Source organism: Vipera berus (assembly GCF_964194415.1).
Source record: "Vipera berus genome assembly, chromosome: 2".
NCBI lineage: Eukaryota > Metazoa > Chordata > Lepidosauria > Squamata > Viperidae > Vipera > Vipera berus.
In genome coordinates, this window is record NC_138203.1 from 270,836,811 (window position 1) to 270,979,925 (window position 143,115).

The 143,115-nt window shown below is 45.1% G+C and overlaps 3 protein-coding genes across 4 annotated transcripts in view; all 3 read left to right on the forward strand.

Annotated features, from left to right (window-relative positions):
• The first annotated feature begins 9,264 nt into the window (after positions 1-9,264).
• On the forward strand, positions 9,265-18,606 carry ZBTB12 (zinc finger and BTB domain containing 12). The gene is made up of 3 exons (XM_081322003.1): positions 9,265-9,333; positions 11,294-11,882; positions 14,198-18,606. The coding sequence occupies exons 2-3, from the start codon at positions 11,386-11,388 to the stop codon at positions 15,219-15,221; spliced, it is 1,521 nt and encodes a 506-aa protein (XP_081178129.1). The 5' UTR covers positions 9,265-9,333; positions 11,294-11,385; the 3' UTR covers positions 15,222-18,606.
• A 9,698-nt stretch (positions 18,607-28,304) lies between these two features.
• EHMT2 (euchromatic histone lysine methyltransferase 2) lies at positions 28,305-82,079 on the forward strand. 2 transcript variants are annotated; one of them, XM_081322018.1, is made up of 27 exons: positions 28,305-28,367; positions 28,487-28,723; positions 29,730-30,058; positions 32,162-32,234; positions 32,435-32,535; positions 34,443-34,586; positions 36,509-36,652; positions 39,820-39,934; positions 41,899-42,000; positions 44,042-44,187; positions 44,671-44,814; positions 47,703-47,932; positions 51,010-51,201; positions 51,447-51,529; positions 51,818-51,924; positions 53,522-53,644; positions 55,035-55,136; positions 55,911-56,015; positions 56,671-56,825; positions 56,926-57,093; positions 59,158-59,302; positions 65,003-65,080; positions 68,474-68,589; positions 69,910-69,996; positions 70,427-70,505; positions 72,022-72,197; positions 80,275-82,079. In XM_081322018.1, the coding sequence occupies exons 2-27, from the start codon at positions 28,651-28,653 to the stop codon at positions 80,453-80,455; spliced, it is 3,498 nt and encodes a 1,165-aa protein (XP_081178144.1). In that variant the 5' UTR covers positions 28,305-28,367; positions 28,487-28,650; the 3' UTR covers positions 80,456-82,079. The 2 variants fall into 2 exon arrangements, 1 of the variants encoding a protein (XP_081178144.1); XR_014025699.1 differs by lacking the exons at positions 69,910-69,996; positions 70,427-70,505; positions 72,022-72,197; positions 80,275-82,079 and having other exon boundaries at positions 65,003-65,173; positions 68,474-68,584.
• Positions 82,080-92,191: 10,112 nt separating this feature from the next.
• Positions 92,192-143,115, forward strand: part of SLC44A4 (solute carrier family 44 member 4) — a 60,699-nt gene continuing 9,775 nt past the window's right edge. Inside the window, exons 1-15 of the mRNA XM_081316414.1 lie at positions 92,192-92,336; positions 111,585-111,633; positions 115,890-115,963; positions 118,150-118,228; positions 120,557-120,656; positions 124,785-124,928; positions 129,212-129,272; positions 129,918-130,023; positions 131,484-131,567; positions 132,222-132,334; positions 133,604-133,726; positions 134,143-134,242; positions 134,338-134,430; positions 135,869-135,971; positions 140,062-140,318. Coding sequence (XP_081172540.1) covers positions 92,291-92,336; positions 111,585-111,633; positions 115,890-115,963; positions 118,150-118,228; positions 120,557-120,656; positions 124,785-124,928; positions 129,212-129,272; positions 129,918-130,023; positions 131,484-131,567; positions 132,222-132,334; positions 133,604-133,726; positions 134,143-134,242; positions 134,338-134,430; positions 135,869-135,971; positions 140,062-140,318 — 1,532 coding nt within the window. The 5' untranslated portion in view covers positions 92,192-92,290. The remainder of the gene's footprint in view (positions 92,337-111,584; positions 111,634-115,889; positions 115,964-118,149; positions 118,229-120,556; positions 120,657-124,784; positions 124,929-129,211; positions 129,273-129,917; positions 130,024-131,483; positions 131,568-132,221; positions 132,335-133,603; positions 133,727-134,142; positions 134,243-134,337; positions 134,431-135,868; positions 135,972-140,061; positions 140,319-143,115) is intronic.

Below are 143,115 nucleotides of genomic sequence, written 5' to 3' on the forward strand. Positions count from 1 at the left end.
AGGAAAAAAACACCCAACTGTGGAATCAATTCCTAAAGAACATCTTATAGATGTCTACAGGGAGGAAAGGGAGGAAAATGACAAAATGGGGGGGGGACATCATCATACAACTGTTGTAATTATTTACAGGTAGTCCTCAACTTACAAGTGTTGTTTTTCCACATTTACAATTGTTGCAGCATCCCCATGGTCCCCTGATCAAAATTCAGTTGCTTGGCAACTGACTCACATTTATGATGGTTGCAGTGTTCTAGGTTACTAAAAGTGGGGTACCACAAGGTTCCGTCTTAGGCCCAGTACTCTTCAATATCTTCATAAATTACTTAGACGAGGGAATTGAAGTGGAACTCATCAAATTTGCAGATGACATCAAACTGGCAGGAGTAGCCAACACCCCAGAAGACAAACTTAGGATCCAAAAAGATCTTGACAAACTTGAACAATGGGCCCTGTCCAACAAAATTAGTTTCAATGTGGAGAAAAGCAAAGTTTTACATTTAGGCAGGAAAAATCAAAGGTACAAGTACAGACTGGGTGAGACCTGGCTTAAAATCAGTAAACTGTGAGAGGGACCTTGGAGTCCTAGTGGACGATCACTTAACCATGAGCCAGCAGTGTGCAGCAGCAGCCAAAAAAACTAATACAATCCTGGGTTGTATAAACAGAAGCATAGATTCAAGATCACACGAAGTATCAGTACCGCTTTATAAAACCGTAGTGAGACCACACCTGGAATACTGCAGCCAGTTTTGGTCACCATATCACAAAAAAGATGTTGAGAGTTTGGAAAAAATTCAGAGAAGAGCAGCTAAGATGATAAAAGGCCTGGAGACTAAAACATATGAAGAACGGCTGCAGGACTTGGGTTTGGCTAGTCTGAAGAAAAGAAGAAACGGGCAACATGATAGCAGTATTCCAGTATTTGAGGGGCTGCCCACAAAGACGGGGTCACATTATTCTCCAAAGCACCAGAGGGCAGGATGAGAAACAATGGTAGGAAACTGAACAAAGAGAGAAGCAACCTGGAATTAAGGAGAAACTGCCTGACAGTGAGGACAATTAAACAATGGAACAGCTTGCCTCCAGAAATCGTGGGCGCTCCATCACAGGAGATTTTTTAAAGAGGCTAGAGACAGTCGCTTGTCTGAGATGGCATAGGTTCTCCTGCTTAAGCGGGTGGCTGGACTAGAAGACCTCTAAGGTCCCTTCCGGCTCTATCGTATTCTACTAAAAACTGCAGTGATGCCCTTAATAACTCTGGCAAGAAAGGTCATAATTTGTATTTGGGCACTGTTTAATCATGTTTTTAATAATTTTAATTTTTTTGTATCTGTTTTTATGTATTGCCCTGTTAACCGCCCTGAGTCTCTTGAGAGAAGGGCGGTATATAAATTAAATTAATAAATAATAAATAATAAAATAAATAAAATGGGACAAAACTCACTGAATAACCATCTAGCTTAGCAACAGAAACGTTGGGCTTAATTGTGGCCATAAGTTGGGGACTACCTGTATTTGTAGAACAGTGTTCTGTTTGTGGATCTAGAACCAGCAATAAATAAATCCAGTGAAAATATATATGTTAAGTGTTTGTTAAGTAATTTAGAATACCTTGCTAGGCCCCAAACACAAGGTATTCTAAAATACTTAACAAACACTTAACACATATCTCCCTTGCCTCTCAGTTAACAAAGAGAGAAAGAGCCTGTGGCCTAAAGGTTAGAACAACTGCCGAATGTGCAATTGGCCCAGGTTCGAATCTCAGAAGGGTATGGCTGACTGATGAGAACAAATGAGTTTGAAATGGCCATATTAGTCTCCCTTTAATTCTTTGTTAGCAATCCAAAAAATTTACACACACACACACATACACACACATAGATTTTCACTGGATTTATTTATTGCTGGTTCTAGATCCACAAACAGAACTATGTATGTGTGATATATATATATATATTTGAAACTCAAATACTTTGGCCACCTAATGGACTCCAGAAGACGATAGAGGACAGGAAGGCCTGGAGGAACGTTGTCCATGGGGTTGCGATGGGGTCAGACACGACTTCGCAACTAACAAGAAGAGATGTTTTATTTAGATCCCCAAGGTAAGCAGGAGGGTGGGGTGTTGTCAAGGGCCTTTCTCAAATTCTGCACCTCATTTCCCCCCTCCTCTTTTGTCAGTTAGATTAGGAAGGATCTTCTTCTTTTGAAAGAAGACAGTTTCAGAGAAGGTGTTAAGTAATCCTATTTCCTCCCAATTCTACATTACCACTTCCCTATCTTCACTGTGGAACAGATCAACGGCTTCCTAGACTCCTCCTATGGTCGGGTGGTGGTCCATCGTTAACGTACATGGACCACCATCTGACTCATCCCACATTCTTGCAACACTACTTACTCCTTGGGAGTTTGCCTCTCCTTTGCACCTGTCTGGGTCCTGTCTTCCTCGGAGGCCTTTGCAAAGAGCTTTCTCTGTGTCCTTCATCTTCCTGAGATTTCATGGAGGGGAAAAAAATGGCCTCCAGTTCTTTCAGTGGAAAGGGGGATTGCCATTTGTTATCCTTCATCCTCTGCAGTCATCCAATTTTCTTCACTGGGGCTGCTGAAGAGAACTTCAGCTGCTGATTTAAGTTTCCAGACAAATATGTACCGCAAAAAAAAAAAACCTAAAGGAAATCCAGAAGCTGTAGTGACATCTGCTGAAATCTCCTCTTCTGCTCAACTATTCCCTTACTTAATTATTAAAGGTCTTCTTTTTGCCTCTGGTTACCTGAAAAGATTAGGGAAAGAAACCAGTTTTTGCAATTGGTACCTAAATACTAGCAGGTTTTCTAGCAGGTGAATTGATAAAAGGGAGAGCTCCAGAGCAGGGGCCTTCAAACTTGGCCGCTTTTATGACTTGTGGACTTCAACTCCCAGAATTCCTCAGCCAGCGTGGCTGGCTGAGGAATTCTGGGAATTGAAGTCCACAAGTCATAAAAGTGGCCAAGTATGAAGGCCCCTGCTCCAGAGCTTAAGAGATGATGCAAGACAGTCTATTTTCAATGTAAATTAGATGTAAAGAAATATTTCCAGGAGAATTTAGCTCTTGATATATCATAATCTCTGAAATGAAATAAATATTAGGACAGCAGAATGAAGTAACAGACGAAAGACATATACAGATTAATTGCAAGTTACTTTCGATCTTATTCCTTCAGTTCTCTTTTCTTTGGGTTTCATAGGTTTGGTTTTTTTGCATTTTCTCTTCTTTATTCTATTATACTCAAGGCCCTATTGCTAGATTACAGTTCACAGGATTTTCCACTTCTGCTGTACTTGACTGTACCTGATAAGAATTGAATTCAACAACGTCCAAAAGAGCTTATGGAATGTGTCAGGTACACACACAAACACTTCATGGCACTTTTCCAAGTTCTTCTTCACAGTTTTGTGAAATCTCTTCTGTGTTGCACAAATCTTCTCTCATCGACGTTTTTGAAAGCCCTAGAAACAATATTTATTGATTTTCCATTGTTCAAGTAATGGAATTGTGCAATCATGATGGAAAGTGACTTTCCCCTGCAATCTCTAGGCACAATAAAACCATAAAAATCATATCACAATACTGTACTCGCTGAAAACAATGTAAAATTAAGACTGCCAAACAGATGGGAAGGTATCGGTCTGTTTTTTCGTTGTCTCAATTTTCTTTATTTCACAAGCCGTGTTTTAACGGTTTTTTCAGAAGATGATGAAAGAAAAGGCTAACTGAATCTCAGAGGGGAACTTATTTGAGAGAGTCAGGACAACAACTGAAAACAATGGTTCCACACCGCTGTTCCTTCATCCCTCGGGAATGTCTTCTCATAAGCTGGTGAAATAAGCTGACCAGAATCAAGTTGTAAGAGTTAGTCCACGTGCATTTCTGGGTCCAAGCCATTTGGGAATTTATAGATTAATGCTAACACCTTGAACTGTATTCACAACCGGTGGTGTTATTCATCCAGTTTGCAGCACTTCGGCAGAACCGGTAGCTAATTTTTTGTTGCCCAGGCCCAAAATGGACTTCTGGAAGCAGCATCCACACAGAGAACTGGTTGTTCACATATTTGAATCCCACCACTGCTCATAACCCTACTGGATGCCAGTCCTGTATTTGCAATGTAACTGCAGTATCACCAATCAGGTTCATATTAGTCAAGATTGTGAGGAAAACAAATTCTTGGAGGAGTGGAAATGTCTCTGCAAGATAGAACTTATCTTGTGTTGGTGTGTTTGTAAAATAAGAGGAATGTGTGCTAATCGGGACAGCCTTGTAGTGCTTGTTTTATCTGAATTTCTTTGGCAATGTAACTGATATGTCTCTTTTTATTAAAACAATAATTCTTTCCTAAGGGTAAGGCCTGGACTGAGGGGGTTTTAATTTAACTTTAAATTTTAATTTGTTTTAATTGTGGGCTAGTCTTAATTTAATTCTATTTTAATTGTATTTATTTGTATTGTTTTAATTCGCCCTGTAAACCGCCCTGAGTCCTTCGGGAATAGGGCGGTATATAAAATCAATTAAATAAATAAATAAATAAGAGTAGAAGGGTGAGGAAGTAACTTGAAGTTTGCCAATTATGAATATCTGTTCTTGCATCATCTATAGTATTACCTATGCATACGTACAACTGCATCAGTTTCTCCTCCTTTTCAGAAATGCATAAATATGAGTGCATCCTTCTGTCTGTAGGAGTCCCTCCCATTATTTTCTGGAGAAAATTCCTCCAATGGACACTAATTACTGCACTGAACCTTGATTACAGGTAGTCCTCAACTTATGACCAGAATTCAGTCCAGAATTTATGTTGCCAAGTGAGAAATGTGTTAAGTGAGTTTTATGACTTTTCTTGCTATATTTGTTAAGTGAATCACTGCAGTTGCTAAATTAGTAAACACTGTTGTTAAGTGAATCTGACTTGCCCATTGACTTTGCTTGTCCGAAGTTCACGAAAGAGGATCCACCTGACCCCGGGACACTGCAACTGTCGTAAATATGAACCAGTTGTCAAACATCCAAATGTAAATCATGTGACCGTGGGGACGCTGCAACGGTCATAAATTTGAAAAATGGTCATAAGACACTTTTTTCTGTGCCATTGTAAATATTGAACAGTCACTAAATGAACTGTTGTAAGGGACGTGGTGGCTCAGTGGGTTAGGACGCTAAGCTTGTCGATCAGAAGGTCGGCAGTTTGGCGGGTCGAATCCCGAGTGCCGCGTAACAGAGTGAGCGCCTGTTACTCGTCCCAGCTTCTGCCAACCTAGCAGTTCGAAAGCATGTAAAAATGCAAGTAGAAAAATAGGGACCACTATGGTGGGAATGTAACCGTTCTGTGTGCCTTTGGTGTCTAGTCATGCCGGCCACATGATCACGGAGACGTCCTCGGACAAACACTGGCTCTTCGGCTTTGAAACGGAGATGAGCACCGGCCCCTAGAGTTGGAAACGACTAGCACACATGTGTGGGGGAACCTTTACCTTTAAGTTGAGGACTACCCCTTTGGGTTTTGGGGTCCTGCGTTTGATTCTACAGGGTGCAGGCTGTTTCATTCTGCATCAGGTATTCTTTGAGCTGAAGAATGTTGTGGTAATTTCTCATCTCAGCTGCAGCTGAGCAAAGGCATCAGAGCTTCCATCTATTGATGTAGGACTGTAGGTGGAACTGTGTATGCAGGTGCACTGCCAAATTGTGGACCTGCCCCTTCAGTGACAATGTTATATCCTTTTCAGAACCAGCAAGGGAGGCCACCCAAACTACTACAGGAAAAATAGTTTCTCTTTCTTCCTGGGAATCAAGTTCAACTTATTTCAATTCCCCCAGTCTTACTCCACAAGACTTGGATGAGAACTTCCACCGAATCTCTTCATCGCTATGTTGAGATGACTGGTTAGATGCTATTAGCATAAAGGTAATCCTCAACTTAACAACCATAATTGGGACCGGTTCCATTGTTGCTGAGTGAGACAAATTGTTAAGTGAGTTATGCCCAATTTGCCACCTTTTTGCCATGGTTGTTAAGCAAATCATGGTTAAGTAAACCATATGATTGTTAAGGGAATCTGGCTTCTCCCATTGACTTGCTTGTCGGAACCCAGATGACAAAGTAACAAATGGTGACCATGTGTCCCCAGGACATACAACCATTGTAAATACATGCCTGTTGCCTAGTTGCTGAATTTTGATTATGTGACTGCAGGGACTGTGACAGTTGTAAGTCTGTTTTTTTAAAACACTGTTGTAACATTGGTTGGTCATTAAGCAAATGATTGTAAATCAGAGACTACCTGTATTGATATTCCCCCTTTAACTCCAGATGACCTCATCTGCTGGCTTCATGTAGATATTATATAGTATTATATAGTGTGCAGTGCCCCACATAAAAAGTTATGGGTCTCATCCTTCATCCCTCATCACTGTTGACTGATACCACCTAAGGAAGGAGAACAATTATAATACAGTGCCCCCAGTTTCAATTCTTCTGGGTGTTCCAAAAAATATTATGATTGATGGTGTGAAAAGCAGCTGAGAAACCTAGCAAGACAAGGAAAGCTGCATTCCCAACATTCAAGTCTCAACAAAGGTCATTCACAGGAACAGCCAGTTCTGACTCTGTCTCACAGCTGGCTCTAAGCTGGATCCAGATAATCAAGTTTCATCCAGGATTTTTTACAACTGGAGTCCCAATACTTTCTCCAAGATTTTTCATAATAATGGATGGACATTGTCTAACACTGTGGGGTTGAGAGATAGCCTCTTCCAAAGAAAGTTTATCATAGCTGCAGGTATCTATTACCTCCCAACTACAAAAGGCATTACCCATTTTTATTATTTATATTTCAGTCTTTTTACCATTCCTCTCCCTTATTTCTCAAGTCCATTCCCTCACTTCCACCTTAGTCACCAAAAGGTGCCAGGAAGGACGATGGTTAAGCTCATTGGTGATGGAAATTAAATGGTTCACATCTTTAGAGTCAACAAAATTGAGCCAATCCCTAATTGTTTTGCAAATTGTTAGCCCAGTTATTGCTTCCATATTCCAGAAAGTAAGTAGATTTGTGGAACAAGTGGGAACTTCCCAGCCACTATTCAATTTCCAAGTGCCTGGAATGCTAATTTGAGGAATGTGTTAACAATTGGAAATCTGCCACAGGAAGCTGGTTGTTTTAGCAAAGGCACTGAAGAAGAAAAACTAAATGTGTTGCATTCCAATGACTTCTACCACTAATAACGGCCATTGCTTAGCTGGAAACTTCTGGGAGGTAAATCAAAGGAATAATAAAGAAGTAAAACAGAGGGAGTCCTCGACTTACAACAGTTCATTTAGTGATCATTCAAAGTTATAACCACACTGAAAAAAGGAACTTATGACCCTTTTCGCGCAACTGTTCCAGCATCCCCATGGTCACATGATCAAAAATGGGATGCCTGAGTGATTCATATTTCTGTTGCATTTTCCCGAGAACATGTTTGCACCCTTCTGCCAAGCAAAGTCAACTGGGAAGCCCAATTCACTTAACAATGGTATTGCTAAGTTAACAACTGTAGTGCTTCACTGAACAACTGTGGCAAGAAAGATCATAAAACGGGGCAAAATTTACATCACAAATGTCTTGCTTAGTGACAGACAAATTTGGGTTCAATATGTGGTCGTAAGTCAAGGACTACCTGAACTGCTTTGCAAGCAAATTCAAAGCAGAGGATGTTTTTAAACGTCGGTTTGGGTAGTTGCAGGACTTTTGAAAACCTAATAACCGTTACTTGGGTTGAAACTTAACATTAAGAAAACCAAGATCATGACATCCGGCCCTCTCAATTCCTGGCAAATAGATGGGGAAGAAATGGAGGTAGTGACAGATTTTATTTTCCTGGGCTCCAAGATCATCGCAGACGGGGACTGTAGTCAAGAAATTAAAAGACGCTGGCTCCTCGGGTGGAAAGCCATGGCAAATCTAGACAGCACACTAAGAAGCAGAGACATCACCCTGTCAACAAAAGTGCGTATAATCAAGGCTATGGTCTTCCCATAGTTGCAATGTATGGCAGTGAAAGTTGGACCATAAGAAAGGCTGAGCGCCAAAGAATTGAGGCCTTTGAACTATGGCGCTGGAGAAGACTCCTGCGAGTCCCTTGGACTGCAAGGCGATGAAACCGGTCAGTCCTAGAGGAGATCAACCCTGACTGCTCTTTAGAAGGCCAGATCCTGAAGTTGAAACTCAAATACTTTGTCCGCCTAACGAGAAGGAAGGACTCACTGGAGAAGAGCCTCATGCTGGGAAAGGTTGAGGGCAAGAGAAGAACGGGATGACAGAGAATGAGGTGGCTGGATGGAGTCACTGAAGCAGTAGGCGTGAGCTTAAATGGACTCCAGAAGATGGTAGAGGACAGGAAGGCCTGGAGGAACGTTGTCCATGGGGTTGGACCATCAAAATTCAGATGCTTGGCAACTGGCTCATATTTATGACGGTTGCAGTGTCCTAGGGTTGCAGTGTCCTAGGCATGAGCTTAAATGGACTCAGAAGATGGTAGAGGACAGGAAGGCCTGGAGGAACATTGTCCATGGGGTCACGATGGGTCGGACACGACTTCGCAGCTAACAAATGACGGTTAAGCAGTTCAATATCTATCAATGGGGAGGTGGTTGTCCAGATGAGAAAAAGGAAATTTCTTGCAGCCCGACAAGCACTGGAGCTGGAAGGGTGGAGAGCTTTTTCGGGCTGATTTCAGAGGCTACGCGTGCACGCTGTCATCCCAAAGAAGGACTGGCTTTCCAAAAGACGGAATAGCCGGAAAACTCCCGGCTCTTTCCAGCTCATTTTCCCCTTTGGAAACCTTATACTTTTTCTTTAAATAGCGGGCAGGAGGGAGCGGCGGGGGGGGGGGAGAAGAGGGACGCCGCCATCTCTACAAAAGCGGTTGCCAAGGAGGGAGGGATTAGTTGCCAAGGCGATTTGGAGGAGCCCGAAGAATGGCACCCCCCTCCCCGTTATTCTCGAGGCGCGGGTTTATGACGTCACTGGCCTTAAAGGGGAAGAGGGCGGGCATTTAAAGGATCCACGGGTGGATTCTCCCACAATGCAATGAAGTTCTTTCTGCTTCTTCCCTGCTTCTTTTCATTGACCCTTTTCTGAGGTGTTTTTTTTTGCCCCCCCCCCTCTTCTCTCTTTTTCTATCTGGCTGACAAATATTAGTCCCTCGTTTCTGGCCCTTTAACGAGGCTCCTTTAATTCCTTTCTCTGGGCTTGCCTTCTTTTTGGGCGATTTGGGGCCGTCCCCTCTCTTCCAAGAGAGGGGGAACCGCGATCCAGGTGAGGGGGGGGGAAAGGAGAGGTTGGGGAAGGGGGGGTCGGGGGTCGGTACCCGGGAAATGGGGTGGGGGAAAGGTCTCTCGTTCTTTGCAAGGAAGCGAAACTGGTTTCTTTGCAAGGAAGAAAGGAGCGTGCAAAGGGAGAAGAAGGGAGAGAGAGAGAGAGGCGGGGAGCAGTAGCGAAGCGGGTGTTTTTTGTGCGCAACTGCATGCGAGAGATCCCGGGCTTGGAAACGTGCAAACGTGCAAACTCTTCTCGCACGCCCGCGCGAAAAAGGAAAGGTTTCAGGTTAGGCTTTGTGCTGCAAGAGAGAAGGGAAGATTCCCGCCTTTTTCAGTCTCTCTAGAAAGCGGCGCTTTTTGCAATCGAGGAAACGCTTCCGATCTTGGTCCAGCGCGTTGGGAGGTCACCAGGTTGGGAAAGCCGAGGAGTAACGCGGCAGACTTCCACGTGTGCGTGTGTTTGTGTGTGCCCTTTCCCACGGCACTCCCTTTGGTGGAATTAATGCCACACCTCCCCAGCCATCGCACGTAAAGTTAAGTTGATCACGCTTTTTTTCCCCTCGCAAGCGCTCTCTCCGCTTGCAACTTCTGTGCAGCGGAATAGTTCGAGCTGGAGTTTATGCATGCGTTAAGATGCTGGTGTGTTGGAAACCCGTGTCCGTTGGCCGATGCCTGAAACGTGGACTCTTTAAAAATACAGACACCTTATTAGGTGAAAGATGAGCAGGACGTAGAAAAACACTTTGAGAAACGATCTGAGCAAACAGGCCTACATGCATGCTTCCCTTTTTCCCCCTGTATGGACAGTATTCATCCTGCAGAAAATGCATAGAAGTCGAAAATGATTTAATGGTATAATAATCAACAAATGCAATGTAGGCATTGATTATTTTGCAAGGGAAGCCCAGATCTAGAGATGATATTGCAAGCCCTGAGCTAAAGAGCGGAATATTATTCCATTAATTCCATTAACCTCCCAAGCCAAAAATCTAATCTTGATGTGTTGTGTGAACTAGGATGGAAACTTCTGTTTGAGGTCACAGTAACTCTTAGCTTTGGGGAACAAAAATGTGCTTAATCTGTTTGGCTTTCCCCCACCCCTCCCATATTCCTGCAGTACCTGATTGATAAAGCAGTCTGAAGATTGAGGTATCATTGAAGCTTAAGGAAATGCTGGGTTCATACATCATACTAAACTAGGGTTGCTGGTGTTTGGACTGCAGAGCAACAGATGGCAGCAGAGACCAATTTTATTTGCCAGGCTTCTTTGCAGCTGTCTTGTGGTGGTTTGGAGTTTTGCAATACAGATAGGTCAACTGTAGATTTAGAAATTTAGAACATTTCTGTAGTAGTTTGTAAAACTGTGGTTTTTAGCTTAGTAAGTGGTGTGAAACAAGCGAACTTACATCAGAGATATGTTTCAATTTCAGTCGCAATTTAGGGAACAGATGCTTATTATCTGCTCTTTAAAAAAAGGAGTAAAAGGTTTAGGATGGATATATATCTCATTCCAAGCTATGAAACCTTAGGTTCTAAGCCACAAAGGCTGGGTTCAAAACAATATGCCTAGCTAAAGCCAAACAAACCATCCTCTGACATAACACTGTGTAAACTCAGCCAACATTATGAATTTTGTTCTTCATTTAGTTTCCATAATTTCAACTAGAGGGTGATTAGTTGGGTAGGACTTGCATGCTTGGTTCATAAAACTTACTAATCTCAAATGGTATAGGGTTTCCTGTCTGAGCAGGGGGTTGGACTAGATGACCTCCAAGGTCCCTTCCAAATAATAATAATAATGATGATGATGATGATGATGATGATGGATAAGTCAGATTTTGCACCTTGTGTGAAGCCTTGGTGGTATAGCGGGGAGAAGAGGTAGCACTTTTGTCTAAAGTGATATTATTTAAAGTCTTAAACCCTGTGTCATCTTCATCTCCTCTTTTTTTTTCCAGTGTCTGTTTTCTTTGACCCTGACCCTCAGCCTCTTCTATTCTTCCTCCCTCCTGTGGAAGTTAGCACTCCTTTCCACCTCGCAAGAGCCAAAATGGCATCTGGTGTGGAGCTCCTTCGCTTTCAGCTGCCTGGCCACGAGGCGGCCACCTTGCGCAACATGAACCAGCTACGCTTTGAGGAGCGTTTTTGTGACGTCACTATCGTGGCGGACAGCCTCAAGTTCCGCGGCCACAAAGTCATCCTGGCGGCCTGCTCCCCATTCCTGAGAGATCAGTTCCTGCTCAACCCTTCTTCCGAGCTCCAAGTTTCCCTCATGCACAGCGCCAAGATTGTAGCCGACCTGCTTCTCTCTTGCTACACTGGAGCACTGGAGTTTGCCGTCAGGGACATTGTGAACTATCTGACCGCTGCCAGCTACCTCCAGATGGAGCACGTGGTGGAGAAATGCCGTAATGCCCTGTCCCAGTTCATTGAACCCAAGATCAACCTCAAGGAAGAAACGGCCAAATTTGGAGGCTACCGGAAATTCAAGTCTTCCAGTGTTGTGGGTTGCTCTACCTCATCTAATAAAGTGCACTCACGCAAAAGGTTTGCTGAAGAATTGCTCAGTCTTGTAATTACTTGTACAAAACTGTTATTAGCCTCTTCGGGTGCCCCCTTCCCCACGGGTTTTGAGTTCCTTCCTAAAAGAAAAATAATCATCCATGGAAAGAACCAACTTTTTTTGGGGGGGGGGAATTCCCTGCTTGGTCACTTAGAGGCGTTACTGACCAGAGGTGACCAATGCAAGCTATCTAAAATTGTTATTAGTGGTAATTTCTTTAACTGTGTACTATAAGGAATATATTGGGTAAGCAAGGTAAAAGCACCAAAGCAATGATAGCTTTCTGTTTCAGTCATGCCTATCCTGCGTAATTAATTTGATTAAAAGAGCCTTGATTATAGAGCCTTGGTGGAGCAGTGGGCTAATGCCTCCTGAAGTAACACCAGCTGCCTGCAATTAGTGCAGGTTTGCATCCCACCAGGCTCAAGGTTTACTCAGCCTTCCATCCTTCCTAGGTAGGTAAAATGAGGACCCAGATTGTTGGGGGCAATTAAGCTGACTGTAATAATGCCGCTTGGGTGTGTGTGTGAAAGCCCTAATAAGCAGGTATATACATAGAATGAAGGCTACTGCTAAGCTTGTAAGTCTTCGGAGAAGGGCGGGATATAAATGGAATTAAAATAAAAAATAAAATAAAAGAAAGATGTTTATTTTACATGCTCAGGTAAAGGTTCCCCCGCACATGCGTGCTAGTCGTTTCTGACTAGGGGCTGGTGCTCATCTCCGTTTCAAAGCCGAAGAGCCAGCGCTTGTCTGAGGACGTCTCCGTGGCCAAAGGCGCACCTTCCCACCGTGGCAGTCCCTATTTTTCTACTTGCATTTTTACGTGCTTTCGAACTGCTAGGTTGGCAGAAGCTGGGACGAGTAACAGGCGCTCACTCTGTTACCCGGCACTCGGGATTCGACCCGCCAAACTGCCAATCTTCTGATCGACAAGCTCAGCGTCCTAACCCACTGAGCCACCGCGTCCCTTTACATGCTCAGAGTTGCATAAATATTCAGTAAAGCTCGGGAGTTCCCAAGATTTAATCAGAATAACAAGAGTTGGAAGGGACTTTGGAGGTCTTCTAGTCCAACCCCCTGCAGAAGCAGGAGACCCTATAGCTTTCCAGACAAAAGATTGTCCAGTCTCCTCTTAAAAAACCTCTAGTGATGGGAGCGCCCACAATTTCTGAAGGCAAGCCATTCCACGGGTTTATTGTTCTTGCTGTCGGGAAATTTCTCCTTAGTTCTAGGTTGCTTCTCTCCTTGATTAGTTTCCATCACAACAAATTGTAATATGTTCCCCCCACAACCACGTGTCCACATTTTGGGCACTCAGCAAGCAGTCTGCATTTACCACTGTTGGCAGCATCCCACAGTCAGTGGAAAAGTTCTGTCCGAAAGGAAATTGAGAGGGGAAAAAATGTATTTGCTTAAACTCTGAAGGTAAAGAGCATGCAAAAGAATTTAGTCAGGAACTGGTGTTTCTTAAGGGCACATGCATCACTTAGATAGCAACACCCCAATGCACTTGTGTGCTCTTGACACCTACACAATCTATGTGTGTGCTTAGGCACCCTCTGTAGAGTTTAGCAATATCTAGTTACCGGTTTCTACATTTAAGCTCAGTTGTCAACTAGAGACTGGCAGATTGAAGGCAGTGGCTAGATTGCATAAATAAGCAAGCAAATGTGGAAAAACTCAACATTTGGGGAGCCTTTCTTTTTAAGTAGAATTTGATGAAGAGAGTTAATGGCTTTAAGGGAGAATAGTTTAGGGTCCAGTGTACTTTCTGACTTGGAGCTCAGCACACCGTTCAGTAGCCAAGTGACTTTTAGCTCAAACCTAGTTGACTTTCCCTCAATTTATATTTATATAGGAGCAAATAGTCCCCAGGGCCAAATAGCAGTGAAAAGTTGTATATTGCTTTGAAAGGACCTACTATCTCAGGTTCCTTGCCATCTCCTAGTTCTGGTTGATGCTACATCTTACTTTTTTGATGAACTATTCCATGTGTGTCTGCCTCTTTCATCAACTTTCATGAAAAGCAAAAGCAGTATATGAATGTTGATTCAAATCTTCCTTTGGGGATGTATTGTCAAGGAGTAACCTCAAACTAGATAAGAAGGTCTGTGGTTTAGTGGAAGGTTGCACGTTCAGTTCTCCCACTTGGCTATACTGATGGATAGAGCTAATTAGACTTGAGAGTATTGGCTTGCAATAATGAACCAATCGTCTGATTCCTTGTAAGACAGTGGCATTACCCATGCCTCATACTTACTTTCTAATGTTCTAAATGTATTCTTATGGTTGATAGGTCCGTTCAGCGGCCCGTTAAGCTGGAATTCCCACTGGAAGAAGAGTTGGAGATGAAAGCAGAAGAAGAAGAGGAGGAACAGGAGGAGGATTTTGGGTATGAAGATTCTGTCTCTGATATCTGCATTGTGAAGATTGAATCGGCCATGGAAGTAGCCCAGCGGCAGAAGAAGCAACAGCAGCAGATGGGCACCAGCTGGAGCAAAGACGCATCACCCCAGCAAAGTTGGAACAAAGAAAGTTCACCACAGCAAGCTTGGGACAAAGAATTATCTCCTCCACCAGGGTGGAACAAAGCTGAATCCGGAGACCAGGAAGAACCTCAAGTCAACTCCACAGTGGCAGAAGCCATTGAGTCTTCTCCAGAATCTACACCAGAGAAACCTCAGCACGGTGTGGTAAAGGCCTCCTATAGCCTCTCTGAGGATGATGTAGGTAAAGGCCTCCTGATCATCCCTGGAGGAGGCTACTTGGAGGAGACCAGCGAGGCAGCAGCCGTTGCTGCCGAGTGCCAGAGCAGCAGCAGTGGGATGGGGCTGGTACTCGCAGGACTGAGTGGTCGTCCCTTCTCCACCTTTCCCGTGGTCGGGAGAGGTGGCAATTCAGGAACCCTTGGGGGAGGTAGTGGGATCTCAAGAATCATCTGTTGCACCAAGTGCGAGGAGGTCTTCCAGGGGGTGGAGAAGCTGGTCTTCCACATGCGGGCCCATCACTTCATTTTCATGTGCCCTCGGTGTGGCAAGCAGTTCAACCACAGCAGCAACCTCAACCGGCATATGAATGTTCATCGTGGGGTGAAATCCCACTCCTGCACCATCTGCGGGAAGTGCTTCACCCAGAAGTCCACACTGCATGATCACATGAACCTCCACAGTGGTGAGAGGCCCTACCGCTGCTCTTACTGCGACGTGCGCTTTGCCCACAAGCCCGCCATTCGCCGCCACCTCAAGGAACAGCACGGCAAGACCACGGCGGAGAACGTCATGGAGGCCAGCGTGACCGAAATCAACGTCCTCATACGTTGAAGGAGGAAGTTGGGTAGCGGTGGGAAGTGGAAAGGGGGATTCCTGAGCTCTGAGGGAGGGACGTGGGCTGTAGGGATTAGATGTAGGGGTAACGAGCCAGGATCCCCGAGTTTTGTGGGATAGGATTAGTACTAGTGTGGTAGAGGGTGGAAGCCCTGGATTCTTTGGACGGGTGTGGGAAGGGCCTAGTGGATTAGCAGAGTAGACCGTACCTGAAGCTCCTGGATAGTCTGGGAAATGAAAGGGATCTAATTAGTTCAAACAGAAGGTGGTAGGAGATGGGATTCCTGGGATCTATCCTCATCCAACACCCCAGAAGACAAGCTCAGGCTCCAAAAAGCTCTTGATAGACTTATGGGCCCTATCCAACAACATGAAGTTTATGGTGGAAAAGAGCTTGGTTTTACACCTGGCAGGAAAAACCAAAGGTACAAGTACAGATTAGGCAGAGTCTGGCTCAAAATCAGTAACTCTGAGAGGGACCTTGGAGTCCTAGTGGACGATCACTTAAACGTGAACCAGCAGTATGCGGCGGCAGCCCAAAAAAAAGCTGATACAATCCTTGGTTGCATAAACAGAGACATAGAATCAAAATCATGTGAAATATTAGTACTGCTTTATAAAGCCTTAGTAAGACCACACCTGGAATGCTGCATCCAGTTTTGGTCACCACATTACAAAAAAGATGTTGCAACTTTGGAAAAAGTGCAAAGATGATTAAAGGCCTGGAGACTAAAACATATGTAGAACAGTTGCAGGATTTGGGTTTGGTTACTTGAGAAAAGAAGGACTAGGGGGGAACATGTTTGCAGTATTTGAGAGAGGCTGCCACAAAGAGGAGGGGGTAAAGTTTATTTTCCAGAGCACCAGAAGGCAAGACAAGAAACAATGGATGGTAACTAATCAAGCGAGAGAAACAACCTGCAGTCAAGCAGAAACTTAACAGTGAGGACAATTAACCACTGGAACAGCTTGCCTTCAGATGTGGGTGCTTCATCACTGGGAGGATTTAAGTAGAGATTGGACAGTTACTTGTCTAAAATGGTATAGGCCAGGGGTAGGCAACCTTGGCTCTTTTATGACTCGTGGACTTCAACTCCCAGAATTCCTGAGCCAGCCATGCTGAGGGGAAAGGGAGGTTTCCATGCTGGCTCAGGAATTCTGGGAATTGAAGTCCATGAGTCGTAAAAAAGCCAAGGTTGCCTACCCCTGGTATAGGCCCAGGGGCTCCTGCTTAAGCAGGGCGCTAGACTAGAAGACCTCCAATTTTCCCTTCCAGCTCTATTGTGATTGAAATCCCTCACAGGACCCTTATGGCCCTTTATTTAAAAAAAAATGGCTACCTCTTTTACAGCCCAACTCTATCCAGAGTTTGTTCATATGTTTTATGGCAGTGGGCAGGGCTGCCTTCCAAGTAGGTAGGGTAGGATTGTGGCTATGGGTTGTTAGAAGAGGGGAATGTCACTTGAGATACCTCCTCCTTCCCTAATGAGATGGATGACACCTGGCACTATCTCAGCCAAAGAAACGGAAAAAATCCCTTAAGCAGTATGGCATAGAGGAGATTGCTCTCCATCAGTGTTAAGATACAGTTGGTACATGCTGCCAGCCTTCTGTGGCCTTGGACCTTCTCTCTGATCTTCTTGTCACCAGCCACAAGAACAGCTCAACAAAGACCGCACAGATGAGGCTTTAGGACATCTGAAGCCTTTGAGAACTTGAAAACGGAAAGTTGACAGCCACCTAAACCTCACCGGCGACACTTATTGGCTGAGACACATTGTTTGGGCAAAGAAAGTCTCTACTATGACGTTTGATGGGAACAGCCGCTTAATGCAATTTTATCCAGGTATTTAAAAAGGCAATAATTCTACAGGAAATGGCAGAGGAGCGAGGGATCTGCTGGAGGAAGTAGCAGGCCCAGTTCTTCTCGGCTCCTCCTCCACCATTGTATTGCAGAAATACAGACTTCATCCTCCTGAGACATCTTGGTAAGAGCATCAGCCAACGTGAAGTTCTTCAACCACGTACGTGGCTGTGAATATAAGCTTAAAGAGTATGGTAGTCAAGATGGAGACCTGGCCTTTGAAGGCTTTGTTGGCCCTTTTTGCTGACCAACAGGCAAAACAAAGAAGCTCTTTGGTAACTTGCTGTTGTCATATAATTTGGCTTTTCTAGACAGGCCATTGGTTTATGAGCATGGTGGAGAATGTAGAGCATTGTCTTAGAAAAAACGACAAGCACGGTATTTTTTTTTATTAAAAAGAATCAGTAACAGTATGAAAGAACACCAAAAAAACATACAGATATTGGGCTCACTGCTATTCACACATTACAAAATGCTATTTAATAGGATAGTGACCATATAGCATGATAGAAAATGAAGTTCTTAACTGTCTAGAAAACTCAAGCAAATTTGATCAGATTGTTTAAAGATGTTCTTTGTCGAGAACTAATTCAGATGTTGCTAAAGAATAAGGCCTTGCAAATTGATCTTGATCCCTGGTGATTTCAGGATCATACCCATGACCTTTTTTTTCTTGGCAACAGTGTGAAACTCGCTTCTTGTTGCCTTCTTTCAGGTTGTTTCTTTCCCCTCCCCAATCCCCCCCAAAATCCTATAGTTCTGGAATTTTTCTAGTGGTCTCATCCATGTACTAAGCTGGCTTTGCTTTCTAAAATCAGCTGACGTCTCTTTTTTTAAAGCAGGGAAATTAAAACATCCTCAGCTGTAGATTTGGTATAGATTTATCCTTCCAGTGTTGCATAATAATTATTTGGCTACTTTTCCATTCATGAAATTGCCATAAATAAGCTATTTGCATATTGTGCTAAGCAGGAGTTATTGACCAAACACAGCTCTCTTAAGCCTGAACAATCCCTACAATTTGTGACTCTTGACAGAAAGTTTTGGAAGCATCCTTACAGAAATGGTGAATACTTCATGCTTAAAAGTAATCAACATGCCAATCTTTGAAAAGCTGGATTTTGCAATCTGTAGAGATGGGGAAAGTGGATGAAACAGGGCTGTAGGATAAGAAATGTATAAAATCTTAAGTTGTTTGTTGGAAAGCAAATTATAGCTTTTTTGGATGCTGCCCATGCATTTTCAAAAATCTGTCAATTATCCTGAGGGCTAGGGGGGAAAAAAAGTTTAAAACAACCCAACTGGGAATTGAAATGTTATGGATTGCTATATTGTGTATTCAGGGTTGAAAAGGGCAATACCTACATTGAATCACATGCTGGAATGGCTGCCACAAGTGGCAGTGGGGAATTTTTCTCCTTAAGATGACAAAAGACTTTGATCCCATGGACCCTAACTAGCTTCCCCCATTTTATTTTGTTCTTAAAAAAAATAAATAAAACTGACCATGATACTGGTGCTCTTGCTCTTGACTGGATTTCATTGGGGAAGGGAACAAAGATTTCAGCTGCTGTTGCTAGACATCCTTTAGACTCCTAAATTTTAAGAGAATTGATTTGGCAGATCTGTTGGACTTCAGTTTGCAGAATCACCCATTCCAACATGAACCACGGTTTGTCAAGTGAAGTCCAACTAAATCTGCCAAGCCAAAGCCAGATCAACTTCAGAAAGGCTTATTGCCCAGTTGTTTAGGAAATGAAGGGTCCTATGCGCCCCCTTGCCACCTACCACAGGTGCTTGCTTACAGGTGGGCCTTTTTGCAATGGAAGCAGTCTTGTGAATTCAGCATCCCAAATATTGGCCTGCCAGCAAGTGTTAATAAAGGGTCTGGGGTTATTGAGTAGATTCCCCCCACCCTTGGAGTGTACCACAGATATAAAGAAAGCAAACTGGCAAATGAATTCATTGATGATATTACCTAGTAGGGAAATGAGACGTCTGCAAGCAAACAGCCAAACTCAGAATACCATACCAAGGATCCCACAAATCTGATTCTGTTCTTCCTGGATCTTTTTTTCCTCTGCCTTTTGCCCCTATTTTTTTTAATAACTTCTTTATCTTCGGTGCCAGAGTCTCGCGGCAGAGCAGCCACTCCAAATATACTGTGACGCTTTTCAAACCCCGTGTAAGCTTTTTACGTTTGCATGAAGCAGTGGTATTTTTCAGAGTAAATATATAGGGAACGGTTGCTGGAATTGGGTATGTGTAGTTTAACGAAGAGAAGAGTGAGAGGAGACATGATAGCAGTGTTCCAATATCTCAGGGGCTATCACAAAGAACAGGGAGTCAAGGTATTCTCCAAAGCATCTGAAAGCAGGACAAGAAGCAACGGATGGAAACTAGTCAAGGAGAGAAGCAACCTAGAACTAAGGAGAAACTTCCTGACAGTTAGAACAATTACCCAGTGGAACAACCTGCCTCCAGAGGCGGTGAATGCTCCAACACTGGAGGTTTTTAAGAAGAGACTGGACAGCCATTTGCCTGAAATGGTATAAGATTTCCTGCCTGAGCAGGGGGTTGGACTAGATGACCTGCAAGGTCCCTTCCAACTTATTATTATTAAATGCACGCGAGCCGCCACGGCCCCATTAAGCATATGAAAAGAAGAGGATCTCAAAACAAACTTGAACTCCTTTTAAGTTACCTTTCGTATAGGTTGGGCTCTTAAATGCCCTAGAACAGCTCTGCCCAACACCCCCCCCACCCCCACCCCCCGGGAGGCTGGGGATTATGGGAATCGCGGTCTACCCCATTGAGAGCATCATCAGCTGTAGGATGAGGCCCTCCCGACTGAGTAACCTGCGATCCCCAGGCCTCGTGGCTTTTGCCGGCTGGAAACCCTTAGGACAGGGATAGGCAACCTCGGCTCTTTTATGACTCGTGGACTTCAACTCCCAGAATTCCTGAGCCAGCCAAGCTGGCTCAGGAATTCTGGGAATTGAAGTCCACGAGTCATAAAAGAGCCGAGGTTGCCTACCCCCTGCCCTAGGAGGTCCAGTCCTAGCAGATCGGGGACAACCGGCTTGGGGAAGGAAGGCCGCTTCCAAAAGGGAGAAGCGGGGCATCGGGCACGCCGTGAAAGTTCGGCCCGAAGAGGTCCCCGGGAATCTCCCTCCCACCCTCCCTCGCTCTTTGTCTGAGGCGGGATGAATGGAGGCGCTGCCCCTTTAAGCGGCTCCCTCCCCCTCCCTCCTTTCTTTGCCCCAGGAGCGTGACGTCAGCGCGGGGCCGGCTCTGCTGCTACCGCCGCGCGAGGCCATGGATGATGTCGGAGCGGGAGTCGCTCAGGTTTGGGTCGCGGAGGGAGGGTGGTGGTGGGGGGGGGGGGAGGACGGACCCGGGCGGCGGTGGCGGGAATTGCACGCGACGGTCGTGCGAATCGGGCTGAGGAAGCGGCAGGCATTCCCGGCTTTTTCCCCGGCCTTGCGCGCCTCTTTTTTTTTTCTTTTTTTTTCCCCTGGCTCCGTCGGGCGCGCGGGGAGGGGCTGCTTGCTGCGCGCTTAGGAAATGCAAAAAAAAAAAGGAGGCTGGGTTTTCACCTGGACCGCAGCTGGAAGAGAGGGCGAAGCGGGGTGGGTGGGGACCGCTTGGCCGGTCAGCTTCTCTGGTGCAGAGGACAAGGTGGGGTGTGTGTGGTGTGGGGTGTGTGTGTGTGTGTGTGTGTGAGCTCGGGATCCTATCCGGATCCACGAGGATCGCCACCGTTATAAGAATTGAGGAATCCGTAAGAATCGGGAATAAGAGGCACACGCGTCCTTCGAAGCTGCGCTGAGCTGGCCCCCCTTCGCCTCGTGTCGCCCGATCGCCTCTTCTCACGACCTATGGCCACGTTTCTTCCTACCTAGCCCAACTTGCAGTCCCGGTGGCGTTTCAGTCCCGCGTGCATCTTTCTCGCATTAAGGGCCCGCCCCTCCTCTGCCCTCGACCCTCCCCTTGGCCCCAGAGGCTGCTCGCCAGTCTCTTTGTTGAAGGTTGGTTAATTCATAGAGCAGGGGTCTTCAAACTTGGCCCTTTTATGACTTGTGGACTTCAACTCCCAGGATTCCTCAGCCAGCATTGCTGGCTGAGGAATTCTGGGAGTTGAAGTCCACAAGTCAGAAAAGGGCCATGTTTGAAGACCTCTGTCATAGAGAGACCACCTTAGAATGTGACTAAAAAGTGCAGGTAGTCCTCGACTTGTGACCGCAGTTGAGCCCAACGTTTTGTGTTGCTGACTGAGAAATTGGTTAACTGAGTTTTGCCCCCATTTTACGATTTTCCTTGCCGCGTTTGAGAAGTGAATCACTGCTTGGTAATAGGGTTAAGTGAATCTGGTTTCCCCATTGACTCTCTATGGTCAGAAGGTCGCAAAAGGTGATCACATGACCCCAGGACACTGCAACCCTCATAAATGTGAGTCAGTTGTCAAGCTTCCAAATGTAGATCACGTGACCATGGGGGAGATATTGCAGCGGTCATAAGTGTGAAAAGTGGTCATAAGTCACTTTTTTCAGTACTGTTGTAACTTTGAATTGTCACTAAATGAATTGCTGTAAGTGGAGGACTGCCTGTATTTTACAGACGTTTTCACAGAGTTGCATTTGATGGCCGTTATTTCTGCTCAAGGCAGCATGAACTCTTGCTTGATCACATTCTCGCAGCTGGTGAAATGAACGACAAAAGCTGCCTTTGGGGAAGACACTAAACAAGTGTAGACCAGCTGCATAAGGATTTCCTGGGATGATTCGATTCACCTAACAGTCATAGAATGGAGGAATTGGAAGGAAACTTAAGAGATCATTTAGTCACCCCAACCTCATGCAACATTTACGCCTTCAAGTCTGCCTTGACAGATCCCTGCAATTTTCTTGGCAAAATTTCTGAAGTGGTTTATCATTGCCTGCTTCCTTGGGGTGAAGAGAGGGATTGGCCAAAGTCACCCAGCTGGAGCCCACCACCTCTGGGAGAAACCTTTTCCATTGTTGAATAAATTTTGCCATTAGAGGCTTTTTTTTCTGATGCCTAAACAAAATCTACATCCTTGTAATTTCAAATATGTTATTTTTGGCCCTGTCTCCTGAAAACAACCATAATGTTCTTGTCTTTTGCATAATAATTCCTTAAGTATTTGAAGTGTGGTCACAGTCTTCTCTCTGGATTGGTATTCAGGGGAATTTGCCAGTATCCTATTGTCACATCCAAAGGGGAGAGATACTTGTTTCCCCCTAAATATGTCCAAAAGTTCATCCACTCTGGGCATTGGGTAAACATCAAATTTCGCCACTCTGATTTTCTGCCTAATATACCCACAAAAGTGTACCTCACCATTCTAATTTGGCACCAAAACAATGGGGGGAACACCAGTCACCTACAGATGGTTTTATTATGTCCACCTGGAACATTTTTTTCTTCTACCTCACTCTGTAACCCTTCTTTTAGCCATTCAGGAATCCTGTAGGGATATTGTCTGATTGGTGGGGTTTCCCATGGGTCTATCTTTTGTTCAACTAGAAGAGCTGTGATGGTCCAGTGGTTAGAATGTAGTATTGCAGAATAACTTGGCATTCCACTGCCAGAAGTTAGATCCTGACCAGCGAGACAGAGACAGCGTATGTGTGTGTATGTACTGTATGTACAGTGTGTGTGTATCTGTGTGTGTATATGTATGTGTGTGTATATATATTGGTGCTTGTGTGTCTTATGTCTATTCATCTATCATACGTGCAAATGTATAAAAATCACAATAGAAATACAAGTTATAACTAAAAGTAAAAAGATGGAGAGGGAAGGCGGGAACTGTTAGCTGCTGTTGGTCGATCAACTACTTCCAGTTTCATGCTCTCCCATTGGGGTCCCCAGCCAACTGGCAGAGCCAGGACTTCAATTCCCAGAATTCCCTGCTTTTGATAGATTCAGGCTATGGTCATCCGTTATTTTCTGAAGTGGAAGCCAGAGCAGTGTTTCTCAACCTTGGCAACTTTTTAAGATACTGTGTGGAGATTCTCAGTCCTCCAGGTCATGTTTGTCTCAAAAGTGCTTTTTTAAATGGCAACTGGACTTTGTTTTTTTTTATCTTGAGGAAAAGATAAGATACAACTCCACTCCCAGAGTTCCCTATGATGGCTAGGCTAGGGAATCCTGGGAGTTGAAGTCCACATATCATAAAGTTGCTAAGGTTGAGAAATACTCTGCCAGAGGAACAGAAATTGGTAGGAAACATAGAACCATCCATGATTTGTAGAACATAGTTCTGTTTGTGGATCTAGAACCAGGAATAAAAAAATCCAGTGAAAATCAACAGACACACACACACAAATATATATATATATATATATATATATATATATATATATATATATATATATATATATATATATATATACATGCACATGCACATGCATATGTTGATTTTCACTGGATTTATTTATTCCTGGTTCTAGATCCACATACACACACACACCACACGAAACTCAAATACTTTGGCCACCTAATGAGAAGGAAGGACTCACTGGAGAAGAGCCTAATGCTGGGAAAGGTTGAGGGCAAGAGAAGAACGGGACGACAGAGAATGAGGTGGCTGGATGGAGTCACTGAAGCAGTAGGCGTGAGCTTAAATGGACTCCAGAAGATGGTAGAGGACAGGAAGGCCTGGAGGAACGTTGTCCATGGGGTCGCGATGGGTCGGACACGACTTTGCAACTAACAACATGTGAGCATGCTTGGTTGTGTTTCTAACATGCTAATTGTAAAGCTCAGCTAACAAGCTCTGATATGGAAATATTTAAACACACTCCAACACTATCAACAGCTCTTTGGTTGAAGTTTGCAGCTTATTGAAATATCTGCTACTTTGGATGTCCGGACTATATAAACTGTAAGCTTTTATTTAGAGTCTGTTGCAGTCAGCGGCATCTGCCATAAGCTGCCATGATGCCAAAATGAAAATTCCTACTCAGTTGTCCATACCCTTATGTGCAAAGCACAATCAAAGAAGCAAGATTCAGTTAGATTTTTTTAAAAAATGAGTTTTGATGCCAAGAATTTGGGTACTCCACCCCTTCTTTATTAATGAAATTAGGTTTCCTGGAAGCTTGTAAATTTCTTTCCCAGAATGGTTGCATGATGGATTAAGAATCTGTTGGTTTCCTATCCTTTAAGAGGATTTGTGTTCAGGTGTGCTCCGCCATTTTTTTCCAGTCCTAGCCCTCTATCTCTCATTGTGATGTTATCAAGCAGCTGCTACCACCACCTCTTTGCACCCTGACATTGAATACAAACTACAGCTGTAATTTATGGAGCTGTAATTTATGGCAATAAAGTCCAGTTTCATTGGCTAGAGCTGGCTCTTATGACTCATGGACTTCAACTCCCAGAATTCCTGAGCCAACATGCTGAGAAGAAAGGGAGAGGTTTCCAAGCTGAGCCATGCTGGCTCAGGAATTCTGGGAGTTGAAGTCCACGAGTCATAAAAGAGCCACTAGAGGGAAGAAGGCTTGAATCTAATGCATTTCATTCCTCTGCGAGGAAATGGGTCAAAAGAATTCTAACACCTTAGCTCAGGTTGGAAAGAAATTAAGGGAGAGAAAAAAAATCATATTTTTGCTGAGGGAGAAGGGGTTGCATCCGAGGGCTTGTTTAGTATAGAGTGCATTGTTTTCAGTTGCTTGGGTGTGCATTGCATGCTAGGCTACAATTTAATCATGGTTTTTAAATTATGTCACAGTTTAGAATTGTGCAGAATTTTATAAGCTTAAAACAGTGGTGGCTGTTCCTATAACATACTAAAACCAGGGGTGTCAAACTCAATTTCATTGAGGGCCACATTAATTTAATAATTTAATAATTTAATTTAATAATTTGATTTCTATACCGCCCTTCTCCCGAAGGACTCAGGGCGGTGAACAGGGCAATACACAATAAAAATCGAATACAAAAATTAAAAAACCATTAAACATCATGCCCATAAAATCAATACATATTAAAGTTAAAACTAGTTTTAAAAACCCAACCCCATCCCATCAGACCAGGCCAGCTTGTTCGAAAAAGAATGTTTTGAGATCGCGCTGGAAGGAGCGAAGGTCGGGGGCCATCCGGAGCTCAACCTGTAAGCGGTTCCAAAGGTCTGGCGCACCCACAGAGAACGCTCTCCCCCTGGGGGCCACCAATCGGCATTCTTTGATTGGCGGCACCCTGAGGAGGCCCTCTCTGTGGGAGCGCACTGGACGGAGAGAAGTTGACGCCGGCCGCAGGTGTTGCCGTAGGTAATCTGGACCCATGCCATGAAGGGCTTTGTAAGTCATAACTAACACCTTGAACCTCACCCGGAGAGCAACCGGTAGCCAATGCAGCTCGCGGAGCAAAGGTGTAACATGGGAGTACCGGGAAACTCCCAAGACAACTCGCGCGGCTGCATTCTGCACCAGTTGGAGTCTCCGGGTGGACCTCAAGGGTAGCCCCATGTAGAGAGCATTACAGTAGTCTAGACGAGAGGTCACGAGCGCATGAGTGACTGTGCACAAGGCATCCCGGTCTAGATAGGGCCGCAACTGGCGCACCAGGCGAACCTGGGCAAAGGCCCCCCTAGTCACAGCTCCAATATGCTCTTCCAAAGAGAGCTGTGAGTCTAGAAGGACCCCCAAGTTGCGGGCCCTATCTACGGGGGGTAATAGCTCACCCCCCATGGCCAATGATGGAATAATCGGAATTTCCCGGGATGCCGGCACGAACAGCCACTCAATCTTGTCAGGGTTGAGTCGAAGCCTGTTCCTCCCCATCCAGACCCGGACCGCCTCCAGGCAACGGGACATCACGTCGAGGGCATCACTGGGGTGGTTTGGGGTCGAAATAAAAAGCTGGGTATCATCAGCATATTGGTGATACCCAACTCCAAAACCACGAATGATCTCACCCAGCGGCTTCATATAGATGTTGAACAGGAGAGGCGAGAGAACCGATCCCTGAGGGACTCCACAAATGAGAGGTCTCAAGGTCGATCTCTGCCCCCCTGCCAACACCGACTGCGAGCGTCCCAGAAGGTAGGAGGAGAACCACTGGAGAACTGTGCCTCCCACTCCTAACCCCCTGAGACGTCGCAGCAGGATACCATGGTCGATGGTATCAAAAGCCGCTGAGAGGTCTAAAAGGACTAGGACAGAGGAACAACCCCTGTCCCGAGCCCGCCAGAGATGATTCACCAGCGCGACCAATGCCGTCTCCGTGCTGTACCCGGGCCTGAAACCCGATTGGTACGGGTCTAGATAATCAGCTTCATCCAAGAACAAAGGGAGCTGTTGCGCCACCACGCTCTCAACAACCTTCGCCAGAAAGCGAAGGTTGGAGATCGGACGATAGTTGTTTAAAATTGCTGGGTCCAAGGCAGGCTTCTTGAGGAGGGGTCTCACCACCGCCTCCTTCAAGGCGGCGGGAAAAGTACCCTGACTCAAAGAAGCAGTAATCACTGCCTGGAGCCAGCCTCGTGTCCCATCCCGGGCTGCATAAGTCAGCCAGGAGGGGCACGGGTCCAATAAACACGTGGTGGAGCTCAGCTTCCCCATGATCTTGTCCACTTCTTCAGGAGTCACAGGATCGAACTCTTCCCAGATTAAATCGACAAGGCCGCCCGTATCCTCTTCGTCAGACTCTGCCCAGTCGGAGTCCAAACCGGTCCGGATCCGAGCGATTTTGTCCGACAGAAATCGACTAAACTCCTCGGCTCGACCCTGCAAGGGTTCCTCCCTCACCTCCTGATTAAGGAGAGAGCGAGTTACCCTAAACAGGGCGGCCGGGCGATTATCTGCGGACGCGATGAGGGTGGCAAAGTGGTTAGACCTAGCCACCCTCAACGCTGCGAGATAAGTTCTCGTAAACAACCTTAGTCGTAACCGGTCAGATTCGGATCGGCTGGACCTCCAACAGCTCTCTAGGCCCCGTCTCTGACGCTTCATCTCGTGGAGCTCCATGGAGAACCATGGGGCCCGTTGGGATCTGCTTCGGGTCAAGGGCCGCATGGGTACAACTTGGTCGAGTGCCTCTGTGGCTGCCCTTTCCCAGGCTTCCACTAGGGCATCGACCGAGCTGTGAGCAAAGGAGGCAGGTGGGGGCCCAAGCGCCGTTTGGAACCGCTCAGGGTCCATAAGGCGTCTAGGGCGGAACCATCTTATTGGCTCAGCAACCCCACAACAGGGAGTGGCAAAACGGAAGACCATCCGCAGGAGATGATGATCGGTCCACGACAGGGGTAAATTAATTGGGGAAACCCCCCCCCCCCAAGATCATCTAGCCACCGTCCGGATAGAAAAACCAGATCGAGCGTGTGACACCCCCCCCCCCCGTGAGTTGGGCCCAGAATAACATTAGCATTGCAGTTGCCCTCGGGGCCAGGTGGGTATGGCCAGGGTGGGCGTGGCCTACTGGGTGGGCGTGGCTAGAGTGCGTATGGCCTACTGGGTGGGCGTGGCCAGCTCTACATCATTCGCATCAAGGGTGCCTATGGGGGCCTGGGCAGGAGTGGGACAGATCTGAGGGTCTCTGGCGGAAGGAGGGTCTCTGGGCCAGGGCCAAGGCAGTGGGGGCCGTTCCCAAACTGTTTCCAGGATGGCTTCGCGGGCCACATGAAACCACTTTGCGGGCTGGATCCGGCCCCCGGGCTTTGTGTTTGACATGCCTGTACTAAACCATGACCAGTCAAGGACACAATAGCTTAGTGAGCTTTGTGAGTTATATCTCTTAATATATATGGAAATGTTGAATGGATGTTGGTTGATTTATTGGGGGATTTTTAAATAGCTGAGACTCATGTCTGATTATAATTAAATCTATCACCATGCTTTCCCACAATAGTTAGATTGCATGCTTGTGATTGGAAGCAAAATATAAATAATATGGATATGCGTTCAAATTAGTATTTTAAAGATAAAAGCATGTTAGTTTTGAAATAAGAGATAACGTTCTCCTTCAACCCATTTCGAAACCCTAAAAATACATCTAATATGTCAGCCCCATCAACTTGGGTGGTCTGGAGAAGTCATTAATGGCCAGGTAGAGGCTGACATTTATCTCCTCTGCAATGAACCGTGGTGAAATAAACCCATGATTAGTATTTCATGTACGTCGGGGCAAACATTTGCAAATTATTCTCAACTTGAGTTTTGAATTGCTGTTTCTTTTCCCACCTCAGGATGATGCCCATCAGGGGTTAGCAGGGGCTTCAGCTCCAGTGGAAGTTGAAGCAGGCGAAATAGGTAAGTTTTATGGAGGTCCAGAATTAGAAGTTGGGGAAGGTGCTGCTTTCCTCTGCGGCCCTGATTTGAACCCAGAACCCTCTTGGACCCTAAGAGGCTGTGTCTATGTCTTCCTCAAGATCCTGAACCCTCCACAGAGGACTTGGCGCTCTCATCGGAGGCATCTCCTCGGAGGACCAAAAGCACATTGGGAGGAGTAGGGGATAGCCTCCTGGTCTCCAGCAGAAATGGGGATGATGGAGTCTGGACACAAGCGACCGGGAGTGGAAAAGAAGGAGGATGTATGTCTCCAGAATCAGGAGGCCCCTTGGCTGGCTCAAGCCCTAGTCCCACCCCAGGGAGCAAAGGCCTACCAGGTGAGTTGGGAAGGGCATTGGTGCCTGAGGAGAATGTCAATAGGAAGATGGTTTTCCTTTGTAGGGGGAGAAAAAAAGGATTCTCTGGATGATTTTTTGGCAGGATTATGGTGAGACCTGTAAGGCTGTGTTTGGGTGAGTTCTGTTGGGGGATGTACTGTTTTGCATCTCTGTTCTCTGGCTGGTGTTGCAGGGGCTGCCGTCTAATTTAGGAGCTTCCTAGACTGAAAATTATAAGGGACGCGGTGGCTCAGTGGGTTAGGACGCTGAGCTTGTTGATCAGAAGGTCGGCAGTTTGGCGGGTCGAATCCCGAGTGCCGTGTAACAGAGTGAGCGCCTGTTACTCGTCCCAGCTTCTGCCAACCTAGTAGTTCAAAAGCATGTAAAAATGCAAGTAGAAAAATAGGGACCACTACGGTGGGAAGGTAACAGCGTTCCGTGCGCCTTTGGCGTCTAGTCATGCCGGCCACATGACCACGGAGACGTCCTCGGACAAGCGCTGGCTCTTCGGCTTTGAAACGGAGATGAGCACCGGCCCCTAGAGTTGGAAACGACTAGCACGCATGTGCGGGGGAACCTTTACCTTAGACTGAAAATTGGGTATCATATGTTAAGGGGTTGTTTTGGACCAGCGGGGTCCAGATATAAGTCTGCTCTCAGCTACATATTTACATATTTTTATTTATACATATTTAATATTATTTGTGGCCTGACCCAGCCAGGGAGGAATCTGGAGGGGAAAGCACAGCAATGCAAGAAATAAAGATTGTTAGGGGAAAAAACCCCAATGTAGTCAATCCAATTGGAAATGTCTGTGATGGACCACCTGCAATCAAATAATCTAGAGCCGAAGTCTTGCTGAAGAAGATTGATTTTACTAGTTCACGAACGGCAATAAGTGTGGCATTTTGTGTAGAACTGTCATGTGGCTTTTCAGTATCTCCATCTCAGCTGCGTTCATGTAATCTAGACTGGGTGTCCTAACATCTCATCCCCTTCTCTTCAGGTCATGCTGCCAAGACTTTCCCATCATCCCCCAGCAAAACAGCTGGGCCCAGCCGTGCCAAGATGTCCCTTAGCGGGACCAGCAAGTCCCCAGCTTCTATCCAGAGTCTGGCTATGCGCTTACTAACTATGCCTGGGTCACGTCTTCCAGATGATTCTGGGTCTCCCACAACAGAAGCCCCAGCTGCAGCTCCAGACCCAGATTCGGCCCCCACTCCTGCTCCAGCAGTGGCCTCTCCTCCTGCTCAGCCTTCAGCATCAACCACTGAGGAAGTCAAGCCCAAGGTTCACCGGGCTCGGAAAACAATGTCAAAGCCCAGCAGTGTTCAGGTAGGCTTGCAAATGTAGCTTCTGCCCAGGCAGGTGACTCAGAAGATCTGTTGGTTGATATTGTGTAGATCAGTGTTTCTCAGTGTTGGCAGCTTTAAGATGTGTGGACTTCAATTCCCAGAGTTCCTCAGCCAGCTTGCTGACTGAGGAATTCTGGGATTTGAAGTCCACACATCTTTAAAGTTGCCAAGATTGAGAAACATTGATGTGCAATGCTGTTTTGGCTACACAGAGAGATGTACTTGGAGACTGGGTTGTCTTTGCTGAGAAGGTTGAGAAACATTGATGTGCAATGCTGTTTTGGCTACACAGAGAGATGTACTTGGATATTGGGTTGTCTTTGCTGACAATGATAAGCTATAGATTATTTCAGCAAGGCATTTATTAACTGGGTCCAGAGAAGTTCCTATGTCACTGTGAAAGTTAACCAATGATGACAAATCTTTACATAACGAAGAACAACTTTTGCAGAACCAATTAATATACATATAATCCGACTTTGCCTTTAGGCTGCAGAATTAATGTGCATCTTATGATTGGTTTCAGCAGCTGAACACCATGGATTCTTATTCATGCATTAGATTTTTATCCCATCTTTATTATTTTCTAAGTAACTCGAGGTGGTGATCATACCTAATACTCCTTCCATCTTCTCTTTTTCCCCACAACAACAACCCTGTGGGTTGAATTGGGCTGAAAGAAAGTTTCTGGTCCAACATCACCCAGATGGCTTTCATGCCTAAGGTGGAACTAGAACTCACTGTCTCCTGGCTTCTAGGCCAGCACCTTAATCATTATACCAAGCTGGCTCTCCCCCAAATCGCCAAGAGATGTTTTTTTTAATTGAAAAGTTTTAAAATACATTTTTAGAACATATACCCCATCTCCCCCACCCCCCTCCCCTTCCCGCCCTTCTCAACACCCCCCCCAACTTCCCAGAGCTGAATACAAGGTATTACATCATATCATTTAGCATATGAATAGTTATTAGTTATTATAATTAGAGGATATATTATTTATCTTTTCTATGTCTAAGGAGAGTTAAAGTGCGATAGGATTTAAAGAGTAATTATAGTAATTAGATTATTTTAGAGTAAGATTGTATGATGTAATGCCCTGCCAAGAGATGCTTTTCAGTGTGTAAATATTTCTTGTGTCTAGAAGACTTGGTGGTTTACACCCTTGAAGTGATCACAGTACTTCTTGCAAGACAAAAATGGATTGCATGTTTCCCCAAGTGGAGAACTTAGAAACTTTTTGTTTCTTCCAACAACTGGGAGAACTAACAGTGCAACTTAACATTCATGTATAGCTGATCAAAAACTGTCTAGGAAGCTCCTTAGCTGTCCATCCAGCCTGATTGTGACACGGCTGCACATCAAGACACATTTTCTCATTTCTTTTTCCTAACCTTTCTCTAAACTCAAATACGTAATAGTATGTCTTCAGTGAATATTGAATTTCTTTTCTTTGTAACCAATAAAATTACGATTGCTTTTGATGCTCAAGAATGACTAATTTTGGAAAAGGTTAGAATAGGACAGGATAGGACAGGACAGGACAGGACAGGATAGGATAGGATAGGATAGGATAGGATAACAGTTGGAAGAGACCTTGGAGGTCTTCTAGTCCAACCCCCTGCTTAGCCAGGAAACCCTATACCATTTCAGACAAATAGATCATCTGGTTTGGGATCTTTTTGTATGGTGTTTTCCAGCTGGGTAGAACTATGATTTCCATTACCCTAAATGGCCATCCTAGAGAAATGGAAACGATAGTCCTGCATATCTGGTTGGTACTAGGCTGGAGAAGCTAGCTGTGGAATTCTGGGAAATGAAATCCACTTTTCTTAAAGGGGCCAAGGTTGAGAAACATGGTTATAGGCCCAAACAGGGATTCTGAACTGTTTTTCTACACAGCTGCAAAATTCCATTCTGCAAAATATTTGGGCTTTGCACGATCATCTTTTTTTTTCTATTGTATTTCGGCACCAAATGAGATTTCTGCTAATGCAAATTGATGGGGCTATATCTTTTTTTTAAAAAAATGAAATCCTCACTGTACGGATGATCAGCCTTCCTTTTCTCCTTCCCCCCCCCCCAGGTGCCTGAAAAAAGGGTCTCGGAGATGTTACATTTCCGTGTCTCGGATGACTTGAGAAGCCTTATAGAACCAGGTACGAAAGCCTTGGACTTAGAAGGGCTGGTATAGAAATATATTTGGGACTAAAAGCATTGGCTAGAGCAGATTACTCAACTTAGTCTTCTGCACCTGCTGGAGATTCTGGGAGTTGTAGTCCCGTGACTGGGGGGTGGGGGAGGGGGTTGTTAAGAGTATTGGATTCTAATTTCATTCTTTTTCCTTCTCTTTTTAAAGAAGAACCTGCGAAGCACAGGAAATACGATTACATGGCAGATGCGTTGCACAAAAGGATTCCCCTCTCACTTCAGCGGTCAAGTCCCAGGGCTACCACAGAGGTGCATCCCTCCCTTTGAAAGGCTTAGTGCAGGGGCCTTCAAACTTGGCCCTTTTATGACTTGTGGACTTCAACTCCCAGAATCCCTCAGCCAGGCACGCTGGCTGAGGAATTCTGGGAGTTGAAGTCCACAAGTCATAAAAGGGCCATGTTTGAAGGCCCCTGGCTTAGTGGTTCTCCTAAGGACCAAGGGTTGAGTTTAAGGACCACCTACCTATTGGATTAAAGGACTTATTTGCATGAGTGATAATGCATTTCAAACTGTGTCTTAATTGAATAAAAAAGCAGGGGCACCAGGAAGAAGAGATAAAAGCTCAGGGGATGCAGAGATGCATCCCAGGAAAAATTGCAGGAAACGTATCGGCAGATCTGGGTGTTAAAATTGTCTAAGGAAGCCCTGATAGTCACTGGGAAAGGTAGACCTGCTGATAATACAGGTAGTCCTCGACTTACAACAGTCCATTTAGCGACTGTTCAAAATTACAACAGCACTGGAAAAGGTGACTTAGGACCATTTTTCACAATTACGACCGTTGCAGCATCCCCATGATCACGTGATCAAAATTCAGACTTTTGGCAACTGACTCTTATTTTATGACGGTTTCAGTATTGTGGTGTCATGTGACCATCTTTTGGGGCTGTGAGAAGCCAAGTCAATGGGGAAGCCAGAATCACTTAACAACCATGTTACTAACTTAACAACAGCAGTGATTCACTAAACCAGGGCTCTTCAACCAGTAGTACGGGTACCCCCTGTGGTACATTAGCACCTGGCACGTGGCACGCAGCCATCCTAGAAAAGTGGTAGTGGGGGAGGGGAATGAGCTGAGCCAGTGGCAGCACCGCACAAGCCTGAGTGAGAGATGGCTGGAGCTGCAGGGCTCAGCGGAAGCACCAGGATCAGTGCCAGGCTCCAGCTGGAGCTCAGCACTGATCCTGGCGCTTCTGAACCCAGAAGAAGCGCCGATCAGCTGGAATGCTGCAGCATCTCCAGGGTCTTGTGATTTACATTCAGATGCTTGGCAACTGATTCATATTTATGATGGTCACAGTGTCCCAGGGTCATGTGAAGTGACCAAAACCTGCTGCAACCACCCAGCAGACAGGGAATAAAAACCAAACACCCCCCCACCCCCGCTGCCAATCCTCATCAGAAATGCTTACAACAATGAAAACCTCATACAGGAGGAAGAGCGCTGCTGGGCAGGCAGGCAGGTGTCTTCCTCGGCTGTGGCTTGGGGGGGCACTTTTTTCAGTGCCATTGTAACTTCAAACAGTCACCAAGCGAACTGTTGTAAGTCAAGGACTACCTGTACTTCATCACTTTTTTCCTTTTTTTTTGATCCTCAAGTTTTTGACACCTTGCTAGGCGACTGGTGGCACTCGGATGTTGCCATATCCTAAACGTGGTACAATGGGTGAAAAGGTTGAAAAGCCCTGCACTAAACAACAGTGGCAAGAAAAGTCATAAAATGAGGCACAATTCACTGAACAACTGTCTCACTTAGCCACGGAAATTTTGGGCTCAGTTGTGGTCGTAACTTGAGGACTGTCTATATGTCTCTGTAGCTGGTTTGCTATACTTTTATTTGTAAACTTGAAAAATTAAAACGAATGCACTATTCTGTGAAATAAGACTGGATTCCTGGCGGGGGGGATTCTGGGAGTTGAAGTCCACCCATCTTTTAAAGTTGCTGAGTTTGCGAAACGTTTTCCACGTTGTTCTCCTGCGTGTCTTGATTTTGCACGACTTCGATGCCAGCCTTTGAGAAGTAACTCCTGCAGTAGAAAAGCAGAACGCCTCTCCTCCTCCTTAAGTAACCCTTGCTTCAGTTTTTAACAACGCCACATCTCACATAAAAATAATCCTTCCATCAGTTTTTAATGAAAGCTCATCCTTGGCCATAGATCACAGTGACGGAAGAGATGACGGCTCCAGCTACGGCCTCGCAGGAGGATGGAGGCCAAGAATGGGAGACTGAAGTGGGGGATGACTTCAGCCTCTTTTATGACAGCTACTCCGTGGATGGCCACATCGATTCGGACAGCAAGGTATGAAGAATAAGATGGTGCCCCCTCCTCCTGGCCTATCCTGGGGGGGTCTCCCATCCTATTGCTAAGGAAGCTTTGGATACAGCTAAGGAGCCTTGAGGAGGAGGCAAGTGCAGCTGGGCGCCACCTTGGGGAAGTGGAGCTGGGCTTAGTGCTGTGGGTTCTTGACAGCTGGGCTGGGCATTTGACCTCCACGCCACTGTTGAAACCCCCCCCCAAGGCCTGAGAGGAACAGTGAGGCTCCTCCAATGGACCGTGCCTTGGCACTTGCCCCGGTCCCATCTCCTTCTGCCAGAGACCCTCAGATCTATCCCACTCCTGCCCGGGCCCTCATAGGTACCCTTGACACGAATGATGTAGAGCTGGCCACGCCCACCCAATAGGCCATACGCACTCTAGCCACGCCCACCCAGTAGGCCACGCCCACCCTGGCCACACCCACCTGGCCCCCTGAGGGCAACCGCAATGCTGATGCGGCCCTCAATGAAATTGAGTTTGACACCCCTGCCTTATAGAGAAACAAAATATTGCAGGGACTCCCTTACAGAGCTATATGGGACCTCTTTTAAAAGTTTGAAATTCCAACTCTGGATACATATTTTGTATTTCTTTTCTTTTCTTTTCTTTTTTGTGAAAAATGTCAGTTGACCTGGGAAATTTCTTTCTCCCCCCACTCCCCCAAAGATTAGATACCTGTGCCATTGTCCAATCAGACCGAGTAATCTGAAAGATGATTTCGGCGGCCTGAATAAATTTTGCAAAACGAGACCTGGACAGTTTCTTATTTTGGATGTTTTATTTTGCCCCTCCTCGGAACAGGGGGGGATATACACTAGCCAACCGGAAGCAGATCCCTTGCAAATTTAACTTACTGCCCTTTGACTTTAGAGATGTCCAAGGGCTTTGTTCATAGGTTTCTCTCTTAAAGTTGCCATCGGGAGGACTCGAAAAAAAAACCATGGAAATCTTACAACAGAGGTCCCCAACTCTTTTTCCGTGGAGAGAGGTTTTTCTGCAGACTGGAGGGGGCGTGGTTTCATGTACTTCCTGCATCCCGTGGATGGAGCTTGGCTTGTTTGCGCAGACTGGTTTCTGGCATGCCGCGGCCCGGTACCAATCCACAGGCCGGGGGTTGGGGACCTCTGTCTTAGAAGACTACATTGGACAGCAATGCTGTCAGGACCCACCCCAAACCACGTCTTAGGAAGACAAAATTCTTAAAGTCAAATCTATTCCAAAAAGAGTCTTTACTATGACATGCTTGGTTGTAGGAAACGAGACAGGACTTAATATTATCCCACGAAGTAAACCCTTATAAAGAGTTCCCGGTTTAACCCCCCTTAACCCCATTTGGTCAGTCCCCCATCCTTTCTCTCGTATCATCCATCTCGTGGGAAAAAGGAACTTAGGAGCCTTCATGTTTATTGCTCTCTTCCGTGACAAAAGCCAGATGCTAGCCCCCCCTTTTGTTTCCCCAGTTCAAAAGGCTTCTCCTTTCCTTTGAAATGCCTAATACCGGTTCAATACACATCTGTTCTCTTCTCTTCGGGAGATGGCAGAATCCATGGAATAATGTTTGAAACATTCCATTTATGAATATGATATAAATGGATTCTGACAGATGCAACATTCGGTGTTTCTTTTTTCTTAGTTTTCCCCTCACGTCATAAATAACAATGTTGAGCTTGATGCGGCATTTAACGAACAGCTGTTCCTTTAGGAAAACAGCTGGTTAGGTATGCCTTCAGAATATTTATCGCTGAAGGATTATTCCAGATTTTTTTTTATTATTATTATTATTTTGTGTCCTTACACAGGGCCTTCCATCAGGATAAGGAGCTCTGGTTGGAACTGAAAGCCAGACTTCCAATTTTATTTTTCTCCTCCTCATGTTTTAATTAATTCATTAATTTTGGTTACAGTCTGATGTAGATGTTACTGGAGAACATATGAGCGAGGAAGAGGAAGAAGAGGAGGAGGAGGAAGAAGAAGAGGAAGAAGAAGAAGAGGAAGAAGATGAAGATGATGAGGATGATGAGGAAGAGTCAGGAAACATCTCTGATAGGGTGAGTTGACACTCATCTGGGTTGGATAGGCATTTATTCTCGGCGACCCCCCTCAGTTTATTTATTTGTCAGATTTCTGTTAATCACTTTGTAAATTCAGACCTGCTCCTTCTAACGCACAGATGTTAATATTTTGATACGTTGGACCCATTTGATTTAGAGGTCTCTTGTTTTATATTAGGGTTACAATTAATTGCAGTATCTAATTCCGTCAATTGCTATTTCTTTTTTATGTCTACCATGCTTAGTTACAAGTTGATAAGTATTGCTACTAAATGTCTGTGGAGATTCTTAGTCATCCAGGTCATGGTTGTCCCAAAGGTACTTTTTTCAAAAAGGCAACCGGACTTGGTTTTTTCCCTTGAAGACATTTTGCTTCTCACCCAAGAACTAAAGAAGCTTCTTTGAATGAGAAGCGAAACCTCTTCAAGAAAAAGCAAAGTCCAAGTTGCCTTTTGGGGGAAAAAAGCACCTTTGGGATATTGCTACTAAACTACTAATTTGGGCTCTTGGGCCCAAAAGCATAAGACCTGTTTGCAGCTTTCAGGCAAGAGTTGCCCACCTCTGATTTGTCTCTCAGTCACATGTACAGGTAATCCTCGACTTATGATCACAGTCGGAACCCAAACTTCCATCACTAAGTGGTGTAGTCCTTAAGCGAGTGACACTTCACTTTACGACCTGTCAGAGCACGCACAAGTCTTATTGTGCTGAGGTAACCCAGGAGTAAATGCAGTACACAGTAGTTCGTATCAAATGTGTAGGTTTATATTACACTATACCAGGGGTCGGCAACCGGAAAAAGGAAAAGAGCCACTCAGAACCGGTTCCATCACACAAACAAAAAAGTGGGAGCCGCAAAAAGTGCGCACGCGTGCGCCCACTCACGCGCATGCGCAAAAACATTTTCCGCATGCGCAAAATGGGAGGCACCTGCGCGGCAACGGGTCTCCCCTTTGGAGAGGTGCGCGCCGTCCCGTTCGGAGACCTGCCGCGTTCGTCAAACATGGACGAACGCGGCAGCTGTGCAAACGGGATGGCGGCGGCTTGGGAGAGGTGCGCGCGCACTCTCCAAACCGCCGGCATCCCGTTTGCACAGCTGCCGTGTTCGTCAATGTTTGACGAACGCGGCAGGTCTCCGGACGGCGGCGGCTTGGGAGAGGTGCGCGCGCACTCTCCAAACTGCCGCCATCCCGTTTGCACAGCTGCCGCGTTCATCCATGTTTGCCGAACGCGGCAGGTCTCCGGACGGGACGGCGGCGGCTTGGGAGAGGTGCGCGCGCACTCTTCTAACCGCCGCCATCCTGTTTGCACAGCTGCCGCGTTCGTCAATGTTTGACGAACGTGGCAGGTCTCCGGACGGCGGCAGCTTGGGAGAGGTGCGCGCGCACTCTCCAAACCGCCGCCATCCCGTTTGCACAGCTGCCGTGTTCGTCAATGTTTGACGAACGCGGCAGGTCTCCGGACGGGACGGCGGCGGCTTGGAGGTGCGCGCGCACTCTCCAAACCGCCGCCATCCCGTTTGCACAGCTGCCGCGTTCGTCCATGTTTGACGAACGCGGCAGGTCTCCGGACGGGACGGCGGCAGCTTGGAGAGGTGCGCGCGCACCTCCGCCCTTCGGAAAGGTGCGCGTGCACCTCTCGGAACGGGCGGTGCCACTCCATTTGGAGAGGTGCATGCGCACCACTGCCCGTTCAAAGAGGTGCACGCGCACCGGGTGACTGGGAGCCGCAGGAGACGACTCAAAGAGCCGCATGCGGCTCCAGAGCCGCGGGTTGCCGGCCTGTGCACTATACCTACAAATATACACTAGAAATAAAATACATAACGGGGTGAAACAGCAACTCCAATACACAGCAGTTACAGCAGTAAACGGACAAGAGAGAAAAACTCCAGTAAAAAAACTCCCCTTTTATAGTCAGCCTCTTAAAGGCACAGACACAGACCCTGCTGAGTCATTCCTAATATTGCATCATCCTATCCTTGCATCATCCACATTACACTACATCTTTACATAAGCTGTTTAGCTGTTAAATTATCCTGACACGACCGTTTTAAGCGAATCATCACATCGTTAACTGAATCACATGGTCATTCAGGCTTCCCTCCTTGACTTTACCTGTTGGAATCCCATGCAGCATTTCAGACTGACACTGCCCACTGTCAGCAGTTCGATCCTGACCGGTTCAAAGTTAACTTGTTCTGTACCAGCCTGCTACTGGCCCTGCAGAAAAGGCAGGGACAACCCCTTTTACAAGAAGGCAAGAGGCTGGAATTAAGCCTGACAAATTTATGAATACAAAAACAAACAAAACAAGACACGAAACAAGAAACAGGAGCTTTTCAAGCGGTTGCCTTCAGCAAACCAGCCCTCCCACGCATTCCCCTTTTATACAGTTCAGGGCGTGGCTTCTCTCTTCCTCCTTCCGAGGTGCCCCATTGCCTTCCTCTGTTTACTCCTGATTGACTGCCTCCTGCGTCGGGTGTCCTTGAACAGGGCCAGCTGTGGGTCATCTTCATCCACGCTTTCAGGCTCACACAGCTGGGTCTCCGTTGTGACCAGGTGGGAGGGGCCTGGCTGAGGGCTCTGCGGAGCCTCAAGGCCATCATCAGCAAGCTCTTCAACACCCCCCTCCTCCTCCTCTGAGTCGTCCGAACCAACTGCCGAACCCACAGGCTGACCCTGAATCACAATATGACTCAGCCGTCCGAGCTCAGTAAGATGAGGACCCAGATTGTTGGGGGAACGATATGCTGACTCTGTAAACCGCTTAGAGAATACTGTAAAGCACTGTGAAGCGGCATATAAGTCTAAGTGCTATTGCTATTGCTATAAATGATGACCCTAGAACATTGCAACTGTCATAAATACACGGTGGTTGCCAAGCACTCCGTTTTGATCATGCAACCACAAGGATGCTGTGAGTGCAAGGACTAGGCATAAGTCACTTTTTCAACACCATGGCAACTTTGGTTCTTAAATGAATGGTCATAAGTTGAGGACTGCCTATAATTCTAACAGAAAGGTGGCTTGTAATAGATTAGGCTCTTTACCTATTTAGACCAAGATCCATGTAGTAGCCTCTTGTAGACAGACCCCATTGTTCCTGGCCCTGATCTATGGCCCTGCTCATCCTTCTCTGGGGCTGTTTTTCTTGTCCTCTAGAGCACTGCCTCCAGCTCCAAACGTAAAGCCCGAAAACGTTGGCGGCACGACAGTCCATGGATCAAGCCATCCCGAAAACGCAAGCGCAAAGAGCCGCATCCCAAGGAAAACACAGGTGATTTTCTCTCAAGGCTAACCAAATCTGGAATGCGGAACTTATTCTCTCTCCCTTTGCGATGGTGTTTTTCTGCCTTGGCAACTATGGACTTCAACTCCCAGAATTCCCCAGCCAGCAGAATGCGGAAAAGAAAGACACGATACCCCTGGATTTTGATGGGGAAGCTTGCTGGATGTTATGACAGAAGAATCACTCTTGTAAGAAGATGCTGGTCTTTTGTTGGTGGAACCTTCCTTTGGAAGGACCAAGAAATAGCTGTCTTAAAAAGATAGTTAAAAGAGATGTGTGGTTTAGCTAAGACTATGGCAGATAGGTGCCTTCTGTCGACTCCCAACATTCATGTCAAGTCTGATCAGGTTCACAAATCATTTGGGAGCCTGAGATTAGAAGATGTTGGTTTGTTTCATTTTTCTTTTGCAGAGTTTGGGGCGAAAGGGTGAGAAGTTCTCTCTCATGGTGTCCATTATGGTAACTTGCAAGGCAGGTTGCACTGCAGTTTGAGTGGCTGACTCAAGGTCTTCAGCTGAGGTTCATGTCTGAACGGGGATTTGAACCTAGGTCTCCTTGGGCCTAAGTCTTCATCCCACTTAACCTCTAAGGAAGCCATCAATCTACTCTGTTTTGAGGACATAGAAGATAGGACTAAATAGATCATTGCTTCTCAACCTTCGCAGTTTTAAGTTGTGGGGACTTCAACGCTGAGAATTCCCCAGCCAGCATGGGTTATTTGTAGCTGCTAATTACAACAGGGTTCCATTAAGAGCTGTGGTTGCGCAGTGGTTAGAATGCTGTAAAGGTTCCCCCACACATGCGTGCTAGTCATTTCCGACTCTAGGGGCCGGTGCTCATCTCTGTTTCAAAGCCGAAGAGCCAGCGTTTGTCCGAGGACGTCTCCTTGGTCATGTGGCCGGCATGACTAGACGCCAAAGGCGCACGGAACGCTGTTACCTTCCCACCATAGTGGTCCCTATTTTTCTACTTGCATATTTTTTTTACGTGCTTTCGAACTGCTAGGTTGGCAGAAGCTGGGACGAGTAACAGGCGCTCACTCTGTTACGCGGCACTCGGGATTCGACCCACCAAACTGCCGACCTTCTGATCGATGAGCTCAGCGTCCTAACCCACTGAGCCACCGCGTCCCTTGCTTAGAATGCAGTACTGCAGGCTAATTCTGCTAACTGCTGACTGCCAGCAGTTTGGCAGTTCGAGTCTCCCCGACTCAGGGTTGACTCAGCCTTTCATACTTCCGTGATCGGTAAAATGAGGACCCAGATTGTTGGGGAGGGTAATATGCTGACTCTGTAAACCGCTGAGAGAGGGCTGTAAAAGCACGGCAAAACGTACAGTAACCTAAGTGCTACTGCTGTTGTCTCCATCTCAGGTGGCAGATACCTTACTCAGGACTTGGAGTGCCTAATAATCTTTCGGTTGCCCAGTTGATACGTAACACTGCCACCATCATAAATACCTGTCAGTTGCCAAGTGTCCACATTTTGATCACTTGACCATGATGTGGGTGCAGAAATGGTTGTAAATGTGAAGAAAAAAAAACCGTAAGTCACTTTTTTTCAGTGCCGTTGTAACTTTGGAGGGTCACTAAATGAATGGTTGTGAAGTCAAGGAGTACTTGCAGTAGCTCCTGACCTGATCTGAAAATATTTAGGACAGGGGTAGGCAACCTCGGCTCTTTTATGACTCATGGACTTCAACTCCCAGAATTCCTGAGTCAGCATAGCTGACTCAGGAATTCTGGGAGTTGAAGTCCATGAGTCATAAAAGAGCCGAGGTTGCCTACCCCTGATTTAGGAGGTTACAGAATCTGAAATGGCTGCTAGTTTCATTCACAACCTCCAGAGGGAAGTCCATCAAAATGGGAATTATTTAATCAAAAGAAATCAAAAGGCATCTGGGACGTGCTTTTCCTGGTCGGGGACATTCCCTTTCTCTGTTTCCTTCCTTAGGTCTGAATGGGGGCCCATCAACCACCCAGAGCGAGTATACGGAGGTGCCTCTTGGCTGTCTGGAGCTGCCTAACGAGGGGGCACTGTCCCCCAACAATGCCGGTGTGTGTCCAGCAGGGTTCAATAATCCAAGCTGTGTTGCCTTGGGCGGGTAATTTTGAGCATATTTATTTTCCTTTTAAGAGGAACTTCGTTCACAACTTTCACTGTACTATGCAGGTGAGAAACGTCAACTATCGAAGCAAAGCTATCATGGGTATATCTGACTATCAGACCCAGAGGAAAGAGAGTGGGCTTGGGATATCTTTTGAACATTGCCTTCTCCCCAGTGCTTTTTTTGTAAAAGAAAAAGGTGCCGGAACTCACACATCTCATACAACCCGCCTTGCCTACCCTACAACGTTCCATCCAAAAAAGGTGCCGGAACTCCGTTCTGAGCGTTCTATGACAAAAAAAGCCCTGCTTCTCCCAAATAATCTTATTGCTGTATTTTCTTTTCTTTTTTTACAACTTGGGCTTCCTCCACTGCATTTGCTACCTCAGCAGCAAATCATCCTGGATCATTTGTGACTCAAGGTTATCGTGGATCCATAAAGTTGAGCAGAGTCTGGAAGCTCAGGGGAAGGGGCGCTGTTGAGAAGGATGGTGTTGATTTAAGACCCCAGAGTTGGAAGATGGGAAGTTGCAACCAGAGCAGTAGGTTGACCCCTACCTCTTTCAGCTAGTGTAGCTAAGAGCTTGGGTGGCGCAGTGGCTAAAGTGCAGTATTGCAAGCAAACTCTGCCCACAGCATGGAGTTTCATCCTGACGGCTCAAGGTGGACTCAGCCTTCCATCCTTCCGAGTAAGATGAGGACTCAGGTTGTTAGGGGCAATATGTTGATGCTACAAACCGTTTAGAGTAGGCTGTAAAACACTGGGAAGTGGTAAGTAAGTCTTAAGTGCTAGTGCTATTGACTCATCCTTCCAAGGTTGGTAAAATGAGGGCCAAGATGGTTGGGGGCAATATGCAAATAATGCTTACATTGTAAACTGCCCAGAAAGTTCTGCAAAATGTTAGCGAGCAATATATAAGCCTAAATGCTATTGCTCATGTGGTGCCTTCATGTGCTATAGAACAATTAATTTTCCCGAGAGGCCACATGAAAAACCAGGACAGTTGTGGAAGGATGAACCAATAAGGTGCAAAAGTGTGTAGGCATGCATGCAGGTATATATGTAAAATGGGAAAAAAAAATTGTTGTTGTGAAGTCGTGTCCGACCCATCCTGACCCCATGGACAATGTTCCTCCAGGCCTTCCTGTCCTCTACCATCTTCTGGAGTCCATTTAAGCTCACGCCTACTGCTTCAGTGACTCCATCCAGCCACCTCATTCTCTGTCGTCTCCCTCTTCTCTTTCCCTCAACCTTTCCCAGCATTAGGCTCTTCTCCAGTGAGTCCTTCCTTCTCATTAGGTGGCCAAAGTATTTGAGTTTCAACTTCAGGATCTGGCCTTCTAAAGAGCAGTCAGGGTTGATTTCCTCTAGGACTGACCGGTTTGATCGCCTTGAAGTCCAGGGGACTCGCAGGAGTCTTCTCCAGCACCATAGTTCAAAGGCTTCAATTCTTTGGTGCTCAGCCTTTCTTATGGTCCCACATCCTTTGAAAGTTGGGGGAAAAAATAGTCACCTTCAAAACCAATCCATGTGGGTCAGGCAGGGACAGCAAAGGGCCAAATGTAGCCCTGGGAGCATAAAATGCTCAGGTCTGTTGTAGAAGTAGCTCTCCAATTGCCAGTGTTGAAGAACAGTTGCATTAGTGTGTGTACATGGAGAGGCTGCCATCTTCTCTTCAAACTCAAGGCACAGGTGTCTAAAGATTTAGACCAGGGGTCTCCAGCCTTGGCAACTTTACAACTTGTGGATTTCAACTCCCAGAATTTCCTCAGCCAGCTGGGATCATGGTCCTCGTATCATGGCTGTCAGGAATTCTGGGAGTTGAAGTCCACAAGTCGCAAAGGTTGGAGACCCCGATTTAGAGCATCTAATAAACTTTGGGATGCCCAATTGATAGAGCTCGCCCTAGATGGGCAAAGAACATGGACCCGCATGGCTGACAAGTAGGTTTTCCAGGAGACACCTCATCTCCTTCTCCCCCTTCCCAGGTGTGTCTAATGAAACAAGTTCGCTGGAAACTGAACGCTTTGAGGAACTTCCGTTATGTTCCTGCCGCATGGAAGCCCCAACCATTGAGCGGCTTAGCCAGCAGGCTGGAAATCAATGCATGGCAACCGAGAGTGCTGACGGGGAGGTAAGCAAGGATGGAGAGTCTGGAAGGAAGAAGCTCCAGATGGTTTTATTTAAGTACTTTCCATTTTGCCCTATTGATTTTTAAGTCAAAACATTCATTGCAGCCTCTCTGTTGCTTCTAAATAATGTTAATAAGGGTTCTGGGTAATGCAAGTAGTCCTCAACCTAATTTTAAGCTGATCTTTGATATTCAGTTTTAGCTGAAGATGGCAAACTTGACATCTGAATGAAATGGGTCTTTTCTGCCATCTGAAACAAAGACAGTTTAGCCCCCAAGGCAGGGTTTCTCAATCTTATGAGGCTTTAAGATGTGTGGACTTCAACTCCCAGAATTCCTTAGCCAGCATGGCTGGCCGAGGAATTCTGGGAGTAGAAGTCCACACATCTTAAAGTCACCAAGACTGAAACATTACCCTAATAAATTACCTCAGTGGGACCTGGCCCACAGAAAAGTGGAGACAGCTTCTCCTTTCTGCCTTTACAGCTCAATGGCTGCAGCAGTAGCATTTTGAAGCAAGAAACGATGCGTCCCTCCAGCCGGGTTCCCCTCATGGTCCTGTGCGAAGCCCATCGTGCCCGGATGGTGAAGCATCACTGCTGCCCTGGATGTGGCTACTTCTGCACGGCGGTGAGGAATGAAAATCGGCAGGCGTGTGGGGACCTGAAAATGGGGTGAGAGGGTCACCATCCACCCTCTGGGGGTATTTGAGGGGCAGAGCGCAGTCCTGAGACTACCTGAATGAATCCATTGGTGGCCATTTTGAGCTAAGACCTTGAGGTCAATTAGAAGAAAGCCTGGCCAGGTTGGTCAGGAAAGTAGAGAGGACCAGGCTTCAGTTACGTCTCCTAAGGCCTGCTCATCCTGGGGAATTTGGCTGCTTGCTAGCGGCAAAGGTTGGGTTTTTATATCTTGTTCTTCCCGGATGTTCTGTTCTACTACTTCTAGCAAGCCTGGTTGTCAACTCCAATGGTGGCTTACCCAGTAACCTTTCAAATGTTGGGAAACGACAATCCTCATCATGTCTATGGAGATTCTCAGTCATCCAGGTCATAGTTGTCCCAGAGGTGCTTTTTTCACTTTCTTGTTTTTCTTTGAAGATGTTTTGCTTCTCATCCAAGAAGCTTCTTCAGCTCTGACTGGATGTTGGGGGAGGGAAGGATTTATATTCCTTGCAGACAGCTGGTCATTTGCATTCTTTTAGAGAGTCATTGAGGCCATTTGGAGGTGTACCTGTGTCCTCAGGGTCCCCTGAGTAGTGCAAATGTGAATAATAATAATAATAATAATAATAATAATAATAATAATGATGATGATGATGATGATGAGGAGGAGGAGGAGGAGGAGGAGGAGGAGGAGGAGGAGGAGGAGGAGAAGAAGAAGAAGAAGAAGAAGAAGAAGAAGAAGAAGAAGAAGAAGAAGAAGAAGAAGAAGAAGAAGAAGAAGAAGAAGAAGAAGTTGGAAGGGACCCTATACCATTTCAGACAAGTGGCTGGCCAGTCTCTTCTTAAAAACTTCCAGTGTTGGAGCATTCACCACTTCTGGAGGCAGATTGTTCCACCGGTTAATTGTTCTAACTGTCAGGAAGTTTCTCCTTAGTTCTAGGTTGCTTCTCTCCTTGACTAGTTTCCATCCGTTGCTTCTTGTCCTGCTTTCAGGTGCTTTGGAGAATAGCTTGACTCCCTCTTCTTTGTGGCAGCCCCTGAGATATTGGAACACTGCTATCATGTCACCCCTCACCCTTCTCTTCGTTAAACTACACATACCCAATTCCAGCAACCGTTCCCTATATGCTTTAGCCTCCAGTCCCCTAATCATCTTTGTTTCTCTTCTCTGTACTCTTTCTAGAGTCTCGACATCTTTTTTACATCGTGGTGACCAAAACTGGATGCAGTATTCCAGGTGTGGCCTTCTTGGAACTGTTGAAAAGTGGAGATAGATGATGATGATAGATGATGATAGTGGATGATAGATGATGTCGTATCCCTCCCCCTCTGTTAAGAGAGGGCTGTTCAGTTTTGACATAGATGGCCTCTTTGACTTCCTTTTTCAAACCAGCGGTCCTCTCTGTCCAAAATGTGGACTTTGCTATCTTCAAAAGAGCGGCCGTTGTCTTTTTAATGCAGATGGACTGCTGAATCTTGTACTGATGGGCTTGTTCTCCTGTGTTGTGCCATGTCTTTATGAAGTGGTTGCTTTGTTTCCCCAGCGTACAGAACTGCACCTGGCTCACTGCATTGTACCGCATATATACCACGTTGCTCAGTTTGTTTCTGGGTGTTTTATCCTTGGGGTGGACTAGCTTCTGCCTCAGTGCCTTCTCGGGTTTGAAGTGTGCACGCATGTTGTGTTGGCTGAAGATCCGTCTGAGCTTTTCTGATATTCCTGCAATGTGTGGAATGACTACGTTGCTTCATTTATTGTTTTCTTCTTTCTCTGTTATGGAGGAGCTCCTGCTGGGTCTTTTTTGAGATTTGATGAAGGCCCACTTGAGATGGCCACCAGTTCTGAGGGCTTCCTTGATGTGTTTCCATCTTCGCTGGTAGGCCGGGCTTCAGCTTTTGTGCTTCAGTGGGTGGTGAGAATCAAAATGTAAATATTGATCTCCGTGTGGGTTTTCTGTAAGTTTCAATGTTAGGGCTTCTGCCTTCCTTAATGTATACCGCACAGTCCAGGAAAGCTAGACTATTTTCCTTAACATCTTCACGTGTGGATTTGATGTATCTGTCCACCGAGTTGATATGTTGGGTGAATGCTTCCAATTCCTACGTTTTGATCTTGACCCAAATATCATCCACATACTTATACCAGTGAGTGGGTTGAATTCCTGTGAAGGAATTCTGGAAGTTTTTAAGAAGAGACTGGCCAGCCATTTGTCTGAAATGGTATAGGGTTTCCTGCCTGAGCAGGGGGGTTGGACTAGATGACCTCCAAGGTCCCTTTCCAACTTCAACTTCTTCTTCTTCTTCTTCTTCTTCTTCTTCTTCTTCTTCTTCTTCTTCTCCTTCTCCTTCTCCTTCTCCTTCTCCTCCTCCTCCTCCTCCTCCTCCTCATTATTATTATTATTATTATTATTATTATTATTATTATTATTATTATTATTATTATTATTATTATTATTATTATTATTATTATTATTATTATTATTATTTAGGGCTTTGGTTTCTATCTCTTCCATGTAGACATTGGCCACGATGCGGGACACAGGTGAGCCCATGGCGCAGCCATGCTTTTTTCTGTAGAAATCTTCACTGTAGTTAAAAATATATAAACCCTTCCATTCCCCACCATCCAGTCAGAGCTGAAGAAGCTTTTTGGATGAGAAGCGAAACGTTTTTCTTGAAGAAAAGCAAGAAAGTCCAGTTGCCTCGTGAAAAAAGCACCTTTGGGACTACAATCCCCATCAGTCTTTATGAGTTCGGCCAGTGGAGGAATCCTAGGAATTGTTGCTGAACATGAATATACATAAGGTGTGGTGGGACCATCAGATCCCTGACAGCTGTTTTCCTTTCTCTCAGGGTACGTTTCTGGAGTGCCACCCGGACTTCCGTGTTGCTCACCGCTTCCACAAGGCCTGCGTTTCCCAACTTAATGGTATGATCTTCTGTCCACATTGTGGAGAAGATGCTTCAGAGGCCCAGGAGATCACCATAGCCAAGGCGGACACCTCCACGCCTGTCCCCATCCCATTGTCACATGGCCAAGGCGCTCCCGAGTCCACCGGCCGTGCTGACACCACCCAACCCAGGTCAGTAGGCTGCATCTGGCAGGGATCTGAATTCCTGGGTTTTCAGAAAATAAAAGGATGTGTATTTTTTTCTTTATAAATGGAATCTTTTTAGTTAATGCCAAAGTTCGTCTTCAGTATCGCTCTCAAGCTGTTAAAACGGGTGGGGAACTATCGCCCTTTTATGACTTGTGGACTTCAACTCCTAGAATTCCTGAGCCAACCATGTTGACTCATGCTGAGTCATGCTAGCTCAGGAATTCTGGGAGTTGAAGTCCACAACTCGTAAAGGGGCCATAGTTCTCCACCTCTGCTGTAAAACAAGTAGACAATCTACAGCAGGGGTGTCAAACTGCCGGCCCGCGCGCCGGATGCATTATCCGGAAGCCGTGCCCGCCCCATTGCCGGCAATGGCAAAACCATCCCGATACATTGCGTGACATCACGTGATGTGAGTGTGACATGTCTGATCTACAGGCTCTGTGCGTACCTCCTCCTCCTAAGGACACACTAATTGACCGAATCTTTGAAATCTTCCAACTTTGGCACTGCCTGTGGAGAAAGCAGTTTCTCCTTTTCTATCTCTAAATCCCAGTAAAAGAAAAGGTACACTTCTAGAACTCACAGGCAGCAAAAGGGCCACATTTGAGCAGAGCATAAATTTGATCCTCCATTCCACCGTTCCCCACAAATACACACAGACATGCTTCCAGAGGTCTTCAGCCTCACTCTTCCCAGTGACATCAGGTCAGCCCTCTGAAGTAGGCCAGGTCAGGAAAAAAAGATCCCCAAGACATACTACAAATTTCTAGGCCGGGGTTTCTCAGCCTAGCAGGCTGAATAGGTATGAACTTCAATTCCCAGAATTCTCCAGCCAGCCTGCTGGAGTCTACACCTCTTAAACATGTTGAGGTTGAGCAACACACGATCTAGGCTGTCATCAGAGAATCTTGAAACCTGCCAGTGTTTCCTCCTTTCTTTCCTCTTATACCAGGGGTATAAGAGTCAGCTATGCTGACTCAGGAATTCTGGGAGTTGAAGTCCATGAGTCATAAAAGAGCCGAGGTTGCCTACCCCTGTCTTATACCAAAGAAAGTCAAGGCAGGACCATCTTGAGGTGTTTTTTTTTCTCTCTCTCTCTCACATTTTCCTGATTTTTTAGACTTAAGTTCATGGGGTTTTTTTTCTAACGGGTTGCCACAAGGCCATTTTTGTATTCTTCTTTACATCAGTGTGTTATTTGCACAGGCAGCTGGTACAACTTTTGGTGGAGCAGTGGGCTAATGCCTCCTTAAGTAACACCAGCTGCCTGCAATTAGTGCAGGTTCGAGTCCCACCAGGCTCAAGGTTGACTCAGCCTTCCATCCTTCCGAGGTAGGTAAAATGAGGACCCAGATTGTTGGGGGCAATTAAGCTGACTTTGTAATAATGCCGCTTGGCGGGGGCCGAAAGCCCTAATAAGCAGGCATATACATAGAATGAAGGCTATTGCTAAGCACATTGGTTTGTGCTTTAAATTGTAAGCCGCCCTGAGTCTTCGGAGAAGGGCGGGATATAAATGGGATTTTTTAAAAAAACAAAAACTTGTGATGACACAAAAAAGATGAACTGTGTATTGTCACGACACAACGGAGAACACGAACGTTAGTGTCAGGCACAAGGAAACAGAACGACACTGTGACCTGATCAGAGTTGCCTCTCTTGTATTGTTGCTTGCTTATTTGCAAGAATTTTGCCAGACTGACTGCATTCTCTTGGGAACAGCTAGATACAGGCTTCAGAGATTTTAGGGAGAGAGATATCTGTCACTTCCACGGCTGCAGGGATTCCAAGCTCACCTGCAGTCTCCTCACTCTTCACGCTCTAGCTCAGACATGTCAAACTCATGACGTCGCACAATGTTATCGGGCCAGTTTTGCCATTGCCAGCAATGGGGTGGGCGCAGCTTCCGGATGACACATCCGGCCCGCGGGCTGGCAGTTTGACACCCCTGCTCTAGCTGAAGAGTCCACCACCTGCAGGTGGTCCTCGACTTAACAACCATTCATTTAGTGATGGTTCAAAGTACAACTGAAAATAAAGTTGACTTACGGCCGTTTTTCCATACTTAGGACTGTTGCACCATCCCCCTGGTCCCATGATCAAAATTCGGACTCTCGGCAATTGGCTTATGACGTTTGCAGTGTCCTGAGGTCACGTGATCCCCCTTTCTGACAAGCACAGTCAATGGGGGAAACCAGATTCGCTTAACAACCGTGTTAACCAACTTAACAACTGCGGCGATTCACTTAAGAACGGTGGCGAGAAAAGTCGTAAAATTGATTTAAAACCAGAAACCTCCTTACTAGGGATTATTAATGGTACACTTAGCAAAGCATCTTTCTACTTACTATTGCATATTTTAACCGCAGCAAGATTGGCCTGTGCCCAAAAATGGAAAAGAAAGGAAACCTCCACTGAAGAAGAAATAATAAATAAAAGTTTATCCTGCGCCGAAATGGACAGGTTAACTCTAGAGATTAAAAACAAAACTGAAACAGTATTACGAAATTTGGAAAAATTTGTACGATTGGTTAGAGATCAGGAGGATCGCTGAGATGACTATCGATTGATTAGTTGATAACGCCAGGACTTCTTATTAGCACCTGTATCAGGACACAACTGAAAGATATGTAAATACAACGGTGACGACTGAAAGACAGTTTACCAGAAAATTTACAGATGTTATATGTACATTTTGTTATACTCTGTCCTGTCATAGAATGTATTTTAAGTTTCTTGTTTTTCTTTCTGTAACGTGAGGTAATACTAAGAGCAGTGTTGTAGCCAGGGGAGTTGAATCATGTCCACTTTTGTTTTTAAATCTACATTTAATAAAAAAAAAATCAATTTAAAAAAAAAACCCCAACCGTGTTAACCAACTTAACAACTGCGGTGATTCACTTAACGGTGGCGAGAAAAGTCGTAAAATGGGGCAAAACTCGCTTCACTGTCTCGCTTAACCGAAAATTTTGGGGCTCAGCCGTGTTCGTAAGTTGTATTACAACATTATGATTTCTTAACTTGGTGTCTTACCGATCTGTTCGGCCTTCCCTCAGTGCTCGGATGCGTGGGGGCTCAAGTGTTGAACACCCACCAGACGATACGGTGGGCTTCGGCGGCCCAGGCATTGATAGCGCTGGACCACGGCTGACTCTTCCTAACGGGGCTGTGCTTTCAGCACAAGGATTGCCCCCGGGGGCTGGACGGGAGCAGCTAGAGCGAGCCCTGGTGGTACAGGAATCCGAAAGGTAAGCAAACCGCTATTCTCGCCCTCTCTGCCTTGATATAATCGTTAGCATTATTCCAGCAAACGTTTGTTGTTTGATAGCAGAGGTCAGACCTTGGCCACGAAGCAGAGCGCAAGAGCTGTTAAGGGGTGCTGAGTTGCCACAATTTCCCCCTTCTGCCCTGTCACTTGCCTTCCACAGTTGGCCCTTTTCTCCAAATTTCATTTGCCTGACACTCTTTGATTTCTCTCCTCTATCGCTCCCAGGCGCAAGAAGCTGCGATTCCATCCGCGTCAGCTCTACCTCTCCGTTAAGCAAGGGGAACTCCAGAAAGTGGTCCTGATGTTGTGTAAGTTGTCCGTGGTCTACTTGCAAGGCCAGCGCTAGGAAAAGGGCATCCCATTGGGTACCTCTATAGCCGTGTTTTTCAACCTTAGTAACTATAAGATGTCTGGACTTCAACTCCCAGAATTCCTGAGCCAGCCATCAAGAGTTTGTGAAAGAGAGTTTTCTTTCAGTGCTTCCTTATGGGGTTGAAATTTAACATTTTATTTTCATGAATCTAGCCAATTGGGGCCATCGTTTATTCTCTTTTCTTTTTCATTGCCACTCATCATCTCTCTTTTTTCCCCCCCAGTAGACAGCTTAGACCCCAATTTCCAGACCGAACAACAAAGCAAGCGTTTCCCACTGCATGCTGCAGCACAGAAGGGCTACATGGAAATCTGCCATGTTTTGCTGCAGGTTGTGTGTGTGTGTGTGTGTGTGTGTGTGTGTGAATAAACCTGGGCCTTTGGGCTCCACTGGGTTTCCTCTTTCCTTGTCCTGGGTTTGAGCAAAACGTAAACAAGCATCTTTCCCCATTCAGTAGTTTACAGATTGCAGGCAAAATTGAGAGTAAAAAGAAATAGACAGTATCTCCTGGGATCACGGGTGTCAAATTCGATTGCGTCACGGGACATATTGTGACAGGGGGGTTTTTTGCCTTTGCGGAGCCGGGGTGGGTGTGGCCTGTGTGTGACGCATCTGGCCCACGGGCTGCCAGTTTGACACCCCTGTCTTAGATCATCACATACACTTTTTCCAGTTATAGTATTCTAATCTATAAAATACGCAGCACGGATTCGCTGCTTTTTGGAAATTCTGCAGCCCATTTTGCGTAAGGGCAGCTCAGATCCTCAGTAACCCACACGTAGATTTGAATATACGTATCTTTGCCCCCATGGCTACAGCTGTGCTCGACAGGCACAATTTTACACTTGAAGGAGGCTTCTGAAAGAGGGAGGGATGAAAAGGTTAAAGAGGAAAATACACAGTTCTGGGTTTGCTGAGAGAGAGAGAGAGAAGAGCTATTAGCTAGTCAATATCTCAAAATATGGCTGTATTAAGCTGCTCTTAAGTCGATTGGTTGAAATTGGCATAGAGTAGTCCTTGCTGAGCGATTGCAATTGTTAAATGATGATGATGATGATGATGATGATGATGATGATGATGATGATGAAGTTGGAAGGGACCTTGGAGGTCATCTAGTCCAACCCCCTGCTCAGGCAGGAAACCCTATACCAGGGGTAGGCAACCTTGGCTCTTTTGTGACTCGTGAACTTCAACTCCCAGAATTCCTGAGCTGGCCATGCTGGCTCAGAAATTCTGGGAGTTGAAGTCCACGAGTCACAAAAGAGCCAAGGTTGCCTACCTCTGCCCTATACCAGTGGCTGACACAGTCACTAAGCAAACTAGTGACAAAGAGGGTGACAAAGATGCTGCAAAGGTTGCTAGTAGTACTAGAGTCTCATTCAAATAAAAGTTCTCTTGTTTGGTGCCCTATTCTGTTTTGTTTGGGGGTCCCCCACTCCACTTAAACAAGTGTTCTCTTCCTGAGTTACTTTTGTACGGAGCCCAGCCCTTTCCTAAAAAGGGCTAATTAACAAGCTCAGCTCTGAAACCTTAATTAGTTGATTAGAAGCCTCCTGGCAGTTTCCCAGCTGCTGCTGAAACTGACCACACATTAATCTGTTCCACATTGAAGGTTTTTGTTGTCCTAAATCGGAGTGGGTGTCTTTAAACTCGGCCCTTTTATGACTCGTGGACTTCAATTCCCAGAATTCCTCAGCCAGCGTGCCTGGCTGAGGAATTCTGGGAGTTGAAGTCCACGAGTCATAAAAGGGCTTAGTTTGAAGACCCCTGTCCTAAATACTGGTGGCAAAACTACTTTTTCTTAACCTGGTCATTGCAAACTGGGGCTATCGGAGACAGTCACTAAACCGGTACTACCTATAATGTATATCAGTTAAACGTGTAAACAAGTCAACTAGTAATAAATCATGTATATTTTCTCTGGCAGGCTGGAGCCAACATAAATACGGTGGACAAGTTGCGTCGAACCCCTTTAATGGAAGCGGTTGCAAACAACCACGTGGAGTTAGCACATTACTTGGTCAAGAGGGGTGGTTGTGTGTACACAAAGGTCAGGAGATAAAAGAAATGTTATTTTGGTGGAAGGATTGCTGTGTGGAAGGGAGTGGGGTAGAGATACTGTATTTCTTAAATGGAGTTGGTGTGGCTTTTGTTTCTTTTGCAACACTCCTGTGCCTTTAATAGATATATATATATGACAAGGGTTCAGTTATTTTGGTACACAGTGGTTTCATTTCTGTGTGCCTTGCTGCTTTTAAAAGGGTGAGACTCTTCAAAATAATATATACCAAGGGCCTAATCGTAGCATTTCTTCGCCATCATAGTTCAGTGGAGAAACAAATACGTGTGCTTAACCGGCTCAACTCTCTGTTGGAGCAATTTCTCCTCAAAAACCTGACATTCAACATCAACAGTGTTTTTTTAAAAAAAACAAAACAAACTTTTTTTAATGACAAAATAGTATTTCATCTTAAGAAATTTAAACATGGAAACTAAGAAAGAAAAAGAAAAAAAACTGTCTGATATTTTATATTTATCAATAATCACTAGTTCACCCACTGAAACTTCGATAATTTATTTATTTATTTTATTTTATTTATTTTAATTCCATTTATATCCCGCCCTTCTCCGAAGACTCAGGGCGGCTTACAAGCTTAGCAGTAGCCTTCATTCTATGTATATGCCTGCTTCTTAGGGCTTTCACACATACCCCAAGCGGCATTATTACAAAGTCAGCTTATTGCCCCCAACAATCTGGGTCCTCATTTTACCTACCGTGGAAGGATGGAAGGCTGAGTCAACCTTTTAAATCGGTGTTTCTCAATCTTTAAGACATGTGGACTGCAACGTGCAGAATTCCCCAGCCAGCATGGGAGTTGAAGTCCACACCTCTTAAAATTGCCAAGGTTGAGAAATACTGAAATAAACAATTCAGTATATTATTGTAAGATATCACAGGATTTCTGCCCTAGTAACATATATATTGGTACATCCTTTGGTAGGAAGTACTACCTTTTCCGTAACAGATCACACATTTCCAACAACCTTGATTAACAGTGCTAGTTCCAGCTGGTTTAATAGAATAACTCAGTGACGGGGTTAAACTTTTATATTAAGCATGGTTTGTTTTAACCATGGTTTGTTGAGCCTATCAGAGTGGCCTGGGTTACACATAATACTAAGCCGTTGTGTACAAACCATATTGACTGGGTTTATAAAAGTCCCTGAGCTAAAGCCAAAAAATTTTTTTTAAAAAATCACACAAAGCCTAGTGTAATGCACGAATCCAGAGTTTGAGGTCTCTTCTTATGGGACTAAAGTTCAGGATTCCATCACTGTTTTGTGAGAATGATAAAAGGAGGGAGGGCATCACCATGGGGAGAGGAAGTGCTTACATGCAACTAATGCTACTTCATTCTTCCCGATGTTACTGCCCAAAGGAGGATGATGGATCCACCTGTCTTCATCATGCTGCCAAGAATGGAAATGTGGAGATGGTCAGCTTGCTCCTTTCCACGGGACAGGTGGATGTCAATGCCCAGGTAAGTGGAGAGGCTGGTTCCCCTTGGGTGCTGATGGTGGCTACCAGCTTCACCCAGCTCTCCCTGGGTGTTCTGTTCCCCCCCCTCCCGGGGTACAAACAGACAGACAAGCAGGCACGACTAGCAAGGGTTAATGCCTCAGGCTTTAGTAATTGCCTTCTGATAAGGCCTTGGCAGCAAAATACAAACAGTCAGCCAAAATAGACTCGTTACCTCAAGCCTCCGCTGGAATGAGATAACTTCCAAACACAAGCAAACAAGCAAACAGTCCAGAAACGAAAGTACAAAGCGTTGTCAAGAATTCAGGCCAAGGTTTCAAACAGGTAGTAAATCCGACAGAATTCCGAAGATGTGACCAGAAATGGATTAAATTATTGTTCATCACAAAGTCTTGAGAGCAGCCACACCCCCTTTTGTACCTTGTGGGGTGTGGCTCAGTGACTCAGCTAATTCCTGACCCTCCTACTCTTCCTATGCTGCTGTACACGCTTGGCTCTGCGCTGTTCTCGGGCATCTAGCCATGATTCATCTCTGCTGCTTTCCATCTGCTGCAGCTGCTCTGGCTCACTCCCAGCCTGGCTAATCACAGGCTGCTCCTGTCGGCCTTCAGATAGAGACGGAGGCCTTGCCAGAGGGAGGGTCCTGAAGAGGGAGGCCTTGCCAGTTCCTCCCCATCATCCTCAGAGTCCTCTTCCTCGGGTAGGACAGGCTCGGGGGTCGGGGCCACAACACTGGGCCTTCACAGAGCGCTTGTTCTTCCTGTTCCTTGTTTAGGATAATGGAGGTTGGACCCCCATTATCTGGGCTGCCGAGCATAAGCACATTGAGGTGATCCGTATGTTGCTCACCCGAGGAGCTGACGTCACTTTGACTGACAACGTACGTGAGTTTGGGTTTCCTGGGGAAGCATCAGGCTCGCGAAATTAATATAAAACAGAAATGAGTGAGATTTGTTCCCAGGAGCCAGAACTGTAGCCTGAGTTGAAGGGGGCGGAATGGGGGGGAATCTCTGGTTGGATTTATCTGCATAACAGAATGGACAAGGTTGGTTAATCCAGGAGTCTCCCACCCTGGCAACTTTTAAGACTTGTGGACTTCAATTCCCAGAATTTCCCAGCCAGCCATGGTTGGTCCACCAGTCTTGAAGTTGCCAAGATTGGAGATCCCTGGGTTAGGCCACCCCGTTGCTGTTGGGCCCTCGCTTTAAAAGAAAATCCTTGCAGTTAGGAAAATTTTAACACTGCTGGGAGTGGGGGGGAAGGTGAGTAAAAGGAGTCACATGGTAGACATGGCAGTGCCATTGAAGTCTTCTTTGTACACGCATGCAACATTGATGGACATTCAGGCTTTGGGCCTGCTAGTCAGGATGGCCATCTTGACTTTTTGGATCCCTCCTATGGCTACTGCTGAGAGTGATAGAAGAGAGCAGATCTGCAGATCTTTACGGCCCTCTACAAGGGAACATGCGGAAGTTTGGACTCCCGGCCTGTCGCCTGTCACTTTTCTTTTAACACCTTCCTCTTCTTCCATCCAGGAAGAGAACATCTGTTTGCACTGGGCCTCCTTCACCGGAAGTGCGGAGATTGCAGAAGTCTTACTAAATGCCCAGTGTGATCTCCATGCGGTCAATTTCCACGGAGACACGCCTCTGCATATAGCTGCCCGGGAGAGCTACCACGATTGTGTCCTGTAAGCAACAGGCAGCTGGGACGTTTCTGTTTGGGATCCTAACATTGCAAGATGGTGGGAGGCCTTTGCGCTAATTGACTACATCTTCTTGCTCGCATAGCTTGTTCCTCTCAAGGGGAGCCGACACTGAAATACGGAACAAGGAGGGGGATTTGCCGGTGGACCTGACCTTGGAGAACTCGGATGTTTGGTTTGCCCTTCAACTCAATCGCAAGATCCGCCAAGGCATCCTTAACCGTTCGGTGCGCACGGAGCGCATCATCAGCAGGTAAGGTGGTCAGGTGGAACCTGATGCATGCAATGCACATCTGGCTGGGTTTCAGTTTCATTTTTCGAGTGCTTGTCATGTGTTTGGGCACGTGATTCTGGTAGGAGGGGCTTCTGCTTTAGGGCGGGGCCAAGAGCTGCATAAATCTGTACACGGAGCTTCACTAAGGAGATTATAATTTGGAGCAAGTGAAGAGGAGGCTCGGATGGAGTTTTAAAAAGTTAGGAAATAGAGCAGGTGGTCCCTGATTTACAACCACTCATTTAATGACCGTTCAAAGTTACAACAGCACTGGGAAAAAAAGTGATTTTTGACCGTTTTTTTACACATTACCGTTGCACCGTCCCCAAGGTTGATGTGATCAAAATTCGCATGCTTGGCAACTGACTCATATTTATGACGGTTGCAGTGTCTCAGAGTCGTGTCATCACTTTTTGAGATCTTCTGACAGACAAAAGCCAATTTTGGAAGCCAAATCCACTTAACAACGGTGTTACTAATTGAACAAGTGCCGTGGTTCACTTAACAAGAAAAGTCATAAAATGGGGCAAAACTCACAATGACTGTCTCACTTAGCAACAGGAATTTGGGGCTCAATCGTCATAAGTCGAGGACTACCTGTATTTAAGACAATTTCTTAGCTCTAGGGACTCGGCGGGAGCCTTACCAATGGGAGGGCGGGGCTGCTGTCCTCGCTCCAATCGGAGCCGGGAAAGGCGAGGGCGTGATGAATGGGGGGGCTGGGAAGTGGTGAATGGGCGGGGCTGATGGCGGTGATTCTCTAATAGTGATCTGTTAGTTTTTGTTTTATATTCCAGTGTTGGTTCATCAGTGGAATAATTTCATAGTTTTCTATCGATCAACGATGTTCAATCCCATAACGCTGATTTTTTTTTCTGGAATGGCAGAATTATGATATGGGGCTTTGTAATTTAATTTTTTTTTAATATTTGTATTACTGTTTTTTATAGCTGTTTTATTGTTGTGAGCCACCCTGAGTCCTTCGGGAGATAGGGCGGCATATAAGTCCGATAAATAAATAATAATAGATAGATAGATAGATAGATAGATAGATAGATAGATAGATAGATAGATAGATAGATGATAGATAGATAGATAGATAGATGATAGATAAATAGATAAATAGATAAATAATTAATAATTAATAAATTTATTTAACAAAGTAGGAAATCTATCAAGTGGCACTTAGCAGTGGTGGAAGCACTTAAGCAAACAGCTGCAGTTTATCAGGAGGGGGAGATGAACTGGATACCTGACATTTAACAGCGATTTGGATTTATTCTGCATAGCACCTGAGAGTAAGCAAAAAACAACAACACCTGGGTGAAAGCTTAATGGAGATAGTCTTCATTTAGCAAGCACAGTTTGGATCAGCAGATCCCTTGTTAAGCGAAGCAGTACTTATAATTTTACTCCAGCTTTCCTCTACACACCTGTGAAGGTCATACGTGTGAGGACTGGTTGCAAAATTATTGTTTCATTTACTGTGGTAATTGCAAACGGTCACTAAATGAGGCAGTTGTTAAGCAGGGACTACTAGTAGAGAGAGTGAAATGTGAACTAAGGAGGAATTTCCTAAGACCTGTTAAGCAATGGAAGCTTAAGCCCGTCTCTTGAAGCTCTCGGAGCGCCATCACTGTAGATGTTCAAGAAAAGGTTGGGCAGCCATTTTGTCTGGAGGGTATGAGAATTCCTACACAGGGCGGAGGGTATTTTCCAACGCTAAGATTCTATTATTTGTTTTTCCTGTGCTACGCAACAGATAAAGAAAATTGTTGTTGTTGTTAGTTGCGAAGTCGTGTCCGACCCATCGCTAAAGATAAAGAAAATACAGCACAGTAAAGAGAATAATCTGTGAGAAATAAAAAAAAATAAAATGACTGAGGCTTAGAGAATCCAGCAATCATCCTCTTTTAAGCAGGATGGAATATCATGTAACAAGATATAAGTGGAAGCAAAAGCTGTTAAAACAGGGCGGTGTGCTTAAAAACTGCCACTTAAAAGTAGCATCCATCTTAGGTTCTGCCCTCTTTCTTTTACCAGGGATGTGGCTCGGGGCTACGAAAATGTGCCCATCCCTTGTGTCAACTCTGTGGATGATGAACCCTGCCCAGATGACTACAAGTACATCTCTGAAAACTGCGAGACCTCCACCATGAACATCGATCGCAATATCACCCACTTACAGGTATCCTTTTGATCCAACCCAAAGCAACAGAGCTCCTGGGCACGACCAGCAGAGGGGAAAGCAAAGAAGTCAAAGGCAAGAAATACAGCCTGGCTCTGGACAGTTATTTTAGCCTGGGGTGGGTGGGTGGGGGGACCACGGCATGGTGGGAGAGCAGATGCTTTGCAAGACAAAAGGTCTCTGAGCTGACTCCTACCATGTTTCCCCCAAAATAAGACTGGGTCTTTTTTTTTTGCTTCCTCCAAAAGAGGCACCAGGTCTTATTTTTAAGGTAGGCCTTACCTCACCTCTGGCACCGACAGCCCCACCCAGCCGGTCCACTTTTTCTGGGGCCGAAGTTCTGCAGCTGCATTCTGGCCTGCATTTTGCGGTCAGGCCTTTCCAGAAGGCCTAAGCAGCCGAGTACCGAGCTATGGATTCAAGCCATAGTTTGGTGTTCGGCTGCTGAGGTCTTGCAGAATCAAGCTATGTATTCAATCCATAGCTCTGTTGGCTGCACAGACCTTCTGGAAAGCCCTGTGACTGGGAACTGCAGGCCTGGCTGCAGAAGAGGCCTGACAAGTGGGTTGGAAAGGAGAGGCCTGACTGCAAGGTAAGTGGGTGCAGATGGCATGGGGCAGTTCCACACCCCCACCCCTGCCCTAGCTTGATTTTTAGGTGTGTACCTCACCCCAAAACTAGGGCTTATTTTGGGGATAGGGTTTATATTAGGCGTACCCCAAAAAATCAAGCTAGGGCTTATTGTTGGTGTAGGCCTTACTTTCGGGGAAACACGGTAGCTGTTTGGTTGAAGAAAGTGATGGAAAGGATTGTGCTCTAAAACAGAGGTCCCCAACCTTTTGGGCACCAGGGACCAGTTCTGTGGAAAGAGGTTTTTGTGCAGACCGGAGGGTGAATGGTTTTGTGTGCTGCCTGCATGCCATGGATGGGGCTTTCCTTGTTTGTGCAGACCGGTTGCTGGCATGCCGCAGCCTGGTACTGGTCCACAGACCGGGGGTTGGGGACCCCTGCTGTAAACCTCTGATGAGCCAATGCGGTTGGTTAGAGGAGGTAGCGCAGAAGGAGACAGCAAGCTAGTATCTAATGTCTGCAATAGAAGAGAGTATCTGTAGCTCAGTGCTGAACTATGGTGACCTTGGTGCTCTCTGAACTTGGTTGTTTACTTGCAGATGTTTCATTAGCCAACTAGGTAATATCATCAAAAGGGGGGCATGTCCCTATGGATTTTATTCTGCTAGTCGGTGCCGACTATAGGGGGCGGTGCTCATCTCCATTTCAAGGCCATTGAGCCAGCACTGTCTGAAGACGTTTCCCTAGTCATGTGGTCAGCATGATGTTATGGAGTGCCGTTACCTTCCCGTCAAAGTGGTGCCTATTTATCTACTCGCATTTGCATGCTTTTGACTGCTAGGTTGGCAGGAGCTGGGGCGAGGACAGGAGCTCGCCCCATCATGTGGCACTCAGGTCTTGAACCTGGGCTGCCGGCTTTCCAGCCAACAAGCCCAGCATCTTAACCGCTGAGCCACTGCGCTGCCCTAACATCATCAAAAGAGATAATAAAAAAGCTAGGAAGGAAAAAAAAAAGACCAGAAGGCATCCTCTCCAAGAACCATCACCAGATAAACAGGGATTAATACCAGACAAATAATCAAGAACAAAACAGCACTTTAATTAAGGAATAACTAAGGAGAAAACCACACTTCCACTAACACTGGCCTGAGCAAGCTACCGTGTCTAAACAGAGAGCAAACCTCACTCACAGTAGCACTGATGATGTTATCGAGTCAGGTAATGCCTTCAAGCAAACAACTAGACAACATCAAGGACTCCACACCTGTAATGTCTTTACCTAGCGTTGCCAACATTCCCAATCAAATCATTTGATTTAAGTATCAATTTTAGTTTTGATTAAGATTCTTAAGAGGTAAGCATAATAACAATGGCTTATAGGATAGCCCAAACCTTACCGGAGGACTGAGTTGAGCTCTTGTGAAATTTGGACTTTCAGAAATATTCCGTTAGCTTAACAATTAAAAAAGTGTAAGAAAAAGAGTGAAAATGTTGTTGTTGTTGTTGTTAGCTGCGAAGTCGTGTCCGACCCATCGCGACCCTATGGACAACATTCCTCCAGGCCTTCCTGTCCTCTACCATCTTCTGGAGTCCATTTAAGCTCACGCCTACTGCTTCAGTGACTCCATCCAGCCACCTCATTCTCTGTCGTCCCCTTCTTCTATTGCCCTCGATCTTTCCCAGCATTAGGCTCTTCTCCAGTGAGTCCTTCCTTCTCATTAGGTGGCCAAAGTATTTGAGTTTTAGCTTCAGGATCTGGCCTTCTAAAGAGCACTCAGGATTGATCTCCTCTAGGACTGACCGGTTTGATCGCCTTGCAGTCCAAGGGACTCGCAGGAGTCTTCTCCAGCACCATAGTTCAAAGGCCTCAATTCTTTGGCGCTCAGCCTTTCTTATGGTCCAACTTTCACTGCCATACATTGCAACTGGGAAGACCATAGCCTTGACTATACGCACTTTTGTTGACAGGGTGATGTCTCTGCTTTTTAGTGTGCTGTCTAGATTTGCCATGGCTTTCCTCCCCAGGAGCAAGCGTCTTTTAATTTCTTGGCTACAGTCCCCATCTGCAGTGATCTTGGAGCCCAGGAAAATAAAATCTGTCACTACCTCCATTTCTTCCCCATCTATTTGCCAGGAATTGAGAGGGCCAGATGCCATGATCTTGGTTTTCTTAATGTTAAGTTTCAACCCAAGTTTTGCACTCTCCTTCTTCACCCGCAACAAGAGGCTCTTTAGTTCTTCTTCACTTTCTGCCATTAGAGTGGTATCATCTGCGTATCTTAGGTTGTTGATATTTCTTCCGGCAATCTTAATTCCAACTTTTGATTCATCTAGCCCTGCCTTTCTCATGATGTGCTCTGCATATAAGTTAAATAGGCAGGGCGACAGTATACAGCCTTGCCGGACTCCTTTCCCAATTTTGAACCAATCAGTGGTTCCATGTCCAGTTCTCACTGTTGCTTCTTGACCCGCATATAGGTTTCTCAAGAGACAAATAAGATGGTCTGGTACTCCCATCTCTTTAAGAACTTGCCACAGTTTGTTATGATCCACACAATCAAAGGCTTTAGCATAGTCAATGAAGCAGAAGTAGATGTTTTTCTGGAACTCCCTAGCTTTCTCCATGATCCAGCGTATGTTGGCAATTTGATCTCTAGTTCCTCTGCCTCTTCGAAATCCTGCCTGTACTTCTGGTAGTTCTCGATCCACATACTGCTGAAGTCTAGCTTGTAGGATTTTAAGCATAACTTTACTAGCATGAGAAATGAGTGCAATGGTGCGATAGTTTGAACATTCTTTGGCACTGCCTTTCTTTGGAATTGGAATGTAAAGTGATCTTTTCCAATCCTGTGGCCACTGTTGAGTTTTCCAAATTTGCTGGCAAATTGAGTGTAGCACTTTTACTGCACTGTCTTTTAAGATTTTGAATAGCTCAGCTGGAATACTGTCACCTCCACTAGCTTTGTTGTTGCTCAGCTTTTCTAAGGCCCACTTCACTTCACATTCTAGGATGTCTGGCTCGAGGTCAGTGACCACCTCATTGTGATTATCAGGGACATTAAGCTCATTCTTGTATAGTTCTTCTGTGTAATTTTGCCACCTCTTCTTAATCTCTTCTGCCTCTGTTAGGTCCCTGCCATTTTGGTCCTTTATCATGCCCATTTTTGCATTAAACGTTCCCTTCATCTGTCCAATTTTCTTGAAAAGATCTCTGGTCCTCCCTATTCTATTGTTTTCTTCTATTTCTTTGCACTGTTCATTTAAGAAGGCATTCTTATCTCTTCTAGCTATTCTCTGGAATTCTGCATTCAATTGGGCATATCTATGTTTTTCTCCCTTGCCTTTCGCTTCCCTCCTTTCCTTAGCTATTTGCAAAGCTTCCTCAGACAGCCATTTTGCTTTCTTGCATTTCTTTTTCTTTGGGATGGTTTTGGTTGCTACCTGTTGTACAATGTCACGAACCTCTGTCCATAGTTCTTCAGGCACTCTGTCTATCAGATCTAATTCCTTAAATCTATTTGTCACCTCTACTGTATATTCAACAGGGATATGATTTAATTCATACCTGAGTGGCCTAGTGCTTTTCCCTACTTTCTTCAGTTTAAGCTTAAACTTTGCAAGGAGAAGCTCATGGTCTGAGCCACAGTCAGCTCCTGGTCTTGTTTTTACTGACTATATAGAGCTTCTCCATCTTTGGCTGCAGAGCATATAGTCAATCTGATTTCTGTGTTGACCGTCTGGTGATGTCCATGTGTAGAGCCGTCTCTTGGGTTGTTGGAAAAGAGTGTTTGCTATGACCATCGTATTCTCTTGACAAAATTCTATCAGCCTGTGCCCTGCTTCATTTTGTACTCCAAGGCCAAACTTGCCTGTTATTCCAGTTATCTTTTGGCTTCCTACTTTAGCATTCCAATCCCCCATGATGATAAGGACATCATTTTTTGGTGATAGTTCTATAAGGTGCTGTAGGGCTTCATAGAACCGGTCAATTTCATCCTCTTCAGCACTGGTGGTTGGGGCATAGACTTGGACTACTGTGATATTGAATGGTTTGCCTTGGATTCGAACTGAGATCATTCTGTCATTTTGAGGATTGTATCCCAGTATTGCTTTTCCTACTCTTTTATTGACTATGAAGGCTACTCCATTTCTTCTGAAGGATTCTTGCCCGCAGTAGTATACCTGATGGTCATCTGAATTAAATTCACCCATTCCTGTCCATTTTAGTTCGCTGATACCTAAGATGTCGATGTTCAGTCTTGTCATCTCTTGTTTGACCACGTCCAGCTTGCCTTGATTCATGGATCTTACATTCCAGGTTCCTATGGAGAAAAAATCTTTACAGCATCGGACTTTCCTTTCACCACCAGACACATCCACAGCTGAGCGTCCTTTCGGCTTTGGCCCAGTCGCTTCATTCTTTCTGGCGCTACTAGTACTAGCCCTCTGCTCTTCCCCAGTAGCATATTGGACGCCTTCCGACCTGAGGGGCTCATCTTCCAGCGTCATATCGTTTTGCCTTTTGGTACTGTCCATAGGGTTTTCATGGCAAAGATACTGGAGTGGGTTGCCATTTCCTTCTCCAGTGGATCACGTTTTGTCAGAACTCTTGGCTATGACCTGTCCGTCTTGGGTGGCCCTGCACGGCATAGCTCATAGCTTCATTGAATTACGCAAGCCCCTTCGCCACAACAAGGCAGTAATCCATGAAGGGGAGTGAAAATGTAAAATATATTTATTTAGATATTAAGCATCTTAACCGCCCAACTCCTTCACAGAGAAGCTGTCATGGTAGTAACAAGGCTATCTGTTAGATACGGCTTCTGGCCTCCCATTTCTGCTACTTCTAGCTTTCTAATGGCTGGCTTTGCCTGTGGCCCAGAACTATGGTTTATGTGTTTCCTCCATCTGGAGAGGCTACCTAGCTGCTTTAGCCTAGAGCAGTGTTTGTTCCACCTTGTCGATTTTAAGTTGGGTGAATTCCCAGAATTCTCCAGCCAAGGTAATTCTGGGAGTTGAAGTCCCTTTTTCTTCAAGTTGAAAAACACACCGGCACAGAGGCTGGGATGATGTTTGGTACCATCACCTGCCGTGTCACCTCCGTTTTCACCTCTCTTCTTATGTTGGCAGCATTGCACATGCCAGGACGACTGTTCCTCCAGCAATTGTCTCTGTGGACAGCTTAGCATCCGCTGCTGGTATGACAAGGTGAGGTGGTGCCTTTGAGTGGGGCAGAAGAGCTGCTTAGCAAACTGGAAACCCTCAGACTGAGGATGTGCGGAAAAATCTACTTGGATGCATGTGAGAAATGTTACTCAGCTACAACCTGCCTTTGCTAACCCATTTCCCTGGGTTTTTAATACTTAATAACAATTTCTTATCCGGCACCTAAAGCAGCAGACAGTTAAAGGTAAAGGTTCCCCCGCACATGCGTGCTAGTCGTTTCCAACACTAGGGGCCGCTGCTCATCTCCGTTTCAAAGCCGAAGAGCCAGCGCTTGTCCGAGGACGTCTCCGTGGTCATGTGGCCGACATGACTAGACGCCAAAGGCGCACGGAACGCTGTTACCTTCCCACCGTAGTGGTCCCTATTTTTCTACTCGCATTTTTACGTGCTTTCGAACTGCTAGGTTGGCAGAAGCTGGGATGCGTAACAGGTGCTTACTCTGTTACGTGGCACTTGGGATTCGACCCGCCAAACTGCCGACCTTCTGATCGACAAGCTCAGCGTCCTAACCCACTGAGCCACCGCGTCAGTTACCCCATCCTTTAAGGCAGGGTGAGCTAAGAGAGAAGTACTGGCCCCAAATCATCCTGAGCTTCAAATAGGACTTGAACCCAGATCCTCCCTTGCCCATTTCTAATCCAGTACGAACCATTAAAAACTCCTCCTTTTTCAGAAGGGAAGGCTGTTGATTCTTGACTGGACAACCGTTTATCTGAAATGGGATAGGTCTCCTGCTCGAGTAGGGGGTTGGACTAGATGACCTCCAAGGTCCCTTCCAACTCTCTGTTATTCTGTTACTGCCTTTTCTAAAAGAGGTTTCTTTGTCTTCTCCTTGCTTTTCCTTATTCTTATGGAGATGCTTCCTGATATGCTGGACAGGGGACTTTGCTTCGTCCCCTCCCTCTTCAGAGGAGAACAACAGCAGTACAAGAAGTCCTCAATTTACGAGAATTCATTTAGTGACCACTCAGAGTTACAACGGCACTGAAAAAGTGACTTGTGACCACTTTTCAGACCGTTGCAGCATCCCCATGGTCATGTGATCCAAATTCAAATGCTTCGCAACTGTCTCATATTTTTGACGGTTGCAGTGTCCCAGGTCATGTGATGACCTTTTGGGACTTCCTGATAAGCAAAGTCAATGGGGAAGCCAGATTCACTTAACAACCGTGTTACTAATTTCACAACTGCAGTGATTGGCAAGAAAGGTCGTAAAACGGATGTCACAGATGTCTCACTTAGCCACAGAAATGTTGGGCTCCATTGCGGTCGTAGGTCAAAGACTACCTATCTCTTTTACCCACTGAGTCAACAACTGATTAACTAGAAGGCTTTTGTCAACTGGGGCAACTTTCAGATGTGTGGACTTCAGCTCCCAGAATTCCCAGCCAACCCCATGCTGGCTGGAGAATTCTGGGAGTTGAAGTCCGCACATCTGAAAGTTGGCCCAGGTTGAGAGACACTGAATTAGAACTTAGGAGATAGCAACATCAGACTTATCTCCCTTGGCATTGCCATAGTTTATGGGTCTAGACCAGGGGTCCCCAACCCCCGGTCGGTGGACCGGTACCGGGCCACGGCATGCCAGCAACCAATCCGCACAAACAAGCAAAGCGCCATCCATGGGATGCAGGCAGCACACAAAACCCATGCCCCCTCTGGTCCGTGGAAAAACCTCTCTATGGAAATGGTCCCTGGTGCCCAAAAGGTTGGGGACCTCTGGTCTAGACCAGTGTTTCTCAACCTCAGGAATTTTAAGATGTGCGGACCTCAGTGGCCAATGTGACATTAAAATTCAGAATTACAAAGAGTTGGAAGGGACCTTGGAGGTCTTCTAGTCCATCTCTGCTCAAGCAGAAGAGCCTATCCCATTTGAGACAAGTGACTGTCCAGTCTCTTTTTAATCCTGGCCATTGCATAACTAGATCCTAATACGTATCCCCTGGTAACCCAGACCTCGCTGCAATTCTCTCGTTCATTGAAATGTGAACTCTCCATCTTCTCAGTGGATTTAGCAGTAAACACCAGTTCTTGAAAAGGAGAAAATGAATAATATCATTGGCTTTCCTGACATCTGGTGCCTTCCAACGGGCACTGTGGTTATAATTTCCAAACTTCCAGGTCAGTCTGCATTTCTGGAAGTTGTAGCCACCAATACAGTAGTCCTCAGATGTAACACTCATTTGTTTAGCGACCATTTTTAAGTTACAGTGGCACCACAAAAAAGTAACTTACAAGCAGTCCTCGCACTTAACGATTGCTGCAGCATCTCCACAGTCCTGTGTTCAGATGTAGGCGCTTGGCAGCTGACATGCATTTATGATGGCTGTAATGTCCTGAGATTATGTAACCGCCATTTGTGAGCTTCTCAGCCAGATTCTGACAAGCAAAATGAATGTGTTGTGATTCAGGGTCAGCCTGTGGGTTCGGCAGTTGGGTCGGACGACTCAGAGGAGGAGGGGGGTGTTGAAGACCTTGCTGAGGGGGTTGAAGATCTTGATGATGATAGCCCTCAGGCAGGCCCCTCCCACTTGGTCACCATGGAGACCCAGCTGTGTGAGCCTGACAGTGTGGATGAAGATGACCCACAGCTGGCCCTGTTCAAGGACGCCCGACGCAGGAGGCAGTCAATCAGGAGTAAACAGAGGAAGGCAATGGGGCTTCTCGGAAGGAGGCAGAGAGAAGCCACGCCCTGAACTCTTTATAAGGGGAATGTGTGGGGAGGGCTGGTTTGCGGAAAGCAACCGCTCGGATAGTGACATGTCTGCAAGAAAACAAGCAGGCTCAGAGAGCACCGACGACCCCTCAGATCCATCTTCTCCCATTCATTTTGCTTCTCAGAAGCTGGCTGAGAAGTTCACAAATGGCGGTTACATAATCCCAGGACATTACAGCCATGATAAGTACGTGTCAGTTGCCAAGCGCCTGAATTTGAAACACAGGACTGTGGAGATGCTGCAACAGTGTGTGGATTGGTTGTAAGTTACTTTTGTATCGTGCCACTGTAACTTCAGCCGGTTGCTAAGCGAATGAGTGTAAAGACTACCTCTACGTAGACTTACTATGTGAGAAAAGTGAGGCCTAAACGATTCTCATCCCACTGAGAGGAACCTTTATTTTTAATTTAAGAAAACAGGAAGTTGACAATTCCTCTTTACCCCTCCCTGCCTCTCCCCAAACTCTTGCTCATTTGGAAAGCAGTTGTGGAGGGGGAAATGATGCCAGCTTGCATCCCTATCAACCTCACATGAAAGAGAGGCTGTTACCATGGCAACGGAACCATCAGCGTCACCTCCCTTCTCTCTCTCTCTCTCTCTCTCTCTCTCTCTCTCTCTCTCTCTCTCTCTCTCTCTCTCTCTCTCTCTCTCTCTGCAGGACGGACGTTTGCTACAAGAGTTCAACAAGATTGAGCCCCCTTTGATCTTTGAATGCAACCAGGCCTGCACCTGTTGGAGGAACTGCAAAAACCGGGTGGTGCAAGGCGGCATCAAGTGAGATCTTTGATTGCTTTATTGCTCTCACTGTCTCCCAATTTGGTCCAGCACTTTCACAGCTGGAGTAGGAGCATAAAGGCTCAAGTGCTAGTCCTGCCTTAGGCACAAAAGCCGTTTCTCTCTCTCTCTCTCTCTCTCTCTCTCTCTCTCTCTCTCTCTCTCTCTGTCTCTCCCTCTCTCTCCCTCTCCCTCCCTCCCCCAACCTCTCTCCCCCCTCCGTCTTTCCCTCTTTCCCCTCCCTCTCCCTCCCTCCCACACCCTCTCCCCCTTCTTCCCCCACCCTCTCTCTCTCTCCCTCTCTCTCCCCCAACCCTCTCCCCTCCCCCCCCTCTCTCTCTCTCTCGTCATTGTCTCATTATTACTTGTTATATTATGTCCCACCTTCTTCCAGTGGATATCATAGCCTGTTCTTGGGCTCCCCCCTTTATTTTTAGTACTCTATAGCAGGGCTTTTCAACCAGTGGTACGGGTACCACCTGTGGTACATTGGCACCTGGCAGGTGGTACGCGACCATCCTAGAAAAGTGGTAGCGGGGGAGGGGAATGAGCTGAACCGGTGGCAGCACCGCACAAGCCTGAGCGAGAGACGGTTGGAGCTGCAGGGCTGTCAGGGCTCAACGGAAGCGCCAGGATCAGCGCCAGGCTCCAGCTGGAGCTCGGCGCTGATCCCAGCGCTTCTGCTGAGCCCAGAAGAAGCGCCGATCAGCTGGAATGTTGCAGCATCTCCAGGGTCTTGTCATTTACATTCAGATGCTTGGCAACTGATTCATATTTATGATGGTCACAGTGTCCCAGGGTCATGTGAAGTGACCAAAACCTGCTGCAACCACCCAGCAGGGGGGGGGGAATAAAAACCAAACTCCCCCCCACCCCACCCTCGCTGCCAATCCTCAACAGAAATGCTCACAACAATGAAAACCTTGGACAGGAGGAAGAATGCCGCCGGGCAGGCAGGCCGGTGTCTTGCTCGGCTGTGGCTTGGGGTGCACTTTTTTCAGCGCCGTTGTAACTTCAAACAGTCACCAAGCGAACTGTTGTAAGTCGAGGACTACCTGTACTTCATCACTTTTGGGGGAGGGTATCAAATTTTTGACACCTTGCTAGGCGACTGGTGGTACTCGGATGTTGCCATATCCTAAAAGTGGTACAATGGGTGAAAAGGTTGAAAAGCCCTGCTGCTCTATAGCAGTGTTTCTCAACCGTAGCAACTTAGCAACTTTCTGACGAATGGACTTCAACTTCCACAATCCCCCAGCCAGTGAACTTTTACCTTTTCAAAAACTGCATCTTTTCTGTTTGGTATGTTCTTGATTGAAGGGTTCGCCTGCAGCTGTACCGAACGGCAAAAATGGGTTGGGGGGTCCGCGCCCTTCAGACCATCCCCCAGGGAACCTTCATATGCGAGTGAGTGAAACTGTTTGGAGTTAATTTATATGAGTTAAAGTGCGATAGTTTTAATAGTTTATGATTGTTTGCATAACGTAGATTATGATTGTTTGTATTTTTATACCCTGTACTTAGCTCTGGGGAGTCGGGGAGGGGGAAGGGGGAAGGGAGGGAGGCTGGGGAGGTTTGGGGAGTGGGAAGAGGGTGGGAGGGGAGGGGGTTGGGTGGGGTTTTGTTTTTGTTAAAGATAAAATGTATTGTAAAACTTTTCAATAAAAAAAAGAAAGAAACTGGTTTTCATGTGGAGCTTCCCTTTATATAGGGGGGCGGCGGTGGGGGGAATTGCTATATGCCTCCAGGATTGGGGGCTTGTAGTAACATGCTGGCTTTAAGGAGACGAATCCTCCTCTAACCTCTCTCCCCTCATTATGCCTCCTTCTCTTAAAAGGTATGTAGGAGAACTGATTTCTGATGCAGAAGCTGACGTAAGGGAAGATGACTCGTACCTGTTTGATCTAGACAATAAGGTAAAGTCCAGATATTGGGGATCGGATGAGAGAAAGACTGTTTCTTACACCTATCTTCATACAGGTAGTCCTCGACATACAACAGTTCATTTAGTGACCATTCGGAATTACAACAGCAATGAAAGTCCTTCGGGAGAAGGGCGGTATATAAATTAAATAAATAAATAAATAAAATAGTGACTTCTGACCGTTTTTCACACTTACGACGGTTGCAGCAACCCCACAGTCACCCGATCAAAATTCAGACACTTGGCAACTGACTCGTATTTATGATGACTGCAGTGTCCCGGGAGGGGGGGGGCGTCATATGATCCGCTGACGAGCAAAGTTAAAGGGGAAGCCAGATTCATTTAGTGACCGGGTTACTAACTTAACAACTGCAATGAATTACTCAACATCTGTGGCAAGAAAACCATCCCATAGTGTGAACCGTGGGTTCCCTTAACAACCGTGATAGCTGCTTAATGACTGCCGTGAAAAAAAAGTTGTAAAATCAGGCATGTGGGCGACCTGATTTGCAACTGTCACAAGTCATGACCATGGTAGGTAGGCTCCATTACGGTTGTAATTCGAGGACTGCCTGTATTCTTGGGGAGGTTTTAGGACATAACTCCTGTTCACAAAATGAGGAGCACCGATCCTCATTTCAGAATAAGGGCTGCAGGAGTTAGGCAGTGAGGCATAAATAAAGATAAGGCCGGAGTAGCAGCTTCCTTGAGGCATGGAGGGAGCGCAAATCTTTGATCTTTCAAGAACAGAAAAGCAACGACCTGGTTATGATCTGCAGGGCTGGAGTTTGTAGAAATTACAGTAGGAGGAGCTGGAGCAACAAGGTAGCTGACTGTGTGATTAGATTGACCACTAGGGGGTAGCAAAGGGATACATTAAAGCAGCGGTCCCCAAACTTTCCAGCTTGGACCGGTGGAGGGGGGGGGGAAGGGGAAGTTGAGCGCTCAACTCCATTTGCACAAGTGGAGCTTCATGTGCCAGCGCGAACGCCCACCACTTGTGCAAATGGAGCTTTGTGCGCCAGTGCTCGCCAATTGCACAAGTTGAGCTGTGCATACACGCATGCTCACCTGTCGCTTGTGTGGCTCAGTTCCAAACAGGCCGCAGCCCGGTAGTGGGCTGCGGCCGGAGGGTTTGGGAGCCTTGCGTTAAAAGCATACTTTTAGCTGTTATCTGAAGGCCATACAGATTTTTTGCAGCCTAGAGCTGTTGTCTCTAGTATTTTTGCAGCCTGCCAGTTCTACTCCTCCTAGAGTGGCCCAGAACTATGGATGGCACGTACAGACCCCGTGTCCCGTGAATCCTATACAGATTGCACATGTTTCTCAGCCTTGACTGCTTTAAGGTAGCTGGACTTCCATTCCCAGAATTCCTCAGCCATCTGCCAGGGATGGCCTAAAAATTCCTGCCCTGGCCATCTAATTGGACCAGATGACCTCTTCCAGCCCTGGGATTCTAGTACTGTTCCAAAGAGCTCGGATCATAATTTGGGTCTTCCCTCTTACAGGATGGCGAGGTTTACTGCATTGATGCGCGTTATTATGGCAATGTCAGCCGCTTCATCAACCACTTGTGTGATCCTAATATTATCCCCGTACGAGTCTTCATGTTGCACCAGGACCTGCGCTTCCCCCGCATTGCTTTCTTCAGCAGCCGGGACATTCAGACTGGTGAAGAACTTGGGTCAGTCTCAGGGGGAGTTGTGGGTGTGGGGTGTGGGTGTGGGTGTGTGGGTGTGTATCGTTGTGAGGAATTGGCCAGGACTGGTGAAGAACTTGGGTCAGTCTCAGGGGGAATTGTGTGTTTTGTGTGTGTGTGTGTGTGTGTGTGTGTGTGTGTGTGTGTATGAAGAGACATCATTGTGAGGAATTGGCCAGGACTGGTGAAGAACTTGGGTCAGTCTCAGGGGGAATTGTGTGTTTTGTGTGTGTGTATGAAGAGACATCGTTGTGAGGAATTGGCCAGGACTGGTGAAGAACTTGGGTCAGTCTCAGGGGGAATTGTGTGTGTGTGTGTGTGTGTGTGTGTGTGTATCGTTGTGAGGAATTGGCCAGGACAGGTGAAGAACTTGGGTCAGTCTCAGGGGGAATTGTGTGTTTTGTGTGTGTGTGTGTGTGTGTGTGTGTATAAAGAGACATCATTGTGAGGAATTGGCCAGGACTGGTGAAGAACTTGGGTCAGTCTCAGGGGGAAGTGTGTGTGTGTGTGTGTGTGTGTGTGTATCGTTGTGAGGAATTGGCCAGGACTGGTGAAGAACTTGGGTCAGTCTCAGGGGGAATTGTGTGTTTTGTGTGTGTGTGTGTGTGTGTGTGTGTGAAGAGACATCATTGTGAGGAATTGGCCAGGACTGGTGAAGAACTTGGGTCAGTCTCAGGGGGAATTTTGTGTGTGTGTGTGTGTGTGTGTGTGTGTGTGTGTGTGTTGTGAAGAATTGGCCAGGACTGGTGAAGAACTTGGGTCAGTCTCAGGGGGAAGAGTGTGTGTGTGTGTGTGTGTGTGTGTGTGTGTGTGTAAAGAGACATCGTTGTGAGGAATTAGCCAGGAAGTGGTTGCAGATTCAGAACACTGAGGGGAGCTGCACTCTTCTGCAAATATCGTCATGGTGACTCTCAACATTTAGCACTTTTAAGTGCTACCGGTAAATCTGTCTATCAGAGAACCCGGGTCTTTGGCAACAGAGGGAGAATGGTATTTTCAGACCTGCAAGATGGTGAGCTACTCAAGATGGTAGGCCATGTCCATGCGAACTAATTCTACTTTATTCTAATCCGAGGTATCATCAACAGAATCTTGCCAGTCTGATAATCCAGTCCCCCCCCCCCCGCCCCGTTCCCCGGTTGCCTTTACAGTCCAAGAAACCAGGAAGAGACTCTTTTTTTTTTATTAAAAAGTTTTAACATACAATTTTTCCTTTAAAAAATCCCCCCTCCCCCTCCCTTCTCCCTCCCCCCCTACCTCTCCCCCCTCCCCCCCTCCCCCCCCCCGACTTCCCAGAGCTAAATACAAGGTATATAAAAAAAAACAATCATAAACAACCATATACTAACATCCATAAACTCTAAAATCCATCACTCTCTAGCTTATATAGGATAATATATATATATATTAAATATATATAGAAAAACAAAAATAGAAAAAGAAGAAAAGAAAGAAGACTTATTCAGATGCTACATGAAACTTCTTAACCCTATACTTGTTCTGGATAAACTCAATCCATTTTCTCCATTCCATAATATAGCGTTCTTGCGAGTGATCTTTCAAATAGGCCGAAATCTTCGCCATCTCAGCCAGGTCGGAAACCTTTAAAGTCCACTCTTCTATGGTCGGCAGTTCCTCTTTCTTCCAGTACTGACCTATCAAAAGTCTTGCTGCCGTAATTAAATTCAACATCAACTTAGTGTCCACAACTGTAACATCTGCAATTATTCCCAACAAAAAAAGTTGCGGACAAAACTTTATCCTCTGTTTAAAAATCTTCTGCATGTTCCACCAGACTTTTATCCAAAAGGCCTTAACCTTTTTACAAGTCCACCATATGTGAAAATATGTTGCGTCTTCATCACTGCACCTCCAACATTTAGGCTGATAATTCGGATACATACTTGCAAGCTTTTTAGGATCTAAATGCCATCTATAAAACATTTTGTAAAAATTCTCTCTTAGATTTTGAGCTTGTGTAAATTTTACATTCCTCACCCAAATCTTTTCCCATGTGTCCATTGTAATAACTTCCTGGATGTTTTGGGCCCATTTTATCATACAATCCTTAACAAGTTCTGTTTCTGAATCAATCTCTATCAACGCAAGATATATCCGTTTAATATGTGCTGGTCCCTGATTTCTGATTTGCTTTATCAAGTTTTCATCAGTCATTGTAAATCCATTTTTCTGGTCTTCTTTCCACCTGGCCCGTAACTGAGTATATTGAAACCAATTTTGAACAACCTTCTCTTCTCGCAAGAGGCTATATGATTTCAAACACCAAACATTTCTTTCCAAGCTTAGGATCTCCTTGTACGTAGTCACATCATGTTTAAAGCCAGCATGTATATTTTCTATTGCGTGTTTTGGAATTGCCCACAATGGTATCTTGCAGTCTAACTTATGTCTATACTTCTTCCAAACTCTCAACAATGCCTGTGTTAAAATATGCACTCTAAACACATTGTCTACCTTCCTGTCATACAACAAATATGCATGCCAGCCAAACAACAAATCGTGGCCCTCAAGATTTAATAATCTCTCTTGTGACAAATTAATCCAATCACTTATTCCTACTAATGCAGCAGCTTCATAATATAGTTTAAAATTAGGCATTTTGAGACCACCTCTCTCACGAGTATCCTGCATAATCTTAAGTTAAACTCGTGGCCTTTTCCCTGCCCAAACAAATTTATTGATACCTCGCTGCCATTCCTCCAGATTAGAATCTTTCTTAAGAATCGGTATCATTTGAAATAAAAATAAAAATTTAGGCAGGACATTCATTTTCACTGCTGCAATCCGTCCCAACAAAGACAATTGCAATTTTCCCCAACTCTCCAATTCTTTTTGAATTTTCCCCCACAATTTTTCATAATTATTTTTATATAACTTTGTATTAGAGGGCGACAAAAGCACCCCCAAATATTTAACCCTTTTAACAATCTCAAATCCAGTTAATCCTTCTAAGAGAGCCTTTTGCGAAACTGTCATATTTTTGGCCAAAATTTTAGTTTTCTGTATATTAACTTTAAATCCAGAAACCTTCCCATATTGTGTTATTATCTCCATGAGGTCCACAACAGAGTTCTCTGGCTGGGTCACTGTAACAACCAGATCATCTGCAAATGCTCTCAATCTATAATCCTGATCTCTAATTTGTATCCCCTTAATTTTTTCCGAATTCCGTATTTTAACCAATAATATCTCTAATGTTAACACAAATAACAAGGGCGATAACGGACACCCTTGCCTTGTGCCCTTCTCAATATTACATACTTCTGTCAGACTATTATTAACTATGATTCGGGCAGTTTGTTTTTGATATAATGCCCTAATCGGTTGTAGAAAATTTTCCCCAAAATCCATTTTATCTAAAACTTTCATCAAAAATTGCCAATTCAATTGATCAAAAGCTTTTTCAGCATCTAGAAAAATTAGCGCCGCAGGGATCTGGTTGTTCCTTTCCAAAAACTCTAACACATCAACTATATGCCTCACATTATTTTTCATTTGCCTACCACTAATAAACCCCGTTTGGTCCCCATGAATCACCTGTTGCAGAACCCTCATCAATCTATTAGCCAAAACCTTAGCAAATATCTTGTAATCTGTATTTAAAAGCGATATTGGTCTGTAATTTTTAACTTGAGTAGCATCTTGGTCTTCCTTCGGAATCAAAGAAATAAAAGCTGTTCTCCAAGACGGTGGCACCTTTCCCCCCCTCTGGATTGTCTGGAACAGTTCCTTTAACGGTTTCATCATCTCTAGTTGTAAATTTTTGTAGTAAGCCGCAGACAAACCATCCGTGCCTGGTGCTTTATCCACCTTCAATTCCTTAATTGCTGTAAAAATTTCTTCTTCTGTAATTAATTGATTAATCTCCTCTTTTTGTACTTGCGTAAGAACCGGGATGCTAGCATTCTCCAAATATATATCAATGTCTTTTTCATTAATCTTCTCCTTAGCATATAATTTAGAATAAAAATCCACAAAAGCACCCTTGATAAGGTCCTGTTGAAACACAACCCTTCCTTTATACTCAATTTTGTCTATATTAGAAGCCCTTTGTTTTTTCCTCAATCTATAAGCTAACCATCTACCTGGTTTGTTAGCGTTGCAAAAAGTATTATGCCTGGCAAACCGCAAATTGGTTGCCACTTGGTCAGCCATTAATTTATCAAATTGTCCTCTTAACAGTTTAATAGCCTCCTTAGTCTTCACATCCTCTGAATTCAAAATCAAAGCCTTTTCTTTTTCCTTTATTTCATTCTCCAGATCTTTCCTCCTAGCTTCCACAGCACGTCTATGTTTATTATTCATATATATCAACACCCCTCTCATGTAGGCCTTGCTAGCATCCCAAACCATATCCATAGAGGTACCCTTATTCATATTAATTTCGAAAAAATCCTTCATCCGCTGTTTGCATTCTTCCACATTTCTCTGATTTCTAAACAAATTCTCATTTACGCGCCACGAGCGCCTGTCTCTATTCTCCTTATCAATCTCTAGCCAAACTGGACTATGATCAGAGATAGTTCTTGCACAAATCTTCACCTTTTTAGTCCTTAAAAAAAATCATTAGTCAACAAAATAAAATCAATCCTAGAAAAAGATTGATGTCTGTCAGAATAAAAAGTATAATCCTTCTCCTGCAAATGTCTCTCGCGCCAAATATCTCGCAGTTCCAAGTCATCCTTCATTTCAAAAAAGGATTTAGGCAGTCTAGCATGACTTGGGACGCGCTTAAAAGCTCCAGCCTTGTCCATCTGTACATCCAAAACACCATTCCAGTCCCCCATAAAAATAAAAGATTTATAATCCAACTGGGTAAGCTTTGTATGAAGTAAACTAAAAAAGTCAGCCTGTTGTTGATTAGGAGCATATAATCCAACTAAAAGCGTCTTTTTACCTTCTAGCAGCAGCTCTATCATAACGTATCTTCCATGCTTATCTGCTTCAATTAAGTCTGCTGTTAAGGCACTTTTAACATAAACAACCACTCCATTTTTCTTATTCATTGCAGAAGCAACAAATTGCATACCCAACCTTGAGTTCAATAAATACTTTTGATCCACAACCCTAATATGCGTTTCTTGCAAACATATAACATCTATCTTGAATTGTTTTAAATATTGAAAAACTTTCTTCCTCTTCTGTGGTGAATTTAGTCCATTAACGTTCCAGGTTAAAAATTTAGTTGCCATGCATATCCTCCCAAAGCTCTTGGAGCACTGCTTTGATAGGACTATCTTCTTTAGGCCGTGCTCCTCCCACTGCTTGGCTATAAGTACGTTGTGGAAGTACCAAAGACTTTTGCTGGTCTTGTTCTTTTATTTTTTTTGATCGTTTTAAAGCAGCACGCGTTACCCTTTGCTCTCTAGGATCATCCAAAGAAGTTATGGCTTGATCTCCTCCAGCACCGTTTTCCTCTGCTTCAGCCTCTTGATGTTCTCCTTCTCCAGATCCCTTTGCAGCTTCCAGAAGTGTTAATGGGGTTGCTTTTAAAACGTTATTGTAAAAATCACGCGCTTGCTTCACAGTAACCAGCCGGTACCTTTTACCTTCATGCATCACCATCAACCCAACTGGAATCTCCCATCTGAACCTTATATCTCGTTGCTTGAGCTCTTGCACAAGAAATGTAAAATCCTTCCTTCTCCTTAAAATCTTTGGAGGAATTTCTTTTAGAACCAAGACTTCTTGATCAGCAATCACAACTTTAGCATCATAGGCAGCTTGTATAACTTCATCTCTAATTTCCCTTTTTGCAAAGTAAACCACCACATCTCTAGGCAACTTTCTCTGTCTGGCAATCCATGAATTCACACGAAACACTTTATCCATACCTCCTCTTATTTCAGATGCTGGCTGATTCAATACCACTTCGAGAGCCTCAGAAACCAGCTGCTTTAAATCTTCCTTAATATTCTCTTTCAAGCCTCTGATTCTAACAGCAAACTGCATCTGGTAATATTGAGCAAGACTCAATTCTGTTTCCATTTTGTCTCTTAAATCTTCATTCTCCAATACTTTTGCTTCTAATATGGCATTCTTTTGAGTCAAATCTTCCACTTTTTCATCCAAATCTTCCACACATTCCGCCACTTTATGCACTGAAGACAAAATGTCTACCTTCATCACACTGAACTTCTGTTCCATCCTCTCTTCCATTCTCTCCTCCAATTTCTCCAATTTCTCCTCCATCTGTGCAAATTTATCACCCATTGATTCCAAAATTACCTGGGCATGTTTTTCAAGAGCATCTCGTAAGTCCTTCGGTGTCAATACATCAGGAGGATGCAACGCCTGCAATGATGATTGTTGCACCGGAGAAGTTCCACCGCTCCGAAGAGTTTTAGGGGGAGGTTTAGCCGCCATCTTTTACTTTCAATTGTGACGCACTTTCACTTTAGATTTAAAAAGTCCATCAAGCTCGAGAGTAAAATAAAATAATCCTCTTCACCTTTTCCTCTTGTACCGCTCTGCCTGCTCTTATTAATCCATAGTCCTTCCTTCAGGCAGGGGTGGTCGCAGACGCCTGGCTCTGCTCCAAGAGATCCGGAGCAGAGACGCTGACCAGCTGGGAGCAACCCAGGCTACGGGGGAGTTCAATCCTTCAGCCGCCCAAGCTCCAAGCTCAGGCGGCCCCGGAGAACTCGACCCCTACCTGGGGCCTCACCCCCTCCTCTTCTCCCGAGGAGGGGGCTTCAAATTCGCCCGAACAGCTGATCGGCGCTGTTTCGGGCGAAAATCACTCAGCTGAGCCGCGGGCAGCCCGGGAAGGCTGTCTCCGGCGCCGCGCAGCCACCGGACGTCCACCAGGAAGAGACTCTTATGAAATGTTTGCCACGCCCACACTCCTGCTGCTGCAGGCTAGGCTGCCTCTTATCTGATTATTGTCTGGTCTGTGGCTCTTCCTCCTCCTGTTTCCACAGGTCATTCTCACACCGTTAACAGGAATCGAACAAAGGTGAACGTGGGCTCAGAACCTCCCCTCGGTAGGGACCCCCAACTGAAAGACTCCTTTATAGCTTCTGCCTTCTTTCACTGGGGGGAAGGGTGCTCGGAAAAGTGGACCGAAGAGAATAGTATATGGGAATGACCTTTAAAGAGGAGAGGAGATGCTGCCTATGGAACGATCAGATAAAAGGCGTATTATCTTGGGGGGTAGAGGGAGCCCAGAGCCGCATAACAGGCAGTGTCAGAATCCATTTATATCACATCCATAAATGTATGTTTAAAACATTATTTCCCCCCCCCCATGGATTCTGCCATCTCCCGAGGAAGGAGGAACGGATGTGGATTCAGCCTGCCTTAGGTTATTTCAAAGACCCAAGGGAAACCTTTTGAACTGGGGGAACAAAGGGGAGGGTTAGGGAAGAAGGCATCTGGCCTGTGTCTCCATTTGAATCTGTAAAGGAAGAAGGCAATAACCGTAAAAGATCCAAAGTTCCTTTTTTCCCACGAAAGGGATGACACGAAGTAAAATGATGGGGGGGGGCTGACCAAATGGGGTTGAGGGAAGGGGGGTTGAACCGGGAACTCTTTATAAAGTTTCAATTCGTAAAACAATACCAAGTCCTGTCTTGTATTTCCACAACCAAGCATGTCCTAGTAAAAATTCCTTTTGGACTAGAACTGACTCCAAGAGTTTTTGTTTTCCTAAGACGTGGTTTGGGGTGGGTCCTGACAAGCAGAGAAAGAAACCTAAGGGGGGGAAAAAAGCCCTCCCTTAACTTATCAGACAGCGGGAGATTTATATTTTCAGACCTGCCAGATTCTGTTAAGATGGGGTTACAATAAAGTAGAATTTAGCTCCTCCGGTTGTGTATCCTGTCTGGTTCTGCCTGGGAAGGCTGACGAGAGTCCGTCCGTTCGTACAAGAGAGGCAGGAGACATGACCCGTGAGATATTTTTGTCCCTGAACACTTTGGGGTTTTAAAAAAGCTGGATCATTCAGGTTTTCAGGCTGAACTAAGTCATCTTTATGTTGTTGTTTCTCTCTCTCTCTCTCTCCCTCCCTCCCTCCTCCCCCGTGTAACCTGGGCTGCAGATTTGACTACGGGGACCGTTTCTGGGACATCAAAAGCAAATATTTCACCTGCCAGTGTGGTTCGGAGAAATGCAAACATTCGGCGGAAGCGATTGCCCTGGAACAGAGCCGCCTGGCTCGTCTGGAGGCTCACCAGGATGTGTTGCCGGACAGCAGCAGCTTTCCTGCCTCCCAGGCTTAAGCGGGGGTCCGTTGCCCCTCTGCATGTGGAATCGCTTCTCCTTCTCCCAGCCCCACCCCTGACTTCCCCCTTTCTTCCACCCACCGTGGACTTCCGCTCGGCTTCGCGTTTGGAACACCGAAGCTGCTCTGCTCCAAGAGGAATTTGCCTTAAGAAATGCCACGTTGGCGGAAGGAGAGAAGAAGGCGGAAGACGCGTGTCTGGAGATGGGTGGGCTGGGGTGTCCGGGTGTGAAAGGAAAGGAAACCTCCGCCACAAAAGACAATGCTTGGCCCAGGAGAACTGTGCGCCTGAAGGTTTTCCTCACAACTGATGCACGCACAAAATCTGACTCTTAATGTTCTGATGGAGAAACATCCGGGGGAGACCAGAGAAGAGGGAGGGGTGGGGGTGTCTTCTTCCAATAGATTTTATTTTGAAGTGAATCTGAGGCCGGTGCCGTTTTGCCCTTTTCTCTCTTCCCTCAGCTCACTAACCTTTTTATGTGACCCAGCCAGATCTTTTGACACCTGCCTCTGTGGGTCTACGACAGGGATCTTCAAACTTGGTCGCTTTTACGACTTGTGGACTTCAATTCCCAGAATTCCTCAGCCAGGCACGCTGGGTAAGGAATTCTGGGAGTTGAAGTCCACAAGTCGTAAAAGGGCCAAGTTTGAAGACCCCCTGGTCTACGACAACTCGCCATGGCCATTTCGCCGCGGTCAACTCACCGCAGAACAACCTGCCGCGGGACAAGAGTCCCACCAATAGTCCCCTAGAATCATGAAAGAAAGGATGACAAAATGTAAATGGCCAAAATTAAACTTATTTTTAAAATTATTTTCCACTAAGTAAATTGAATTGCTGGAATTGTCCTGCAGCTAATTGGCCGTGGCGAATGGGCTGAGGCGAGTTGTCCCATTCCGTGCCTCTATTTCCTCTATCTCAGGGGTCTTCAAACTTGCATGCATGCTGGCTGAGGAATTCTAGGAGCTGAAGTCCACGAGTCATAAAAGCGGCCAAGTTTGAAGACCACTGCTCTATCTGGAGGCAGCCAGCAAATGCAAGAAATTGGGAGCTCTCTCCAGCTTTCTGGGCCAAAAAAAAACAGCCTCCACCAAAGGCTTGGGAATGCTTTTTTTTTCCCCCCTTCCTGAGCGGAGAAGCAAGAAAGGTGTCCAAATTCCATTGCAGCCAGGATGTGCGTGGGGAGTTTTGTGCATCAACACATCCTGGGAAGGCTTTCGAGTTTAGAAACCAAGGATCAACTTGAAAGGCCTTTTTGCCATCACCTAGTGTACTTGTGTTTATGTGTGAATGTGTGTTGTGACTGGAAGGGCCCATGTCCGTAGTTTCCCTTCTCCTCTGGGGCAAGTTCATTTTGGATCAAGTTTCACTTTTGAGTTGGAGCAGTGGCTTGTCTGTTTTCTCTTTGAGGTGGGATATTTTTTTCCTTTTTTTTTTTTTTAGTTCTTTTCTCCCTGTTCAACCCCAGCAAAAGAGGTTTGACTCGGTTTTGAGGGCCAGCCTTATCTCAGTCTCTTTTTGTATGGGTTTCATAACTTGGGGGTTTTATAATGTCATTTTCTCGCACCGTATAAAACCAATAAAGGTTGGCAACCTGGTGGATTTTGATATGATGAAAGGTAACTGCATCAGCTTGAACCTTATTTAATCGCTTTGTTCTCCATTCCTCGGTCAAGGAAATGCCTGCAACCTGCATTCTTTCTTCCTAATTCCCACATCTGCCCCAGCATATTTCATTTGGCTGCTGAGGACAAGAAATAAATCAGATCTCCAGATCCACAAGACTCAGAGCTAATCAAATCCCTTTGGCATCAGATATATGATCCCCCTAAACGTTCCTATCTCTTCCTGTGCTTAAAGTGAACAGTGCTTTAAATCAGCATCCCCCAAACCTATGGGAACCAAGGACCGGTTCCGTGGAGAGAGGTTCTTTCTGCGGCCCAGTTTCTGGCAGGCTGCAGCCCGGTGCCTGTCCACAGGCCAGGGGTTGGGGACCCCTGTTAAATGAGCGATTTAAGTGTTAAATGAGCGATTTAAATAATTCTCTGCTGCCCTTATTAACACTTGCACTAATAAGCCACTGCTTTCCGCTCAATGATACAGCTAGCCCTTTACAAGTAGTCCTCAATTTTTGACAGGTCGCTTAGCGAGCATTCAAAGATACAATGGACCTCCCCCTAAAAAAGGTACTTAAAATCTGGTTCTGATGTCTGCCCCACTCAGTCACATGACTGCATTTTGGGCACTTGGCAACCAGCCCATATTTACATATTTCCCAGCCCATATTTACATCCATTTGCAGAGCTCCACAGACACGTGACTGCAATTGGCTTTGTTTTGCCGGAAACAGGCGTTGACTTCTGGTTACCGGCAAAACACAGTGAACAATGGGTTTGCTTTAACAATCGACACGTTCAGTTGGACCACCGCGTTCATTTTGCTGCCACAAAAAAAAGGGTCGCATGGTGACCCACTGCATTTCCTATTGTCCAAAAAAAAGGCTTACAATTTTATAGCCTCAGACCTGTGACAAGGACTAACAAGCTACTTATTGACTGCACAACTTTTCAGGCCACCTGGATTAATCTCAGAGAGCAGAGACAGATGGGTGAAGCTTGGGATTTTTCCTTGAGCAGCAAGAAGTATTCTATATTTTGTTCAATGTGTTTGTTCCTTGAGGCAGGGCTTTTCAACCAGTGGTACGGGTACCACCTGTGGTACATTGCCATCTGGCAGGTGGTACGTGACCATCCTAGAAAAGTGGTAGCAGGGGAGGGGAATGAGCTGAACCGATGGCAGCACCGCACAAGCCTGAGCGAGAGACGGCTGAAGCTGCAGGGCTGTCAGGGCTCAGTGAAAGCACCAGGATCAGCGCCAGGCTCTAGCTGGACCTCAGCATTGATCCTGGCGCTTCTGCTGAGCCCAAAAGTGGCGATCAGCTGGAATGTTGCAGCATCTCCAGGGTCTTGTGATTTACATTCGGATGCTTGGCAACTGATTCATATTTATGACAGTCACAGTGTCCCAGGTTCATGTGAAGTGACCAAAACCTGCTGCAGCCACCCAGCAGACGGGGGGGGGGTATAAAAACCAAATACCCCCCACCCTCGCTGCCAATCCTCAACAGAAATGCTCACAACAATGAAAACCTCGGACAGGAGGAAGAGCGCCGTCAGGCGGGCAGGCAGGTGTCTTGCTTGGCTATGGCTTGGGGGGCACTTTTTTCAGTGCCATTGTAACTTCGAATAGTCACTAAGCAAACTGTTGTAAGTTGAGGACTACCTGTACTTCATCACTTTTTTCCTTTTTTGTGGGGGGGGGGTCATCAAGTTTTTGACACCTTGCCAGGCAACTGGTGGTACTCGGATGTTGCCATATCCTCAAAGTGGTACAATGGGTGAAAAGGTTGAAAAGTCTTGCCTTGAGGTATACAAAATAGCAACTCCCGTATTCAGCAGTTGTGACTCCCAGGGGGCAGAGGTCACAAAAAAGGATTTGGCCACCCCAGATTGTCATTAATTTTGCCGGTAAACTGGTCTCAAGCCATTGGTGCCTTTGTAGATTGTAGCTACCTGTTTAAACTGGAGGAAGTTTGGGTATGGGAACTGCTAGAATAGAGTGACGAAGAAGAAGGCGTGGCTGACTAACCATCCAGAACTGCATGAAAGCATCTGTTTTATTTTGTGAAAATAGGCAGCTCCTTAGTTCTTCAGGCCTGACTGCCTCTCACTTGTATGAAAAGGTAAAGGTTCCCCCGCACATGCGTGCTAGTCGTTTCCGACTCGGGGCCGGTGCTCATCTCTGTTTCAAAGCCGAAGAGCCAGCGCTTGTCCGAGGACGTCTCCGTGGTCATGTGGCCGGCATGACTAGACGCCAAAGGCGCACGGAACGCTGTTACCTTCCCACCGTAGTGGTCCCTATTTTTCTACTTGCATTTTTACGTGCTTTCGAACTGCTAGGTTGGCAGAAGCTGGGACGAGTAACAGGCGCTCACTCTGTTACACGGCACTCGGGATTCGACCCGCCAAACTGCCAACCTTCTGATCGACAAGCTCAGCGTCCTAACCCACTGAGCCACCGCGTCCCTTGTATAACACTTCTGTAAAGAGGTCCTCTATTCTTTCAAACATTGCTGATGGAGAAAACGTCTCAGTCGGAAGGAAACCAGGAACGGTGGGCTGGTAACTTTTTTCCCCCCTCCCGCCCAAGTAAATAAAGGAAGAAGGTTAAAAGAGAGGAGACATTTTTTCCCTACAAAGCATCAAGGGGAGAGAAAAACAGGCAAATGGAAAATAAAAAGTTATAGGGCTAGCAGCTGAGGCTGATGGGAGTCGAAGTCCAACACAACAGGCAACTGGAACTAGCGTTTCAGGGTGGACGAATTGTGATCGGGAGACTGAATAGGGCTGGGTGTTCTTAAAACAAGTAGATGTATTTCCTTGTGCAGTAAAAACGTCTGGCAGAGGGTGGAAGCAGAAGCAGACATGGCCCCCTCGGGGATGATGCAATGATTCAGGAAAAGAAAATTAGTGCTCACTTGCAGAGCACATCCTTAACCCACCAAGCCTCCACTTTAATCTGTAAGGGGAAGTTGGAAATCAGCTCTCATAATCCCCACTGATTGATAAGGGATGTTTTGGTGCTGCTTCGGGATGATTTATGCACGGTCACTCACGCGCTCGTGACCTCTCGTCTAGACTACTGCAACGCTCTCTACATGGGGCTGCCCTTGAGGACCATCCGGAGACTACAACTATAATAATAATAATAATAATAATAATAATAATAATAATAATAATAATAATAATAATAATAATAATAATAATATAAAGTTGGAAGGGACCTTGGAGGTCATCTAGTCCAACCCCCTGCTCAGGCAGGAAACCCTATACCATTTCAGGCAAATGGCTGTCCAGTCTCTTCTTAAAAACCTCCAGTGTTGGAGCATTCACAACTTCTGGAGTCAGGTTGTTCCACTGGTTAATTGTTCTAACTGTCAGGAAGTTTCTCCTTAGTTCTAGGTTGCTTCTCTCCTTGACTAGTTTCCATCCGTTGCTTCTTGTCCTGCTTTCAGGTGCTTTGGAGAATAGCTTGACTGGTGCAGAATGCGGCCGCGCGAGTTGTGATGGGGGTCTCCCGATACTCCCATGTAACACCTCTACTCCGTGAGCTGCATTGGCTTCCGGTTGCTCTCCGGGTGAGATTCAAAGTGCTGGTGATGACCTATAAAGCCCTAAATGGCTTGGGTCCGGGATATTTGAGGGAACACCTGCTGCCAGCATCACGTTCCCTTTGTCCAGTGCGCTCACACAGGGAGGGTCTTCTCAGGGTGCCGCCGGTAAAAGATTGCCGGCGGATAACACCCAGGGGGAGGGCCTTTTCTGTGGGTGCGCCTGCCCTCTGGAACCAGCTGCCCGTGGAGCTCAGGACTGCCTCTGACCTACGCTCATTCCGCCGGGACCTGAAGACTTGGCTCTTTGAGCTCTCTGACCCAGGCTGAGAATTTTAACTGGGGTTTTATTTTCAGGGATAATTTAATCTTTTAATTCTCTTTTAACTTTGTATTATATATTGATGTGATTTTAAAATGCGGTATATCAATATACAATCAACGCAACACTATTGCAATCATGGAAAGTATAACTTCTGTCGTTGAAGTAGCCAGATTCATTGCAAGCTCTCGCATCCTTGAAGGACTCCTGTTTCCAAAGGCTTCCTAAATGTTTGTGAGAAGATGGTTCCCGTCGCTGGTGACGGGGGTAGTCCCACCCGGAGATTCCTCATCTATGGTCTCTAGATCAGGGCTTTCCAACCAGTGGTACGGGTACCGCCTGTGGTACATTGGCACCTGGCAGGTGGTATGCAACCCTCCTAGAAAAGTGGTAGCGGGGGAGGGATATGAGCTGAACCGGTGGCAGCACCACACAAGCCAGAGAGAGAGATGGCTGGAGCTGCAGGGCTGTCAGGGCTCAGCGGAAGCCCTCGGCACTGATCCTGGAGCTTCTGAGCCCAGAAAAAGCGCCAATCAGCTGGAATGATGTAGCATCTCCAGGGTCTTGTGATTTACATTCAGATGCTTGGCAACTGATTTATATTTATGGCGATCACAATGTCCCAAGGTCATGTGAAGTGACCAAAACCTGCTGCAACCACCCAGCAGATGGGGGGGGGGAATAAAAACCAAACACACCCCCTTCCGCCCCCACTACCAATCCTCAACAGAAATGCTCACAACAATGAAAACCTCGGACAGGAGGAAGAGCGCCGCCAGATGGGCAGGCAGGTGTCTTGCTCGGCTGTGGCTTGGGGGGGCACTTTTTTCAGTGCCGTTGTAACTTCGAACAGTCACTAAGCGAACTGTTGTAAGTCGAGGACTACCTGTACTTCATCACTTTTTTCCTTTTTTTTTTTGGTCATCAGGGTTTTGACACCTTGCTAGGCGACTGGTGGTACTCGGATGTTGCCATATCCTAAAAGTGGTATAATGGGTGAAAAGGTTGAAAAGCCCTCCTGTAGATGTCCGGGCCCCAAGCTATCTTGGACTCTAAAAAATGATCAACAACACCTTGATTAGCATCCAAAAACACACTGGCATCCAGGGCAGTTCCTATACAGATCCTTTGTCAGGGTTCCAATTGACGAACCCAACCAAGTAAACACCTTTGAATCTTTCCGAACTCTTAATGTAAAACTTTATTGAGTACATCATTTTGGCACACATGCAAGCAAAACCAGCTTTGCCAAAAAAAACCACCCAATCCCATATAGTAAAAGTATAGAATTCCCCCTCCTCCTTCTTGCCCAATTAGGTGGAAAGATATTGTTATGAGAAAGTGTCTCTGGATCTGGCCAGACACCTGGTGAATTGTCCTTGGGTCTCACGGTCTGCTTTCTTGATCTTTTGAAGTCTGCATTCCAATCCCTTTTCCTTCCCCCAAGTTCGTTGGCAAGCTGAGAAGCAGTAATTGTCAGACCAGGAGCAACACACTTCGAACTTGACATCCTTGACTTATGGCCACTTAGAGCCTTTAGAGACTGTTGTAAGTTGTGACAGTGCTGAAAAAAAGTGTCTTATGCAGATCCTGACACTTAAGACTGTCACAGAATCCCTGCAGTCATGTGATTGTGCAATTGTTTTGCATTTATGCCACTTGCAACCTTCCCAGGTAGCTTCTGACAAAAATGGGGCAGCCGGAGTGGAAGGTTGCAAGACACCATCGTGTGATGTGTCATTTGACTGCAGTGATTCACTTAACGACCATGGCAAGAAAGGTCATAGAAAATTAGATGCGGTCATACGATGTCTCGCTTAATGATCACACTGCTTCACCATGAATTTTCCAGTCCCAGTTTTGAAACTCCCATTTGTCCACCATAACAAGCTCAGTCTATCTCCGTCTCATGGTTATCCTGAAGATACAAAGCAGGAGACAAAGCTGTGGCAGAGACTCAGATCTTCGTGGAGTTATGACAAAGTTTATAACAAAAACACAGGTAGTCCTTGAGTTACGATAGTGATGGAGACAGGGATGGCCACTGCTAAGCGATCGTGTGACCACATTGCTTAGCAACAGCAATCCAGGCAGCCCCAGTTGTTGTAACCCCAAGATGTGGGTCGTTAAGTGGGAAGGTGAAGGAGTCCCAGGTAAGGAGTGCGAGAGCATCCGATTTTGATCACCACATTACAAAAAAAAGATGCTGAGACTTTGGGAAAAGAGCAAAGAGGAGCAACTAAGACAGGGGTGTCAAACTCAATTTCATTGATGGCCGCATCAGCATTGCAGTTGCCCTCAGGGGGGCGGGTGGGTGTGGCCTGGGTGGGCGTGGCCTACTGGGTGGGTGGGCGTGGCTAGAGTGCGTATGGCCTACTGGGTGGGCGTGGCCAGCTCTACATCATTCGCATCAAGGGTGCCTATGGGGGCCTGGGCAGGAGTGGGAAAGATCTGAGGGTCTCTGGCAGAAGGAGGGTCTCTGGGCCAGGGCCAAGGCAGTGGGGGCCGTTCCCTCACTGTTTCCAGGATGGCTTCGCGGGCCACATGAAACCACTTCACGGGCCGGATCCAGCCCCCGGGCCTTGTGTTTGACATGTCTGAACTAAGATAACTAGGAGTCTGAAGACAAAAACATTGGAAGAACGGTTGCAGGAATGTGGCCAGTCTAGAGAAAACAAGGACTACTAGACCATGTTGTTTTCTTAGTAACAGTCCTGGGGTTGTTTCAGATGCCTGCTTTAGGGTGTTGTTGTTTTTTGACAAGTCACTCAGTTACAACATTTTCTAGCTAAGTTACATCACAAGGTTTGGGTGAAAATGCAGTTAATATACAGTCCGGATATGCTGTAACTGTTTTTCAGAAGAAAATAGGATTCGGAGTAGGTTGAAAACTCCTGGGCAAAGTCCTCCACTCTCTGTACAGGTAGTCCTCGGCTTACGACCACAATTGAGCCCAAAATTTCCGTTGTTAAGTGAGACACTTGTTAAGCGGGTTTTGCCCCACTTTGCAAACCTTTCTTGCCTCACTTGTTCAGTGAATGGCTGCAGCTGACAAGTTAGTAACCCGGTTGTTAAGTGAATCTGGCTTCCCCCTTGACTTTGCTTGCCGGAAGGTCGCAAAAGGGGATCACATGACCGTGGGACACGGTTAACAGTCATAGGTATGAACCAGTTGCCAAGCATCTGAAGGTTGATCACAGGATGCTGCAAAAGTTGCAACTATGAAAGACAGTCCTAAGTCACTTTTTTCAGGGCTGTTGTAACTTTGAACGGCCACTAAATGAACTGTTGTAAGTCGAGGACCACCTGTATATTTGTATGTGGACCAGAAGGGAAGACTTTGTCAGTTGTCGAATGCCTTCCTTCGGTGCAAAAATTCAGGATGAAGGTAACTTCTGTTTATTTCTGGAAATTCCCTGACATTTATTCATGTCCTAAGCAAGCCTGTTGTTGTTGTTGTTGTTGTTGTTGTTGTTGTTGTTGTTGTTGTTGTTGTTAGTTGCGAAGTCGTGTCCGACCCATCGCGACCCTATGGACAATGTTCCTCCAGGCCTTCCTGACCTCTACCATCTTCTGGAGTCCATTTAAGCTCACGCCTACTGCTTCAGTGACTCCATCCAGCCACCTCATTCTCTGTCGTCCCCTTCTTCTATTGCCCTCAATCTTTCCCAGCATTAGGCTCTTCTCCAGTGAGTCCTTCCTTCTCATTAGGTGGCCAAAGTATTTGAGTTTTAGCTTCAGGATCTGGCCTTCTAAAGAGCAGTCAGGGTTGATCTCCTCTAGGACTGACCGGTTTGATCGCCTTGCAGTCCAAGGGACTCGCAGGAGTCTTCTCCAGCAAGCCTAGGTGATATTAACAGGGCTGTTATCTGTCTTCACCACACAATCACACTTCCGCCCAAAATTTCCCACTGCTAAGCAAGACAGCTGTTAAGTGAGTTTTGTCTTGTTTTACAATCTTTCTTGCCACAGTTGTTAAGAGAGCAATCACTGCAGTTAAGTTAGTAACATGGTTCTTAAGTGAATCTGGCTTTCCTATCGACTTTGCTTGTCAGAGGTTTGCAAGAAGTGATCAAAGGATCCCAGGTCATTGTAACTGTCATAAATAACTTGCCAGTGGCCCAAGTGGCTGAATTTTGATCACATGACCATGGGGATGATCCAACAGTCTCAAGTATAAAAACAGTCATAAGGCGGTTTTTTTCAGTCCCGTTGTAACTTTAAATAGTCATTAAATGAACTGTTGTAAGTCAAGGACTGCCTGTAACAGGGCAGCTAGCTGCTTGTGCTAAATAATCTCTCTCCCTCCCACTTTCTCTGCTGAGCATTTTCATTGCAGAGTCCTAGAAAGCAACACAGCCTGCCTACCCATGTCTGCAAACCATAGTTTACCATTTAATGTATGACCCCAATCAATCATAGTTTGCTTCAGAAACCATCGTGCAAGTTGAGTTTGGGGGCGACAACAGCCGCTCACCAACTGCATCCCTGCATCACACAATGTCTTCTCCTAGTTTATAATCTGAGTACAGGTAATCCTGGGCTTGAAGCCACGGCTGAGCCCAACGTTTCTGTTGCTAAGTGAGACATTTGTTAAGTGTGAGTTTTGCCCCATGTTACGACCTTTCAGCCCTTTCAGTTGTTTAGTGAATCCTTGCAGTTGTTACCTTGGCAACACGGCTGTTAAAGTGAATCTGGCTTCCCCATTGACTTTGCTCGTCAGAAGGTCGCAAAAGGGGATGGCATGAAACCCCCGGGGACACTGCCACGGTCATAAATACGAGTCTTTTGCCAAGCCTCTGAATTTTGATCAGGTGACCCTGGGGATGCTGCAACGGTCAGTAAGTGTGAAAAATGGTCATTAAGTCACTTTTTTCAGTGGCGTGGTCACTTTGAACGGTCACGACATCACTGTTGTAAGTCGAGGACTACCTTCATTTACATAGTTTTGGAAGCCAGCCGGGCTATGGGGCGATTTATCCGAGTCACTCAGGGCTTTTTTTCTCATAGAACGCTCAGAACGGAGTTCCGGCACCTTTTTTTGGATGGAACCTTGTAGGGTAGGCAAGGCGGGTTGTATGACATGTGTGAGTTCCGGCACCTTTTTCTGGAGTCACTAATCCCCGATTGGAAAACAACAACAACAACAAAACAGCTACGGTGAACCCATCCACCGGCACTTTCAGGGGACCCATCAAACTTACACCCAAGTTCTCTTTGCAGTGTATGCCTCCCAGCATACACAAAGGACAGCACAGCAGGAGGCTGATGGTGCAGATCAGCAGAGGGGCTGGACAGCTCCGGGCGATGACTGCTCACTCAGGTTAAGCCTAATGACTTAAGCTGTTGACAGCCCCAGGCATGGTCAGCCTGGTGGGAAGCCAGGATCTACACCCATTGTCACCTGCACTGGCAGGAAGCCCAGGTTTGAACTGACTGGATGCCATCCACCTTGTTGTTGTTAGTTGCGAAGTCGTGTCCGACCCATCGCGACCCTATGGACAATGTTCCTCCAGGCCTTCCTGTCCTCTACCATCTTCTGGAGTCCATCTAAGCTCACGCCTACTGCTTCAATGACTCCATCCAGCCACCTCATTCTCTGTCGTCCCGTTCTTCTATTGCCCTCAATCTTTCCCAGCATGAGGCTCTTCTCCAGTGAGTCTTTCCTTCTCATTAGGTGGCCAAAGTATTTGAGTTTTAGCTTCAGGATCTGGCCTTCTAAAGAGCAGTCAGGGTTGACCTCCTCTAGGACTGACCGGTTTGATCGCGTTGCAGTCCAAGGGACTAGCAGGAGTCTTCTCCAGCACCAGAGTTCAAAGGCTTCAATTCTTTGGCCCTCAGCCTTGGGCAGGTACAAATAGACGCCAGGCTTCCCTGTTTCCCCAGTTCGTTCTGTTCAGAATAAACTCATCTCTACCCCAGCTCTGTGTCCGACGTGACTTTACACGCTTCTCTTTTTTCGGGACCCCCCCCCCCCTCCCAGAAGCTCAAGCTGCCCCTTTCCGGAATCTGCGTGGCTGGAGAAGCGGTCGGTGCAAGGGCGATGAGAAGAGCTCGGAGGCGCAGGCGCGGAAGGGGTTAAAACGGCCTGGCCGGCAGGGGGCGTGGCCGAGGCCAGCGGCAGGTGAGCGTAGCCAGCAGGTGTGTGGCTCGGCGGGAGGCGGGGCGGCGGTGACGTCAGCGTGGGTGGGGAGGTGGGTGGGGGGAAGCACTGCCAAGCAACAGGTTCCAGCTCAGAATCGCCCCGTTCGGAGACTTCTCCGCTCGCCTTCCGTCACTCCCGGGCTGCGCAGGGTCGGGGGAAGCCGCCTTCTCCCGCTCCTCGCCCGGCCTCGAAATGGGGGGCAAAAAGAAAGAAGACAACGAGGCTTCCAGCCAGTACGGTGAGTCCCCGCGGTGGGTCTCAGGCGGCCCGTGGTGGAGGGGTGGGCAAAGCGGTGGGTCGAGGCTGGAAAGCCCAGTGGTTGGAGCAGAGCCCAGTTTTTCAGCCCCTCGGAAATCGGGGACGCTCCCTCACTGGAGATGTTTAAGGAGAGGACGGAACACCCATTTGTCTGAAATGGTGTAAGGGGTCCCCTGCTTGAGCAGGGGGGCTGGACTAGAAGACCTCCAAGGTCCCCCTTCCGGCTCTATTCTATTCTCCTTTTTTTTCTTCCCCTAGTCTTGAGCGCCGGGAGCGTTGTCTGGCGTTTGAGAAAGGGAGAGCAAGGGGATTTTTGGAACTAGGAGGATATTTGAAGGTTTTTTTTTTAAAAAAAAAAACAAACTAAAAGTTTGAAGTTTTTGCTGTTGGGGGAAAATAGACAGCTGATGGCTGGCGATTCGTTTTCATGCCTTTGTTTCTGGGCACGCCCCCGTTTTTAATTCCTAGCTCGCCAGAAACTTCAGAATTTCAACCGGGAGAGAAGAGAAAAACTGTGAATCCAAAGTGATATCTTTATTATTTTTAATTCACTTAAAGCAGTTGTATTCTTCTCCAGGTTTTAGACAGGCGACGAATTTTAAGTTTAAGAAACTTTCTACTGGTTTCTTAGTCTGCTACAGTACAGGTAGTCCCCGACTTGCAACGGCTTGTTTAGTGACCTTCAATGTTACAACGGCACTGAAATAAGGGACTATTCTTCACACTTACGACCGACCGTTGCAGCATCCCCATCATCACTTGATCAAAACTTCAGATAATTGGCAACTGGTTCATATATATGACCGTTGCTGTGTCCCAAGGTCATGTGATCATCTTTTGAGACCTCCTGACAAGGAAATTCAATGGGGAAGCCAGATTCACTTAACAGTTGGGTTATTAACTTATCAACTGCAATGATTCATTTAACAACTGAAGCAAGAAAGGTCATAAAATGGGGCAAAACTCAATAAATGTCTCACTTAACGATGAGCTCAATTGTCATGTTGAGGACTGCCTGTACTTTTCTGTGTGTGTGTGTGTGTGTGTGTGTGTGTGTGTGTGTTTGTGTGTGTTTGAATCCGTATTGACTCCTGGCAATTTCCTATATACATCTCTGCAGGATTTCTTTTTCTTTTCTTTTTTTGGCAACATTTTAGAAGTGGGGTGTGTGTGATTACGTGTGTGTGCCTTTGAGGCAGTGTGGACTCTTGGCGAGTGCCTGGATTAGTCCCTGCAGATTTTTTTGGCAAGATTTTGGAAGTAGTATGTGTATATGTGTGTGATTAGTGTTGATTCCTGGCAACTTCCTGGACTTTCTCTGCAGATTTGTTGTCAGTAGTGTGTATGTGTGCCTTTGAGCCAGTGTCCGTGGCAACATCCTGGACAGATCTCTGAAGATTTCTTGGCAAGATTTTGGAAATGGCACGTGTGATCAGAGTCCTGGCAACTTCCTGGAAATTTCTTGGGAAGAATTTGGAATTGGTTTGTCCTTGCCTGCTTCCTAGGGCTGAGAGAGAGGGACTGGTTCAAGGTCACCCAGCTAGCTTTGAGCGCCAGGCAGGACTAGAATTCACAATCTCCTGGTTTCTAGCCTGTGCTTTAACCACTATACCAAACTGGCTCTCTGCATTTTGAAGTGAGAAGGCAAATGTTGTCATATTCATTTTTTTTATTCCCCCTTTATTGTATATCAATTATTAAATGTGGCAAACGTACCTAATACTGGTTGATGAAGATTCTCACTCATCCAGGGTACAGTTGTCTGGAAGCTGAATCGTGGCAACTGGACTTCTTTTCTTTTTTCTTTCAAATGTTTTGCAGCAAAGCATTTCAAACAAAAAAAAGAAAGAAAGAAAAGTCGGTCCTGGAGACTTTAACCAACTTGCTCAGATTGAAGAAACTACTTGGAAAAGCAGCAAAACTTTTCAAACAAGGAAAGTTGGTTAGGGGGAAACTTAACCAACTTGCTCAGACTGAAGAAGCTACCTGGATAAGCAACAAAACTTCAAACAGAAAAGAAAAGTCCAGTTGCCATGACTCAACTTAGTAGCACGTACCTAGTGCTACTTCCTTCTCCTCTTTCCCCCACAACCACCACCCAGTGAGATGAATTGGGCTGAGAGAGAATGAATCAACCAAAGTCACCTAGTTGGTTTAACATACCTAAGGTGGGACTTGAACTCACAGTCTCCTGGTTCCGAGACCAGCACCTTTACCGCTACACCAAACTGGCTCTGCATAGCAGAACGTAAGTTTGGTTAGCAGAAGGATTTTGACTTCCATATCTGGTGCCTTCAACATGAAAGAGTCTTCAACCTGCGTTTCATCCTTTCTGTCAGTCAGAATGAAACCTTCAGGGCTAAACTGTTCAGTGAGTTGACCCTTGTGAAAATATATCAGAATGCAAGACTCCTTTTAAGCTCAACTCATGAGGCACAGGGTCAATGTTAATCACTGAGAAGAGTTCACCCGTTATTCTTGACCAGTTAGAAATTCTAGAGCAGGGGTCATCAAACTTGGCCCTTTTATGAATTGTGGACTTCAACTCCCAGAATTCCTCAGCCAGTCACGCTGGCTGAGGAATTCTGGGAGTTGAAGTCCACAAGTCATAAAAGGGCCAAGTTTTGAAGACCCCTGTTCTAGCGAACTTTCGTAGTTTGGGTTATAGATTTAGAAAGACATTTGTCCTCCAAGTTTGCTGCCTGGCTCCTAGACGTTTCATTACCAAACTAGATAACGTCTTCAGTGGGATTGGGGGTGAAGTGTCTTGTTCGTTTATATAGGTCCTGGTAGTCAATAAGTCTTGTGATTCAACCAGTCACGACACCAACCGACCATCCAATTCTTGACTAGTGTTTCTCAGCCTCAAATCCAAGATGTATGGACTTCAACTCACATCTGAAAGTAACTGAGGTCGAGAAACGCTGTTCTAGAGTATGAAGGGATGATCATTAATGGTTTGTTCCCAAGCACAATTATTTGGGTTCACCCAACCCATTGAGAAAAAAACTAAATAAATTGAATGATGTATCTTGGTTATATTGTGGGATATTATGCCAGACATATCAAACTGGTTGTACATAAGGGAGGTAAAAAAAACTCAAGACAGTGGTTGTAGTTATGTGATCAAAGCCACACCCATTTTACACGCACCACGTATGTTAGGAGCACAGCTTGAACCGTGTCGTTACAGCCACCATTTTGACTTTCCCCCCTCCCTCTGAAAATACCTATATCTTTTTTTATATATAAAACTTTATTAAAGTTTTTCAAAACTTTCAAAACTTTTTCAAATCAAGTGAAGTACTAATACCACTTTACAATGCCTTGGTAAGGCCACACCTGGAATACTGCATCCAGTTTTGGTCACCACGATGTAAAAAAGATGTCGAGACTCTAGAAAGGGTACAGAGAAGAGCAACAAAGATGATTGGGGGACTGGAGGCTAAAACATATAGGGAACGGTTGCTGGAATTGGGTATGTGTAGTTTAATGAAGAGAAGGACGAGGGGTGACATGATAGCAGTGTTCCGATATCTCAGGGGCTGCCACAAAGAAGAGGGAGCCAAGCTATTCTCCAAAGCACCTGAAGGCAGGACAAGAAGCAACGGATGGAAACTGATCAAGGAGAGAAGCAACCTAGAACTAAGGAGAAACTTCCTGACAGTTAGAACAATTAACCAGTGGAACAACCTGCCTCCAGAGGTGGTGAATGCTCCAACACTGGAGGTTTTTAAGAAGAGAGTGGACAGCCATTTGTCTGAAATGGTATAGGGATTCCTGCCTGAGCAGGGGGTTGGACTAGATGACCTCCAAGGTCCCTTCCAACTTTATTATTATTATTATTATTATTATTATTATTATTATTATTATTAGTAGTAGTAGTAGTAGTAGTAGTAGTAGTAGTAGTAGTAGTAGTAGTAAAAAAATAAAGCTGACAGTCAAAAAGGAGAATAGAAAAGAAACCATGCTTTTACCTAAACATTCTTTGACTGAAATACATACATTAATTCAAAAAAATGTTGAAGGTCAATATACAACTCAGACCTGAGATGTTTTTGTTAAGCTGATGGGAGGAAAGTCTGGAAAAACTCCATGGTGTTTTTGTTCTTATGCAGGTTGTCCTCAACTTACAACAGTTCATTTAGTGACTGTTCAAACTTACAAGGGCACTGAAAAAAATGACTTATGACTGTTTTTCATACGACCGTTGCATTATCCTCATGGTCATGTGATCAAAATTCAGATGCTTAACAGCTGTTCCTATTTATGACAATTGGGGTATCCCGGGATCATAGGATCATGTTTTGTGACCTTCTGACAAAGTCAATGGGGAAGCCAGATTCACTTAACAATCGTGTTACTAATTTAACTACAATGATTTGTTTCACAACTGTGGCAAGAAAGGTCATGAAAAGGGGCAAAGCTCATTTAACAAATGTCTCACTTAACAACAGACGTCTTGGGCTTCGTTGTGGTCTACCTGTATGTGACAATGGGAGCAGGACTTTGATGCGCCCAACGAAGGCTTCTACAATGAAGAAATGTTTGGTAAAGCTGATGTAGTCGGCTGGAATGGTGGAATTGCAGCTCAGATTAGAGAAAAGACTACTGCAGTAGTCTAGACTACTAGACTACTGCAGTAGTCTAGACTACTGCAACGCTCTCTACATGGGGCTTCCCTTGAGGACCACCCGGAGGCTCCAACTGGTACAGAATGCAGCCGCGAGAGTTGTGTTGGGAGTCTCCCGATACTCCTATGTTACACCTCTGCTCCGTGAGCTGCATTGGTTACCAGTTGTCTTCCGGGTGAGAGTCAAGGTACTAGTAATGGTGTTTAAGGCCCTACATGGCAGGGGTCCGGAGTACCTTAGGGAACACCTGCTGCCGGCATCAACTTCCCTTCGCCCTGTGCGTTCCCACAGAGAGGGCCTCCTCAGGGTGCCACCTGTCAGAGAATGTCGATTGGTGGCCCCCAGGGGGAGGTCCTTCTCTGTGGGCGCCCCGGAGCTATGGAATCAGTTACCGGTTGAGCTCCGGACGGCGCCCGATCTTCGCTCCTTTCGCCGCGATCTAAAAACATACTTGTTCGAACAAGCCGGCCTGGCCTGATGGGGGATTGGTAGGGTTTTTATTGTATTTTACTGGGGTTTTACTATGTATTAATTGTTTTTTAGTGGGCATGTATTTAATCATTTTTTAACTTTTGTAATTCTGTGTTTTTATTCTTGCCCTGTTCACCGCCCTGAGTCCTTCGGGAGAAGGGCGGTATAGAAATATTAATAAATTAAATTAAATAAATTAAATTGACTAAATTTAGTATCAATTGGAAGTCCCGTTTGGAGTTTTTTGGGGAAAAAAACCCAGAAAAATGTGAAATCATAATTTATGGATTTGAATATTAGTAATGTAATTCTTAAAAAAAATGGACTGTACAATTGTAGAGTCAAAGTTGAACTCAAGGTTTATTTATATCTGCTAGAAGTCAAAAGTCATTTTTTCTATATTTTTGTTTTTTTGTTGTTGTTTTTTGCACTTCTATCAGACACCTATCTTTTGCTGCAGTTACAGGTCGTCCCTGATTTACAACCACAACTCAGCCCAAAATTTCTGTTGCTAAGCGAGACATTCATTGAGTTTTGCCCCATTTTAACAACCTTTCTTGCCACACGTGAAGTGAATCATTGTAGTTCAGCTACTAAAATGGTTGTTAAGTGAATCTGGTTTCCCCACTGACTTTGCTTGTCAGAAGGTTGAAAACGTTTATCACATGATACAGGGACACTGCGACCGTCATAAATATGAGATTTGCTAAGCCTCTGAATTTTAATCTCGTGACTCTGGGGATGTTACAACAGTCGTAAATATGAAAAACGGTCATAAGTCACTTTTTCCAACCCTAACTTCAAACAGTCACTAAACAGACTGCCAGGACTACTGATAGTTGATTCTCTGATTCAAGACTTTTTATGATGGGGGCCCTTTAGTGTCCCTTTTTTTCAAAATAAAGCTAGTCTTCTAGTTGATTCTGCTAAAAGGGACCTTGGGAGATCTACTCAAAATTCCTCCCCTAACGGCCTCATGATTTCAAAAACTTGCTGTGTGGTTACTAGGTTTCCATACGCAACAAAGATACTTCCTCATTGAGGTAGCTAAGTCTTCTGAACTAATCCTAGATCCCGTAAATTCTTCTGTTGTAAATTCTTCTGTTGAAGCGCTGGGAAAAATAACAGTCAGGGGTCTTGGCAAACACCTCCAAGATTTGATCTTGGTGACACTCTGATTGTACTACCATAGGAATTAGCGGTGACATCTTTTTGAAGGTCTTTTGCCATAGAAAGTACCTGGGCGTGAGAAATGAGGAAGTCTGTAAGATTGCCCGCATGGAAAAATAAAAGTCAATAGGAATGAGGAGCTGTTCTTGATGAACTGAGGGACACAATATAAGAAAAGCCAGCAAACAATTTGAGCTAATAATTTACTTTTATAATGTTCTGTCAGTGTCTTAGACAAGCGTTCCGCATGTTTATCTTGAGTTTATTCTTTGTCACCTTTCCTGGTTGGTCTAAAATTAGACTTGCAATCATGTGGGGAAGAAAACAAAGTCTAATCTCACACTAATTGTTTCCCAGAAAACAAGATTGGCCAACCGAAGGCCGTGGGATTTTATATGGGCCATGTCAAATCAGCCATGGGAGGTGGGCGGGTGGGTAGAGGTCAGAAAAGCCAGCATAAAGCCCCATATCCCCTTTTAATGGCCATTTCACAAGTTTGACAAAATGGAAGGGGGGGGATGGTTTCAGTCACACCATCCTGGGCATCAACTTGACTTCTTTGAATTGCAGACATTCCTAGGATGCCCGGAGGGGAGGGGAGGGAGGGAGGGGAGGGAGGGAGGAAGGAAGGAGAGGGAGGAAGGAAGGGGAGGGAGGGAGGGAGGGAGGGAGGGTGGACGGAAAGAGATGTAGGGATGAAGGGGGAGGGAAGAAGGAAGGAGGGGGAGGAAGGAAGGAAGGAAAGAGAGATGGAGGGAGGAGGGAAAGAGATGGAGGGAGGGGGAGGGAAGAAGGAGAGGGAGGGAGCGGGAAGGAGGAAGGAGGGGGGAGGGAGGAAGGTTAGGAAGGAAGGAAAGAAGGTTAGAAAGGAAGGAAGGAAGGAAAGAGGGAGGGAGGGAGGGAGGAGGGAAAGAGATGGAGGGAGGAAGGGGAAGAAGGAAAGAAGGAGAGGGAGGGAGCGGGAAGGAGGAAGGAAGGGGGGAGGGAGGGAGGAAGGTTAGGAAGGAAGGAAGGAAGGAAGGAAGGAAGGAAAGAGGGAGGAAGGGAAAGAGATGGAGGGAGGGAGGGGGAAGGAGGGAAGAAGGCAAGAAGGAGAGGGAGGGAGCGGGAAGGAGGAAGGAAGGGGGGAGGGAGGGAGGAAGGGAAGGAAGGAAGGAAGGAAGGAAGGAAAGAGGGAGGAAGGGAAAGAGATGGAGGGAGGGAGGGGGAGGGAAGAAAGAAAGAAGGCGAGGGAGGGAGTGGGAAGGAGGAAGGAAGGGGGGAGGGAGAGAGGGAGGAAGGTTAGGAAGGAAGGAAGGAAGGAGAGAGGGAGGGAGGGAGAAGGGAAAGAGATGGAGGGAGGGAGGGGGAGGGAAGAAGGAAAGAAGGAGAGGGAGGGAGCGGGAAGGAGGAAGGAAGGTTGGGAAGGAAGGAAGGAAGGAAGGAAGGAAGGAAGGAAGGAAGGAAGGCAGGCAGGCAGGCCACACATTTTATTAACTTTAATGGCCAGAGAATAAGGGTAGGTAGAGGGTTGAAAATGTCAAAATGGGTGTCACAACTAAATCAACGCCTTTTTTGTTCGTCTTGAGACTCTTTAGGCTCCCCTCCCCCAGGAGGCATTTTCAAATACCTCTTGTTCCCAGTTAATATCATCACTGGTGAATTTGTTTCTCTTAAAGTTGTGTATGTGTTTAGTTTCCTCAGGTGTATTTTACAAAAAACCTCTTCCAAATGCTTCTCAGGTTAATGATTTCTTAAAACGGATGGTTCTCTAGTAGCTTTGGAACAACTACCAGACAATTTAAACAACTTCCATCTCCCCCTTTGGGCCAAGGGGCTGGGTGTCCTTCAGACGATGGGTGAGTGGGAGGGAGGGAGATGATGAATCCATGAAAACTGACCAATATGTTTGACCAGAAGGGTGCAGCCTGACAAGCGAGAGGGAAAGGAGAGAGCGGAACAAGGAAATGGAACAAAGCAAATAAGAATCATTCTTATGGATTATGTTTCATGATTGTTTCTATAATAACCAGGAAGCAAAACTCAGAAAGTTGCATTTGGCTGTCCCCCAGTTTGTGCCCTCCAGAAGTGCTGGAGTTCAGGTCCCATAATTCCCAGCAGGTCTAGAGGGTACGAGGTTGGAAAAGCAAAGTGAGCCCACTCCCTTAATTATCTCTTCAATTAAGAGCAACGATCCAAAAGCTACAATCTTAATTCTAATTAAAATCACTACGGATTGAGCTGGAAGGCAAAAATCACTCCGTTCTGAGCGTTCAATGAGAAAAAAAGCCCTGGGTAAAGCACATCGTCAGTAGTTAAGGAGCAAAAACACCCTCTGAGACAGGCCAGGACAATATTGAATTGAACTGAATTTATTAAATTTATATGCCGCCCTTCTCCCTAAGGACTCAGGGCGGCTCACAACAATAAAAGTTAAAAACATAAAATACAAAATTCAAAAAAGAATTAAACAATGAAGTAAATACGTAACAATAGCCCCAATAAAACCAAATTTAAAACTACAGTCAGTCCAGGCCCAATTGTTGAAACATCCATGTGTTCAGGTCACGGCGGAAGGACTGAAGGTCAAGGGCCATCCGCAGCTACGGGGGCAGTTCGTTCCAGAGGGTCGGTGCGACCACAGAGAAGGCTCTCCCCCTGGGGGTCGCCAGCCGGCATTGCTTAGCTGACGCCACCCTGAGGAGGCCGACTCTGTGGGAGCGAACCGGGTGATGGGAGGTTGATAATGGCAGCAGGTGGTCTCGCAAGTATCGTCTTGTTTACAATAAGAACTCAACTGGATTAGTGCATTGTATGCCATGTTTATTCAATAAGCTACGGCTGCTCACACAATATGCTAAGACATAAACTAGAGTTTCTGAACCATAGCAACAAAACCAAGCCACACCGTAGACCAATGCAGCTTCTGAGCCCAGCCAATAGGGTGTGCCTTACATATAATCACATATACGACAATACAGGTAGTCCTCGATTTACAACAGTTCATTCAGTGACCGTTTGAAGTTACACTGCAGTTCATATAGTTGAGCTTGAAGACCATCTGAACCATAGTGCAACACTGAAAATGCACTGAAAAAGGGGCTTATGGCCGTTTTTCACACTGACGACCGTTGTGGCATCCCCGGGGTCACATGATTAAAGTTCAGATGCTTGGCAACAGGCATGCACTTGTGATGGTTGCAGTGTCCCGGGGCCATGTGATCACCTTTTACGACCTTCTGACAAGCAAAGGCAATGGGGAAGCCAGATTCACTTTAAAAACATATTACTAACTTAACAGCTGCAGTGATTCACTTAACAACTGTGGCAAGAAAGATTGTAAAATGGGGCAGACTTAAACAACTGTCTCACTTAGCAACAGAAATGTCAGGCTCAATTGTGGTTGTAACTCGAGGACTAAATGTATTGCTATTGCTATAGTTCAGACATGTCAAACACAAGGCCCGGGGGCCGGATCCGGCCCGTGAAATGGTTTCATGTGGTCCGCAAAGCCATCCTGGAAACAGTGAGGGAACGGCCCCCACTGCCTTGGCCCTGGCCCAGAGACCCTCCTTCTACCAGAGACCCTCAGATCTGTCCCACTCCTGCCCAGGCCCCCCCCATAAGCACCCTTGATACAAACGATGTAGAGTTGGCCATGCCCACCCAGTAGGCCATACTCACTCTAGCCACGCCCACCCTGGCCATACCCACCCGGCCCCTTGAGGGCAACCGCAATGCTGATGCGGCCCTCAATGAAATTGAGTTTGACACCCCTGCTATAGTTTAATAACTGAGGGCCAGAAATGGCTGGTCTTCTGTTGTAACTCACCCAGGTGTCTACCGGTAGATGCAGAACTGTGAAAGCAACATTCTGAACTGGTATATCAAGCTGCTAAAAACAATGCATGAACATTGAGCAAGAAATAATCACAAAACTAAATGACACTATTAAAATCTGCTTCATTGGATTCCTCCTGACTCGCTGCAGTAAAAACATTTTTCCTTTTTTTTTTTTTAAACACACCCTGTTCTTGAAACGCTCATCCCAGAGTTTGATGATTACCCGTAATTTACCTCGTGGAATGAGGCCTAAGGACTGCATCTCTGCAAGAGCAATCCTTACTTCATCATAGCTTTACTTCGTGGTTATATAAGTTATTTCTCAGCTACTAGTATTGGTTATTATTACTTGCCTTAGGCATGAAAGCCGGCTGGGTGAGTTTGGGCCAGTCCCTCTCTCTCTCAGCCCAAACAACCTCACAGGATTGTTGTGGGGAAAATAGGAAAGAAGTATTGGGTATGTTCACCTGTCTGAGTTATTTATAAAAGCAATGAAGGCGGGATATGTATGCGTATGCATATGCATATGCATGTGCATGTGCATATGCATATGCATATGCATATGCATATGCATATGCATATGTATATGTATATGTATATGTATATGTATATGTATATGTATATGTATATGTATATGTATATGTATATGTATTGTTGTTGTTAGTTGCGAAGTCGTGTCCGACCCATCACAACCCCATGGACAACGTTCCTCCAGGCCTTCCTGTCCTCTACCATCTTCTGGAGTCCATTTAGGCTCACGCCTACTGCTTCAGTGACTCCATCCAGCCACCTCATTCTCTGTCATCCCGTTCTTCTCTTGCCCTCAACCTTTCCCAGCATTAGGCTCTTCTCCAGTGAGTCCTTCCTTCTCATTAGGTGGCCAAAGTATTGGAGTTTCAACTTCAGGATCTGGCCTTCTAAAGAGCAGTCAGGGTTGATCTCCTCTAGGACTGACCGGTTTGATCACCTTGCAGTCCAAGGGACTCGCAGGAGTCTTCTCCAGCACCATAGTTCAAAGGCCTCAATTCTTTGGCGCTCAGCCTTTCTTATGGTCCAATGCCATACATTGCAACTGGAAAGACCATAGCCTTGACTATACGCACTTTTGTTGACAGGGTGTATATGTATATGTATAAATAAAATAAAGTAATAGCACTTAGGCCTATATATTGCTTCACAGTGCTTTACAGCTCTCTCTAAGCAGTTTTACAGTCAGCATATTGTCCCTCCCCCTCCAACAATCTGGGTCCTCATTTTACTCACCTGGGAAGGATGGAAGGCTGAGTCAACCTTGAGCTGGTGAGCCTCGAACTGCTGGCAGTCGGCATTCAGCAGAATTAGCCTGCAATACTGCATTCTAACCACTGTGCCATCACGGCTCAGCGCTGCCAATCACAGCCAACTAAGAAAATAGATGTATATACCAGATTAGGCAGCTATGGCCTCTCTACGATCTATGGACTTCAACTCCCAGAATTCCTGAGCCAGCTGGCTCAGGAATTCTGGAAGTGGACAGGTGGTAAAGGGGACATAGTTGCCCACCCTGGTATATATTAATACAGTCCAATTAAAATATAAAAATATAATTCACTGGACTCACCACCTATGAGGCAACATTAAAAACTGAATATGTGATGGCATTGGCTTCCCTCTTTTCTGAGTTTCTTAAGAGGAAATGCCCAGTAAATTTGCATTTATAATGCACATAGAACAGTTTAAATATGCTAGCTTGGCAATGTCTTCCTTGATCTCTGGTATATAAAAGCACCCATAATAAACCCACAAAACTAACAATGCCACGTCATGGATGGGTTGGGGCGAAACCTTTGTATTTATTGTAAAAAATCTAAGCTACAGTAGTTACAGGTTAATTTATCTGTTTTAATATTAATTGTAATGTTTCAGCTTTTAATATTTGATGTTTTAATCCTGTAATTGTTGCTGTCTGTCATTTACATTGACAGCTACGCAGAGTTGCTTGGTAGAGAAATGGGTGCCATACAAATTTAATAAACAAATATATAAATAAAGATGCAGCGCACCATTGCCAATTTATTTGGTGTGTTGCAGTTGTGCGAGAGTGTGACAAACAAGGTAGTCCTTGACTTAAAAACGCAACTGAGCCCAACATTTCTGTTGTTCAGCAAGACAGTTGTTAAATGAGCTTTGCCCCATTTTACAACCTTTTTTGTCACAGCTGTTAAGTGGATCACTACAGTTGTTAAGTTAGTTACACGGTTGTTAAATGAATCTGGCTTCCCCATTGACTTTGCTTGTAGGAAGGTCGCAAAAAGTGATCACATGATCCCAGGACACTGCAACCGTCATAAGCCGCCCTGAGTCTTCGGAGAAGGGCGGGATATAAATGGAATTAAAATAAAATAAATAAAAATAAAAATAAATCATCTGAATTCTGATCATGTGACCCTGGATACATTGCAATGGTTGCAACTGTGAAAAACAGTCATAAGTCACTTTTTCAGTTCTGTTGTAATTTTGAAAGTTCGCTGAACGAATGGTTGTAAGTCAAAAACTACCTGTAGTAAATTGCTAGTCAGTCCCATGCAGTTTGATCCAAGCGTGAAAAGCGAAGGATGTTGCTTGGGAAGCATTCAAACCAACATTTAAAACTGGAGTGGATTTCTTGTATGGGCATATCAGACTGACAGATAAGGAGAGAAAAATCCAGAACCTGCTCCAAAATCAACAATGAGGTTGGGAATATGTAAGTCCTGCAGAGGCTTCACTAACAGTTGGAGGTTTTTTCTTGTGGAAAAAACCAACCTGGGTCTGTTGCCCCACAGAGAACTCAGCATCTGGCCACAGTACTTTGCATTCAAAAAGAAGACGGCAAGGGGGAGAGAGAAACAGAGGCCTTTGATCTTTTCATTCCAGGAATGTGGAGTGTCAATTACTCGGAATGGCCTCCGGATCAACTCTCTACTATCTTTAAAGATGCTACACCAGAGAGAAAGCCTCTTTCTGGCCTGCCAAACCATAAACCGCTCTAGGCATCCCTTAAGGGGGATGGAGTTCAAGCTATTTAAGTCTGTCCCTTAGGTATTCCAAAGCTGTAGGCTAGCTGATTGAGAATGCCCTGAACAGCCAAGACAATAAATGAATGAATCATCAAATAAACCCGGTGTTTTCACTCGAGGCACAAATGACCAAGCTCAAATTATCCCACTTTGGACATCTTATGCAAAGATCTGCAGCTGCAGCCACAAAAGAAACCAACCGAGTCTTAGGCTGCATTAACAGAGGGATAAAATCAAGATCACGTGACGTGTTAGTACCACTTTATTGTGCCTTGGTAAGGCCACACTTGGAATACCGCATCCAGTTTGGGTTGCCACAATAAAGATGTTGAGACTCTAGAAGGAGTGCAGAGAAGAGCAACAAAGATTATGAGAGGACTGGAGGCTAAAACGTATGAAGAACAAATGTAGGAAAGGGTATGTCTAATCTAATGAGAAGGACTAGGGTTGACATTTTAGCAGTGTTCCAATATTTGGGGGGGTTGACACAAGGAAGAGGGGGGGTCTCCAAAGTACTTGAAGGCAGGATGAAAAACCATAGATAGAAACTATTCAAGGAGAAAAGCAACCTAGAATTAAGGAGATTGGATAGCCATGTGTCTGAGATGGCATAGGATCTCCTGCCTGAGCAGGAGGTTGGACTAGAAGATCTCCAAAGCCCCTTCCAACTCTGTTATTCTATAATCTAGCTCTCTGGAGAAGACTTTGATGCTGGAAAAGTTGGGAAAAAAGAGACAAGGGCAACCAGCAGCAAGGGAGGAAGTACTCGGTAGAGTGGAGATCGGTTCAGCCTTGGAAGACCTGAAGGACCAGGTTAACCCTGTGTGGGGTTTTCATTTGTACCGACTAGCAGGAGACACCACAGGGGAACTTTCATCCCATTGGGACTCATCATTTGTCAAACAGTCAGTTAGGTCTTTAGAGTGGATTTGGCATTTTTCTCCACCTGTCGAGTGCTTTCCAAGGATCTGCGATAGACAGATGTTAATGTTTGATGGTCTTAAATATATAATTGCAGGATGTAAGCTGTTCCAAATAAATCTACCTTTTGCGATTGACCAATGGTGATTTTGTCAAAGCCGAGGATGTTATGACTTCTTCTTCTTCTTCTTCTTCTTCTTCTTCTTCTTCTTCTTCTTCTTCTTCTTCTTCTTCTTCTTCTTCTTCTTCTTCTTCTTCTTCTTCTTCTTCTTCTTCTTCTTCTTCTTCTTCTTCTTCTTCTTCTTCTTCTTCTTCTTCTCCTCCTCCTCCTCCTCCTCCTCCTCCTCCTCCTCCTCCTACCTATTGTTATTGTTATTAGGTTTACAGTCTGTTTTTTGGTGTTTTTGTTGTTAGTTTATTTATTTATTTATTTATTTGTTTCAATTTATAGACCGCCCAGGGCGGTTTACAGGGCTAATTAGTTGGGTTGTGTGTTGCTTTTTCTGGTGCTTTTGTGCATTTCTTAAAACTTGTCATGAAGTAAATAAGGTTAAATAAACTTTTAACAAAGAGGAATAATAATTTATTAAGCTTCCATGTCACCCAAGTCTAAGCAACTCTAAACCACAAAATTACAATAGAATCACTAAGCACAAGAAACAGAAATAATGCCTGTTTTGTCCCTGTGAGTGAATTGATTCCAGGTGAACAATGTGGCTAACGTATTTTGACAATATCTGACAAGTTGCTTTTGTCATAGAGGAAATGAAAAAAAGGAGAATATTTCAGAGACAAAGTGTCCGTTTTATGATGTTTGCATACTTTGGCAGTGACTTTTCCTAACCTTCAGCATATCTCTGGATTGTTTTCAGATAACTTTGATTATTTCCTGGTTAATTTTTTACATCACTCTTTCCCAGCTTATCTCTTATACCAAAGAGTTGGACCTAATAGTTTTATAATTAGATTTGCAATTGACCCTGGAGGTGAAGGTGACAAAGAAATAGGCTGTCAGACTTGTCCCAGCTTGGGTATTTAGGAAAGAAAGACCCTGGACTCCATTTCTAGCGAAATGTACACTTTTACTAAAGCCAAATGGTTGCAACATAAGCAAAGCTGGATCTGAATAGGTAAAGGTAAAGGTTCCCCCGCACATGCGTGCTAGTCGTTTCCGACTCTAGGGGCCGGTGCTTATCTCCGTTTCATAGCCGAAGAGCCAGCGCTTGTCCGAGGACGTCTCCGTGGTCATGTGGCCGGCATGACTAGACACCAAAGGCGCACGGAACGCTGTTAGCTTCCCACCATAGTGGTCCCTATTTTTCTACTTGCATTTTTACGTGCTTTCGAACTGCTAGGTTAGCAGAAGCTGGGACGAGTAACAGGCGCTCACTCTGTTACGCGGTACTCGGGATTCGACTTACCAAACTGCCGACCTTCTGATCGACCAGCTCAGCGTCTTAACCCACTGAGCCACCACGTCCCTACTGGATCTGAATATTCCTGCTCAAAACCTGCCTTTTCCCCAATTCCCAGGCCCTCCCTCCTTGACCAGTTCATGAGCCTCCAATGATATTTGAATTTTGTGTTTGAGTAACAGCTTTGAGGCTTGGAGCCTCTTTGATCTAGTTTTGCATTCCATTCTCACGATCATGTCCTTGGATGCACCAGTCTGTTCTGGATTGGAACCTCTGATTCCTGACATCCCTCCCTCCCCTTTCTTCTCTTTCTTCTCCCTCCCACATTTTATGGCAGGATGCCAGCCAAGCGAGGCAGGCTGAAGCGTTTACAATGGCAGAACTGACACTGAGCCCTGGTGGTACAGTGGTTAGAATACTGAACTGCAGGCTACCTCTGCTGACTCCCAGCTGCCAGCAGTTTGGCAGTTCGAGTCTCACTGGCTCAGGGTTGACTCAGTCTTCCATTTTTCTGTGGTCAGTAAAATGAGGACCCAGATTGTTGGGAGCAATAGGCTGACTCTATAAACCGCTTAGAGAGGGCTGTAAAGCACTGTGAAGCAGTATATAAGTCTAAGTGCTATTGCTATTGACCAAGATACCACATTTTTTCTGTATTGAGTAGGAACAGAAGATATTGCTTGTTTCCTAAACTATTGCTTGTTTCCTACATATATACAGATAGATAGATAGATAGATAGATAGATAGATAGATAGACAGACAGACAGACAGACAGACAGACAGACAGACAGACAGACAGAAATATAAATGTTTGCTGATGCTTTAAACTAATTTGTATATCTGTCAGGACCCACCCCAGTCCACGTCTTAGGAGAACAAAAACTCTTGGAGTCAGTTCTAGTCCAAAAGGAATCTTTTACTCGGACATGCTTGGTTGTGGGAATACAAGACAGGACTTAGTATTGTTTTACAAATTGAAATTTTATAAAGGGTACCCGGTTCAACCCCCCTTCCCTCAACCCCATTTGGTCAGCCTCCATCCTTCTACTTTGTGTCATCCCTTTCATGGGGGAAAAAGAAACTTCGAATCTTTATGGTTATTGCCTTCTTCCTCTCCAGAATTAAAAGAAGACAAGCCAGATGCCTTCTTCTCTAACCCTCCCTTTTGTTCCCCCCAGTTCAAAAGGTTCCCTTGGCCTTTGAAATAACCTAAGGCAGGCTGAATCCACATATGCTCCTCCTTCCTTGAGAGATGGCAGAATCCATGGGGGGGGGGATAATGTTTTAAACATACACTTATGAATGTGATATAAATGGATTCTGACAATATCAGTGATTGCATCATCTCTTTAGATGCCATATGCTAAATAAAATCATATGTTTTAATTTAATTTAATTTAATTTATTAATATTTCTATACCGCCCTTCTCCCGAAGGACTCAGGGCGGTGTACAGGGCAAGAATAAAACATAAGTTACAAAAATTAAAAAGTAATTAAATACATGCCCATAAAAACAATAAATACATTAATAAAACCCCCAATAAAATGATAATAAAAACCCCAGCAATCCCACCCTCAGGCCAGGCTGGCTTGTTCGAACAGGTATGTTTTCAGATCACGGCGAAAGGAGCGAAGATCGGGCGCCGTCCGGAGCTCAACCGGTAACTGGTTCCATAAATCCGGGGCGCCCACAGAGAAAGATCTCCCCCTGGGGGCCACCAATCTACATTCTCTGACCGGTGGCACCCTGAGGAGTCCCTCTCTGTGGGAACGCACAGGGTGAAGGGAAGTTGACGCCGGCAGCAGGTGTTCCCTATGTCCAATGCATGTTTAAAAAAATGGCACAGCTTCAACCACAATGTCACAGTCACCGACTGGATTCTTTTGAGGAACCTCTGAGGACATCTTTGAATGACCAATGGTTGTCATACCCAACAGATGGGGATGGGGACATCTACATTTGTTCCAAGATATTCTCCCTAGTTGACCTTAGTACAGGTCCTACAATCAGCCCCGGAAAGTAGAACCTTTTCTTGACCCTGCTTCATAAAGTACCAAGCAACCAACTTTGCTGAAGTAGTACATCCATCCAAGTGGTGGGATTCAAATATGTGAACAACTGGTTCTCTGTGTGGATGTCGCTTCCGGAAGTCTGTTCTGGGCCCGGGCAACAAAAAATTAGCTACCGGTTCTGCCGAACTGGTGCAAACCAGTTGAATCCCACCACTGCATCCATCCTTTGAGAAGGTAGTGCCCCTTTTCCTACAATACATTTAACCAAGGGTGGTCCTTGACTTACAACCACAACTGAGCCCTAAATTTCTGTTGATGAAACCTTTCATAAGTGAATTTTGCCCCATTTTACAACCTTTCTTGCCACCGTTCTTAAGCAAATCACTGCCACGTGGTTGTTAAGTGGATCTGGCTTCCCCAATGACTTTGCTTGTCAGAAGGTCGCAAAAGGCTTTTTTCAGTGCTGTTGTAACTTGAAACGGTCACTAAACAAATGGTTGCAAGTCAAGGACTGCCTGTATGATGGAGAGGCAGGTGTCTGCCGTATTTAAGAGTGGGAGACTTGGTCATTATGTCCTTGAATTGCAAACCACGGCGTGGCAAGTATGGAAGGAAGGTTGGTGTTATATTCCTGCAACATCTGGAAGATGTTCTCCTCTACTGTTCCCTTCTACGGTATATTGTCTCCTACTGGTACATCTGGAAGAGGCACAAGACGCGCTTGTTTGATTTTAAGAACTGTCTGGTCTCCCTGAGCTAAAATAGCTACCCAGGGAAAGAAGAACAGTCTGGAAGTGGCCAAAAGTGAGAAAAGGCACACAGCTCGATGCTACAGCACTGTGAGTTGTGCCATGTCTGCACAGGTAGTCCTCGACTTACAATAGTTTGTTTACTGGCCATTTGAAGTTACGACGGCACTGAAAAAAACGAGTTATGACCACTTTTCACACTTAACAACCATTACAGCATCCCCATGGTCACATGATCAAAATTCAGATGGCTGGCAACTGACTCATACTTATGACGGTTGCAGTTGTCCTGAGGTCATGTGATTTCCTTCTGACAAGCAAAGTCCGTGGGGAAGCCGGATTCACTTAGCCGCCATGTTACTAACTGAACAACTGCAGTGATTCACTTAATAATGGTTGCAAAAAAGGTCTTAAAATGGGTCAAACTCACTTAGCAAATGTCTCGCTTAACGACAGAAATTTGGGGTTCAATTGTCATAAGTCGAGCACTCTGTATTTAAATTAAACTCTGCTAATAAGGTCTAAAGGGACGCAGTGGCTCAGTGGGTTAGGACGCCTAGCCTGTCGATCAGAAGGTCGGCAGTTTGGCAGATCGAATCCCGAGTGCCGTGTAACAGAGTGAGTGCCTGTTACTCATCCCAGCTTCTGCCAACCTAGCAGTTCGAAAGCACGTAAAAATGCAAGTAGAAAAATAGGGACCACTACGGTGGGAAGGTAACAGAGTTCCGTGCACCTTTGGCGTCTGGTCATGCTGGCCACATGACCACGGAGACGTCCTTGGACAAAGGCTGGCTCTTTGGCTTTGAAACGGAGATGAGCACCGGCCCCTAGAGTCGGAAACGACTAACACACATGTGCGGAGGAACCTTTACCTTTACCTTAATAAGGTCTAATAAACTCACCCATAGAGATCAGATTTCATGCAAGCTCTTCTTCTTTTTGTAATACTTTTAGACCAAATCCGATCTCACTCTTGCTTTTTTTTTCCCCCAGGGGAGAAATGTCAATACGATCCTTCTTTTCGTGGTCCTATCCAGAACAGGTAAGAATACCTTGTGCTACGAAGGGATGACTGGAATGTCCAGTGGTAGATTGAGGCTGCTGGAGCTAAGGAGGAGACAGAAATTTTAGTTGCTCAGAAGAGAAGGAGGAACAAGGATATCCCTGAGCAAGTGGGGCCCTAGAAAAATTGTAAGGGCCCCAGGGGGTTAGTTGCAGGAAGGCATGTGCAAGAGATCTGCATTTTGTTTAGGATGCTGAGTTTTATTTCTGGGCATCAAGAATTAGATCTGCTGTCTGATGCACATTTGGGAAGCGTCAATATTTATTTGACCCATGACTGTTGTGCTAGGTTTGCCACCAACCATTATGGTGAAGTTTGCAGATGATACAACAGTAGTGGGCCTTATTCATGATGACAATGAGGGTGCTTACCGCAAGAAGGTTGAGGATGTGGTGAACTGGTGTAAGGAAAACAGCCTAGTTTTAAGTGCTGGAAAAACCCAAGAGATCATTGTCGATTTCAGAAAAGGCAGGCACAGCCACACTCCTCTGTGCATTAATGATTCACCTGTGGAGATGGTTACCAGCATCAAATTCCTGGGTGTGTAGTTAACAAGTAGGCCTGCTTGGTCACTCAACAGCAAGACACTGGGGAAGCGGGCACAGCAGTGCCTGCATTTTCTGCATCGCATGAGAAAAGCACATCTTCCTTCCCCTATCCTTACCACTTTCCGCAGAGGGACGATCGAGAGCATCCTGTCATACAGCATCACAGTCTGGTTTGCAAGCATCACTGCTTCAGACAGGAAGGCTGGTGCAGAGAGTGTTGAGGATGGCCGAAAAGATCATTGGCAGTTCCCTCCCTTCCATCCAGGACATAACACAGAAGCGTTGCTTGAGCAGGGCGTGCAAGATTGTCTGGGACATGACACGTCCCTTTCATGACCTGTTTTCCTTGTTATCTTCTGGGAGGAGGTTCGGTGGTATCTGAAGCAGAACATCCGGATTCAGTCACAGTTTTGTGCCATATAATATTAACCTTGTGAACTCTAAAGCTTCCTCCTTCCGTTATGTGTTCAAGATGGTTAGTGATTAATGCTTCCTTAAGTAACACCAGCTGCCTGCAATTAGTGCAGGTTCAAGTCCCACCAGGCTCAAGGTTGACTCAGCCTTCCATTCTTCCGAGGTAGGTAAAATGAGGACCCAGATTGTTGGGGGCAATAAGCTGACTTTGTAATAATGCCGCTTGGGGTGTGTGTGAAAGCCCTAATAAGCAGGCATATACATAGAATGAAGGCTACTGCTAAGCTTGTCAGCCGCCCTGAGTCTTCAGAGAAGGGCAGGATATAAATGGAATTAAAATAAATAAATAAATATGTAAGGGTGTAGGTCTATACATATGTTGTATATAGTATGTTTAAATGTGTGTTATGTGCAGGGCTTTTTTTGTCATAGAACGCTCAGAATGGAGTTCCGGCACCTTTTTTGGAATGAACCTTGTAGGGTAGGCAAGGCAGGTTGTATGACATATGTGAGTTCCGGCACCTTTTTCTTTTACAAAAAAAGCACTGGTTATGTGTATGTACGCTTTGAGAGCAAGCAACTAAATTTCATTTTTAATATGTGTCGTTGTGCCCACAGTAAAAAATGACAATGTTGTTAGCTGCGAAGTCGTGTCCGACCCATCGCGACCCCATGGACAACGTTCCTCCAGGCCTTCCTGTCCTCTACCATCTTCTGGAGTCCATTTAAGCTCACGCCTACTGCTTCAGTGACTCCATCCAGCCACCTCGTTCTCTGTCATCCCCTTCTTCTCTTGCCCTCAATCTTTCCCAGCATTAGGCTCTTCTCCAGTGAGAAAACAATAGATGAAATGACAATAGAAGTTATCTAATATCTAATATGTCAATAGTCTGACTAGTGAACCCAACAAAAGGATTCCTCAAGGCTGTTAAGTCCCAAAAGGTAAAACTTTATTGGATGCACCATGTCAGAACTGAAGAAGCAAAACCAGCTCTGGGTTTTTCCGTATGAAAGCTTGCTTAGCTAAACAATATATTTCCTTGCCACCACCCACCAGGTGTTCACACTGTCCAATGGTAAGACTTCTTTTTCTTATGGGAACAGTCCACTTCTCCATCAAGCACCTGTGACTCTTATGTACTGGGCTCTTAAAAAATACCATGTGGGTTGCTGGAGCAACTAACAGCTCTCCAGCAACCCAGACTATAAGTCTCCTGTGCTGCAATTGGCTATCTCCAGGCAGCAATGGTTGATTCAAACCTATTGGCTGCCGCCTTGGGGCTAGACTATATATTGCGGCTAGTTGCAGCCTTTTCCCCAGTACACTTTCTGCGCAAAATAAACTATGAGTTACCTTGTACTCAGCTTCGTGTCTTCATTCCTGTGCCAAAGAACCCGCTATTCCTGTGCCAAAGAACCCGTTATTTAACAATGACCTTGGTGGTTTGCAGACTCTCATGGTCCGTGAACGGCTTCTTGATGTTCCGTTTCCTCCCTTCGCTTTCTACCCCTCCCCACTTTTCTATGGCACATTGATTAGCGATAGAAGCCAGCAGGCATCATAGTGATTCAATCTTGATATTTGAGATACTGAAAAAAACATTCTCTTTCAAGTAAGCCTCTTGGTTTTCGCTGCTGTTTGCTCCCACAAAATGCATATTTAGTGTTTGTAATCTTAAAGGCAGAGAGGAGCCACTAAATTTGCTTATGTGATGATGAGAGTTGGAAGTTACTTCTTTATATATTTCTTTCCTTTTGCTTTATTACAATCTCTTCATCTTTCTTTTCCATTTTCTGCACTTTTTACTGTCTCTTCTCTTTCTTTAGTAATAATAGTAATAATAATAACGTTGGACGGGACCTTGGAGATCATCTAGTCCAACCCCTGCTCAGGCAGGGAACCCTATACCATTTCGGACAAACGGGCTGTCCAGTCTCTTCTTAAAAACCTCCAGTGTTGGAGCATTCACAGCTTCTGGAGGCAGGTTGTTCCACTGGTTAATTGTTCTAACTGTCAGGAAGTTTCTCCTCAGTTCTAGGCTGCTTCTCTCCTTGATCAGTTTCCATCCGTTGCTTCTTGTCCTGCCTTCAGGTGCTTTGGAGAATAGCTTGGCTCCCTCTTCTTTGTGGTAGCCCCTGAGATATTGGAACACTGCTATCATTAAGTTAAGTTATTAAGTTCAGTTTGAATTAGCTTTCACTGTTGTAATCAGAATCCCTACTAAATGTATATGCAAATCATCCATGTTTAGTGCTTTAACTTCCTGTGGACGATGCATCAACATTATCCACTGTGGCTGAGACTACGGTCAGCCTTCCCAACTCCAGATGGGTTGGACTTGAGCCTCATAATCTCCTAGCAAGCAAGACTGGTCCTGGCACTGTTCTACCAGCACTGAACCTATACTTTGAATTCCAGGGCAAGGATTGGCTGACAAGGACACTGCAGTTTGAAGTTTAAGGGGACCGGAGGGGTACCGTGCTGGAATGTGCCATTTTATGAAATTGGGGGGAAGAGGAATAGGTTACTTGGAGAAGAGTTTTGTGTTCCTCCCAACCATAACCTATGGAAGAGCCCAGCACCCAACGATAGCAATTGCAATAGCATTTAGACTTATGTTCCATTTCAATGGTGCTTTACATTCCTCTCTAAGCAATTTACAGAGTCAGCATATTGGCCCCAACAATCTGGGTCGTCATTTTACCGACCTCAGAAGGATGGAAGGCTGAGTCAACCTTGAGCCAGTAAGGATCGAACTCCAGACTGTGGGCAGAGTTAGCCTGCAATACTGCATTCTAACCACTGTGCCAACATGGCTCTACTTAGCAATTATGTTCTGGAACCAACTTTGCATAAAGCCTGTGATTTACTGTAGGTGGAATAAATGAACTCTGTGCATTGTATTTAAGGACATTTTTCTTCTTTCTTCCTCCCCCCACCCCCCACCCCCAGTTTTATAAGGCTTGATAAAAATTTCCCCAGCAAGATGTGTGAGTGTGGATGTGTGCACATCCCTGCTGCAGCACATGGCAGTACCAAGCCATGTTGGCTGACCTCAGAAAAAAATTGGCTTGGGTAGTGCTTGAATAAGAAACTAGAAGAAATCCAATGTGTGTTATCTGGCGTGGGAAATCATAAAAAAAAGCTTTATGGATTGATGCACAAAGGCAGTAGAATTTGAGACTTTTAGTATTTCCACGATGTAAATACCCATACACGTGTGTCTATAAGTTAGTATGTTGTTGACTGATCCCTCACTCTCTCTGTTCCAGGAGCTGTACAGATATTATCTGCTGCGTTATCTTTGGGGTCTTCCTCGCTGGCTACATGATAATTGGGCTTTTGGGTGAGTAAGTTTCTTAACTTAGAGAAGAGTACTGAGGGAGCTGAATCCAAATATATTATTCCATTGCAGAGGAGGCAGTTTAGTAGACTTCATATGAGAAACAAATGCACACACATAGTTTTAACTCCATAGATGAGCGGCGTGGTGGCCTAGTGGTAAAGACGCTCGCCTCCCACTTGGAAGGTTGACAGTTCAATCCTAGGTAGCGGCAGATGTTCCTCTCCTAGGGCACAAAGAAAAAAATATCTGCTGTGAACCCTGCGTGGTGCTAGGAAGGGCATCCGGTCGGTAACTGCTCAGCTCCATCCAGTCATCACGACTCTATCCCGAATTAAGGGATTACAAGGATGTAAAAGGGAATTAGTGTTATCTCCATTATAATTACTGTACAGTGAATTATACCGATCATTTCTATTTATTATACTAAATAAGGCAAATCTCATATTTATTATTTATTGTGTAAATAATATATGTACATGTAAATAATATATGTAATATATCCTCTGTACTCTAGAAAAAGTACAGAGAACAGCAACAAAGGTGATTAGGGGACTAGTGACTAAAACTTTAAGGAACGGCTGCTAGAATTGGATGTGTCTAATTTAATGAAGAGAAGGACGTGGGATGACATGATAGCAGTGTTCCAGTATCTCAGGGGCTGCCACAAAGAAGAGGGAGTCAAGCTATTCTCCAAAGCACCCCCGAAGGCAGGACAAGAAGCAAGGGATGGAAACTAATCAAGGAGAGAAGCAACCTGGAACTAAGGAGAAACTTCCTGACAGAACAATTAATCAGTGGAACAACCTGCCTCCAGAAGTGGTGGATGCTCCAACACTTCCTTCCTAAACTTTCTTAAAAGAAATTATTTCTTTTGTCCAGCAAATAATTTAGTTAAAAGTCCCTCTGGGCTCTTGAAAGAAAAACTCTTCTCTTGAAGGCTTTGGATAGGACAGATTTATCTCTCCCCAGTCTTCCTACTCTCCACCGCACCCATAAGAGCTGAAATAGTAGAACTGAACCTCTGTAATTGAGAAGTAAGGAGAAAGTGGTCCCAAAGGTGCTTTTTCAAGAGGCAACTGAACTTTCTTGTTTTTTCTTTGCAGACGTTTCGCTTCTCGTCCAAGAAGCTTCTTCAGTTCTGAAGCTTCTTGTATGAAAGCGAAACATCTTCAAAGAAAATCAAAGTCCAGTTGCCTCTTGAAAAAGCACCTTTGGGACAACCATGACCTAGATGTCTGAGAATCTCCATAGAAATTAAAGATATTGTGTAGTGGGTTCTGGAACGCAGGAAAGACGCCAGGCAGAGGAGTACAGCGTGCAGCTCTTTACTGATGGTATAAACCAGACATGTCAAACACAAGGCCTGGGGGCCGGATGCGGCCTGCAAAGTGGTTTCATGTGGCCTGCGACGTCATCCTGGAAACAGCGAGGGAACGGCCCCCACTGCCTTGGCCTTGGCCCAGAGACCCTCCTCCTGCCAGAGACCCTCAGATCTGTCCCACTCCTGCCCAGGCCCCCATAGGCACCCTTGATGCGAAGGATGTAGAGCTGGCCATGCCCACCCAGTAGGCCATACGCACCCTGGCCACACCCACCCGGCCCCTTGAGAGCAACCGGAATGCTGATGCGGCCCTCAATGAAATTGAGTTTGACACCCCTGGTATAAACTGTACTGGGAAATCAGGGTTACTTGTGCCCCTTATATACCTGGCCAGGTACGCATTCAACCAATCATTTCAAACCTCAGATTTCCCGCCGAAAGCTGATCCACAGCAGTTTCGGTACAGCGCCACCTGGTGGTCTCGGCTGCGCAGCTGTTGCAACTGTTCTTATTTAACCCAGTACATAACAAAAGTGAAAGTTCTTTGGACATTTAAAAAAAAGAAAGAGGAATCAGTTACCATGCGCACATGTTTTTGGGGTTGGTTTTTTTTTTGTCTAATCTGGTGTTTCTCGACTGTAGTAACTTTAAGAAGTATGGACTTCAACTCCCAGAATTCCCCAGGCAGCGTGGGTTGTTGAAGTCCACACTTTTTAAAGTTCTGACTTTGTGGGGCTCCAAAGTCCTGGAGGTTTCCAGATGCCAGGGGAATATCAATGGTAAATTATGAAAAATTGATTTTTCTCTCTTCCCTTCTTTCCCACTTTCTTCTTCCTTTTTTTTTTTTTTTTTTTGGTTTTGCAAGCCTGGCTGTACGGTGATCCGCGACAAGTGATTTATCCCAGAAATTCAACAGGATCCTATTGTGGAATTGGCGGCAATCGGTGGGTTTCAAATCCTGGAAAGGAAGAATTCTTCAAAATTGTTGCTTGGCTAGAGAGGGAGGGACTTTAATAAGCGGAGATTTAACCCAGATCAGACAGCAACAGTTTTCCTGGAATAAGAAACCTGTACAGGTAGTCCTTGACTTACAACAGTTGTTTTAGTGACCGGCACTGAAAAAAGTGACTTATCCTTTTTCACACTTACGACCGCCTGCAGCATCCCCATGGTCACGTGATCAAAATCCAGACGCTTGGCAACTGGCTCATATTTATGACGGTCACAGTGTCCCAGGTTCAGGGGTCAGCAACCTGAAACAGTGAAAGAGCCACTTGGAACCGTTTCCCTCACAAAAGGAAAAACTGGGAGCCGCAAAAAAATGTGTGCACATGTGCGTACATGCGCACATGCGTAGAACAGGGTTTGAAGAGTGGAGCCAAGGCGAGATATGCACCTATCCTGCATATTTGAATTGATTGGTTGAACTTTTTTAGTCCCACTTTTTTTTTGGGGGGGACTACACATAGTAGTCTCCCGATACTCCCATGTTACACCTCTGCTCCGCGAGCTGCATTGGCTGCCAGTTGCCCTCCGGGTGAGATTCAAGGTGCTGGTAATAACCTATAAAGCCCTACATGGCATGGGTCCGGAGTACCTTAGGGAGCACCTGCTGCCGGCATCAACTTCCCTCCGTCCAGTGCGCTCCCACAGAGAGGGCCTCCTCAGGGTGCCTCCGATCAGAGAATGCCGTCTGGTGACCCCCAAGGGGAGGGCGTTCTCTGTAGGCACGCCAGACCTATGGAACCGCTTGCCGGTTGAGCTCCGGATAGCCCCCGACCTTCGCTCCTTCCGGCGCGATTTAAAAACTTATTTATTTGAACAATCTGGCCTGGTCTGATGGGTTAGGGGTTGGATTTAGTTTTAACACAGTTTTATTATTGTATTATATTGGGCATAATTATTTAATCTTTTTAAACTTCTTTTTTAACTTTTGTATTTATATTTTGATATTTATTGCCCTGTACACCGCCCTGAGTCCTTCGGGAGAAGGGCGGTATAAAAATTTAATAAATAAATAAATAAATAAATAGCAGAGGACTGGGAGCCGCAGGAGATGGTTGAAAGAGCTGCATGCGGCTCCGGAGCCGCGGGTTGCAGACCTGTGCCCAGGGTCATGCGATCACCTTCACAAGCCAGATTCATGTAACAATCATGTCACTAACTTAACAACTGACGTGATTCACTTAACAACTGTGGCAAGAAAAGTCATAAAATGGGACAAAATTGGCTTAACAAATCTCTCTCTTAGCAACAGAGATTTTGGGCTCAGTCGTGGTCTACCTATAATAATGCAGGTAATCCTTGCATAGCAGCCACAATTGAGACAGGCAACTCAGTCGTGAAATGCCACAGTTGCTGAGTGGAAAATCATGTGATGGCAAGAGGCTTATAACCTCACTTTCCCTCTGGTCGTTAAACGTGGTATCACGTGACTCCACTTGGCAGTTTCACTTGTACTTTTTTTTTAAATTAACCCTGCTGGTTGGACGCCATTTGGAAACTACTCAAACAGCAATGGGGTGACCATGGGATGCTGCGATAGCCATAACTGTGAGGACTGGTCTCAAAGTTGTTGTTGTTGTTGTTGTTGAATTTACAAGCAGTCTCTAAATGAGGCTGTTGGTAAGCAAGGACTACCTGTGTAAAAATGCAGGAATTTCAGGAGCTTTTGGGGAGGGCAACTGGAGCAATACCAGGCTCCGAGGAGGATCTACTTGTTTTACTCAAACTCCACAGATCCCCAGCTGGAGTCATGTGCAAAAAACCAGGTAGAGATAGTCCTCGACTTACAGCGATTCATTTAGTGACCGTTTGAAGTTACAGTGGCACTGAAAAAGTGACTTATGGCTGATTTTCACATTTACAACCACTGCAGCATCCCCATGGTCACATGATCAAAATTCAGATGCTTGGCAACTGGTTCATATTTATGACGGTTGCAGCATCCCGGGATCCCCTTTTGCGACTTTCTGACGAGCAAAGTCAATGGGGGAGCCAGATTCACTTAACAATTGTGTTACTAACTTAACAACTGCAGTGATTCACGTAACGACTGTGGCAAGAAACTTTATAAAATTAGAGCAAAAACCACTTAAGAAATATTTCACTAATTTTGGGCTCAACTGTGGTTGTAAGTCAAGGACTACCTATGCAAAATAGTGTCCAGCAGTCAGTTAACCAGATATACTTCGAGCAACCCAACTGTCTTTTTTTTCATTACCAGGATTTCTTTTTTTAAATATATTCTTCAATTCTCTTTTTCTGTTTAGTGGCAAACCTTACCTTCTCTACTTTGACCTCATGAAATGCGTCGTGGAAGCGAATCCACTGGCAATAGCAATGAAAGGCTTGCAATGCCCTACCCCACAGGTAAGATCTATCCTGCCGTCTGTCTGTTTGTGTGTCGAATGTGGTACAGATAGTCCTCAGTTAGCGACTGCCACTTGGTCACTAAGCAAAGCAGTCACTAAGTGAAACCGTGACCGTACTTAGGTTCTTACTTCAGCTTTGCTTTATACACCTGAGAAGGTCATAAATACGAGTATTGGTCGTAAGGTTACCTTTCCATCATCATTGTAACTGCAAACAGTCATTAAATAAGGCAGTCGTTAAATGAGGTCTGCCTGTGTATCTGCTTTTGTGCATGTCCTGTAGATCTTTGGGGCCTCCCAAACTTTATTATCCACAGTGTTAATGTTTAGGGAGTATTTTTAACGAAAAAAGAGAAAAATACTGCTAACATTGTACCAACCTGGATTTCCCACAATGCCTTTGGGTCTCAGACCCAGAAGATGCACCTCGCCTGGCCAGGAGAAAAACAAAGGAAAAATTGGGTTGATAAGCAGCAACATTGTGACATCGTATCTCAGACTCCACTTCTTTGGGGCTGATGTGCAATATTATAAAGCAGGTAGAAAAGGGGCGGAGCCTGTATCCCAAGGCCCCTCCCATGGAAGTTGCTGCTAAGGAACCTTCCCGATACAAGCGTGAGCGGCTGATAAGAAGCAACTCCATCAGTTTCTTTCAGGTCAATAAGCATTTTGTCATGGGTGTGACCCCTGTAGTAGCCATTTTGTGAGAGTGAGTGTAGATTTTTTTTAAAAACACTAATTGTGCATCTTCCAAAGTTGGAGACTATTGATATAAAAAGGTAAGCTTAGAAAAAGGAAAGTGAACATCAACTGACCAGAGCAGGAGATATTTTGGAATATCTATTTTGGAAGCCAGAATAGTTGGCTTCATTTGCGCTAAAATTGCCTTGTTTATTTTCTTTGGCTGAAATTGTAGTGAATTTTTGAGAATATTGTGATTTGCCTCATACCGAAAAGGTCATAGACTGGTCTTAATGTCCTCATTGTGGTCAGGATAAGTAACTCTCAGTTCCACCAAATGAAAGTTTACCAAATCTGAGTTGGAAAATCTGAATGGCCACTAGATGGCAGCAGTTGTTTCAGACACTGAAAACTCTTTGCTGCCATCTACTGGGCATATGAATTACAGCAGTCCACAATCTTGTTTGTGCCTCCCCAACTCATGGCTTCTCCAACTGCACTGTATAATTTTGGTTCTACTGTACAATTTCCAAAAATCAGTGGTGAAGTTTTCTTCCATTTTAAGAGGGAAGACATTAAAAACTTATATATTGTAGGGCCTCTGGTGCTCTCTGACCTTGGTTGTTTTCTTGCAGACTTTCAACTAGGTACCATCATCAATGCTTGTAGGAAGGGGGGTATGCTCTCATTTTACATACTAATGGCTTGCCCTTTCAGTGTTGGGAGGCAGGTCTTAATGATTCCTTAATTGTACTGTTGTTTGGAGGTTAATTGGGGTATTGTTTGTTTCTTGATTTCTGGTCTGATGTTAATCTTGAGGTTATTCTCTGCTTAGCTGGGTGCTGATTGCTGGTGAGGAGGTGTTTTGATCTTTTTGTTTCCATTTTGGCTTTTTGATTGTCTCTTTTGAGTAGTATGTAGATGTTGTTTATCACTATGTGCCTGTTGATGGCCAATTTCCTTGAGTGCCAGGTTTCCAGGAATTATCTAGAGTTTTTGGACTTGGCTTGGTTTAGGATGGTCACAATTTCCCAATTGAAACTATGGTTAGGTCTGTCCATGTCGTGTGAAATTAAGGCATTTTCATCATGTCTTCTGATTGCTAGTTGGTATTCATGGATGCCCTATGCTAGTCTTCTGCCTGTTTTGTCCTACATAGTGACTGTTACACTCCTTACATTGTATGTTGTAGATGGCTCCCATTTGCTGGGTCTTTTGATTTACTTAGGATGTTTTTGTTTGTGTGCTACGGTGATGCCATGTGATTGTAATAGTCTCTTGGTTGTTTCTGAGATGTTTTGATACAGGGCAGTGCTAGTTTCACAGCTTGTGTTGGTTGTGCTATATAAAGTTGAGCGGTCAGGCATTTTTTGATGAAGCTACATGAATATCCCTTTTGCTGAAAGATGTTGTATTGATCAGATGTCCCCAACCTTTTGGGCACCAGGGACCGGTTCCGTGGAGAAAGGTTTTTCCGCAGACCGGACGGGTGGTGGTTTTGTGTGCTACCTGCATCCCGCGGATGGGGCTTTGCTTGTTTGTGCGGACCGGTTGCTGGCATGCCACAGCCCGGTACTGGTCCATGGCATGGGGGTTGGGGACCCCTAGTATAGATTATCTGTTTCCTTTCTCTGACGTTCAGGATTGTTGCAGTGTGTTTGTGCTGATCTAAATAGTGTTCTTACACAGCTTCTCTCATGGGAGGTTGGGTTGTTACTTTGGTAGGGAAGCACTTGGTTGGTGTGGGTGGTTTTATGATAGACTTGTGTCTGTCCTACTTCCTGCTAGCACTGATGATATTACCTAGTTGGATAAGGAAACATCTGCAAGAAGACAACCAAGGTCAGAGAGCTACAAATACTCTCTTCTCTGTGTAACATATAATTGTTAACATAAAAATAAATACAATCTCAGTTTTGCAGTTATGTATAAAAGCTGGAAGTTTTAGTTTCCCTGGAGGGATTTATTTAGAGTCATTCTTTCAAGAATGCAGACATGATGGGATATTGGACCAAAGAAAACCTGGGTTCAGACCCACATTCCTCCATAGAAACTGGCTTGGTGGTTTTGAGCTAAGGGCTGCCCCTTCTCCAATCTGCTTTGCGGAATTATTTTGACAGAACTGATGGAAGTAATACTATTGTGCTTTATTTATTTTTTAAAAAATCCCATTTATATCCCGCCCTTCTCCGAAGACTCAGGGCGGCTTACAATCTAAGAAGCACAAACCAATGTGCTTAGCAATAGCCTTCATTCTATGTATATGCCTGCTTATTAGGGCTTTCGGGGGGGGGCCCAAGCGGCATTTATAGGTGAAAGGCAAGGTGTGGATCTAGCATATAAATCTATTAATAATTCTGCCTCATTCTGGATGAACTGAATTAAACTGAATTGAATATTTTATTGGCCAAGTGTAATTAGACACACAAGGAATTTGTCTCTGGCACAGAAGCAGTCAGTGTACTTGCAAGGCAACAGAGAAAATAACAACAACAATAAAAGGGGGAAGTAAAGGAGATAATAAAAGGAATAAATAATGCTATACACACACTCCATTGGTTGATATACAGATAATCCTCGACTTACAACAGTTCGTTCTGTGACTGTTCAAAGTTACACTGACACTCAAAAAAGTGATTTATGACCGTTTTTCACACTGTTGCAGCATCACCATGGTAACGTGATTCATTTAACAGCTGTGGGCAAGAAAGGTTGCAAAATGGGACAAAATTCACTTAACAAATGTCTCACTTAGCAACAGAATTTGGGGGCTCGATTGTCGAGGACTACCGGTACATACACATTAGACATTAATCTAGGTAGTCCTCGACATACGACCACAAATGAGCCCAAAATACCTGTTGTTAAGTGAGACATGTGTTAAGTGAGTTTTGCCCCATTTCATGACCTTTATTGCCAGAGTTGTTAAGTGAATCGTTGATAAGTTGATAAGTTAGTAAATCTGGCTTCCCCATTGATTTTGCTGGTCAAAAGTTTGCAAAAGGGGATCGCATGACCTTGAGACACAGCAACGGTCATTAAGCATGAACCAGTTGCTAAGCATCTGAATGTGGATCACAGGATTATGGGGATGCTACAATGGTTGTCAGCGTGAAAAATTGTCAGGTTAGCTTTTCCAGTGCCGTTGTAACTTTGGACGGTCGCTAAATGAACTGTTGCAAGTCAAGGACTACTTGTAGCTGGTTGCAGTTATTCTTTCTGCACCCTTGACTACAGACTCCGTTGAAGTCTATATTTGTCCAGTTTGGTGGCTATGCTAACCAGACCATTACAGGAGTACAAATAACAGACTCAGTAGTTCCTCTGTAAAACTGTATCAGCAGCTCCTGGGGGGACGTTTAAGGTTCCTGAATTGACGTAGGACGTAAGAAAAAACATTGCAGATGGCTTTCAGACTGATTCCCTGCCCTCCTTCCCTTTTCAGATTTGTGTCGCCAATTGTTCTAGCAATTTCTGGACGGTGTCTCCCGTTGACTTAGTGCCTCCAAGTGCCTCAGATAAGAAACCTTCTGATGTGTGGGATCAGACAATGTGCCAACCCAGCATTGATATCAAAACTACAAAGTTGGTAAGTTGCCTTTGGATGGTCCAATCTTAATTCCTTGCCTAATCCTGAAGGGTGTTTCAAGTTTCCTTGGATACGAGCGGGGCCTTAACCTCAAAAGTGCTTTTTTTTCTTTTCTTCAAAAGGCATCTGGATTGTTGTTGTTTTTCCTTGAGGAGGAAGAAGAAAACCTTTTGCTTCTCATCCAAGAAGCTTCATTAGTTCTGCTGGTGGGAGAATGGAAGGATAGATTCCGATAGGATGATGGGTGGAGGGGGGTGGGAGGAAATAGAAGGATTGTATTTCTTTGCAGTCATCTGATTGTTAGCGCTCTCTGTGAGAGCCGTTGAGGCCACTTGGGGGTTTATCTGTGCCCCTCAGAGTCACCTGAATCAGGGTGCAATTGCTTGTGGAATTTTCTCAGAAGTGTTGCAAGGCTGCATGGTAGACTGGAGATAGGGGGTGTCTTATCCCTCCCCCTCTGTTGAGGGAGGGGTGTTCAGTTCTAACATAGATGGATTCTTTTACTTCTCTTTCCAACCAGTGGTCCTCTCTAGGACCATTGTCTATGTCAGGGGTAGGCAACCTCGGCTCTTTTATGACTCATGGACTTCAACTCCCAGAATTCCTGACTCAGGAATTCTGGGAGTTGAAGTCCATGAGTCATAAAAGAGCCAAGGTTGCCTACCCCTGGTCTATGTGGACAAATGTGCAAAGCCCACATTTTGGATAGAGAGGACCACTGGTTTGAAAGAGGATCCATCTGTGTTAGAATTGAATGCCCCTCCCTCAACAGAGGGGTAGGGATAGGACACCCCCTATCTCCAGTGTACAACGCAGCCCTTGCCGCAGTTCCAAGAAGGCTCCAAAACCAATTGCACCCTGATTCAGGTGACCGCAAGGGTCACAGCTGCCACAAAGAAGAGGGAGTCAAGCTATTCTCCAAAGCGCCTGAAGGCAGGACAAGAAGCAATGGATGGAAACTAATCAAGGAGAGAAGCAACCTAGAACTAAGGAGAAACTTCCTGACAGTTAGAACAACTAACCGGTGGAACAAGCTGCCTCCAGAAGCGGTGAATGCTCCAACACTGGAAGTTTTTAAGAAGAGACTGGACAGCCGTTTGCCTGAAATGTTATAGGGTTTCCTGCCTGAGCAGGGGGTTGGACTAGATGACCTCCAAAGTCCCTTCCAACTTTTATTATTATTATTATTATTATTATTATTATTATTATTATTATTATTATTATTATTATTATTATTGATAAATCCCCAAATGGTGGCCTCAACAACTCTCACATAGAGCGCTAACAATCAGATGACTGCAAAGAAATACAATCCTTCCATTCCCCCATCATCCTATCAAAACCTATCCTTCCATTCCCTTCCCCCCCCCCCGCCATCAGAACTGATGAAGCTTATTCGATGAGAAGCAAAATGTTTTCTTCTTCTTCTTCCTCAAGGAAAAAAAACAAAACAGTCCAGTTTCCTTTTGAAGAAAAAGGCACCTTTGAGACAGCTATGACCTGGATGACTGAGAATCTCCATAGACAGTGGGGCTTTGAATTTGCTGGGCACAATTTAATAATTTAATAATAATTTAATTTGTATACCGCCCTTCTCCCGAAGGACTCAGGGCGGTGAACAGGGCAATACATAATAAAAAACAGAATACAAAAATTAAAAAGTAATTAAACCATTATGCCCGTAATAATTAATACATATTAAACTGAAAACTATTTATAAAAACCCAACCCCATCCCGTCAGACCAGGCCAGCTTGTTCGAAAAAGAAAATTTTGAGATCCCGCCGGAAGGAGCGAAGGTTGGGGGCCATCCAGAGCTCGACCGGTAAGCGGTTCCACAGGTCTGGCGCGCCCACAGAGAACGCCCTCCCCCTGGGGGCCACCAATCGGCATTCTTTGATCGGCGGCACCCTGAGGAGGCCCTCTCTGTGGGAGCGCACTGGACGGAGGGAAGTTGACACCGGCTGCAGGTGTTGCCGTAGGTAATCCGGACCCATGCCATGAAGGGCTTTGTAAGTCATCACTAACACCTTGAACCTCACCCGGAGAGCAACCGGTAGCCAATGCAGCTCGCGGAGCAAAGGTGTAACATGGGAGTATCGGGAAACCCCCAAGACAACTCGCGCGGCTGCATTCTGCACCAGTTGAAGTCTCCGGGTGGACCTCAAGGGCAGCCCCATGTAGAGAGCATTACAGTAGTCAATACAGTAATACAGAGCATTACAATTGTAAAGCCACGCCTGAATTTCAAGTAGTTCTCAATTTATGTCCGGCTGCTTAGCGACTGTTCAAAGTTACAGCAGACGCCAAAAAAAAAGAAGCTATTTACAACCCAATTTTGAAGTTACAATCCTTGACTTACAACCATTCATTTAGTGACCGTTTGAAATTAACAATCGCTGAAATTAGCGGCTTATCACTATTTTTAACACTTACAACCAGTACAACATCTCCATGGTTATGTGATCGAAACTTGGATGCTTCTCAGCTTTTTCCTATTTGTGACAATTGCGGTGTCCTTGGATCGTGGGATCACCTTTTGCAACCTTCCAACAAGTCAATGGGGAAGCCAAATTCACCTCACCGCGGTGGTACTAACGACTGCAGTGATTCGTTTAAGAACTGAAAGGTCGTAAAATGGGGAAATACACATGCAACAATGGTCTTACTTAGCAACAGAAATTTTGGGCTCAGTTGTGGTCGTACATTGAGGACTACCTACACCACAGGTCTGCAACCCGCGGCTCCGGAGCCGCATGCGGCTCTTTCAGCCGTCTCCTGCGGCTCCCAGTCTTCTGCTACGTGTAGTCCCAAAAAAAAGTGGGACTAAAAAAGTTCAACCAATCAGTTCAAATATGCAGGGTAGGTCCATATCTCGCCTTGGCTCCACTCTTCAGTCAAACCCTGTTCTGCGCATGCGCGCATGTACGTGCATGTGCACACATTTTTTGCGGCTCCCAGTTTTTCCTTTTGTGAGGGAACCGGTTCTGAGTGGCTCTTTCACTGTTTCAGGTTGCTGACCCCTGACCTATACGATGCCTGCACCACCTCTGTGGTCATGTGACTGGATTTTGGGTGCTTGGTTCACCTTTAAAACTGTTTGCCGCATCCCGCAATCGCCTGGCTGTGATTTTTGCTGTTTTTATTTATTTATTTATTGATGGGATTTATATCCCGCCCTATCTCCCGAAGGACTCAGGGCGGCTAACAGCAAAACATATAATAAGTACAGAAATCAAGATAGAAATAAAATTGAGAACATCTGTGCAATAAATTAAAATTAGAGAATTTAAAAAATAAATTAAAAATACTAAATATAAATTAATTAAAATGCCTTTCAGTCTAGGTCAGCCTGGTGGAACAGGAGTGTTTTGAGGCCGCGGCGAAAGGATTGGAGGTTTTGGGCCATCCGAAGCTCAGGGGGGAGCTGATTCCATAGGGCTGGCGCTCCCACAGAGAAGGCCCTCCCCCTGGGGGTCGCCAGCCGACATTGCCTAGCTGACGGTACCCTGAGGAGGCCTTCTCTGTGTGAGCGTACTGGACGATGGGAATTTGTTCCCGGCAGCAGATGGTCCTGCAAGTATCCCGGACCTAAGCCATGTAGGGCTTTAAAGGTAAGTACCAGCACCTTAAATCTCACCCGGAGGGCAACTGGTAGCCAATGCAGCTCACGCAGGAGGGGTGTAATATGGGAGTATCGGGGAGCTCCCATCACAACCCGTGCAGCTGCATTCTGCATCAGCTGAAGCCTCCGGGTGGTCTTCAAGGGCAGCCCCATGTAGAGAGCATTACAGTAATCAATACGGGAGGTAACGAGTGCGTGGGTGTTTACTTCGGGTTTCCTGACTAAAATGGCCATTGGGTTAAAATGGATTTGTTTAACAAGTGCTGCATTCACTTAAAGACTGCTGAAAAAAATGTTACAAAATCAAGTCTGATGACATGGGTCATGGGTTGTCTAGTTCTATATAGTAGTGGGCCCTGTAACAGTATATCATAGTCTTGTTTCCTTCTAAGGGGATCACCTTGTTCCAGTTTTCCTGCCTCACTGTTCCTCACCCTTTCCCCTAACACTCAGTATTTTGGTGCTTGTTGCTTTAATTTTTTATATATATATTTCTGCAAATCTTGCAGTTGTCCTGAGAGCGATAAAATCTACTTTTCCCTTAATGACTCTTGTCTCCTTGCAATATTCCTGGCATTTAACCCCAAGATTCCCCCACGAAAGATTGTTCTATTATCTGAATGCAACATTGCTACGAATCTCTTGCTTTTTTTCCCCAGACTGTGTCACAAATTCTCAACCAGCAACTTTGTCTTCGGTTCACCATCCCAACCAAGCCACGTAAGTATTGATTCTGCAAAGAAGAAAAGGGTTCTTATCCCTTGGGACGAGCTGTTATGTTGCTGAAATGACAGAAAGCAAAATAGGAAATTGGAAGGTGGAGCACAGGAGAGTTATTGGTGCTCAAAAAGGAGGAAAAAAAAGTGAACGCATTTGCTTCAAATGAATTTTAATAATTTGTAATTCAAAGTCTGGGAATTAGAAGAGAAGAGTAAGGTAAAGGTAAAGGTTCCCCCGCACATGCGTGCTAGTCGTTTCCAACTCTAGGGGCCGGTGCTCATCTCGGTTTCAAAGCCGAAGAGCCAGCGCTTGTCCAAGGACGTCTCCGTGGTCATGTGGCCGGCATGACTGGATGCCAAAGGCGCACGGAACGCTGTTACCTTCCCACCATAGTGGTCCCTATTTTTCTACTTGCATTTTTTACATGCTTTTGAACTGCTAGGTTGGCAGAAGCTGGGACGAGTAACAGGCGCTCACTCTGTTACGCGGCACTCGGGATTCGACCCGCCAAACTGCCAACCTTCTGATCGATAAGCTCAGCGTCCTAACCCACTGAGCCACTGCGTCCCTTGCAAGAGAAGAGTAGTTTATGCCAATTATCTTTCCAGAATGACCCCTAATTTATATCCCCCCTTTTATTTACAGTTCTTAATCGTTGCTTACCTTCTTTTAACATCTCTGAAATTGGAAAGTTTAATGTGGGTACAATGTCAGTGAATGAAACCGTGGGGAACCTCACAGATGGCACAGAGTAAGTCTTTTTTTATTCTTTGAAATCTTCATCAAGGCCTTTTCTCCAGGCAAATGTCTTACAGCCAGTGGCAATTTCCCCTCTCCTGCCAGACCTCGCTCTCAAAACCCAACAGGACTGAGAAAACATAGAGATCCATGATCCACGATTCTAGTCTATTTTTTTAAATCTCCCTCAGTGAGAGCTCTCCATTGGCTTGGCTGTTTGATTATTTCTGGGGATACGTGTGATCCAAGAAACTTGCTGGCCTTTCCAGAATAAATTGATTAATTTGATTTGATTTTTTTTTAAAAGGATGCCCCAATCTCTGAATTTGTATTAGGTGGCTTGATGCCATGTGGTTGAGCTGGCCACGCAAAATGTAACAAGAGACAATTCTGTAGCAAACTCCCTGTTTCCAATAAAAGAGAATAGATGTAGCTCAAGGTTGAACTGTGGGGTCCTCTCTGAGCTTGGTTGTTTTCTTGCAGACATTTCATTATTCAACGAGGTAACATCATCAGTACTATTGAGTACAGGGGTTGGCTCCCTGTTTATATACAGTAGCTTGGTTTGCCAGGGTGGTAGAGGTATGATTTCAGACAAATCAGCCATCAGTAGATACATAGAGGTACTAAATTACATTTACACACCATTCAAAAGAGGCATTAAAAAGCTAAGAAGGAAACAAAAAGACCAGGATATATCATATCTAGCAACCAACACCCAGATAAGCAGGGATTAACACCAGACAAACATCAAGTAGAAAATAATAGTCAACGAACTTCCAAGAAAAAAACCACTTCTTCACCAACACTGGAAGGGCAAGCTATTGTATATAAACAGGAAACAAACCCCACATTCACTAGCCCTGATGATGTTACCTAAGGTAACAAAATGCCTACAAGCAAACAACAAAGCTCAGCACCAAGGGCTCTGCAAACTTTGTGTAACTTACATAAGGATGGAAGTACTGTACTGCTGGAGTTTATACTTGCAAAAAATAGGGGATTGCTGCACCTTAACCTGTCCAGCAGTAAGTAGACAATGCCACAGCTACTGAGGCAGAGTAGAGAATGGTTATGTAGATCTAACAAACTGTGTTGGCATATTTTTGCCCTGGAATGGAGGAAAGCACATTAAACTGGCTGTATGGATTCCCTTCTATAATGTCTCCTATTATGTCGTGGGCTCTGATGAGCAGGAATGAAGACACACAGCTGAGTACAGAGAAACTCATGCTTTTATTAAGCTGGAACTGTACTGAGAACTTGGGTGCACCCCGCCACAATATATAGCCAGAACCTCTGGTAGCAACCAATCGGATTGAACCCATGCTTGCCGCCCAAAGTTGACCAATTGCAGGACCGGAGACATCCTGTCTGGGTTGCTGGAGAACCGTTAGTTCTCCAGCAACGCACGTGGTGAGGTACCACAAGCCCAGTACATAACATCTCCAATTTTCTTTCTTGTCTTTATAGGCAACTCCTAAGTTCTCTTGGTGTGAAGGATATTAGTGTGAAGATCTTTGAGGATTTTACACGGACATGGTCTTGGATTCTCATGTGAGTACTTCTTGCAGCAGGAGGAAGTTGTCCATTGGGGCTGAGGAAATCAAGAGGGCTTTGTGTATTACATTCAAATGAACCACGATTCTTGAAGCTATGGGGTATGACTGCCGCCAGAGCTGTGAGTCTTAGTTTCTCATTTCTTTAAGGCAGGAAGATTGGCTCTAACTTTGTTGGTCAAGTGGGCATTTAAGGAACATGGCCACCCCATAACATAACTGAGAACATCCTTCAGAGCTGTTTTGGGTTTCTCCTACTGCTCAGGAATAGGGAGAAAAGGGATTCGACCAGGGGTCTTCAAACTTGGCCCTTTTATGACTTGTGGACTTCAACTCCCAGAATTCCTCAGCCAGCGTGCCTTAAGTGCTATTACTATTGCTATTACACACCAGAGACACATTCCTTGTGTGTCTAATCACACTGGGTCAATGTTCTGTTCTATTCAACATTGTGAAAGATAAAAGGGGTTATTTTGTTCGAAAACTTCCTTGACTGTTTTCTATTTTCTGGGACTTGAAGTCCACAAGTCATAAAAGGGCCAAGTTTGGAGACCCCTGGATTAGACAGAGAGATTAAGCTTTACAATCGGAACAGGTGGAGAAGAAAGTCACTCCACCCCATCCTTTCTCTTTTATGATGTTCTCTTCCCAGAGGTCTACTGCTTGCCATGTTACTGAGCCTCTTGTTTCTCCTGCTGCTGAGGTACATCGCTGGCATCCTGGTATGGGTTCTCATTGTGGGAGTAGTAGCCATCATTGCGTACGGTGAGTAAAATGACAGCAAGTAGCTGAACTAGAGGTCTTAATATATTGCACCAAATTGATGAATAGGTTAAGGGTGCTACCACAGGAGATAAAAGTGGACAATGGTTTGGTGAACCTTTTTAAGCCAGTCAGGTCCATTCGCCTCAATCATTTGGCAAATGGGTAACCTTAGCAAATTTAAAATGCAAGTAGACATCAACTCCCAGAGTTCCCCAGCCAGCATGAATTACGGCAGTTGAGGTGCACGCATTTTAAAGTTCCCAAGGTGGAGAAACACTATTATAGGCATTTATATTTAGGATGGGAAAAACTTTCTGTCCAAACCTTGAAAAAAAATGTCCATAACAAAAGGTATAATAATAGACTAGATTGGGGTCTCCAAACTCGGCAAATTTAAACTTTAAGCATGATTGGCTGAGGAATTCTGGGAGTTGAAGTCCACAAGTCTTAAAGTTAGATAGCCCTGGCCTAGATGGTCAGAAATCTATTTAGGCCAAAGTTTGGTGAGTTCTCAGAATTATATTTTGTCCTACTGATTCTATTTTGTTCTGTTCTACTCTACTCTACTGCTGATTGACCACTGCAGAACATTGATTCTCACTCATATGTGTATCTGCCAGGTGGCATAACAGTAACATAAGCCATCCAGCATCATTGAATATATGTAGCAGGTAAATGTAGTAAACAAACAGCCAAGCTTGGTATGGGTGACCTGTGACCCATACAGATGTTGATCAATTCAGTCCTTGCACCCTCAGTCCATTTGGCTAGCAGTGAGGGATGCTGGAACTTGTAATTTCAGTAGCATCTGGAGTGTGATGATAACAGTAGCAATAGCACTTAAGACTTTTATACCGCCTCACAGTGCTTTACAGCCCTCTCTAAGCGGTTTACAGAGTCAGCCTATTGCCCCCAACAATCTGGGTCCTCATTTTACTGATCTGGAAAGATGGAAGGCTGAATCAACCTTGAGCTCCATTAGGATCAAACTCCAGGCTGTGGGCAGAGTTTGCCTGAAATACTGCACTTGAACCACTGAACCACCAGGTCTTCCATTCTGACACTTTAACGATCACCAAGATATGGTGTCTTAGTGCCATCCTGTAGGCACATCACACCACTGGTTGGTCGCTGGAGGAAAGAAGGTTGAAATGGGGAAAGAACTCTTCTGAAACAAGATGGTGGAGGGAGGGAAATGGGATTTGAACAATGCTCTTGTTTAGTATTTTTTCCCATCAGTCTTTCTCTCCCCCCCCCCCCACTTTCCAGGAATCTACCACTGTTACACAGAGTATGATATCCTCCAAAAAAAGGGAGCCACTATACAGACCATCGGATTTACCACCAACTTGAGCGCTTATGGAAGTGTCAAGGAGACCTGGATGGTAGCCTGTAAGTCTTGGGCTTAGGGATGGTTAACTTGTGGGAACCTGTATGATTGTGCTTTTGAGCTAATAATTTTTTTTTATCATGGGTGTCTCTATAGGTTTTTAAAGGCAGGGCTTTTTTTGTCATAGAACATCCAGAACGGAGTTCCGGCACCTTTTTTGGATGGAACCTTGTAGGGTAGGCAAGGCAGGTTGTATGACATATGTGAGTTCCGGCACCTTTTTCTTTTACAAAAAAAGCACTGTTTAAAGGTTATCTTTATGCTATTTTGAACTGAGTTTTTAATATGTGGTTAGCCAGCCAGAATTTTTATGATGAGATGGCAGCCGCATAAATTCAATTTAATCAAATATGAAGCTTCCCAGCTTCTTTCGAGGTGGGCACAGTCAAACCGTCTCCTTTCTCTCTCCCTCCTCCAGTGATTGTCCTCTGTGTGGCAGAAGCCATCTTGCTGCTTAGTCTCCTGTTCCTCCGCAACCGGATCTTCATTGCCATCGCGCTCATCAAGGAAGCCAGCCGGTAAGTAGAGCCCTGCAACGCTTTAGTGCCCTTGTAGTTTCAGATTCTGGGTGGGAACCAAGAACTGATAGTTCTCCGTTGTCTCTTTTCCCCAGAGCTATTGGATATATGATGTCCACCCTGGTCTACCCACTGCTGACTTTCATCTTAATCGTGATCTGCGTGGCCTATTGGGGCATGACGGCTTTGTATCCTTTCCGATGATGATGATGTGAATCTTTTATTTATTTATTAAATTTATATGCCACCCATCTCACTCTAAAGTGACACTGGGAGGCTTTTTCTTGCATTCCTGTGGGACAATCAGCCAATGCCATATCTGTACACGATGACGATGTTATCCATTTGGTTGTGTCTGATTCTTGGCGATTCTATGGGGCAGGTCTCTCCACGTCTTCCGATCTTGCGCTACTGTTTTGAGTTGATGCTCTAGTTGGTGTTAGCTTTGAGGATGTCCAGCCACCGTGTTCTTTGGCGGCCTGGTTTCCCTTGATTGCTTCTGTACACAAAGCTGTTGCAGTACACCTTTCTATCCTGCCTCTCCTTGAACCTTGAGTTTTAGATTGTAAGCCGCCCTGAGTCTTCGGAGAAGGGCGGGATATAAATGGGATTAAAATAAATAAATAAATAAACTTATTACAGTCAGTCTGTGAACTGTGGTGGTGCGGTGGTTAGAATGCAGTATTGCAGGCTAACTCTGCCCACAATCTGGAGTTCAATTCTTACTGGCTCAAGGTTGACTCAGCCTTCCATCCTTCTGAGGTTGGTAAAATGAGGACCCGGATTGTTGGGAGAGCAATATGCTGACTCTGTAAACCACTTAGAGAGGGCTGTAAAGCACTGTGAAGCGGTATATAAGTCTAAGTGCTCTTGCTATTGCCATTTATGACCAGTCACTTAATGAAACATAGAACACTGATGGCAGAAAAAGACCTTTGAGGTTTTTTTTGTTTTATTTTTAATTTATTGATTATTTTTAATTATTAATTTTATAGAACATAGAATAATAAGAGATGGAAGGGACCTTGGAGGTCTTCTAGTCCAGCCTCCTGCTGGAGCAGGAGACCCTACCATTTCGGATAAATGGTTGTCCAGTCTCTTTTTAAAAGCCTCCAGTGATAGAGCACCCACAACTTCTGAAGGCAACCTCCAGGTGGCCTCAATGATTCTCTAAAAGAATGCAAATGACCAGCTGTCTGCAAGAAGTATAAATCCTTCCATTCCCCACCATCCAGTCAGAGCTGAAGAAGCTTCTGAGATGAGAAGCAAAATGTTTTCAAAGAAAACAGGTTTGTCAAAAGCAGGCTAACTCTGCCAACTGCCAGCAGTTTAATTCTCACCAGTTCAAAGTTGATTTGGCCTTCCATCTTTCCAAGGTTGGTAAAATAAGGACCCAGATTGTTGGGGGCCATATGTTGATTCTGTAAACCATTTAAAAAAGGGCTGCAAAGCACTGTGAAGCGGTATGTAAGTCTTAAGTGCTATTACTATTGCTATTACACACCAGAGACACATTCCTTGTGTGTCTAATCACACTGGGTCAATGTTCTGTTCTATTCAACATTGTGAAAGATAAAAGGGGTTATTTTGTTCGAAAACTTCCTTGACTGTTTTCTATTTTCAAAGATATCTTTCTACTTCTGGAGAGCCCCTTTTTCGTGTCACCCCAACAAATGACACTGCCCCAGGCTGTGAAAAATTCCGTGGTAATGAAAGTTGCAAGCCACTGGTAAGTGGTCAGAGGCAGAACCGAAGTATCTTGGATCCTCAGAGCCATTTTGGCTAGTCCTTTAGCCATTGGGGTATGATGAAAAATATGGTTGTACTTTGGGAACCTCTCAGTTTTTCTTATGATGAAGCTTTGGTATTAAGTGGAACGGAAGCACGTTAAATAATCTCATGAATGAATTGGTTACCTTTTGGCCAAACCGCCACTTTTTCAAAGTTTAGAATGTTCGGGGGAAAATGCATCCTGTTCTTCCAGAAGAGAAGTTTCACGAGCTGCCTAAAATCAATTCAGTTCTGGATAAGTGAGCCTCATGTTTCCTGTACCAGAAATGGGTAATCCAAAGTTTTTACATTGCAAACAGCTTCTCCTCTGGTTCTGCCTGCTCTCTTTTGCCCCTAAACTCAGGCTTACGGCAAATAAGCCAGAGTGGAAACTAAATGCCAGGCACATTGCTAAGCACATTGATTTGTGCTTTAGATTGTAAGCCGCCCTGAGTCTTCGGAGAAGGGCAGGATATAAATGGGAATTTTAAAAAAAAAGATGGACATCATTCATTCATTTATTTATTTTAGAAGCCACCCCTCTCATTGTTGCGGCAGCTCTGGGAAGCTTACAAATTGACGAAAAGGTAAAAAAGATAATACAAAACAATGAAAAGGGTTAAACAGGAAACTAAAAATCTGTAGGAGAAGAGTAGGCGGTGCTGGAAGGCGGAGTTAAAAGCGTCATCAGCTTAGCTAGAGTCAGTATGTTCCCACAAACGGTTCCAGTTTAACCGCTCTGGGATTCCATTGGCCCTTATCTGGTACCAATTTAGTACTGAACTTTAGTTGACTAAAGTTTTTTGTGTATAAGCTTCAACAATAAATCTTTTGAACGGCAACACCATTCGGTCATGATCCTGTTTGCCTGACAAAACCAAGACAACAGGCGACACGGAGGTGGGGATCTTCTCTCTACCCCATCAGCCACCCGAACACAGAGCGCTTCTGTCAAGGCCCCAGACCAAACAGCAGGTTTTAAGGCTTTTCTGGAAGACCGGGAGAGTGGGGACTGACCTCACCTCCAGGGGGAGAATATTCCAGAGGGTTGGGGCCACAGCAGAAAAGACTCTTCTCCTGGACCCCACCAGTTGAAATTCTTTGGAATAATATGGGATCCAAAGTTAGACCTCTTCTGCTGAAGTGAGTTGACGGGCCAATTCTATTGGGTGTGACGGTTCCTCGGATGTATGGACCCATGCCATAAAGAGCTTTAAAGGTTGGACCCTATAAGCTTCTTAATCCAATTTGTACACAATCCGGCTCTTATCCAGTTTGCACTCCTCTTATCTAGCTCCTGTGCTAACAGCACTCTTATTCAGAAGTCTTATCCAGTTCCTATGCTAAATTTCAGCCCTTATGCCTTTGGAAGTGGTTGCCAGTTGGAGATGACTGAACCCAGACTCCAGGATTTAAGATCCGGCATTTGATCAAGCTCGTTCCTCAGATCTTGTTTTCTTCCTGCGTTTATGATTTTTCTTTCTTCAGTTGTGTACATAATGGCAAGGTGTGGTGCATTTTCTTCTATTGTCTTGCATTTCACCCAAGAATTCAGTGAGATAAGTTAGCTTGTGCTTCACTGAAAGAACAAGATACCAACTGAACAAAAAAAAGAGAATGAAAGTCAAGTCACTTTTACTAACTGGGTCTGCCAGAATTTAAAACGAAGTCTGCAACTCTGTGTAATAGCTTGTTCAAATGCCTCTCTTGTTTTTTTTTAATCCCATTTATATCCCGCCCTTCTCCTAAGACTCAGGGCGGCTTACAATCTAAAGCACAAATCAATGTGCTTAGCAATAGCCTTCATTCTATGTATATGCCTGCTTATTAGGGCTTTCGCCCCCCCCCCCCCAAGCGGCATTATTACAAAGTCAGCTTATTGCCCCCAACAATCTGGGTCCTCATTTTACCTACCTTGGAAGGATGGAAGGCTGAGTCAACCTTGAGCCTGGTGGGATGCGAACCTGCACTAATTGCAGGCAGCTGGTGTTACTTAAGGAGGCATTAGCCCACTGCTCCACCAAGGAGCATTTCTTGTGCAAATAGTCATCAACTTACAACAGTTCAATTTGTCTGAACTGGTATATTTGTCTGAAATGGTATAGGGCAGGGGTAAGCAACCTTGGCTCTTATATGACTCGTGGACTTCAACTCCCAGAAATCCTGAGCCAGCCATGCTGAGGGGAAAGGGAGAGGTTTCCATGCTGAGCCATGCTGGCTCAGGAATTCTGGGAGTTGAAGTCTCCGAGTCATAAAAGAGCCAAGGTTGCCTACCCCTGGTATAGGGTTTCCTGCCTGAGCAGGGGGTTGGACTAGAAGACCTCCAAGGTCCCTTCCAACTTTATTATTATTATTATTATTATTATTATTATTATTATTATTATTATTATTATTATTATTATTCCATTCAAAGTTATAACAGCACTGAAAAAATTGACTTATGACTCACACTTATGACCATTGCAGCATCCCGATGGTCACATAATCATAATTCAGACGCTTGGCAGCTGACTCATATTTATGACAGTTGCAGTGTCCTGGGGTCATGTGATCCCCTCCTGCGACCTTCTGACAAGCAAAGTCAATGGGGAAGCCAGTTTCACTTAACAACCGTGTTATTAACTAAGCAACTGGGGTAATTCAGTCAACGAGAATAGAGCTGGGAGGGACTTTGGAGGGCTTCTAGACCAACCCCCTGCTCAAGCAGCCAAGTGGCTGTCCAGTCTCTTCTTAAAGACCTCCAGTGATGAAGCGCCCACCACTTCTGAAGGCAAAGCTGTTCCACTGGTTAACTGTTGTCACTGTTAGGAAGTTTTTTCCTTAATTCCAGGTTGTTTCTCTCCTTGATTAGTTTCCACTGTTTCTTGTCCTGGCCTCTGGTGCTTTGGAGAATAGCTTGACCCCCTCTTCTTTGTGGCAGCCCCTCTAATATTGGAACACTGCTATCATGTCACCCCTAGTCTTTTTTTTTTGTCCTCTAGACTAGCCAAACCCAAATCCTACAACCATTCTTCATATGTTTTAGTCTGCAGGCCCTTAAATCATCTTAATTGCTCTTCTCTGCACTTTTTCCAAAGTCTCTACATCTTTTTTTTTTTGCAGTGTGGTGACCAAAACTGGATGCAGTATTCCAGATGTGGTTTTACTAGGGTTTTATAAAGCAGTACTAATACTTCATGTGATTTTGATTTTACGCCTCTGTTTTTATACAACCAAGGATTGTATCAGGTTGTGCTCACTTAAGAACTGTGGCATTGTTAGACACAAAAATAGTCACAAATTGAAATCCACTCTGTTTGAGTTACAAACAGAAAAGAAGTTTATTAGACTTCACAACAAAGTGTAAAAAATAACGGTTTGCAAAGCGTGGTGGATTCAGGAAAGCAAACAATGCAGCCAAGCACTGAACCACCCCCCAAATTCCAAAATCACATATTATTATACATCCTATCGCGGACACCCCATTCCCTCCCCCATGGCCCCATTGGCTTAGGCTTTGGAGGTTACAATCTATCAGAAGCGCCTAGACAGAATACATTATCTCTGCCCCTGTTTGCTTACATTATACTAATAAGATCCCTCCCCTACTATCCTGTTTACTCAAACCATATATGTACATGCTTATCAATTCTAGAGGAGAGATGTCTCCCATCTTCTACACCTGCCAGGGGTACCAGGCACCAGAAGGTACTTAAAAACAATTCCTAGATGGTGACTCACACTGGGCCCCATGGTAACTCCTGTTCTCCTCCTCCCTCCATTTGAGGCCTGTATTTTTCCCCATCTACTCAAAGCATCTACTCAGGCAATTGATTATGAAATGATTATTATAAAATATAAAATATGATTACATGATAATACTAAAAGCATATATATTTTTATTTTTAAATTTCCTCGCTACTTCCAGTTATTTTCCACAGCAAGAAAGGTCGTAAAATGAGGCAAAACCCAACAAATATCTCACTTAACCACCAAAATCTGGGGGCTCCATTGTGGTCGTAAGTCACAGACGAGCTATATCGTACGTGTTTTGTTCTTTCTTTTCTCAGGATTTCAACGCCTCCGCCAGTCACCCTTGCATAACCCAATGCATCTTCTACAAATATAACGATGAAGGGCTTTACCAGCGCAACCTCTTCAATCTTCAGATCTACAACGTTGTGGGCTTCCTTTGGTGTATCAACTTTGTCATTGCTCTGGGACAGTGTGTGCTTGCGGGAGCCTTTGCTTCCTATTACTGGGCCTTCAGCAAGCCTCAAGATATCCCAGCCTGTGCTTTGCCTAGTGCCTTCCTCCGGACATTAAGGTGCGTAGCTTGGGGAGAAATGTCTGTGGAGACTCTCAATCACCCAGGCCATAGTTGTCTCAAAAGCGTTTTTCCAAAGGGCAGCTGGACTTTTTTTTTTCCTTGAAGAAGCAGAACAAAACGTTTCGTTTCTCACCCAAGAAACTTCATCAGTTGGGATGGCGGTGGGGGAGGGGAGGGGCTATGGAAGGATTGTATTCCTTTGCGGTCATCTGGTCCATTAGTGCTCTCTGTGAGAGCTCTTGAGGCCACTTGGGGAAATTCCCACACATTTTTCCGAATGTCCCAATGTCCATGGGAGTTTCTCCAGTCTCCCTTTGGCAGTGGTGATGATAGACCAGACAAGGGATCCAAAGTTATGATTGCTAAATATTACTTTTATTATAAGGTCGCTCTAAGAGAATCTCATAAACCTGAAGTTGCTCCTACCCTTTAGATAAGATAACCTTTATTGTCATTTGTTTTTAGTGTGGGCACAACGGCACACATCAAAAATGAAATTTAGTTGCCCGCTCTCAAAGTGAAACACATACATGACACACACCTAAATGTACTATATACAACATATGTATAGACCCACACCCCTATATGTCCATAACAAATAAATACTGTCCATCTTAAATATATAACGGAAGGAGGAAGCTTGAGAGTTCACAAGGTTAATGCTGTATGGAATGAAACTGTGGTTGAATCTGGATGTTCTGCTATGGATACCACGAAGCCCCCTCCTCCCAGAAGGTAACAAGGAAAACGACGTGAAGAGGATATGTAGTGTCCCAGATAATCTTACGGACCCTGTTCAAACAACGCTTCTGTGCTATGTCCTGGATGGGAGGGAGGGAACTGCCAATGATCTTTTCGGCCATCCTCACCACTGCACCACCTTCCTGTCTGAAGCAGGGATGCTTCCAAGCCAGACTGCGATGTTGTATGACAGGATGCTCTCGATTGTCCCTCTGTAGAAAGTGGTCAGAACAGGGGAAGGAAGATGAGCTTTTCTCATGCGACGCAGAAAGTGCAGGTGCTGCTGTGGCCGCTTCACCAGTTTCTCACGGTTGAGCGACCAAGCCAGCCTACTCGTTAGCTGCACACCCAGGAATTTGATCCCTTTATCTTCATGAGAACTAGGGAGAAATTTTTCTGAGATGCCTTCACACATTACAATTCTGGTCCAGGCTCAGATTTCTCTTCCTGTTCCTCAAGGTTATTCCTTCTTCCCTTTACAAATATCAAGCACAAGTATTGGCCTGCATTTAAGCAGTGGGAAAACAAGCTGAGCTATTACCAATTTCTGGGCCATCTTTTGTTTTAAACTGGAAGATGCCAACTCAGGCACCACTGATCTTATATCATTCCCCATCGTAAATCTTCCAACAAGATTTTAAACATTACCTATATTTGGTGCCATTAGCCCAAGGTCATATTCAAAAGTGGCAAGATATTGTTTTATCCTATGCAAGAATGCCAATAATTCATTAAAGATTAGGTATTATTTTATTTTAACTTGGGCATAGTACAGATATATAGAAAAATTAGAATAGAATAGAATAGAATAGAATAGAATAGAATAGAATAGAATAGAATAGAACAGAACAGAATAAGAATAGAATAGAATAGAATAGAATAGAATAGAATAGAATAGAATAGAATAGAATAGAATAGAATAGAATAGAATAGAATAGAATAGAACAGGGCTTTTCAACCTTTTCACCCATTGCACCACTTTTAGGATATGGCAACATCCGAGTACCACCAGTCACCTAGCAAGGTGTCAAAAACTTGACCAAAAAAAAGGAAAAAAGTGATGAAGTACAGGTAGTCCTCGACTTACAACATTTCGCTTAGTGACTGTTTGAAGTTACAATGGCACTGAAAAAAAGTGCCCCCTAAGCCACAGCCGAGTAAGACACCTGCCTGCCCACCCGGCGGCGCTCTTCTTCCTGTCTGAGGTTTTCATTGTTGTGAGCATTTCTGTTGAGGATTGGCAGCCAGGGTGTGTGGGTGGGTGTTTGGTTTTATCCCCCCCCCCCCATCTGCTGGGTGGTTGCAGCAGGTTTTGGTCACTTGACATGACCCTGGGACACTACGACCATCATAAATATGAATCAGTTGCCAAGCATCTGAATGTAAATCACAAGACCCTGGACATGCTGCAACATTCCAGCTGATTGGCACTTCTTCTGGGCTCAGCATAAGTGGCAGGATCAGCGCCGAGCTCCAGCTGGAGCTAAGTGCTGATCCTGGCACTTCCGCTGATCGCTGACAGTCCTGAAGCTCCAGCCATCTCTCACTTAGGCTAGTGCAGTGCTGCCATCAGTTCAGCTCATTCCCTTCCCCGGGTACCACTTTTCTAGGATGGTCGCATACCACTTGCCAGGTGCCAATGTACCACAGGTGGTACCCGTACCACTGGTTGAAAAGCCCTAGAATATAATATTCTTTATTGGCCAGGTGTGATTGGTCACACAAGGAATTTGTCTCTGGTACATAAGCTCTCAGTGTACATACAAGCAACAAGTGATAAATCATGATCATAATCATACAATACAATCATCATAAATCATAAGATACAACACTCAATGTTGTGATTAGGACTAATAGGAACTGGAATCCAATACTATCTGGAGGATTCTGAGTTCATATCATAAGGATAAAGACATATACATAGTCTTTGACTTATAAACAAAATTGGCACCAGAATTTCCATTTCTAAGCCAGGCAGTTGTTAAAGTGAGTTGCCCCTGATTCTGTGACCTTTTTGGCCATAATTATTAAGTGAATCCCTGCAATTGTTAAG

Bases quoted from the DNA above. Each gene is read 5' to 3' on its own strand.
- ZBTB12 (XM_081322003.1), top strand. From the start codon at position 11,386: ATGGCATCTGGTGTGGAGCTCCTTCGCTTTCAGCTGCCTGGCCACGAG. The intron at 11,883-14,197 runs GTTTGCTGAAGA...TATGGTTGATAG, and splicing joins AAAGTGCACTCACGCAAAAG to GTCCGTTCAGCGGCCCGTTA.
- EHMT2 (XM_081322018.1), top strand. From the start codon at position 28,651: ATGTCTCCAGAATCAGGAGGCCCCTTGGCTGGCTCAAGCCCTAGTCCC. The intron at 47,933-51,009 runs GTCAGTAGGCTG...GCCTTCCCTCAG, and splicing joins GCTGACACCACCCAACCCAG to TGCTCGGATGCGTGGGGGCT. The intron at 56,016-56,670 runs GTACGTGAGTTT...TCTTCCATCCAG, and splicing joins ACGTCACTTTGACTGACAAC to GAAGAGAACATCTGTTTGCA.